The sequence below is a fragment of the Spermophilus citellus genome (assembly GCF_964194105.1).
Source record: "Spermophilus citellus genome assembly, chromosome: 4".
NCBI lineage: Eukaryota > Metazoa > Chordata > Mammalia > Rodentia > Sciuridae > Spermophilus > Spermophilus citellus.
The window spans coordinates 43,299,770-43,443,948 of NC_138185.1; the positions used below are offsets into that span (position 1 = coordinate 43,299,770).

At 39.9% G+C, this 144,179-nt stretch overlaps 2 protein-coding genes and 1 pseudogene across 6 annotated transcripts; all 3 read left to right on the forward strand.

The window, feature by feature from the left end:
- The first annotated feature begins 50,572 nt into the window (after positions 1–50,572).
- Positions 50,573–54,788, forward strand: PET117 (PET117 cytochrome c oxidase chaperone). Its single transcript, XM_081293255.1, has 2 exons — positions 50,573–50,771; positions 54,619–54,788. Exons 1-2 carry the CDS (start codon positions 50,676–50,678, stop codon positions 54,766–54,768), a joined length of 246 nt encoding a protein of 81 aa, XP_081149381.1. The 5' UTR covers positions 50,573–50,675; the 3' UTR covers positions 54,769–54,788.
- A 288-nt stretch (positions 54,789–55,076) lies between these two features.
- KAT14 (lysine acetyltransferase 14) lies at positions 55,077–102,859 on the forward strand (the record flags this gene model as incomplete). Of its 4 annotated transcripts, none has more annotated exons than XM_081293251.1 (10): positions 55,077–55,335; positions 57,195–57,313; positions 70,685–70,806; positions 79,036–79,217; positions 81,971–82,390; positions 82,607–83,175; positions 95,190–95,326; positions 95,767–95,942; positions 97,253–97,443; positions 100,539–102,859. In XM_081293251.1, the coding sequence occupies 10 exons, from the start codon at positions 55,077–55,079 to the stop codon at positions 100,710–100,712; spliced, it is 2,349 nt and encodes a 782-aa protein (XP_081149377.1). In that variant the 3' UTR covers positions 100,713–102,859. The 4 variants fall into 4 exon arrangements, with proteins under 4 accessions (XP_081149377.1, XP_081149378.1, XP_081149380.1 ...); XM_081293252.1 differs by having other exon boundaries at positions 81,974–82,390; XM_081293254.1 differs by lacking the exon at positions 100,539–102,859 and adding an exon at positions 96,184–96,230 and having other exon boundaries at positions 97,253–97,390.
- A 36,128-nt stretch (positions 102,860–138,987) lies between these two features.
- LOC308648137 (tubulin alpha-1B chain-like) lies at positions 138,988–140,269 on the forward strand (annotated as a pseudogene). The gene has a single exon. The product of its transcript is annotated as a tubulin alpha-1B chain-like (transcript).
- Positions 140,270–144,179: the final 3,910 nt, after the last annotated feature.

Consider the following 144,179-nt stretch of genomic DNA (forward strand, 5'->3'; position numbering starts at 1 on the left):
CACTGGCAATATCTTACACCTCTTGTGTTTATCTCCTCTCTTAATTGCATCATTTTCTCTTGTGCCTGATTTAATCTCATTTTGTTTTGTTCATCTTGGCCCTAGGAGCAATAGGCTACTGTGTGTGTGTGTGTGTGTGTGTGTGTGTGTGTGTATGTGGGTGTGTTGTTTATATCACATAAAAAGTGCATAGTACGATAGGCCATCTAGACTTGTGCAGCTACCCTCTATGATGTATACACAATGGCAAATTCTTCCCATTAATAAAGTAACACATAAGTGGACTTGGGGTCAGAGCCTGGGGAAACTCACATTAAGATACATCCAGACCTAGTCTTTCAATAATAGCTCCTGAGGTTTCTTGAGCATCCCCTGCCCCCACCATCACCATCACCAACACCAACACCAACACCACTCACTCTCCCTCTAGAATTCTATAGTGGAGGTTGCCTTTCCTGCTGTCGCTTTGCCAGCCTGTCTGAAAAGAGCCCACAGAGAGGACTTCTAGGTGCTAGGTGAGAAACCAGGCCCTGTGGTAGCATCTGAACCCCTGGAAAAAAAAAAAACAGAAAAGAGGGGGCTGGGGTTGTGGCTCAGCTGTAGAGCGCTCATCTAGCACATGCGAGGCCCTGGGTTTGATCCTCAACACCACATATAAATAAATAAATTAAATAAAGATTTTTAAAAAATAGAAAAGAGGACATCAAAATGTGTTTCAAGCTAGAAATATTCCAGGAATTTTCAGTTAAAAGACCCATGAAATTCCCTATTTAGTTTAAACCCAATTTGAGTTTAACTGAGTTTTAATCCCATTAGGGAAGCCCAATCCCTAATGGGATTAAAAAGTGAGAAAGTGTTGGGCGGGGTGGCACACACCTGTAATCCCAGCGATTTGGGAGGCTGAAGCAGGAGGATCCTAAATTCAGATCAGCCGCAGCAATTTAGCTGGGACCTGAACAACTTAGCGAGGCCCTGTCTCAAAATAAGAAATAAAAAGAGGCTGGGGATGTTGCTCAGTGGTTAAGTGCCCCTGTGTTAAATCATCACCCCACTCATCCCACTCATCCCACTCATCCCGCTCGCCTCCCAAAAAAAAAAAGGGAAAGAGGAGGGGACTTTCCTCTCCAGGTGTGGGGAGAGAAAGAAAAAGCCTTCCTGCCTTGGCTTTGTGCCAATGCGGGTACATAAACAGACATGATGGGAATTGATCTCTACTTGCATAGGAGGAAAACCCCACGTGGGCTTCTCTGGCCTCAGGGGCCAAGCACTCTCATACCCAGGGGGAGAAGGGATGGCCAGTAAGTTTAGCTGGTCTCCTGGAATAAGAAGAGAACTGCCAGAAGTCCCCAGTGAACATTCTACAATATAAAGCCAGGTAGCATTAAAGGGCAATAGATCTCTGCTTTTCTTCTGGGAAAAATCTGAGCCCCCAAAAAAGATGAATCAGGATTTACATGAAAGCAGAGTCTGCTCCTGAAGGTGGCTTTGGGGAAACTGGAACACTTTCCCTACTCCACAAACACCAACATTCTAGGCCAATGTTGTGATATAATAATTCTCCTGTGCAATTCAGTACTGCTGCAAATCAAAATGCAAATACCTCTGCTTGAGGTGGCAATATTAGCTATTATCAGACATCACTACCTAAATGAGAGTTGCTTATTTATTGTTTGTTTGTTTGTTTGTTTGAGAAGGAAGAGGAAGAAGAGAGGGAGGAGGAGAAAGGAGAATTGCTTATTTTAGAGTGTCACAGAGAGCATATTTTGCAGGGGGCATAAGGCAAGGAACCTGGAGGGAGGGGCTCAGACATAAACTACAATGATTTCAGAGCTAGGATCTCTATTGTACCTGGAGTAAACTTTTTTTTTTTTTTTAAATAGGGATTGAACCTGGGGGCACTTAACCACTGAGCCATAACCTCAGCCTTTTTTAATTTTTTATTTTGCTATAGGTTCCCTTTGAGTTGTTTAGGGCCTTGCTGATTTGCTGGGGCTGGCTTTGAACTTGCCATCCTCTTGTCTCAGCATCCTTAGCCTCTGGGATTACAGTCATGCACCACTGTACTCGGCTCCTAGAGTAGATTTTAAGACTGTTAGAAGACAAATTATAATACTTCAGTTTAGAGATCCTAATTGATTTTACTGTCCATTCTAGAACTTGGCAACACATCATTCCTTCAAATACGTTGAGTGTCAATGAATGAAGCAGAGGAGGTTGGTTTTATAGACAGAAAAGTGCTTAAGAAAACAGAACTAAAAAGCTTCAAAGTTACTTTCCTTGTAAGGCAGGGACATTGAGACAGATTAGAAAAATAACTGATTCATTAGTATCAGGTTGCTTCAGGTTACCCTTTTGTGTGTGTGTGAATGGATTAAGACCGAAGGAATTTTATTGTCATGCCAATTGGAACTAGCCAGTTTGGGGAAGTAATCTGTTATCTCTCTAATCCTAATTTCTTGGAAATTTAGATTAACAGTTTAGTTTCAGTTTGGTGGTGTGGAGCTTTAGTGTGATCCCATTTTGATTCTTAGCCTAGTCTGTCAGCCCAGTGCAAGAGCTTAGTTCAAAACAATGACCTCTTATAATTTTTATTTAACAAAACTGGTAAGAGGGGACAGGGAGGTAAAGGAGAAATTCCCTTAAAGGTAAAATCTTTTTTCCTTACATTTACCTCATAGTCAGCACCTACCTGATTCCCTCAAGCCCATTTTAGGCCGAATCCAATCATGTCCATACATTTACCTGCATCTCTGGCTACTTTTGTAATACAACTGCAGTGCTAAGTAGTTGCCTTGGAAACTAGTTCACAAAGTCTAAAATATTTGCTATCTGGTCCTTTTCAGAAGAAGTTTGCTGACTCCTAAACCAGTGGTTCTCAAACTTGAGCATGTATTAGAACTCCCCAGAAGGCTTATTAACACACCAAATTGCTGAGCCCCATCCCCAGGTCTCTTGATTCATTTCGTCAAAGATGGGACCTACGAATGAGTTTGCTGCTATTATTTTGGGAACCGTGCTTTGAGAAGCACTATGCCAAGCTCACAATGCCAGTATTTAATGTAATGCCATTTCTTTCAGTGCTCCATCTCATAGCTTGGGCTGCTAAGGCTCCAGACTACATGGCGATTTTGCCTGATTTAGCCCATGAGGCAATTCTAGATCTGCAACCATGAGTCCCAAGTCGCTGATGCTTGGGGGTTTCTGATAGAAGCTGCTTTATGAAATTTCTGGGGAAAAGTATAGGCTTTGCCATTGTTACAGAGAGACACCCCCCCGCCAAATACAGCAGCTTAAATAAGAAAGAGATTTCTCATTTCAGTGTTCCAGTTGGTTCAGGATGACAGGTTATTCTGAATCACATGATTGTTCAGGGACCCCATTTCTTTACCTTATTTTTATTTTTATTTATTTATTTATTTTTGTGTGTGTATAGGGGATTGAACCTATTAACTTTTTTTTTTTTACCACTGATCTAAATATCCAGCTCTTTTTATTTTATTTTGAGACAGAATCTTGCTAAGTTGCTGAAGTTGGCCTTGAATTTGCAATCCTCCTGCCTCAGCTTCCTGAGAAGCTGAGATTACAGGCATGTATCACCAAACCTTGCCCTGTTTCTTTACATTTTGTGGCTCTACCATCCCCATCAGATGTAATTCTTATTTGCATAGTTACAGGCAGATCCTTGCCATCTCCACATTCAGGTACCCAAGAAAAGGTAAAAGCAGAAGTCCATGGCCAAAGTCATAGAATCAGCCTAGGCGCCCAGCAACCATGAATGGATAACGAAAGTATGGTATGTATACATAATGGAGTATTATTCGTTTGTACAGAAGGATGAAATCATATAATTTACAGGGAAATGGATGGAACTGGAGATCATCTTTTTAAGTGAAATAAGCTAGACTCTGAAAGAAAGACAATGTTTTCTCTCATATGGGGAATCTAAGGGAAAAAAAGATGACATGAAATTAGAAGATAAACTATTAGAGAAGAAGATTGGGTGATTGGGTAAAGAGAGGAAAACTGGAAGCATGAGGGGTTGGAAATGATCAAAATATATGCATACGCCACAATGAAACCATTATTCTGTATAATTAATATGCACTAAAAAATAGAAGGTCCATGGCAAGTGGTTCATTGTAAGTTGGAGATTGTCAGGAAGTTGCTCCTGTCTTTCACTTCTGCCTACTTCTCATTGACTCAGTATTAGAGGCTGGGGAATGTAGCTTCTGGTCAGGCAGCCATTTATCCAGGAAGAGGACAGCTAGGCCCAGAGTATGGCATTATTTTCTAGGGGCTTAAGAAAGTGAAGGCTTAGTTCTTTCTCTCCCATGTTGACATGTCCAACCAGGTAAGCTAGAGGTATGCTCCAGGTTACTGTGGGGCTTATTTTAGGATCCAGGTGATAGATGGAAGTGCTGCATTTTTAAAAAATTTGCTTTTAAGATAATTTGTATTAAAATGCAACATGTATACATAAAAGTGCACAAATTGGAAGTATATCACACAGGGACTTTTCACAAAGTGTTCACACCCAGGTTAACAAAGCAGAGACACTACGTAGAACAAGAACATTGCACCAGAAGTCCCCTTCTCCTCCATCTAGTCACTAGTCCCTTGTCCAGGGCAGTCACCCTCAAACCTAAAGCACAGGTGAGTTTAACCTATTTTTGAATTTTTCTATGCCAAAGGAAATGGGCATGTGGGGGCAGTCAGGGCTTTTACACACTGTCTCAGATGGTATGATCTTTTCTTTGAATCTTTCACTTGACATTTTGTTTTGTGTTATCTGTTGTTTCATAAAACACACATATATTTCCATTGTGAAGGGTTTTTTTTTTGCATTGCTTAATATTTCATTTATGATTTATTCATCAATTTGTTACAGCTTTTTTGAAAGCATGTACATAGAGTTTTATTGATTAATCACAGAAGTTAATTTTTAAAAAAAATTTGTGATAGCTTTTCATCACTATAATAAATACCTGAGAGAATAAACTTATAAAGAAAAACAAACAGTTTATTTGAGCTCACAGTTTTGGAGATTTCAATTCACAATTAGTTGACCTTCTTGCTGTTTGACTGTGGCTAGGCAATATGTCATGATGGAGACGTGGCAGAGAAAAACCACTCATCTCTTGGCCAGGATGCAAAACAGAGAAAGGGAAGGGACCAGGGCCTCATAATTTCCCTAAAGGGCATGACCTCTGAAAACCTGAGTAACTCCTACAAGGCCCTGCTCTTTAAGATTCCACAACCTCCCATTAGTATTTCCCTAGAGACCAAGACTTTAACATGTGGGCTTTTGCGGGGGTTATTTCAGATCCAACTTATAGCACCATTCTACTTTTGATGGCCAGTATTTGTTCCCAGGATTTGACTACTACTGATAGTGTTTCTATGAAAAAGAAATATATGTGTGTGTGTGTGTGTGTGTGTATAATATATCAAGGATTGAAATCAGGAGCGCTTAACCACTGAGCTAAATTCCTAGTCATTTTGTTTTTTTTTTATTTTGAGACATGGTCTCATTCAGTTGCTTAGGTCCTAGCCAAGTTGTACAGGTTGGCTTTGGACTTGCAATTCTCCTGCCTCAGCCTCACAAGCCACTGACTGGGATTGCAACTCCTGGCTCCATGAACATTCTAATGCCTGTCTTTCGGTAAACATACATTTGCTTTTCTCTTGGAGTAGTATTGTTGGCTAATCTTATTAGTTATTTACAAACAGTTCTCCAAAAGGATTAGAGCAGTTCACACATCCATCAGCAGAGGATGACATTACTACACATGCGCACCAACACTTAACAACTTCAAGTACTGATTCTGATCCGGTTGAACTTTGCTGTAAAGTGTTAGACTTTCCTTTTTAATAACCACACACAGTGCCTGGAGATAGACAAGTAAAATGTGAAATGGGCATGACAGCTCGTCCAGTGCTCTCCATCAATCACTAAACCAGGAAGCTCAAATGGACGGCCTAGTGGCCTAGCTATAAAACATGGAGGTTTTATTTTAAAATCTGGATATTTGGGGGTTTTTTTGGGGGGGAAAAGAAATCCATCAATAGAAATCCTATGTTTCCTATAATTGTCTGGAGTTGAAAGCTGGTGGTTCCCATTCCATTCATTTTCATGGTTCTCTTTGCCTCCCATGACTGACCAACTTTATTCATTTACCTTGGCTCCCTGATCATAGTAGACAATTGAGTTTCATGCATTGTATACCCTGGACTCCCTCCAACCTTGGTCAAGGCATCCAATATAACCATTCAAGCATGGCAGTATGCCAGAAATACTTCTCTGTTCAATATCTGTAACTATTATAATTTTTTACTTAATGCAGAGAATTACTTTCTTCCTGCAGACATCTTAAATAGAATAAAAATGACTGGGCATGGTGAAATAGCAAATTGTTTTTCACGGTGAATAAGATAATTCATATGTCTTTTCATATATCTGTTGCTGTGTAATAAACCATTAATATCTTAATGCAAAATTTTATTTGAGGGCTGGGGCTGGGTTTCAGTGGCAGAGCACTTGCCTAGCATGTGTGAGGTACTGGATTCAATGCTCAGTGCCACACTAAAAATAAATAAATAAAATAAAAGTTTAAAAGAATTGTGGGTCAGTAACTTGGTCAGAGTATGGTCTAAATAGCTCATCTATGTTCTACCACATCTGGGGCTTCAGCTAAAATAGTTAAAATAGCTGAGGTCTGGCTAAAAGAATTCAACTGGGGCCATATGTCTAGACCTCAGACCTTGCTATTTGCTTGGCTCCTCAGTTCCCTCCTCATGGCCTCTCCACAAAGTTATCTTGACTTCCTCACAGCATGCTGATCTCAATGAAGTTGGACTTCTTACAAAAGCTACCAGGACTTCTTCAAGTGTTGGTTTGGAACTGGAATATCGTCACCTATGCTGCATTCTGTTGACCCATGCAAGGCACAAAATCAGTAGACTCAAAGGAGTGAAAATAGCCTTCAATTTCTTCATGGGGAAAACAGCAACAACTTAGTGGCCATCTTTAATTTATCCACTTTTCATCTGTCTCAGTCCATTTTTCTGTTGCTATAACAAAATATTGGAGGCTGGATCCTTTATAAGGAAATGAAGTTTATTTAGCTCCATGTTCTGGAGATTCAAGAGTATGGCACTCACATTCACTTGGATCTGACAGGGACCTTCTGGATATATTACAACATGGCAGGTGGCATCATGGTGAGAACACACATGGGGGAGAGAGATTACATGACAAGACAGAAAGCCAGAAACATTCAGAAGATATACACACTCTTTTTATAATAACGTGCATTTTTGGGAGCTAGGTGGGAGCCCATGAAAATTACATTAGACCCATCACCTCCCACTAAGCCCCTCTTCTCATACCACTCACTGGGAAAAGAGCTTAGAGCTTGTGAACTTTCGGGGGGTCACATGCAAACCATATCAAAACCATAGTTCTACCTTTTTCTCTCTTTCTCCCTGATCCCTCTCTGCCCTGCTGTTTTTCACAAGCATGTAGTATGTTCCAGTCTCTAAGTTAGAAGCACAAAGATAAAACATAGTTCTTGAGCTCAGGAAGCTTCCAATCTAGTGGATAATACAAACAAACTGACAGTTATAATATAGAGTGGGAAATGCAATAATACATATTCACAGGTTTTTAAAAGAGGACAATGTAGGGGCTGGGGTTGTGGCTCAGTGGTAGAGCGCTCCCCTAGCACAAGCAAGGTGCTAGGTTCGATCCTCAGCACCACATAAAAATAAATTAATAAAGGTACAATGTCCATCTACAACTAAGGGGAAAAAAAAGAGGACAATGTATTGTTTATATTCAGAGCCTGGATCAGACCCCTTTATAAATGTTAATTAAACCAAAGAATGAGTGAATGCTATTAATCATTAATACCCAAGAATGAATGAGCTTATTTAAGCTTTTTCTTTTTCTTTTTTTTTTTTTTTTTTTTACAGTGTTGGGGATTGAACCCAGGGCTTCAGGTATGCTAGGCAAGGACTCTACTACTGAGCCATCCCCCACTCCCAACCTGAGTTCTTCCTATGTGGAGAAACATCTAGAGGACAAAGTTTGATGAGATTAACTGCCCAGCTATTAACTTACCTAGAGATAACAATCTCAGAATTTAAACATTTCTATTGTTTGGCATAAAATGTTGTATGTGTTAATATCTGTGTGTGTGTGTGTGTGTGTGTGTGTGTGTTTTGAAGCACCCCCAGAATCATGAGCATTCTCTCAGGGTACCTATGGATAGTAACTAGAGTGGGCATTCAAACATCCCTGGGCCCCGTGGGGGGGACATAAGAAGGGACCATCATGGAAGGCAGGTTCCTGAAGGGCAAGGAGGAAGAAGGTCAAGAGGGATTTCATTTATCTCCTGGCTCTGCTGGGAAACTTGCAACTACACTGGTGCTTGTCACCTTGTCAAAATTGCCTGAGGAAAACCAATCACCTATTTGTTTAAGTTACAGCTTAAGGGTAGAAAGGGAACAGGTTTTCTATTAACTGCAGTCAGTGTTTTTCTAACTGGACAGCCCATAGACAACAGAGGCTTCAGGAAAGGGGGACAAAGAAATGGATGCTGCAGAGGTACCTTGGGTCAGGTTTCCTGGCAGCTAGGCTGAACTTGGGGAGTCGTGTGCCAGTGCTTTCTTACAGGGATGGGGTGCTCACAGGAAAGACTTGTGAGGGACAGAGGGGGCAGGATGAGCCAGCAGGAAAAGCCAAACAGGATGTGGCTTATGAAGTCCTGGCACAGCCAAGTCCTGGCTCAGCCCGGTTCCCTTGGGAGCTCTGAAGTATAAATTGCAACATGGAATCTTTCTGCCTTGGGGCATGGGACTGGGCTTTTGTACCCCACACCAGTCAACCTTTGGTTTCAACTGCCTTAGTGTGTGTGTGTGTGTGTGTGTGTGTGTGTGTGTGTGAGAGAGAGAGAGAGAGAGAGAGAGAGAGAGAGAAAGAGAGAGAGAGAAGAGCGGTTTGGAAACTGGCTACTCCAGTTGCCAAGGACACCTGCAGGATAAAGTTACAGGTGTGAGGAAGCCCTTAGCAGAAGCACCTGCTGCTGCTGTGGAATAGTAAAAGGGATCCCAGGGAATCTGGGCAGGTCACCAAAAGCATCTGCTGCAGGTGACTAATTCTTTTCATGATTTATGACAAGCTTTAAAATCTAGTTATGTATGCACCTTCAAGAGTGGCTAAAGTGCTACATACACACAGACCAGGATGCTGCTTAGATGTGAGAGAAGACAAAGCAGTTAGAATTTTCTTACACTGCTGGCTCAACCACTTGGGGAAACTCTCTGGCTGTACTGCCTGCTGACATTAAACATACAAATGCCCTATGATAAAGCAATTCCACCCCCACGAATACACCCAATAGAAAAGAGTGCTTATGTTCATCAAAAGACATGCAATAATGTTAGCAATAAAAAAAGGAATGTACTACTGATAAATAGCAAAGGAATTATCTGAGTGAAAACTCAGTCTCCAATGGTTACATGATACAGGTATCATTCTCAAAAGGACAAAACTGTGATGATGGAGAATAGATCTCTGATTGTAAGGGATTAGGGTTGAGGTGAGGAGTGACTACAGAGGTGGCTCAAGGACATTTTTTTAAAAAATTATACATGACAGTCAAGTTTATTTTGACATAATATGCATGCATGGAGTATAACTTCCCATTCTTGTGGTTGTACTTAATGTGGAGTCACATTGGTCGTGCATTCATATATGAACATAAGAAATTTATGTCCAATTCATTCTACTGTTTTTCCCATTCTGATCTCCACTCCCTTCCCTCCATTTCCCCTTGTCCAATTCGGTGAACGTCCACCCTCCCATACCTCTACCCCTACCTATTGTGGGTGCATACCAGAGAGAATATTCGGCCTTTGGTTTTGGGGAATTGGCTTATTTCACTTAGCATGATAGTCTTCAGTTCCATCCATTTATCAGCAAATGCCGTAATTTTATTATTTTTTATTGCTTAGTAATATTCTATTGTGTATATATACCACATTTTCTTTACCCATTCATCTGTTGAAGGGCACCTAGGTTGGTTCCATAGCTTAGCTATTGTGAATTGAGCTGCTATGAGCATTGATGTGGCCTCATCACTATAGTATGCTAATTTTAAATCCTTTGGGTGTATGCTGAGGAGTGAGATAACTGGATCAAATGGTGGTTCTATTTCAAGTTTTCTGAAGAATCTCCATATTGCTTTCCAGAGTGGTTGCCAATTTGTAGTCCTACCAGCAATATATGAATGTATCTTTTTTTCCTCCACCTCCTCACCAACATTTATTATTACTTGTATTCTTTTTTGTGGAGGGCGGGTACCGGGGATTGAACTCAGGGGTACTTAACCACTGAGCTACATCCCCAGCTCTATTTTGTATTTTATTTAGAGACAGGGTCTCACTAAGTTTCTTAGCACCTCACTTTTGCTGAGACTGGCTTTGAACTTGCAATCTTCCTGCCTCAGCTTCCCAAGCTGCTGGGATTACAGGCATGTGCCACCCTGCCCAGCTATTACTTGTATTCATGATAATTGCCATTCTGACTGGATTGAGATGAAATCTCAGTGTAGTTTAAATTTCCATTTCTCTAATTGTTAGTGATGTTGAACATTTTTTCATGTCTTTGTTGACCATTTGTATTTCTTCTTCTGTGAAATGTCTGTTCAGTTCCTTTGCCCATTTATTGATTAGATTTTTTTTTTTTTTTTTTTTGGTGTTAAGTTTGTTGAGTTCTTTATATATCCTGGAGATTAATGCTGTGTCTTAGGTGCAGGTGGCAAAGATTTTTCTCCCATTCTGTGGGCTCTCTCTTCATGTTCTTGATTGTTTCCTTTGCTGTGAAGAAGCTTTTTAGTTTGATAAAATCTCATTTATTGATTCTTGATTTTACTTCTTGCAGTTTAGGAGTCTTGTTGAGGAATTTGGTTCCTAAACTGACATGATGGAGATTTCATCTTACTTTTTCTTCTAGTATGCATGCAGGGTCTCTGGTCTAATGCCTAGGTCAAGGACATGTTTGATATGGAACTATATCCTGATCGTTGTAGAGATTGTATAAATCTATATGTGCTGAAATTCACACTATCATACAACAAAAAAAGGTGCTCCTGTGCAAAAAAAAAAAAAAAAAAAAAAGAGCTGGAGATGTAGTTCTATGGTTGAGTGCTTGCTTAGATTGCATGACTGCCCTGGGTTTGATCTCCAGTACTGGAAAACAAACAAACAAACAAACAAACAAAATGGCTATTCAAAGCAGCTTTATTTATGCCAGCCTAAACTGGGAACCTTCCAAATGTCAATTACTAGGAGAATGGCATGTAAATTGTGATATGTTTATATTATAAATGCTACTCAGCACTGAAAACGAACATGGATGATGTGGTAGTGCACACTTGGAATTCCAGCTACTCAAGAGGCTGAGGTAGGAGAATAGCAAGTTTGAGGCCAGCATGGGCAACTTTGTGAGACCCAGTCTCAAAATAAAACAAAAAGATCTGGGGATATAGCTCAGTAATAGAGTGCTTGCCTGGCATATATGAGGTCCTTGGTTCAATCCCTAGTATCTTAAAAAAAAAAAAAAAAAAAAGCAAGGATGAATTTCATAGACATACTATTAAGTATGTGAGACCCAAAGAGAACACAGTGTATTGTTCCATTTATCCATTTATGTAATGTTCAAAACGAAGCAGAACTTTAAAAAATATTTTTTAGTTGTTGATGGACTTTTATTTTCACTCATTTGGAAGTGGTACTGAGAATCGAACCCAGTGTCTCACGCATGCCAGGCAAGCGCGATACCGCTGAGCCACAACCCCAACCCCAGAATTAATTTATGATAGTACAAGTCAAGACTGACTGGAAGGGGAAATAAAGAACTTTCCAGGGTGCTAGATATATACTATATTGTGACCTAGGTGATGGCTCCATAAAAATATTCATTTGTTAAGTTTCATTAGGCTATACACTTAAGATTTGTACTGAGGGGCTGGGGATGTGGCTCAAGTGGTAGCAGCGCTCGCCTGGCATGCGTGCGGCCCGGGTTCGATCCTCAGCACCACGTACAAACAAAGATGTTGTGTCCGCCGAGAACTAAAAAATAAATATTAAAAAAAAAATAACCTCTCTCTCTCCCTCTCTCTCTCTCTCTCTCTCTCTCTCTCCCCTCTCTCACTCTCTCTTTAAAAAAAAAAAAAGATTTGTACTTATACTAGCATAAATAATACCCCAGTGTTTAGTTTTTTAATATATTTTTAAAATTTTTATTAGTTATTTATGGACCTTTATTTATTTATTCATTTGTTTATATATGGTGCTGAGAATTGAACCCAGTGCCACACACGTGCTAGGCAAGTGTTTTACCACTGAGCCACAACCCCAGCCCCTTATTTTTTTTTTTTTAGTTGTAGATGAACACAATACCTTTATGTATTTGTTTTATGTGGTACTGGGAATGGAACCCAGTGCCTCACACATGCTAGGCAAAGTGTTCTACCATTGAGTCACAATCCCAGTCCCTACCCCAGTGTTTTAAAAAGCTTTTAAAATGTAGATTGTAGTGGACCACGCACACCTGTAATCCCAGTGACTCAGGAGGCTGACGCATGAGGATCTCAAGTTTGATTATCTCAAGATAAAAAGAAAATTTAAAAGGACTGATGATATGGCTCAGAGGTAGAATGCCTCTGGGTTCAATCGTTAATAACACACACATACACAGAGTGAATTTTCTCCTCTGATTTGTACATATCTAGGAGATGTTGTACAAAGTGCTAAAATTCACTCTGGATCATTAGTTTCTTGACAGCAGACTCCTTATTTCTACTCAACAAACAGGGCACAATTCTAGGCCCTGAGGACCCATGAGAACAAAGACATGTCCTGCCTTTGATCAATATTTGCTCTTGATAACAAAAGGGATGATGATATTTGGAATTCAGGATTATGTTTTGTCCTGAGAACAAACGATCATTTTCCTCAAAAGGAAATTTTTTTTAAAAAATACTTATAATACCACAGTGGGATTGGCTACAGATTAAACCTTACTTAACTATGGACCACTTCTAAGGGAAGATTTTGCTTTTGAACCATAAAAAAGCATGGATCAGAATTCATACTAGAATGATCAGAGGAGCAGGGATTTTTTTTGGTGAGTCATTTAATTTCTGATAGAGCTTTCTGGAAATATATATATATTTTTTCTTTTTGTTCTTGGTTAATCTGATTTCTTCTTGGGTTTGTCTTATACCTTCATGTTCCTCACAGAGTTTTCAGATAAAAATGGAAGTCTATTCCTTATAAAACAAAACAATCTTGATTCAATTATTTCAGGAAGTTTTTAATAGATGTTAAGTTTGAATAAAGTACTGATATGAGTTTTTATACTTATCTTTTTACAGACTCCCAAAATACTATTGACCTATCCTTTAAATGCTAAAAGTATTCCAACTATAAAGAAACTGAGACAACCATATAGTTTTTAAAAATATAATTTAAAAAACACAATGGTTATGAAACTGGGTTACTATTGGAAAAGGGTAGGTGTAACATACATTTTCCCAGTAGTAACTCATTTATTCCACAGAGATCTGTTGATCATCTTTTTCAGTTTCTCTCACTTTTACTGACCATGTGAGAGGTGCTGTAATAGATGAAGTGCTATGAAAGATAAAAGATTTTCCCTAACAATAATAGAAGAGTTAAAGAAACCACACATGACTATGTAAGAATTTTTAAAACTTCTACAAGGACATCAAACATAGGAGCAGTGGCATTAGTAGACACGAGCTGATTAAAAGCTATTGCAGGCCAGGTGTGGTGGTAAATGCCTATAATCCCAGTGGCTGGGGAGACTGAGGCAGGACAATCTCAAGTTCAAAGCCAGGCTCAGCAAAAGCGAGGCACTAAGCAACACAGTAAGACACTGTCTCTAAATAAAATACAAAATAGGGTTGCGGATGTGGCTCAGTGGTCGAGTGCCCCTGAGTTCAATCCCTGGTACCAGAAAAAAAAAAAAAAAAAAAGCTATTGCAGTTGATATGCTACACTGTGTTTTTGGCAAAGACGAAGAAAATATTTTTATTTGCTTAACTGTAGAGAAATTTTGGAGAAATCCAGAAAAAACTAAGAACAGGGGCTACTCATGGGGCATGGGGAGAAACTGGGCAAATGAGAGGCAGAGCTTTCACTGTTTTGTACTCAGAAACCTTATGAGATGTATAATATCTGTTTACCGTGAACTCAGGACTGTGATAATCAAGTATGGCAAAGATATACAGACATAGAAATGACTGTCATAAAGGAAGAAATTTACAATATTTACTAATGCTGAGAAACAGACAATGCAGCCCTTCATGCTGGGACGGGGGAAAGCTTTGGGGTCAGTTAGGAGACAGTGAGAGAGTGTAGGCAAGTGTCTTAACTGTGGTTTCCATGGGATGGAACAGGTAAGGCAAGGTAAGCAGGTTTAAGAATGGCTAGCTTGGATATTCACAGTGGACTCTGGAACATAGGGCCTCTCCCGAGTTTTGTGGTACCTGACTCTGGGGTGAACAGGGCAGGAGAGTATGGGACATTATGAAAGCCTGGTAGAAAAGATGGTTCAAGTGTGGACTTCAGATTGACTTATTTGCATGTGAAAGGCATACTTGCAGGGGAGTCCTTTAGGATTTGGCCCGCCTTGAGAGAGGCAGTCTTGAGAGAGGCAGTCTTTTCAGATCTCATCTCTCCAAGATGTCAAAACATCAGAAAGTAAAAACATGGTTAATAAAAATGTTGCATGTGAAATTATTAAATTTTAACATAAGAGTGTATGAGTCCCCTTTGGGGATGGCTGCCTGACCTATACTTCCACTTTCTCCAATATTCAAGATGACACCCAGTAGCCACATCTTCAATATTGTATGTTGATTTTGTTCCAGGATAGGTCCAAGATGGACCAATGTGGTTCTCTCTTGTGGAAATTTGAACATAAAAGACAGCAAAAAAAAAAAAAAAAAAAATGGAGTTGAATTCCTTCAAGGCAATAATTATTTTCTATATCTGACTATCCAATATGATAGCCACAAACTACGTGGCCAGTGAGCACTTGAAATGTGGCTAATCTGAATTGAAATGTGTTGTGTGTATAAATTGTACAGTATCTTTAAGAGAACCAAAAAAAGATGTAAAAAATGTCCTTAATGCATCTTTATATTGTTTATATGTTGAATGGATATTTTGGGTATTTATTTGGTCAAATAAAGGCTACAAAAATTAATTTGACCTCTTCCTCTGTTCCTCGTTTTCCTCCTTCTCTCCCTCCCTTCCTCAATTCCTTTCTTCTTTTTTTCTTCTTCCTTTCTTTTTCTTTTTCTTTCTTTGTGGCTTCTAGAAAATGTAAAATTTGAATTAAACACATACTCGTGTCTTGGCTATTACAAATAAAAATCCAATTAAAAAATGTTGTGGTTATAACAAATATCTGTGGCTTATATTTGTCTTTTGGTGAATACTGCTCTAGACAAGAGGGCTATAAATGTTTAGTGAGGATTTCCTAGCTTCTTGGTCATTCAACGGTTCCTTCAGTTATTGAAAGCCATAAGATGCTTTATATATATATATATATATATATATATATATATATATATATATATGTATGTATGTGTGTGTGTGTGTATAAGCTAGCTGTACATCATTTTTGTTTCTTGTCACAAAGTTAGAGGAGAGAAATGGTGAATTAAATGTGGATTGAAAACATACATTTTGATGTTTTATATTCTTGAATATACAAAAATAAACCATGGGATTAAAAAAATAAGCATAATAGTAGCCAGTGTGTGGTGGCACACACCCGTAATCCCAGTGGCTCTGGAAGCTGAGGCAGGAGGATCTTAAGTTCAAAGCCTGTCTCAGCAACTTAGTGAGCCCCTAAGCAACTTAGGGAGACTGTCTGAAAATTTAAAAAGGGCTGGGGATGTGGCTCAGTGGTTAAGTTAAATCCCTGGTACCCAAAACTACAACAACAAAAAAAAGGGCGGGGGAGTGGGATTAGATTTAGTTGATAAGAGTAAGGTAAATCAAATGCTGCCACAGGGGGCATGGAGGATAGAAAGGAAGGAAGCTGATTTTTGCAACAAAACACTGTAACAAAGTAAAGGTCAAGAGACTCCTGAAAACTAGGATATTTTAGACTGGGTAAAGTAGTGCATGCCTGTAATTCCAGTGACTTGAGAGGCTGAGGCAGGAGGATTACAAGTTCAAAGCCAGCCTCTGCAATTTAGCAAGACCCTGTCTCAGAAAATTAAAAGGGCTGGAGATGTCACTTTAGTGTTTCTGGATTTAACCCCTTGTACCCCTCTCCCGCCAAATAGACTAGGGTGTATTATTTATCTATTACCGAGTAACAAATGAATTTCCCCCAAAATGTAGTGGTTATTCCATTTGAATTAAACACATGTTCATGTCTTGGCTATTACAAATAAAAATCCAAATTTAAAAAAATGTTGTAGTTATAACAAATACAATCATTTATTATTTGTCATGATTCCTGTGGGATAAGAATTCATATAGGGCACTGTGAAAATGGTTAATCTCTGCCTCACAGTGTCTGGAACTCAGTGGAGAGACTCAAGTTTGGGGCTGGAATCAAGTGAAGGTTCATCCACTCACATATCTGGTGGTTAATGCTGGCTGTTGGCTAGAACATTAGCTGGGGTGGTGACACACATGCGTATGACCTCTCTATGTGCTCTGGGTTTCTTCATATTGAATTCTATGGTTCAACTAGGAAATCCAATGGTTTCGTCTCTGAATATACCTGCATTAACACAGGAGCATAGATGAAGCTGTGCTTCCTGAATTAATACACCAGGCATAGGTGAAACCTTACTGTGGGGAAGTGGGGAATTGAGCTAGTTAGTCTACTGCGTGGGGATATTCCCAGTGTTTTTCCTGGTTCTAAGGATGTTGACTGCCAGATCTATGACCTTGCATGCAGGAAGTTAGAGAATTTCTTTTTGTAGAAACTATCCGCAAAAGAAAAAAGACCTACAGATATAAACATTTGGGGTTTGATGTTTGGTCTTCTTTCTTATCTAGTATATGTATTTAATGCTACAAATTTCCCTCTAAGTACAGCTTTCACTGCATCCCACAAAAATGTGTGTGTGTGTGTATATAGTTCATGTGTGTATATCTGGGTATATATATGTATATGTGAGAGTGTGTGTGTTTTATTAATATTACTGTGGATTGAACCCAGGAGTGCTGCTTAACCACTGAGACACATGAGCAACAAACAAGCTCTCTCTCTTTCATTCTTTTGCAGCTCAAACACAGAGCCTTGTACATACTAAGCAAGTGCTCTACCACTAAGCTACATCCCCAACTATGAATTTGTCATTATCTGAAAGAGGAATGTTGAAGTGTAATAAAGGATTCATTTTTTAGTTCTTGCCCCATGTAGTTTTACACTCTGTTGGTAGACACATACATATTAAAGATTATTATGTCTTTTGAAAAATCTATTCCTTTTTTTATTATGTAAAGCCCCCCCCATCCCTGATAATTTCCTTTCCTTTTTTTTTTTTTTTTGAGAGTTTTTAATATTTATTTCTTAGTTCTCGGCGGACACAACATCTTTGTTGGTATGTGGTGCTGAGGATCGAACTGGGCCGCACGCATGCCAGGCGAGCACGGCTACCGCTTGAGCCACATCCCCAGCCCCAATTTCCTTTTCTTTGAAGACTGCTCAGTCTGAATTTAATGTAGATACTCATTTCTTTTAATTAGTTTTAGCATGGTGTGTCTTTCTCCATCCAGTTACTTCTAATTTATAAGCATCTTTATATTTGAACTGGGTTTCTTGTAGAGAATATATCATTGAGTCTTATTCTTTGATACACTCTGATAAACTATCTTTTAATTGATACATTTAAACCATTGCTATGGTTTAGATATGAGGTGTCTCCCTAAAGCTCAGGTATAAAACAAGCAAGAATATTCAGAGGTGAAGTTATTAGATTATCAGAGGTGTGACCTAATCAGTTGATTAACCCACGGACTTGGATTAACTGGGTGATAACTAGAAGCAGGTAGGGTGTGGCTGGAGGAGGTCCTTGGGGGTGTGCCTTTGGAATTCATATTTAGTTCCTGGTGAGCAAGCTCTGCTTCCTCCTGCCTTGTCCTGAGCTGCTTTCCTTCTCCACACTCTTCTGCCATGATGTTCTGCCTCATGTAGGGTTCAGAGCAATGGAGTTGAGTGTCTATTGGATTGAAATCTCTGGAACTGTGAGCAACAAAGTTTTCCTCCTCTTTAATTGTTCTTGTTGGTCTTTTGGTTACAACAGAGAAAAAGGTTGACTGAAACAACTATTGATATTCAAACTAGTTACTTTGATATAGTTGGATTAATATTTACAGTACTTCTTATTCTTTTCTATAAGTTGCTCTTGTTCTTGGTTTCTGTTGTCTTCTACTTTTCTTCATTTCATGATCTTTTTTTAAAATATTTATTTATTTATTTATTTTTAGTTTTTTGGCAGACACAACATCTTTGTTTGTATGTGGTGCTGAGGATCGAACCCGGGCCGCACGCATGCCAGGAGAGCGCTCTACCGCTTGAGCCACATTCCCAGCCCCTTCATTTCATGATCTTAATTGAGCATTTTATATGATTCCACTTTCTTTACTTTCTTGTATATCATCTATACATTTAAAATTTTTTTAAAAAGTGGTTGCCCTGGAATTTGCAATATATAATTACAGCTAATTGAAGTTTTAAATAGCACCGTACTACCTCCCCATTATTACCTTATAATAACAAAATAGTTCTAATTCCTCCTATTAAGTATACATAATCTAACACATTGTTGCTATTATGATTTTGAACAAACTGTTCAATTAAGAATAAGAAAAATAAGCTGGGTGCCCGCCCGCGGCTCTGGAGGCTAAGGCAGGAAGATTGCAAGTTCAAAGCCAGCCTCAGCAAAAGTAAGGCACTAAGCAACTCAAAATACAAAATAGGGCTGGAGATGTGGCTCAGTGGTTGAGTGCCCCTGAGTTCAATCCTCGATATCCCCCTCCAAAAAAAAAGAAAAAGAAAAAAGATTATTTTTTCTTTTCTTATTCTTTCTTCAATGCACTTTATTTTCTTCATGTAGATCTAGTACTAGTCACCCTTATCTATGGGGTATGTATTTCAAGATCCCCAGTGGATAACTGAAACCATGGATAGTACCAAATACTATACATTTTATGTTTTTCCTATACATACATATACAACTTTAATACCTTTTCCATCATAACTAAGCATTTATTACAGACTGCGGCTGTAACTTTTATAGTTTGAGGTGCAATAACAAAATAGCATGAATTTCTTTTTCCTTCCTCACAATTTCACAGATAAATTTGTTCTTACCGTTGATCTTAGCAACACTGGCATACAATGTTTTTCTTTCCTTATTAAGGCAAGAACTTTTCACTTAAAGGAAGTAGTTTGTGGCTTCTCTTTGGCATATCTGAAGTGCCAGCATCAGTACTCTTGTGCTTTGGGCACATCATTAAGTACTGCAAGTACTACAATGCTGTGACAGTTTCTGATAAGTAATCCATCTACTAAGTAACTTATGAGTAGGTAGCAAATAGAAAGAGGATACAGTGGGTAAAGAAATGATCCCCATCCTACATAGGTCAAAGTAGGATGGTACAAGATTATTTCACATGAGTCAGAGTGGCACATAATTTAAAAACTTATGGCTTGTTTATTTCTGGCAATTTCCATTTAATATTGTCAGACTGCTATAAGTCCATAAGTAAACCTTCAAAAAATGAAAGTATGGATAAGGCATGATGAATGTATATTATTTTATTTTTGTCCATAGGACTTGTTTTATCATTTCTTTTTAAAAAAAAAAAAACATTTATTTTTTAGTTGCAGTTGGACACAATACCTTTACTTTGTTTATTTATTTTTATGTGGTGCTAAGGATTGAACCCAGGGCCTCACACATATTAGGCAAGTGCTCTACTGCTGTACCACAACTCTAGCCCCTGTTTTATCATTTCTTGCAGGGCAGGTCTACTGACAAGAAATTACCTGAATTTTTCCTTGTCTAAGAAGTCTTTATTTCCATTTCACTTTTGAAGGATAATTTTGCAGGGTGCAGAATTATCAATGGTGACTTTCTTCTTTCTCTCACCACTTCTTTTTTTTTTTTTATTGTTGGTTGTTCAAAACATTACATAGTTCTTGACATATCATATTTCACATTTTGATTCAAGTGGGTTATGAACTCCCATTTTTACCCCGTATACAGATTGCAGAATCATATCAGTTACACTTCCATTGATTTACATATTGCCATACTAGTGTCTGTTGTATTCTGCTGCCTTTCCTATCCTCTACTATCCCCCCTCCCCTCCCCTCCCCTCCCCTCTTCTCTCTCTACCCCCTCTACTGTAATTCATTTCTCCCCCTTGTATTATTTTTCCCTTTCCCCTCACTTCCTCTTGTATGTAATTTTGTATAACCATGAGGGTCTCCTTCCATTTCCATGCAATTTCCCTTCCCTCTCGCTTTCCCTCCCACCTCTCATCCCTGTTTAATGTTAATCTTCTTCTCATGCTCTTCGTCCCTACTCTGTTCTTAGTTACTCTCCTTATATCAAAGAAGACATTTGGCATTTGTTTTTTAGGGATTGGCTGGCTTCACTTAGCATAATCTGCTCTAATGCCATCCATTTCCCTCCAAATTCTATGATTTTGTCATTTTTTAATGCAGAGTAATACTCCATTGTGTATAGATGCCACATTTTTTTATCCATTCATCTATTGAAGGGCATTTAGGTTGGTTCCACAGTCTTGCTATTGTGAATTGTGCTGCTATGAACATCGATGTAGCAGTGTCCCTGTAGCATGCTCTTTTTAGGTCTTTAGGGAATAGACCGAGAAGGGGAATAGCTGGGTCAAATGGTGGTTCCATTCCCAGCTTTCCAAGAAATCTCCATACTGCTTTCCAAATTGGCTGCACCAATTTGCAGTCCCACCAACAATGAGCAAGTGTACCCTTTTCCCCACATCCTCTCCAGCACTTGTTGTTGTTTGACTTCCTAATAGCTGCCAATCTTACTGGAGTGAGATGGTATCTTAGGGTGGTTTTGATTTGCATTTCTCTGACTGCTAGCGATGTTGAGCATTTTTTCATGCGCTTGTTGATTGATAGTATGTCCTCCTCTGAGAAGTGTCTGTTCAGGTCCTTGGCCCATTTGTTGATTGGGTTATTTGTTATCTTATTGTCTAATTTTTTGAGTTCTTTGTATACTCTGGATATTAGGGCTCTATCTGAAGTGTGAGGAGTAAAGATTTGTTCCCAGGACGTAGGCTCCCTATTTACCTCTCTTATTGTTTCTTTTGCTGAGAAAAAACTTTTTAGTTTAAGTAAGTCCCATTTGTTGATTCTCTTGTGCTATGGGTGTCCTATTGAGGAATTTGGGGCCTGACCCCACAGTGTGTAGATCGTAGCCAACTTTTTCTTCTATCAGACGCTGTGTCTCTGATTTGATATCAAGCTCCTTGATCCATTTTGAGTTAACTTTTGTGCATGGCAAGAGAAAGGGATTCAGTTTCATTTTGATGCGTATGGATTTCCAGTTTTCCCAGCACCATTTGTTGAAGATGCTATCCTTCCTCCATTGCATGCTTTTAGCCCCTTTATCAAATATAAGATAGTTGTAGTTTTGTGGATTGGTTTCTGTGTCCTCTATTCTGTACCATTGGTCCACCCGCCTGTTTTGGTACCAGTACCATGCTGTTTTTGTTACTATTGCTCTGTAGTATAGTTTGAAGTCTGGTATCGCTATACCGCCTGATTCATACTTCCTGCTTAGCATTGTTTTTGCTATTCTGGGTCTTTTGTTTTTCCATATGAATTTCATGATTGCTTTCTCTATTTCTACAAGAAATGCCGTTGGGATTTTGATTGGCATTGCATTAAACCTATAGAGAACTTTTGTAATATCGCCATTTTGATGATGTTAGTTCTGCCTATCTATGAACAGGGTATATTTTTCCATCTTCTAAGATCTTCTTCTATTTCTCTCTTTAGGGTTCTGTAGTTTTCATTGTATAAGTCTTTCACCTCTTTTGTTAGGTTGATTCCCAAGTTTTTTTTTGTTTTTTTTTTTTGAGGATACTGTGAATGGAGTGTTTTTCCTCATTTCCATTTCAGAGGATTTGTCGCTGATATACAGGAATGCCTTTGATTTATGCGTCTCTCACCACTTCTAAGTATTCACTTTCTTCTTACTTTTATGGTTTCTGTGGAGAAGCCAAATGTAATTCTTACCTTTGCTCTTCTATAGAGAGGTGTTTTTTTCCTATTATTCTTTCAGGAAATTTTCTTTATCTCTAATTTTTGGCACTTTGAAAATGATATATGTAGGAGTCTGGGGTTTTTGTTGTTGTTGTTGTTATTGTTGTTGTTGTTTAGGCTACTGTCTCACTTGTTGTTCTTGGAGCTTTCTGGATCTGTGGTTTGGGGTCAGACATTACTGAGGGGGAAAATCTCAGTTATATTATTGTTTCAAATATTTTCCTCAGCAACTTTCTGTTTTTCCTCCATCTAGTATTCCCATTATGTATGTTTGTTGTCGTTGTCTGTCTGTTGGTTTTAGTTGTTTTTCAGTTCTTGGATATTCTGTCACAGGTTCCTCCTTCTCTCCTACCCCATTCCTGTCTTTGTTCTCTTTGCTTTTTAGTTTTGGAGGTTTCTGTTGATATATCCTCACAGAGATTTCTTCTTCCACCACGTGCTGTCTACTAGTAAGCCTATCAATGGCATTCCTCATTTGTTACAGTATTTTTTGTTTGTTTTTGTTTTGGTGTTGGGTATTGACTGTTACAGTGTTTTTTATATTTTATTTCCTTTTGTAAAGATGGGGTCTCTCTGTGTTGCCCAGGCCGGCCTTCTTCTTCTACTTCTCTCAAGCAATCTTCCTACCTCAGCCTCCTGAGTAGCTGGAACTACATGTGTGTGCCACCCCACCAGTCTTTTAGCATTTTTTTTTAGTGGTTATTTATTAGAATTTTCATTTCTCTGCTTACTTTATTCTAATATTTTTTGGTACCAGTGATTGAACCCATGGGCACTTAACCACTGAACCACATCTCCATCCCTTTTTATTTTTTATCTTGAGACAGGGTCTGACTTAGTTGCTTAGGGACTTGCTAAACTGTGGCTGGCTTTGAACTTGGGATCCTCCTGCTTCCGCCTCCCAAGCCATTGGGATTACAGGAGTACACTGTGCCCGGCTGTCCTAATATTCTTGCATGCTGTCTACGTTATACATTGAGTCCTTAGCATATTAATTATAGTTCCTTTAAATTCCATGTCTGATAATTCAAACATCATTTCCAAGATTGGTTCTGATGCTTGCTTTGTTTTCAAACTACTTTTTTTTTTTTCAGTATGCCTTATAATTGTTTCTTAATAGCAGGATATGATGCACTTGGGGAAAGGAACTGGTATAAATAGGCCTTAAGTAATATGGTGGTCTGATGTACAGGGAAAAGAAGCATTTTATAAGCTGGGCACAGTGGCACACACCTGTAATCCTAGCAATTTGGGAGACTGAGGCAGGAGGACTCCAAGTTTGAAGCCAGCCTCATCAATTTAGGCCCTAAACAACTTAGCAAGACCTTGTCTCAAATTAAAAAATTGAAGGGCTGGGAATATAGTTCAGTGGTAAAGCATCCCTGAGTTAAATCCCCAGCACCCCTTCCCCAAACAAAGGAAACATTTCATACACCTATGATTAGGTCTCAGCCTTTTAGTGAGTCGATAGCTCTGTGAACTTCACATGTGCTTTTCAGTTTTTTTCTGCCCTGTGAGGTAACAGGACATCTAGAGTAGGTTGGAACTAGGTATTTCCCTTTCTTTAGATCAGTTAGTCTATGATAATACCCTAGCAAGATCGCCTCTACTTAACTAGTGTCTCCATTTCCCTACTGTTCTGAGTTTGTGCCATGAAAGTGAAAAAGCTAGAGAAAAATATTTTAAATGCATGTCAAGAACTTTGCTTGGGTACACTCACACACTGCTGGTGGGACTGCAAATTGGTGTAGCCAATATGGAAAGCAGTATGGAGATTTCTTGGAAATCTGGGAATGGAATCACCATTTGACCCAGCTAGCCCTCTCCTGGGTCTATACCCAAAGGACTTAAAACTAACATACTACAGGGACACAGCCACATCAATGTATATAGCAGCACAATTCACAATAGCTAAACTGTGGAACCAACCTAGATGCCCTTCAATAGATGAATGGATAAAAAAATGTGGCATATATGCACAATGGAATATTACTCAGCAATAAAAGAGAATAAAATTATGGCATATGCAGGTAAATGGATGGAGTTAGAGGAGATAATGCTAAGTGAAGTTAGCCAGTCCCAAAAAACCAAATGCTGATTGTTTTCTCTGATATAAGGAGGCTGTTTCATAGTGGGGTAGGGAGGGAGAGCATGGGAGGAATAGATGAACTCTAGTTAGGGCAGAGGGGTGGGAAGGGAAGGGAGGGGGCATGGGATTTGAAATAATGGTGGATTGTGATGGACATTATTTTCTAAAATACATGTATGAAGACACGAGTTGGTGTGAATATACCATGTATACAACCAAAGACATGAAAAATTATGTTCTATATGTGTAATAAGAATTGTAATGCATTCTGCTGTCATATATAAATTTAAAAAAATAATTTAAAAAAAAAAAGAACTTCATTTGGATCCCTGTTGCTGCCCAGGATTCATAATTATTCTTCTCTCGTCCATTCACTCCTCCATTTTCTTTCTTTTTTTTTTTAGAGAGAGTGAGAGAGGAGAGAGAGAGAGAGAGAGAGAATTTTTAATATTTATTTTTTTTAGTTCTCGGCAGACACAACATCTTTGTTGGTATGTGGTGCTGAGGATCGAACCTGGGCCGCACGCATGCCAAGCGAGCGCGCTACCGCTTGAGCCACATCCCCAGCCCCACTCCTCCATTTTCCTAGATGACTATTTCACACCTTCTTTCTCATCAAACAGCCAATATCTCCTTCTCCATCTTCACTCAACAGATGACCTCACTTCCTACTCCAGGAATCTCTGAATCTTAGGGTGTAGCGTCTCTACTCTGCTGCTGCCACATCTGCCCACCTTCACCATCTGCACTACATTCTGTTACACAGATGCTATAGGCACTATTTGTCCTCTTACCTAAAGACAATCCTCCTTCTTCCTTCTACATTAGATCCCATCCTTTTTTGTTATCTAAATGAAATAACTCCAGATATTCTACTCTTTCTTTCCCATGCCATTAACATTTCCCTCTCTACTAGGTCATACTTAACTGGACATAAGTATTCTGTTACTGCTCACAGCTTTAAAAAAACAAATGAAAATTTCTCTTATTTTTATTTTCCCCATCATTTGTTACCTTATCTTTATTTTTCAGCCAAACTCCTCTGAAAGGTTGTCAATATTATTATCTTCAATATATTTCCCCATTCTTTCTGAAATGTGCTCTTATATGGCTTTCACATCTATAAGAAAAACCCTTAAAACAGTTGTTTTCATGATTACCAATACCTGCATGTGGAGAAAACCAGTTTTAGCCATCCTCTTTCCTGAAGTATTAACATTTGACACAGTTGATTACTTTCCCTTCACTGGTTCTTGGGACACTGAGTCTGTTGGTTTCCTACTTCACTGGCTTTGACTGGCTGTTCTCTGTCAGTCTTCTTTAATAGTTTCTCCTCTTACCTTCAACAGTTTCATTCTGCAGTGTCCTGGGACCTGTCTTTGATCTTTGATCTTTGATCTCTCTCTCTCTCTCTCTCTCTCTCTCTCTCTCTCTCTCTCTCTCTCTCGGCTCAAGATTTTAAAAAAAAAATTAGTTGTAGATGGATACAATACTTTTGTTTTATTTATTTATTTTTATGTGGTGCTAAGTATCAAACCCAGTGTTTCATATGTGCTAGGCAAGCGCTCCACCACTGAGCTACAACCCTGGCCCCTGATCTCTTTATTTGTATTCATTTCCTTGGTAATGTCATCTAATCATATGGCTTGAAATCCACATATCTAGCAACTCCCAGAATTATACATCTACAATGAATGAATTCAATCTTAAATTCCAGGGTTGTATATCTAAATGTTTAGTCAAAATCTTCACTTACCTATATTGTACATACGTCATGCCTAAAATATATAAAGGAACCATTGATCTTTGCCCCCAGGTCCTATATCCACAGTCTTTCTTATCTCAGTAGATAGTGACATCATCCTTTCAATTGCTCAAGCCAAAAGCCTTGGAGTTGTTCTTGGTGGCCTCCTTATCTCATCTCCCACATCCAAACTATCTTCAGAATGTATCTAGAAACTATTTGCTTACCATCATCTCCACTGCTGCAAAGCTGTGGCAATCCACTGGTATCTCTTCACTGTATTATTCAAACAGCATTCTAACTGGTCTTTTGCATTTACCCTTAACCCATACTGTCTGTGATCTAAACTGTTGCCAGAGTGATAATTTTAAATGGTAAGTCAGACTGTGTCAGCTGTCTTCTGAAACCCTGCAATAGCCCATATTCCATTTAGAGGAATAGTCAACATCTTTTCTATATTCTATAAATCATGAAATAATTTAATCTTACCATTACCCTTCTAATCCTCTTTTCTACCATTCTCTTCCCTGTTTACTCCATTCTAGCCACACTGCCCTCCTTGTTATTTTTCAAACATATCAGGCAGTCCCTCTCCTGGGATCCTGTGCACCAGCTCCTCCTTCTATTTGAAAGACTTTTCTTCCAGACATCTACATAGCTCCTCCCCCCACTCCTTTACATCTTTACTCCAAGATTGCTTTATCAATGAGGTTTACCTTGACCATCATATTCATAACTGAAGTCTGATTACTTTTCCCCACTCCACTCTGGCACTCCCAATTCTTACACCATGTTCTAGTTTCTTCTACTTTCTTACAATATAATGCATCATATAATTATGATGTCTATTTGTATTCTCTGTTTTCTTCCACTAGAATTCCTGAAGGCTAGATCTTTGTGTGTCCCCCTCCCCGCCAGTTGTACCCCAGTTATCAAAAGCATCACCTGGCATGTGGTAGGAGTCAAATACTTTTTTGAATTGATGAATGTATGGAAGTGGGAGTGAGTGAGAATTCAGCAAAGAAGTCCCATTTGTGTATTAGTCTAGTAGTAGTGAGGAGGATGAAGGGAGAAGGGGAGGCTAATTGTAAGCAGTTTCAATATTGTTTGGCGAAGTTAAAACTAAAATAATTCACTAGCTATGAACTTCAAATCATGAGCAGAATTACAGATGTCTTAGATTATGTCCTGACTCTTCTCCCATATAATCCTCTTCTACCAGAGAGAACTCACTTCATTCAAAGATGGGTAACAATATATATTTTTTTAATAGCAAAGATCTGTAGAAATGCCTACAAGAAAAAAGGAGAAAAAGAATAGAAACAAACAAGCAAAAAACAGGCAAAGAGCATTCACCAGAAAAACTTGCCCAGAGTAGAATCCGAGACAGTGGAATAGAGGAGGTCTCTTCCTGGCTACTCCATGACGTGAAACCAAGAAAGCAGACAGGCAGCTTCTCCACAAGGTGGGTGAACAAAAAAGCAGGGGGTACTTTACTGGAACCTAAAACTGGACATTCAAAGCAGATTGGGGATACAGGAGGTTGGATATGATAAAATAAGGAAAAAGTCCCCATTGGCACAACTGCTGCCACAGCAAAGTTGGAAACTCCAGCCAGAGAGGTCTGTCTGTGAGCATAGTAGAGGGATAAGGAAATTAAAGGAACCTGTATTTTTCGGAGGCCTGAGGCATATCTGGGTATGGAGCTTTTAGAAACCAAAGACATTGGCCAACAGAACTGAAGGACACTCTTGCTTCACAACATCTGTGTGTAGGGAAAGATGCCACCATCTCTCCAGGCAGCACGTGGAGGACAAAGGAAGGAACCATTTTTCAATTGCACACAGGGGCCGGCAATGGATGAAGCCAATTCAGGGAAATACAGGCCCAGAAAAGACAAGCTGCATGACATAGAGTGTGCTTAAGTGACCAGAAGAAATTCAAATGTGGAGAGAGATTTACACAGGAAACAACTGGTTGCAGAAACCCTCCCGGCTCTACCCCTCAACCTCCAATCTGAGTGCTTGTAGGACCAGCTGGGAGAGAGGCATTTGGTTGAGAATTCAAAAGGGGTGAGGGACAGTCCAAAGAAATTGGAGACTGAACCCGAGACCAGGAAACATGGGGTCTTCAGGTGACGTAGGAGACTAAGAGTTGGCTCCCCACCACAAGAGTGGAACCCAGGGAACCCTGGGGTAAAGTCCCCCAGTGTGGACCAGCAAGTACTGGGCACTGGAGGTGTGCTGATTTAAAATCTCCAGATCAATTAGCACCCAGTGAAGAGCCTAGAGCCCTCCTAAACCTAAATGCTGCCTCCAGGAAGTCTACCTATGGGATTACCTCTCTTATGCCAGCAATCCAGAGGGTGGAGCATCACATTTCAGAGCATCACATCCCACCTAAAACTGCTGAGAAGCTGAGAATATTTTGAACTCTAATGGAAAAAAATTTTTAAATTTTCATCAAGATTTTTTTTATTATTCTTTTTCACAGTTTAATTGTGACCTTAATGGTACATGGACATTTATACAGTTTCCTTTTTTTTTTTTTTAATTCTCATCTCTAACATTTTTGAAGCCAGTTATTTTACATGGATTAAAAGACATAGACTGGTGGATTGGATTAAAAAACAAGACCCAAAAATATGCAGTCTCCAAGAGACTCACCTCATAGGCAGAGACATCTACAGACTGAAGGTGAAAGGATGGGAGAAAACATATTACTCACATGGATTGTGTAAACATGCAGGGGTTTCTGTTCTCTAAAATAGACCAAATGATGAAGCTATATAATTGTAATTATACAATTGTACTATTACCTTAATACATGTGTAGCATCTGTAGGGTTGTTTTGATATCTCTCTTTCCATTGATATTAATTTTTTCTTGTTTTTTGCTTGATTAGACTTGTTAGATTTTTGTCAACTTCTGGCTGTATTGTTTCTTTTCTCTACCACGCGGCCTGCGCAATGGTTTCATTAATGAGGTTCTAGGCATAAAGTTAGTTAGAAGAGATCGAAATAAAACACACAGACAGTTACCTTATTTATATTGCTAGGTCCGAGACGGCTCACCTCTCTGGTTCCCACCTCCAGCCGCCCAGCAGGGCAGCGAGGATTACTCAGGGCTAGCAGGAGAGAGAGAGAGTGAACACGCCTGGAGTAGCCTTTTATTGGGGAACAAGAGATTCAGGGGAGAATTCCATCCAATGAAGGCTGAGGGGGGGCTGCACTCCAAGGTCAGGGTCAGTGATTGGGTCCCCGGGGTCAGTGGTCAGGCACACCCCCACACGGATGGGCTCTCTCATCAGGAAAGGGTCAGGAAAGCTTCCACACAGCCAAAGCGCCTCAGGCCCTTAACGGGAGTCACCCAATCACGTGTCAGAATGGCTTCCCACACTTTTCTATTTCACACATTTCTGCTTACTTTTATTTGTTCTTCCTACTACCTAATTTGAAAATAATTTGATTGTTAATCTAGCTACTTTCTGAGACAAATACTTTAAGTTATAAGTGTTCATCTCAGAACTATTTTGCCCCAGAGATGCTGATATTTTAAGCTTTTTTATTATCACTTAGTTCAAAGCACTTTTTATTTACTTTTCTTGTGCTTTCTTTTTTGATCTGTGAGATAGTTATCAATGTGTCATTTAATTTTGAAGTAGTAGAGACATGGGGGTGGGGTTTTATATATCTTAAGGTGATTGATTTCTAATGTAATAAATCATGCAGTAAACACAGTCTGCATGATTTCACATCTTTAAAATTTCTCAAAGCTTATTTTATGACAGAATGTAGTCTCTCCTTATTAATTTTCTACTTGTTATTTTTGTGTATAGTTCTCTATAAATAACAAATAGATAAAGGTGGCTGATAATCTTGTTAAGCCTTCTAAATTATTACTCCTTTCAGCAATGTGAGGAGCTTAAAATTGTCATGTATAATTATGGATTTGTCTTTTTAGTTTTATTAATTCTTACTTCATGTATTTTGAAAGAATACATATACATTTAGAATTATTATACTTTATTGAAGAAGTTAACCTATTACAGTTATGAAATGTTCCTCTTTGTCTCTGAAAATACTTTTTTCTTGAAATTTATTATATATTAATAATGTTACTTCAGATTTCTCATGCTTATTTACCTCTTATTTTGCTTTTAATCTATTCATGTATTGATACTTAGTGTGACATATGTATAGAACATGCAGTTATTGTTTGCTTTTTACACATCAAACATATATACCCCTTAATTACAACATCTAGTTTATTTATATTTAAATTAATTATCGGTATTGTTGGAAAAAAAAAGAACACCTGACATGTCAGTGGAAACTTGGGTAGATAATAAGTTTGATGATGCGATATTTTGGAAAGTGGGTTGAATAGTCCTGCTGTTAGGCTCAGAGAAAAGATTGTTGGAATACTTTGGTTGCAACTGTTCATTCTCTCATTTATCATATGGTACACAGCAACAGATTTATTTTATTGTTTGTTAACACTTTTTATTTTGTAAATTTAAAAATAATATATGCATATATACATACATGTGTATATACATATAGATAAATATATATGTATATATGTGCATATATATGTGTGAAAAAAACAAATAAACAGGAAACACATATATGCATATATATGCACATACACACACACACACACACATACACACACACAAACACACACACACATATGTATAACCATAGGCAGTCTTTTAGGTATCCCATTATGGTTTTAATGTGACATTCTCTAACAACAAATAATGCTGGGTATTTTTTAATATGCTTATTTGCTATTTGATTATCCTCTTCAGTGAAATACCTGTTTATATGTTTTGTTAATTTTTAATTGCATTATTTGCTGATTGTTGAGTTTTCCACTCTTTGTGTATTTTGCAAACAAGTATTGAAAAAAAAAAAAACTTGCCCAACATACAAGAAAATTTGACCAAACATTGCCATGACTTATAAAACTCAAAGAATCAATGCCTGTAAAACAATAACACAAATCAGAGCTACAGCAGATTAAGAAATGAAACAACCAAAGAGATGAAAGGAGTAACTTCAGCAAAACGATGAACTATGAAGCTCAAAGCTCTTGTTCACTTACAGAAGGATCAAGAAAACAACCAGAAACCATATGCCCCAACTTTATGAGAGATTTTGAAAATAGCCAAAGTTCTACAGTGGCCAAGCCAAAACTCAAGAAAAAAACAGCTGCAAAATAGTAGAAAAGTTTTATAACATTTTACTTGCTCTTGCCCCACAGTCCAATGGCACAGTGGTGGTTTTGGTCTTGAGCTGTAGCAGCCCAATACAAAACTGTCATCCATGAACCAGAAAGAACAGAGCAGAGCTTATTTGTGAATTATTATGTAAGTCAATTCTCACCTGGCAGAGAAATACCTGAAGGACTTGTTCGCTATCTTGCAGAGTCAAAATATAGACAGGAAAAGCAAAAAGCAGTGCTCATGAAAGCTACAAAGGGACCTCAGACCAACAGATGCCTGAGGCAAGCAAATATGGAGAAATGGGTACACTAGGTAATCCATAGTCCAGAGGAGAAGCAAGGGTGAGGTTATTTGGGAAATTATGGCATTCAAAGGCAACTATGTGTATGTGGAAATTTTTTGCATTCTTAGCCTAAGATTTCACATTAGGCTTGCCTCTAGGCTCAGAGCAAGCCTAACTAACTGGTGAAGGACTGTCCTCACACAGAAGTGTGCAAGGAATAGGGAGTGAGAGATGATTATTCTTCCTCTTCCTTCTCTTTATCTTTCTCTCTTTCTCCTTTCTGCTTCTTTGAGTCTTCTTTTTTGGTCTGTTTTAGCTCCTGGCATTCAAGGATATCTCTAACAATATTGTCTCAACATTAGGAGAAAAGCAGCGAAGACTTCAGTAAACACACAAGACAAAGGATACCTTTGCAATAACAGTTTGGAAAAATCTCAAATCAAATGGATGACTACAGCCTTCAATCATTGAAAAAAGCAGACCTTGATAAAGGTGTAGAATGTGATTTCCACATAATCATGTGCTCAACTTCTAACAAAAAGTCATGAAACATACAAAAATCAGGAAAACTTGGCTCACTGAAAAGAATAATATAGGGGTTGGGGTTATGGCTCAGTGGTAGCGCACTCATCTGGCATGTATGAGGCACTGGGTTTGATCCTCAGCACCACATAAAAATAAATTAATTAATTAAATAAAAGTACTTAATTTATTAATTAAATAAAAGTCCATCTACAACTAAAAAAATTTAAAAAGAGATATAATGGTATAAAATATTTTTAAAATAATAACAATAAAATAAATTGAAAGTAACATGAAGAAGACTATATATTGAACTTACCAGGCAAAGTATTTAAAACAACTGTCTTAAATATGCTCAAAGAGCTAAGGAAACATAGAAAAGGTGAAGGAAATGAAATTAATTATGGAGATTGAAATGGTAGCATGTGCCTATAATCCCAGCTACTTGGGGGGCTGAGGCAAGAGAATCACAAGTTTGAGACCAGCCTTTGTAACTTAGTGAGATTCTGCCTCAAAATATAATAAAAATTGTGGTATATGTAGCTCAGTGGTAGAATGCATGCTTAGTGCATGGGAGGACTGGGTTCAATCCATAGTACTACAAATAAAAAGAGGAAGAAAAGAAGAACAAAATAATGTCAAAAAGATCTAGAAACTATGAAAAGGAACTAAACATATTCTGGAGGTGGAAAGTAAAATAGCTCAATTCTAGTGAAGTTAAACAGTAGATTTGAACAACCAGAAGAAGGAATCGGTGAACTTATAGTTAGAACAGTTTACATTATTGGGTCTGAAGAGTAAAAAGAAAAATAATGAAGAATGGTGAGTTGATACTAAAGAACCTCTGGAACACCTTCACTCTGACCAAAATACATATTATAGTGATATTATTTGAAGAAATAATTGTTAAGTACTCCCTAACTTGATGAAATACGTTTATCTACAATCTAAGAAGTTCAGCAAACTCCAAATAGGATAAATTAAAAAAAAACCCACATCAAGAAACTTTATAATCAAATTGTTGAGAGACAAACATGAGATAAATCTTGAAAGCAGACAGAGAAGTGAATTTTCATATATAAATGATTCTCAAAGAGCTGATTCATGTAAGAAACCTTGGAAACCATAAGGCAATTAGATGATATATTTGAAGTGCTGAAAGAAAAAAAAATACTGTCAATGAGTTAGATATCTGGCAAAAGTGTCCTTCAAAAATGAGGGAGAAATTGCAGGGCATGATAGTGCATGCATGTAATCCCAGCAATTCAGGAGGCTTAGGCAGGAGGATGGCAAGTTCGGGACCAGTCTTAGCAATGTAGTGAGATCCTGTCTCAAAATAAATAAATAAATAAGCAAACAAATAAAAAGAATTGAGAGTGTAACTCAGTGGTAGGGCAGCCCTGAGTTCAATCTCCAGTGCTGGAGAAAAAATGAGGGAAATATTAAGAGATTCCCAGATAAGTGAAAGCTAAGGAAATGAATTATTACCAGGCCTATCCTACAGAATGTTAAAGAAAGTTCTTCAGGTTGAAAGGAAATCATGCTCATAGTAACTTGGAGTCATATTAAGACATAAATGTCACCAGTCTAGGCAAGTACATGGGAAAATAAAAACCAGTATTGTTATCTTGGTTTATAGATCCACTTTTGTTTTCTATAGGATCTGGAATAGAAATAGATAAGAATAATTATAAATCTGTGTTAATGAGAAAGATATATAAAAATGAATTTGTCATATCAATTAACATAAAGTGGAATTTTTAGAGGAGTAGTATTTTTGTGATTGAATTGTGTATTAATTAAAATGTTATAATTTGAAGACGTTATATGTAATTTCCACAATAAAACCAAAGGAAATATCCATTGAATGTATGAAAAGGAAATGTGAAGGGAATAAAAATGTGTTGCTACAAAAAATCAATTTAACACAAAAGAAGGCACTGCTAGAAGTAGTGACAAAGAAATATGAGACCTATGGAAAACAAAGAGCAAAAGGGTAGAAGTCCTTCTATGTCAGTCGGTAGTTCTCATTAAATGTAAATTAATTAAACCCTGTAAACAAAGAGCAGAGATTGGCAAAATGAACAAAAAATGACCCAATTATATGCTATTTATGAGAGTGCAGTTTATATTTACAGATAAAATTAGGTTAAAAACAAAATCATGTAAAAGATATTCCATGCAAATAGTAACTAAAAGAGAAATGGAATGGTTATACTAATAAAAGACCAAGAAGAATTTAAGTAAAAAACTGTTACAAGAGCATAAAAAGGTCATTATGTCCTAATAAGAGATCAATTTACTAAAAAATTAAATAATTAAAAATGTGCACCAAATATTAGAGCTGTAAAATATATTGAGGAAGCATTTGTTGGGGGCCTTGGCCAAGTCGGGATGGCGCTTGGCATTTTGCCAGAAGGAGTGGTTGAGAAGTAACGCCAGCGAGCCATTAAGATGATGATAATTAAGCTGTGTATAATTATTAAGATAATGACTGATTGCTGTAACTGGATGATGTTAAATTGAAACAAGCTGTGTATTCAGTTATGTATATAAACCTCTGCTGTCCGGCAATAGGGCGGCTCCTGCTACCTCGGGTGCCCGCTACTTTTGAGTTCTTGCGGAGTTCCTGTTGAGTTCCCCTTGGCTCTCGCAGAGTTTCCGTGGAGTTCTGGAGAGTTCCCGTTGGGTTCGGGTAATAAAGTAGTTCCTGTTTGAACCTACAAGTGGCTCGTGACATCCGGTTATTTTGTGCCCAGACAGACTGCAGCAAGCATTGGGAGCATTGAAGGGAGAAATGCATAGTTTTAAGATGCAGCTAGAGGCTCAACACCACTTTCTTTCTTTCTTTCTTTTTTTAAGAGAGAGTGTGTGAGAAAGAGAGAGAGAGAATTTTTTAATATTTATTTATTTTTTTTTTTTAGTTTTTGGCAGACACAACATCTTGGTTTGTATGTGGTGCTGAGGATCGAACCCGGGCCGCATGCATGCCAGGCAAGCGCACTACGGCTTGAGCCACATCCCCAGCCAACGCCACTTTCAATAATGGATAGAATAGCCAAGCAAAGTATCAATAAGGAAATAGAGGTTTGAACAATATTATAAACAAAAATATCCTAACAGTCCACCCAACAACAGCCAAATATACATTTTTTCCCCTCAAGTACATTTGGAAATTCTCCAGGACAATTGTTAGACCACAACACAATTACTAACAAATAAAAAAAGATGGAAGTCATAAAAATATATTTTTGAGTCACAATAGAGAGAAACTAGGAATCAATAACAACTAACTGGCAAATCCACAAATGTGGGAAGATTAAATTACATCTTTTGAACCAATCAAAAGTCAAAGAAAAGATCACAAAGAAATTAGAAAAATGACCTAAAACAAGTGAAAATGAAAGTATAACAGAAAAACTTATGGGATGAAATGAAAGCATTAAGGGAAAATTTTTATAGCTGTGACCACATACATTTAGAAAGAACAAGGTTTTTTTTTGTTTTGTTTGGTTTGGTTTGGTTTGGTTTGGTGCTGGGGACCTTGTGCATGCAAGGCAAGCACTCTACCAACTGATCTATATCCCTAGCCCTAGAAAGAAGAAAGATTTTAAATCAGTGAATTAACTTTGTACCTTAAGGAAAAACAAACAAAACCCTAATCCAGCAAAAAAGAAGAAAATTGTAAATATTAGAGCAGCAATAAATAAAATTGAGACTAGAAAATTAAAAGAGAAAAATCAGCTAAGCCAAAAATGTTTTCTTTGAAAAATTTCAACAAAATTGAAAACTGCTTAGCTACCTGACAGCGATAAAGAGAGAACTCATTACTAACATCAGAAACTAGAGGTGTTACTATTGATTTTTTAAAAGTAAAAAGATTATAAGGGAGTACTATGAACATCTGTATATTGAGAAATTGGATAACACAGGTAAAATGAACAAATTCCTACAAACATACAACCTACCAAGACTGAATCATGAAAAAAAAATGGAAAATTTTAGTAAGCTAGTATGGAGAATGAATCAGTAATCAAAACTCTTCTAACAAAGAAATGTCCTGGTCCAGATGGCTTCTGTTTAAAAGAGAAGGAAGCCACGTACAGCTTTGCACTCCTGTGATCCCAGAGACTTAGGAGGCTGAGGCAGGAGGATCTCAAGTTAGAGACCAGCCTTTCAGGAACTTAGTGAGACCTTCAGCAACTTAGTACCCTGTCTCAAAATAAATACAAAGGAAAAAAATAACTGGGAATATAGCTCATGGTAAAGTGCCCCTGAGTTCAATTCCAGTACCAAATAAATAAATAGATAATTTTTAAAATAAAAAAGAAGTAACACGGGGGATAGTAGAGGATAGGAAAGGTAGCAGAATACAACAGTTACTAATAGGGCATTATGTAAAAATGTGGATGTGTAACCGATGTGATTCTGTAATCTGTATATGGGGTAAAAATGGGAGTTCATAACCCACTTGAATCTAATGTATGAAATATGATATGTCAAGAGCTTTGTAATGTTTTGAACAACCAATAAAAAAAAAAAGAAGTAACACCAGTCTTTCTAAAAGTTTTCCAAAAAATTGATGTGGGAACACTTCCTAACTAATATTATACGGTCACCATTGCCCCGATACCAACACCAAAAAGAAACCAAGAGAACAGACCAATATTTCCTATGAATAATGATGCTAAAGTCCTTAACAAAATATTAACAAATAGAATTCAATATTATTTCATGCAAAGTTATATACCTTGACCAAGTTAAATTTATTCCTGGAATACAAGAATGCTTCAATATATGAAAATCTACAAGATAGCATCTTAGAAGCAGAAGGCAGCTTTTAATAGACACCAATTCCAGCTTCTTAATCTTGGACTTAGCCTCCATAATTATAAGGAATATTTTTTTCCTGTTTTTATAAATTATCTAGTCTCAAGTATTTTATTAAGGTAGTACAAATGGACTAATAGAGCCAAATATGAAAAACCCACACAGTTAATATCATACTCATTGTTGAAGGATTGAAAACTTTCCCTTTAAGATCAGTAATAAGACAAGGGATACCCACTTAAATTTTTTTTTAATTTTTTAGTTGTAGATGGACACAATACCTTTATTTTATTTATTTTTTTAATATGGTGCTGAGAATCGAACCCAATACCTCACATGTGCCAGACAAGTACTCTACCACTGAGCCATAACCCCAGACCCAAGGATACCTACTTAAAAAAAAAATTGTTGTTGTTGTAGATGGCAAAATGCCTTTATTTGTTTATTTTTATGTGGTGCTGAGGATGAAACCCAGTGCCTCATGCGTGCTAGGCAAGTGCTCTACCACTGAGCCATAACCCCAGACCCAAAGATACCCACTTTTGCCACTTCTATTCAACATAGTATTGGAGGTTCCAAGTAGAATCATTAGGTAAGCAAAAATGCATTCAGTTGGATACGAGGAAGTAAAATTATTTCCGTTTGTATGATTTTTTTTTTGTGTGTGTGTGTGTGGTGCAGGGATTGAACCCAGGGCCTTTGTGCATGCAAGGCATGCACTCTACTAACTGAGCTGTATCCCCAGTCCCCTGTTTGCATGATAATATATGCAGAAAATCCTAAAGATTTGTTTCACAAGAAAACTTTTGCAGCTAAACAACCAATGAAACAAAAGATTCAGAATATAAAAGCAACACACAAAACTGAATTGCATTATGAATCAGACATTGCTTTCCTACGTTCATATATGAATACATGACCAGTGTAATTCTACATCATGTACAAACAAAAGAATGGGAAGTTATAATTCATGTATGTATAATATGTCAAAATACATTCTACTGTCATGTGTAACTAAAAAAGAACAAATAAATAAAAAAAATGAATTGCCTTCATACACACTAACAATGAATAATCCAAGAAGGAAAATAAGAAAACAATTCCATTTAAGACAGTATTAAAATAGGATATTAATGAAGGAGGCAAAAGATTTTTATGTGGAAAACTACAAAACATTCTAAAAAATTTTTAAAAGACAATAGATGGTACAAATATGTAACAACAAATACCACCATTATGTACAACTATAATGCACCAATAAAAAATATGCCAAAAAAAGACATTAAATAGAAAGTCACCACTTGTTCACAGATTAGAAGACTTAATATCAGTGAGATGACAATGTTATTCAAAGCAATCTACAGATTTTATATAATGTCTGCCAAAGTTCAAACACTGCTTTTTTTTTTTACAGAAATAGAAAACTAACCTAAGATTCATATAAAATATCAAGTGACCCCAAGCAACTGAAACAATCTTCAAAAGAATGAAGTTGGAGGACTCATGTTTTTTTGATTCTAATACTTATTATAAAATTATAGTAATCAAAACAGTATAGTACTGACAGGCACAGGACGATACTCAAAGTCATCTAACTGATTAGAGAGTCCAGAAATAAACCCATATGCAGTCAGTTGATTTTCAATGATGGTGCCATGATCATTCAATGGAGAAAAAATAGTCCTTTAAAAAATGTTTTGGGGAATATTGGACACCAATATGCAAAATGATGAAGTTGGACCTTACCTTACAAAATATACATAGATAAACTCAAAATAAGTGAAAGATCTAAATTTAAGAGCTAAAGCCATAAAACTTAGAAGAAAACCTAGAGGGAAAGCTTTGTGACACTGGATTTGTCGATGGTTTCTTGGATATGACACCCAAAGCAAAGGCACCAAAAGAAAAAATTTGATAAATTGAACTTTAGCAATTAAACCCTTTTGTGCACATAGGGACACCATTAAAAGTGAAAATGGAAGAAAATATTGTGAATCATGTATCTGATAATGTATAAAGAAGTCCTGTGGGCTGGGGATATAGCTGTCGGTAGAGTGTTTGCCTCACATGCACAGGGCCCTGGGTTCAATCCTCAGCACCACAAAAATAGGGGTGCGGGGGAGAAGAAGAAGAAGTCTTGGAACTCAACAACAAAAATGAGTGAAGGACTCAGACATTCTCCAAACAAAATTATGTAAGCAGCAAATAAGCACATAAAAAGATGTTAACATCACAAGTGATTAGGGAAGTGCAGATGAAAATCCCAATGAGATACCAATTCTAGCTATTATATTATTGGAGGAGGGTAGAGACAGATGGGGGCACTGAGAGAGAAACAGAGAAGGGAGGGAAAGAAAAAGGGAGGGAAGGGCTGGGGATGTGGCTCAAGCGGTAGCGCGCCTGCCTGGCATGTGTGCGGCCCGGGTTCAAACCTCAGCACCACATACCAACAAAGATGTTGTGTCCGCCGAGAACTAAAAAATAAATATTAAAATTCTCTCTCTCTCTCTCTCCCTCTCTCTTTAAAAAAAAAAAAAAGAAAAAGGGAGGGAGAAAAGAAAAAAAGAAAATAAATGTTGGTGAGGATTTAAAGAATTGGAACCTTCGTGCATTGCTGGTGGGAATGCAAAATGGCACAGCCACTGTAGAAAATAGTCTATCATTTCCTCGAAAACTTTTTTTTGGGGGGGTACTGGGGATTGAACCCAGGGGCACTCAAACACTGAGCCACATCTTCAGCCCTTTTTTAGAGACAAGGTCTGGATAAATTACTTAGAGCCTCAGCCTCCCAAGCCGCTGGGACTACAGGCTGTGTGGGCCAGCACCTAGCTCCTCAAAAACGTAAGTGTGTGTGTGTGGTTTGTATTGGTACCAGCATGGAACTCAGGAGCACTTTACCACTGAGCTACATCCCCAGTCCTTTTTATTTTATTTTATTTTATTTGGTACTAGGGATTGAACCCAGTGGTACTTAACCACTGAGCCACATCCCCAGCCCTTTTTTATTTTTTATTTTGAGATAGGATCTCACTGAGTTGCTTAGGGCTTTGCTAAATTGCTGAGGCTGGCTTTGAACTCGAAATCCTCCTGCCTCAGCCTCCCAAGCTGCTGGGATTACAGGCATGTACCACCATGCCTGGCTCCTTTTATTTTTTATTTTGAGACAGGGTATCAGTAAATTGCTAAGGCCCTAAGTTGCTAACTCTGGCCTTGAATTTGTGATCCTCTTGCCTCAGCCTCCTGAGTTACAGGATTACAGTTGTGCACCACTGTGTCTGGTTTTGCAATTTTTTTTTTTAAAGATGAGATATGAGTTAAAAGCATTGGAAAAAATAATAGGAATTTTAAAAATACATTCTAAAAATCATTGCCAAATGTATTTTGTCAAGCTAGAATTGAAACTGCTAAAGTGAGAAACATACTGAATTGAATTGAGAAACATAGGTAAATGCAATCAAAGTGACCAGAGTTAATAAAAAGATGAGAAAGAAAAAATGATAAGTGTGGAAGGCAAGCAGAGGAGACCCAATATACACAAAATTCATGTTCCTGCTGAAGAAAATGGAAGAGATAGAACAAAAACTATATTTACAGATGAAATTTAAAAATTTTTCAGAGATAAAATTATGAATCTAAAAATTGAATGGGGACCTCCTACCCATGGAAAATTGGCTCCAAAACAGTCTAGTTTTTGAAGTTATTGGTCTTCAGAGATAAAGTATACTTTAAGTAACTAAGCAAAGTAATGTAAGTAATGGAAAAGGAGATTAGACTGGCCTCAAAGTCTTTATAGCTATATTAATATTGGAAGATAGATGAGTGAACTTTATATAGTCCTCATGAAGAGTGTCATGAAATTTATACTCAACCTCATGAAGAGTGTCAAGAAATTTATACTCAACCAAACTGTACCCCAGGTACAAAGGTAACACAAAAATATTTTTGTGTGTGCTACAATTCAGGAAATATAGTTCCTACAATGCTTTCTTAGCAATTCTTTTTTTGATGGATGGGTACGGTACTGGGGATCCAACTCAGAGGCACTCAACTACTGAGCCACATTTCCAGCCATGTTTTGTATTTTATTTAGAGACATGGTCTCACTGAGTTGCTTAGCACCTTATCCTTGCTGAGGCTGGTTTTGAACTTGCAATCCTCTAATCTAAGCCTTCTGAGCCACTGGGATTTTAGGTGTGGGCCACTGCACCTGGCACCTGAGCAATTCTAATAGAGGGAAAATGGAGAAAATATCCTGGAGATCTTTAAATGGAAAAGACTCATATAAGGGGCTGGAGATATAGCTCAGTTGGTGGAGTGCTTGCCTTACATGCACAAGGCCCTGGGTTCTAATCCCCAGGACCACACACACACAAAGAAGATTCATTTAAATATGGAACTAGGTAAGATTAAAGCAAATGTGGTTACAGAAGAGAATGTAAATATTATAAACTCTCATGGTGAAGGAATGATATAACCAACAAAACTTGGCTGAGAAAGAGCTGATGGCCAGGGAAAATGCCATTTAAAATTGATAAATATTAAAGGATAAAGGTTAAGACTAAACACAATATAACCTCCACCGATGAGTGGTATGGAGGGTGGATATATCATGTCTATAGAAAGGAGTAAAAAATAATAATCTTAGGAAGATCCCAGGAAATAGTGTCAACTGTGACAGGAGAATCTGTTTTTGCAAATGTATAAAACAACTTCACTGAAGGGGTGAGAAAACGGTTCCGAATTAGTAACTTTAGAATGAATGGCGTCACAAAATAAAACAAATAGGAAGTGCACATAAGCACAGTGCCCTTGTTCTTTCCTGCAGGGCTACAGATAACAATCCTGAGACTGCTGTACATGTATACTGAAGCAAGCAATTTTATAAATGATGGCAATGGTGGGAGCCAATTGTTGGAGTAGGAGTTTACAGATAAACAAGTGGAGACAAGAATAATCCACATGATAATGAACTAGAGTTGGAGTCCTCACTAACAACTGATGTTTTACTGCATATAGATTCAGATGATTACACATAGAAAAATTTGTAGGAAAAAAGAGAAATATATACAGATATGTGCACATATACAGGTTGGTATACATGTATATATTTATTTGATCCATCAATTGAGAGGATTTAAATGAAAGGACAATCCATTAGCAACAAGCACACCTTCTTGCATAAAAAGAACCAGGGAAGCCAGGCACAGTGGTGCATGCCTATGATCCCAGAGGCCCAGGAGGCTGAGGATCACGAGTTCAAAGCCAGCCTCAGCAATTTAGTGAGGTCCTAAGAAACTCAGTGAGACCCTGTCTCTAAATAAAATACAAAAAAGGGCTGGAAATGTGGTCCAGTGGTTAAGCACCCCTGGGTTGAATCCCTAGTACCATTAAAAATAATAATAATAAAAGCCAGGGATCCTTGGAGGAATGGCTAATTCTAGGACTAGGGCACAACATTTATAAGGGGGGACATACCATAGCACCAGAAAAGAAGGAAGTGTTAATAAAGGAAAGCTCACATTGATGGGATTTGTCAAAGGAGCCCTGGAGCCAAATGAAAGAGCTCCCAATGGCCAAAGCAGGAGCCATCTGAGTATAAAATATAGTAATGTTATATTATAACCCAAAGTATAAAACAGCCATGAATACATGTTGATACACATAAGTGATTGAATAAATTTTAATGGGGGGGGGGGAAGAAATCTCCTGCACAGAATTCCAAATTAGTTTTGGAGATACATTATTGAGTTCACAGCAATTAATCCTGGTGCTGGAGGAAAAACTGGCAGTTTTGGATTTACTAAGAATGTCTATAGTCTTCAGCCTGTCACCTTCTGTGTTAGTTTTCAGTCACTGTAACAAATACCTAAGAAACTTATAATGAGAAAAGTTTCACTTTAGCTAATGGCTTTAAGAGTTTTCAGTCCATGGCGGCTTGACCCTGTTGTTTTGGGCCTGTGGTGAGGCATCACCTCATGGTGGGGAGTGTGAGGTGAAACAAGGCTGCTTACCTCGTGGGTAGGAACTGAAAAAGACAGAGGTCACTCTATCCTCTTCAGGGCGTGACTTCAAGATCTACCAGTAGGCCTCCCCTCTTAGAGGTTCCACCACCTCCCCATAGTGCTGACTTGGGGAACTAGCCTCTAACACACAGGCCTTTAAAGGATATTCCAGATCCAAGTGATAGCACCTCCTATGGGATTTTCAAGGGTAGTTTTAACTATATATGTTTTATTTTTTTTTTTTATTTTTTTTAAGAGAGAGTGAGAGAGGAGAGAGAGAGAGAGAGAGAGAGAGAGAGAGAGAGAGAGAGAGAGAGAGAGAATTTTTTTTAATATTTATTTTTTAGTTCTCGGCGGACACAACATCTTTGTTGGTATGTGGTGCTGAGGATCGAACCCGGGCCGCACGCATGCCAGGCGAGCGCGCTACCACTTGAGCCACATCCCCAGCCCCAACTATATATGTTTTAAAATTTTGGCTTCAATATGCTGACGGCACCCTTTATAACCTCAGCCTGAGGAAGCTGGGATTCAAAGACACTGGCCACAGGTGGAGCCTACTACAGGGCCATCCACAAGGAAAGGCTTTTTTGCTTTTATTTATTATTCATTATTTATGTACTTATTTGTGGTACTGGGCACTGAATACAGGGACATTCTCCCTCTGAACTATATTCCCAGCCCTTCTTATTTTGAGACAGGGTCTTGCTAAATTGCCCAGGCTGGCTTTGAATTTGTGATACTCCTGCCTCAGGTTCCTGAGTAGCTGGGATTGCAGGTGTGCACTCCAGACTCTTTTTTAAATTTTTTTTTAAGTTTTAGGTGGACACATATCTTTATTTTTTATTTTTATGTGGTGCTGAGGATTGAACCCAGTGCCTCATACATGCTAGGTGAGCACTTTACTGCTGAGCGACAACCCCAGCCCCACACCAGATTCTTGTTTGCCTTTTAAATGATCATAATGGTGCCTTAGCGGGTGCCATGTGGCATGATATTTCTGCAATCATCTGATACTGAGTTGGAAACATTTACAGGAAAATCAGTCACTGATGCCAATGCCGCCAATACCCTCCACCTTCTTCCCAAACAAACCCCCCCTCCCGCCTCCTCTTTCATTCTCAGTCCTGCCCCATATAATCATTGCTTTCTAATCATTACTTCATGCCTCTCCCCTCACCTGTTAAGTTCATGCCCACTGTGGATTCCACCTTAAACCTCTGCCTCCTTCTGAAAACCATCTAGTAAGGTACTAATGATTACTATTCTTTAAGACAGAAGTGACTTGAAACCCATCTCTTCCATAATCACTACAAGGACCTGGCCCTGGTTCAAGCCCAAATAACGTAAGCCAAATTACACATTTCAGTGGTGAGAGCATTTTTCAAGTCCCCACCCTGTGTGAGTGAAGGTGGAACAAGCATTCTGTGACCACATTGTTCAAACATGGGGTGATGACTGTGTTCCCTCCTCTTACTTTTTTCTTTTCTTACCACTGAGCTACACCTCCAGTCCTTTTTATTTTGAGATAAGAGTCTCACCAAGTTGCGGAGGCTGGCCTTGAACTCATGATCCTTCAGGCTCAGCCTCTTGAATTGCTGGAAAATTACAGGCAAGTGCCACAGCGCCTTAGTTTTCAATTCTTGATTCTTCTCAAGCCCTGTACTGTTTGATGTTGCCTCTTACTTAGAGGAGGCTGAAAGGAGAGGAAGAGGGTAGGATGCTGTTGTAAAGCATTTGGAGCAGCCATTTTTCCCTGAAGGAGAGCAGTGGTTACTCTGGACACACCCAGGTCAATCCAAAATTGAGAGGGGCATGTGATTGAGAGCTGATGTGATCTTGGATGCCAAGACACTAGAATAAGCCTTGGTAACATCTGTAATCCCAGCTACTCAGGAGGTTGAGGCTGGAGAGTTGCAGGTTCAAGGCCAGCCTGGGCAATTGTTTTTTGGGGAAAAGAAAACTAGAATAAAGGCAGATATACAAGGTTCAAAAATTCTAACCTAAAATCATATTAAATTAGCCATGCTTCCTAATCTTTGTCCCACCCAGTAAACATAAAAAAGGATAATATTTGTATAGCTTGCTGAGATCAAACTTGAAGGAGTTTATATAATTCTAAATGAAGCTTCAAGGATGATAATTACATTTCCTTCACTTATGAAAAGGAAAAATAAAAAACACATCATATAATTACAAGACAAAAAGGAAGAAGTATTGAGGTAGATTTAAATATCAAATTTGTGTAAAATTTCCTGATAACATTTATAATAATATTTCTAAATGAAAAACTAGAACTTGCTTTTTAAAGTCTAATTTATATATATAATTTTTTTTAAACAGTACCAGGGATTGAATCCAGGGGCATTCTATCATTGAGCTACATCCTCACCCTTTTTATTTTGAGACAGGGTTTCACCAAGTTGCTGAGGCTGGCCTTGAACTGCAATTACAGGTGTGTGCCACAGCACATGGCTTCCTGAATTTGTATTTAAAGGATCTAACATTTTTCTTCTATAATCAATGTTTTTTTTTTTCCTAGTAATTGTGAGTGAATTTTGAATCCAAGAGAACTTAGTCATACCAAATATAGACCATCCTAGACTTAGGTTTTACAATTTTTGGACTTTACGATAGTGCAAAAGCAATATATATTCAGTAGAAACTGTACTTAAAATTTAATTTTTTTGGCAGGGTGGAGGGAGGATTGGGGATTGAAGCCAGGCCCTTACAAATGCTAAGCATGCAGTCTACCACTGAGTTATCCACCCAGCCCCAATTTTGAAATTTAATCCTTTCCCATGCTAACAAAGTGCAATGTGATCCTCTTCATGATGCAGGAAGGGCAGCATCGCACAACTCCAAGTGAGCCACAGTATCATAAGGGAGACAGCTGACACTCGATGGTGTGCTACGTGGCTTAGTTGGGATATTTCTTCGATAGGTGAGGTGTATTCAGTGCATTTTCAATTTACAATGAACTTGTTGGTACCTAATCCCATTGTAAATTGAGGAACATCTATATTTTGAAACAGTGAAACTGTAATTCACAGCTTGGGCAAGCACTGTCAGAGGGATCATACTGTCGCCATCTGGGAATCTCACCAAAAGCCTATTCAGCTACAAACTGATATATTTTTTTTTTTTAAAGAGAGAGTGAGAGAGGAGAGAGAGAGAGAGAGAGAGGAGAGAGAGAGAGAGGAGAGAGAGAGAGAATTTTTTAACATTTATTTTTTAGTTCTCGGCGGACACAACATCTTTGTTGGTATGTGGTGCTGAGGATCGAACCCGGGCCGCATGCATGCCAGGAGAGCGCGCTACCGCTTGAGCCACATCCCCAGCCCACAAACTGATATTTTCAAAACATGTGAAGACAAGGATTCAGAGCCACTGTCCACAGCGGAAGAGAGGGGAGCCCTCCCTCTGCCTTCCCCCATCTCCTTCCTGCAGGATTGAGGGGATCCAGGTCTTCTGAAAAACCTGGGGGCCCCTGGGGGCTCATTGGCTGTAGTGCTCTCACATGCCTTTTGCCACATGCCTGACTTTGGTGCAGTCATACTAGTAATTAACCATCTCAACTAGCACACCAAAAAGAAAAAAGACATTATTCTCCCCATAGTACAGAGGAGAAAACTAGGCTCAGAGAAGTAAGAGATTGTCCCCAAAATGTTCAGCATGGGATCAGCTGCATTAAGCTAAATGTTCTACTTCCCACCGGTTTCTTGCCGTAGAACTTTGCTTGCTAGGAAGGCCAACTTCTGATAATGACATCCAAGCTGCAGGGCTGCAGCAGCTCTCCTGCTTGAAGGGAAGCATGCAAGACCCAAATATGGAATCTTGAAAGGCACGTTTCTCTCAAGTCCATTTTCAGGTGAGCAAATAGCATTCCCAGAGGGCAAATGCCATTACTTGTGTATCTATCAAGTGACTGTCATTTTGTTGTTATTGTTGTTTTCTTCTATGTATCCATTCCCCCTCTCTCACCTGTGTGTCTATTCATATCTCTTTCCCTCCCTCTCTTCCTAGTTTGTAATGGCCATCTTCTTGCTGTGTCCTTACATGGTAGAGAGAATAAGTTCTAGTTTCTTTCTCTTCTTAAATAGGAATCTCATCAAGGGGCTCTAGCTTCATGACCTCACCTAACCTTAATTACTTCCCAAAGTCTCCACCTAATACCATCCCTTTGGTGATTAGGTTTTCAACATACGAATTTTGGGGATGGGAGAGGTACACAGCATAACAATTCGCTACTTATCAATATCATTTTTGTCTGTTTTACTGTGATTATTTGACACACCAATCTGTCTTCCTTCCATGAATTTAGTTGCTTGAGGGATGGAGGGTGACCTTGAATCCACTCCTCCTGGGACATTCCCAGTTTGTTTGAAGAAGGAAAATAATCAACACAGAAAAGAGCTCATCAGCAAGTCTGGACTTTTCTCTTTGAAACATATTCATTTATTCATTCATCTTCAACTTAAAGAAACTCTTTAAGTTTTCCTAGAAAACTATTTTTATTCTAAAACATTACATATGCTTAAAAATGTATTTAAACTAGATGGAAATTATTTTAATGAGAAAAAATTACTTTTCAATGTTTGATGGTATGCAGTCACTCTCTCAACTCAGTAATTTAAGTGACAGTAATCATACAAAAATCTTGCTTAAGTTTATAAATATTTAAACAGATAATCCACTTTTTAAATTTCAGTTCACACTCAAAGGATTTTTTTTTTTTTTTAAGTAGAGTTCTTTTCAAGAAGACAAGCAGAAAAATCACAACAGAATGAAAGGTCATCTAATGACCTGATAAGGACATGCATCTCTGTTGAACCCTCACTGATCTATAGGGGGAAAATATCTGGGATCTTCCACAAGTAAAGAGCAGTCAAATATAATTCTATTTCTTTAGATTAAATGTGTAAATACACCATAAATTAAATTGGTTCTCATTCCAGAGTTCATTAGGAATGGAACTTCATTTTCCAATTTTTTAAAAATATTTTTTAGTTGCTGATGGACCTTTATTTTATTTATTTGTATGTGGTGCTTAGACTCGAACCCAGTGCCTCATGCATGCTAGGCAAGCATGCTACCACTGAGCCACAACCCCAGCCCTCATTTTCCAATTTAATAGTACATTCTGGGCTGGGGATGTGGCTCAAGCGGTAGCGTGCTCGCCTGGCATGCGTGCCGCCCTGGTTCGATCCTCAGCACCACATACAAACAAAGATGTTGTGTTCGCTGAAAACTAAAAAATAAATATTAAAAAAATAAAAGATAATAGTACATTCTCCTCAGGCTGCAAAAAACAAAAATAAAATTAAATTAAATTAAAAGTGCTGTGGCTGGATTGACATTTGAAAAAGGTATCTTTTTAAATTTTTAAAATTATATTTCAATATTTTTTAAAAATATATTTTAGTTGTCAATGGAGCTCTATTTATTTATTTATATGTGCTGCAGAGAATAGAACACAATGCCTCACACGTGCTAGGCAAGTACTCTACCACTGAGCCACCACCTCAGCCCCTACATTTCAATATTTGAGCGATATTTGCCTCATACTATTTATGCTCATATTACAGAGCCTGGAATAGCAACACACTATGAACACAGATTAATGGTGGAGAAGCACTTATCTCTAAGCAAGACCTACCCCTAATCAATATGGTATGTAACTATTTCCACAGAAAGAAGCTTTTTCAATATGTATTTTAGTGGGAAAGACTGATTCAACGCTAAACATGTCTTTAAGTACTGCACTATCAGACACTTAAAAGTTTTCTGCCATACGTGGTGGCCCATGCCCATAATCCCAGCTTCTTGGGAGGCTGAGGCAGAAGGATACAAAGTTCAATTTAGGGAGACCCCGTCTCAAAATAAAACAAAATAAATAGGACTGGGGATATAACTCAGTGGTGAAGTGTTCCAGGTTCAATCCCAACCACCACCCCCTGCCCCCGCAAAAAAAAAAAAAAAAAAGTTTCTGGGAGGCCATACCTCTTTATTCTAGAGAAGTGAAAATGATGCCTTGCCTAGTTCTTAAGCTACATTCTATCATTTGTATTCCTAACAATATGATTATTAGCATTACTGATCAAGAACTGAGGCTTCAAGGGTGTAAAAGTGATCTCTTAAAATTTTAAAATTATGCCATGCTCGCCTGTAAATCCAGCGGCTCTGAAGACTGAGGAAGGAGGATCAAGAGTTCAAAGCCAGCCTCAGCAAAAGCGAGCGCTAAGCAACACAGTGAGACCCTGTCTCTAAATAAAATACAAAACAGGGCTGGTGATGTGGCTCAGTGGTCGAGTGCCCCTGAGTTCAATCCCTGGTACCACTGAAGCCAGATTTAAAATTAGGCAGTCAGTGTAGTTAGGTAAATAGAGTGAAATCTAAAATGGAGGCCATGCTGAGAATGAATTCCAGGAAATGCAGGACAACTCATGGAATGTTAATGAAGTCCAGAGAAAAGCCCTAGGCCCAAAGTCCATCCCAAAGAAGTGTTAATGAACAGCAAACTTAAAGATGCTGACTCGGAAGTGCCCAGATTACTTCTTTGGCCCACCTGTGTCCCACCCCTCGGGCCTTCCCACCTACATTCCATCACCGAAAACTATAAAAAAGGGAAACAACCGCACTTTCACGGATTCCATCTCTTAGGTCCCCTTCTTTCTCCGGGAGAAGGGAGAAGTCTTTTCTGCTGTCCTTTAATAAACTTCTAATTTTCCACTCTGACCTTGCCTAGGGGTGCTTCTCTGGTGTTATTCTTCAACATTGGGGAAGCAGGGACTCCTCACCAGTCAACAGCCAGTAACACCACCCCCATCCAAAAAAAAAAAAAAAAAAAATTATGCGGGCAGCTTGGTCAGGACAAATTTCCTATCAGGAGGTGTGGCTGCCCACTTAGCTGTTTAGACACTTTTCGGTTTTGAGAAAACTCAGAGCTTGATGGTCGCCCCACCGCCTCAACGTGAAGTCAACTGTATCTGTCACGTTTAATTATGGGTCCTCAAGCCAAAACTCCACGACTCCCACCCGTGTCCCTGGAGCCACCAAACTACCGGTGGTGGCATCTACTCCACAAAAGGACAACAAGGGGCTGTGTTTAGGTGAGGTACCCAGCAAAGCACCTGGGTCAGCCAGATGGTCAGACGTATAGGTGTGGAAGAAGGGTCAGCATGCTACTCCTGTGTGAATAGCGGACCCTCTAGGACACTCAGGGCCGCTGGGGTGAGGTGGGGACAAGACCGAGCTCAGGCACGGAATCCCGAATCTGGCAAGCTGCTAAGGTCACCTTTGGGTCGGAGCTTTTTGTAATTGAATCTGGCTTGTCTTTCTGTCCGCGGGGTAGGAAAAAGGTCCCTCTTGTCCCAGGGGCCCTTGTCAAGCCACTCAGTGAGGGGAGCAAGGGCGCATCTCGGTGCTCGGCTCTCGATTGCTTGAGCCTGGAGGCGGGCAATACACAAAAAATCTGCGCTCGAGGTGTCAAGCCTGGCCCGTACCGGCAGCGACGCGCTCTCGGCTGTGGCCCCGGCGCTTGGGGCTGGCGGGAGGCGGCCGGGGCGGCTTGCGCGGGGATGTCGAGGAGCTCGAAGGTGGTGCTGGGCCTCTCGGTGCTGCTTACGGCGGCCACGGTGGCCGGCGTGCACCTGAAGCAGCAGCAGGACCTGCAGGTCGGTGTCACGTGACCGTCTCTTCCGGGGCCCGCGGGCTGCAGCCTGGGGCCTCTGGTGGGCTCTGCCCGCGTGGTCCCCGGCTGCTCCCCACGCCTTTGCCCCCTCCTTCTCGCCTCTGGGCTCGGCGGTGGCGCGCCCCGCATCCCCACGCATTCGCGGCCGTGAACCTGGGGTCACCCCGGCCTACAGCTCCCGGCGGCCGAGCAACCCGGTGTCCTGGCTGACCCGCTGCTGGCCAGCGCCCAGGAGCCAGCTCCAAGGGGCCTTTCCCGCGAACGCACGCTCCTGGGTGCTCAGCAGTTCTGTTTTCAGCTCACACCCAGCCCGCTGCCAAGCGGACCTGTCAGCGTCCCGCTTGGGCCGCTGGAAAGTACCAGGCAGGGAAGGGCTTTTTTTGCGGGGGTGGGGTGGGGCTCATTCTGCAAGTTATCCACCTCTCACCACCCCTCGGACCCCAGGTGGGCGCTAAACCCTAAGGCCGTTGAGTGCTAAAGATTTTATCCGGTGGTAAAGCTGGCTCCTCCTCACCTACCCACTTTCCGTGCCTTTTGGCCAAGGTAATTTGATGAGATGTTTGTAATTTTTGCTTAGGTGAATATTGACTGTGGAAAATGTAGACTCTGGGAATGATAAAGATACAGTCCTCCAAATTATCTTTTTGGTACTTCTATTTCTGGAGATCTCTGTGACTTAACTTACCGTCAGTCTCTCTCTCTCTCTCTCTCTCTCAGTTCGTATTTTCTTTCTCAAATTGGCATATCTTTAGTGATTAATCACTCTCTGCCAGGCATAGCGCTAGGTACTTTGGGAATACAAAGACAAAGAAACAACCGCTCCAGAGTCTGTAAATAATTTGCAACAGTGCTAAATATTGCAAGCAGTTCATTGTTGACTTTCAAGTAACACCTTCTCAGGTAGTTGAGTAGAACCTAGTTTGCCAAGGGTAGATGTAATGATCTGAATGATCAAGAGTCAACAGTCTTCTTAATTTACTTGTCCAGGATTTGGACTATGCTATGTGGTTGGTATATGGAGATGAAGCAGATGAGGTCTTTGTCATTGGTGTTCATAACCTGTGGAGACAGGAGGAGAGAAATCTTGTAATGGCACAAGAATTTTGTGATGGGGTTGGGATAACCACTGATGAAAAGGCACAGAAAGGATTAGAGATTTGGGATTAAAGTATGTCTATAAGAAGGTAGCTTTTGGAATAGAGGCAGGGTTCTTCCTCTGTTGAAGGAAAAGATGATGGTCCTGAGAAAAATTGAGATGAAGGGGGTGTCTTTCTGCCTGCTGGGTAGGAAAGAGATGAAGAAAAGATTGCCCTGTTTTTACATCCAGACCTTCACTAGGTACTCTATAACAATGGGAAAGAATAGAACTAGAAGGACATGGTAGGTGTGTCTGAAAGTTGAAAGAAGCAAGAAGTTAAATAGTGACTACTGTTTCCTGACTGGAGTCTACCACATACCAGACACTCATGTTCAGTACTCATGGGTTACTATTCCTTCCAGAAACCAAGGTGGTCCCTAACTTACAACTCTTCTACTTAAAATATTTTGACTTTACAATGGTGAGAAAGCAATATGATTTGCACTCAGTAGAAACTGTACTTCAGATTTCAGTATTTTTCCAGGATAATGATTAGGGACTGTAATCCTCTCTTGAGATGTTGGGCAGGTGGAGTAAACCACAGTTCCCAATCAGCTACACAGACATGATTTCAGGTAAGTGGTGCTAAGCTGTAATGTTTGGTAGGTTGGGTACATGTTACACATTTTCTTTTTCTTTCTTTCTTTTTTTTTCTTTTTCTTTTTTTTTTTTTTGTGGTGCTGGGTATTGAACCCAGAGCCTTGTGCATGCAAAGCAAGCACTCTACCAACTGAGCTATATCCCCAGCCCAACACATTTTCAATTTCTGATATTTTCAACTTTAAATGGGCTTATCAGGATATACCCTATCTTAAGTCAAGGAGCATTTGTAGTGCTACATGAGCCAGAGTTCAAGGTATCAGAGTTGTGATAGTGAGGAGGTCTTAGGTGGTAAGAGAGGTTCAATTCACAGGGAGGATGTATGAAGTAGTCACCTGGAGAAAGATAACAAATGATGGAGTAAGATCAGAGCACATGCTGACATCTCTGAAAAAGTAGATGAGGACCTGGGAGGCAGATGTAGAAAGAATGATCTCAACCAATGGTATAGGCTTTGGGAGCAGGATGTGTAAATGTAAGGAGGTTGGTGACAGGTAGACCTGCAGTGGGGAAAATGGAGTAAGCACCTGTTGTTGTCTCAGTAGGGATCTTGCCAAGGACACAGGATTTAAGAAAATCTAGTACCAGTTGAATTATCAGTCCTGGGACTCTTAATTTCCCAACTCCCTCATAATAGCCAATGAAACTCCAGGCCTGGAAGATGTCCAGCAAATAGGTACTAGGTGAGTTTTTAAAATGGTTGTAATTTTTTTTTTTTTAACAAACCAAACATACTCAGCCCTAAATTAATTCTATTTTTAAAAATTTATTGGGGGATGTGGCTCAGTGGTAGAGCACTTTCCTGGGTTCAATCTCTAGCACCAAAAAAAAAAAAAAAAAAAAACAATAGAAACAACAAGAAAAATGCCTTATCACCTTACTGAAGTATTTTTGAGCTATGAACTATAAAATATTAGTTATTAGTAATGACTGAATTGATATTTTAAAAAGTCTCAAGCTGGGCATGGTGGTAAATGCTTGTAATCCCAACTACTTGGGAGGCCAAGGCAGGAGGATGACAAGTTCAAGGCCAGCCTAAGAAACTTAGCAAGACCATGCCTCAAAAATAAATAAATAAATAAATAAATGGTGGAGGGTGTAGCTCAATGGTAACCCCTAGTTTCAGTCCTCAGCATCCCATCCTCTCTCACACACACACACACACACACACACACACACACAAACACATACAAAAGTCTCATCTTAGGTACCAAGTCTGCATTCTGAAATTTCTCCTTTTTAGTGCTTATTAAGGTAACTAACTACTATTGATGGGTTTTATTTTTCCCTCTAGAATTAGTAGTCTTTTAAAAAAACTTTTCTTTTTACATAATTGATAGTATTTTGTATAATTTCTACCTTTTCACTTTATATACTAGAAGTCCAGTTCTTTATGTTTTTGTTTGGTTTTTGTGGTGCTGGGATTGAACCCAGTGCTTTGTACATGCTAGGCAAGTGTTCTACCCACTGGGCTCATTAATCCCCAGCCCATTAACCCAATCCCCCCCCCCCTTTTGGTGGTGCTGGGGATTGAACCCAGGGCCTTATGCATGCTAGGCAAGCACTCTACCAGCTGAGCTATATCCTCAGCCCCTCTTTGTTTTCTTGTACCTAAATTGTTAAGATAATTTGTTCAGTTTTTAGTAACCTTTCTTTTTCTCTTGATGTTTATTATTCACCTAAGATAACTGTCAATAGAATAGTAGTTCAGACTATTACTGTAGTAACAGCTAATTTTTAAAGAGTCTTATATCAGCTAGATTTTTAAAATTCAACATAGTGCCATTTTTAAATTTTTTAAATTTTTTATTTTTTGTTATTTCCCAGTAAGTTTTCTGGACAAAATGTTTAGGAATATCTTAAAATGAGAAAGAAATAATTTTAGTAATGATATTATAGTGCACTACCTAATTTATTTGATGGTTTCTTTGTTACATTTTACATTTGTACAGAAAGTTAAAATAGTAATTGGGTATTTGGAATCTGAACATTTTAAGTGTATTTTAGTAACACTGTTATTTGGATTTGAATGGCACAAGGGTGGGAACCACCTGTTCAGGGTGTTACTGAAATCTGTTTCTTTCGTTTTTAGAGGCTTCGTGACGGAGTGATCAGAGATATTGAGAGGCAAAATCGGAAAAAAGAAAACATTCGTCTTTTGGGAGAACAGATTATTTTGACTGAACAACTTGAAGCAGAAAGAGAGAAGATGTTATTGGAAAAAGGATCTCAAAAAACATGACTTCAAAGGAATGTGAAATATTAATGGGACAAAGCACTGAAACTGTGTGTGTTATGTATGTGTGTTGATAGAGAATAGCTTAGTGAGATCTTCACCCTTCTTGTGACAGTCCTTTTAAATTTGGTAAAGGACAGTAGATCCTATACTCTAAATGACTTTAAGAATCCCCTGTGTTTGAGCAAAGAAGTTGTGGGCAGACACTCTGAAGAGTTTCTACCTGTGTGATTCTGATAGAAGCCTCTTTAAGTTCAGCATCCAGAGTTAGAACTGTTACTGAAGAGCACTTCTGAAATTGTGAGAAAGGAGGGATGGATAGTAACATCCACCTCAGTAGTTTGATAAGTCGACATGATGATGAAGCCACAAGAACATCTACCTCAGAAGGGCTGGAAGAGGGTGAAGTGGAGGGAGAGACTCTCTTGATTGTTGAATCTGAGGATCAGGCATCTGTGGACTTATCTCATGACCAGAGTGGGGATTCCCTCAACAGTGATGAAGGAGATGTGTCGTGGATGGAGGAGCAGCTGTCCTACTTCTGTGACAAGTGCCAAAAATGGATACCGGCCAGTAAGGAGCTTCTCAATTCCTTTATTTGTCAATTCCTGTGTGAAGATTTATTTTTCCAACCTGTGAAAGAAACATGAATGTAAAGTAGATCTAAATAAAAGGATAATTATTACATTCATTAACTTAGATGATCAAATACAAATTTATATAACACATAGACACATTTGTACTAATAAAAATTGTTGCCAACCACTATTCCATTGTTAAATTAATATTCTTGATGGTGACCCAATAAAAATTAGAAAATTAGAAATCCTGTGTTACTGAAGGAATTAAACCACAATTTTCTAACAAGACTATGTTATGGACTGGGGCCCAGATTCTAGCCTGAGTGTAGAATTAAAAGTTCAAGTTCAAAACCATTACTGTGGTATATTTAACTTATGTGGAAAACTATCATCTGTCACTTTAACTTACAGTTAAAGTGAGGTTAGAATTAGCAGTTTGAAGGTATTTAATGGCCTTTCCTAGGACCTGTCTTGTTTCCCACTTGCAGTTCTCTTTGTCTGCTGACAAGAGTTATGCACACACATCTTGTTTTTAGCTGCCAGCTTCCTAACTCCTGAGCTTGCTTTGCTAGCCATCATATAATTTGCACTAAAACAGGATTTTTCCATCAGGCAAGAAACTAGAAAAGACGTGTGCTAAAGAAATGCTTTGTGTAATGGAATTCATAACTAAGTTAAATTTATATATTATACATACATTTATATACATATTACATATTATATATATGTGTTATATATATTTATGTACAGTGAAGTGATTAATTTTCTGGTATGTGGCTGTGTTTCTGAATGAGTTCAACTTTTCAAATTAATAATTACTATTAATAAGTTTTTTAGCTGGCTTTTGCTTTCTTGTTTATTAGTGCAGGGTTTTGTCCTGAATATCTTGGTGGCTATTTGTCCTTAGAGGATAAATTTTAAACACCCTTGTGGCCAGACCCCTGCTAATTTCTTCAGCCTCTTCTATCCCTCACATTAACAGAACTTTGTTGGTAGGATGAACTTTTCATTTTCCACAAACAATTCTTTCTTATTTCTGGGACTTTGCACATTTTTATTTCCTTTCTGGAATATGTATCTCAAGGGTACATATGCGCCCCCAACCCCACCACCAATTTCTAGTCTTCTCTCAGGTCCCTGTAGACCTCTCTTTCCAACTTTCTTGTCTCCCTTTTATGTGCTCTCAACTGCCCTATGGTGCACATCATGTTTCACTCCTGTGATTTTCAAGTCCCACAAAGCATTAGCATCATCACCTAGGGAACCTTAATGCAGAGGCCTAGGCTCTACCTCAGAGACTGATTCTTTTCATCTGGAGAGACCTAGACATAGTTAGAAAAACAGCAGCTCCTTGAGTGGTTCTGATGCACCATAAGAAGGAAAAAGTTCCATGCAGCTGGTACCTATTGCCTATTTTCTCCTTTGCTGCCCTCCCCGACTTCTAGACCAGTGAGAGCAGGCACTATGCCTTTGTCTTGGTTATTGTATACCCAATGGTTCCTAGCTCAGTGCCTGGCAGATTGTGGGAGATCAAATGTTTTTTGAAAGAATGCTAAAGGGACCCACCTAGAAGAGTCCAGGTATGTAACGATTGGAAAATCCAGTTAGAGCAATCATACCTGCTTTTCCAGTACCTTTCTCCTAAAAGTTAAGGATCCACAGATCCTTGTAGGGGTGTATATCTGATGTTAGAAGAATAAAACTCCTCTCCCTTTCCCAGGCCCATCCTGCTATTGTGGGTTGGCTGATAAACTCAGCATACTTAGAAATCTGGTTGACAAACTGATTAAACCTTTGGGTTGCCTGTGCTCTAGATAAACCTGTGATGTGACTTTTTTTTTTTCCCCCTAGGTCAGCTGAGGGAACAGCTCAGTTATCTTAAGGGTGATAATTTTTTTAGGTTTACTTGTTCTGATTGCTCGGCAGATGGCAAGGAGCAGTATGAGAGGCTGAAGCTGACATGGCAACAAGTGAGTAAAAAGCTCTTCTCTAGAATGTCATGCTGGGTCCTCCAGGAAATTTGTTGGAATGAATATTCAGAGCAAGGAACCTACCAATGAGCTTTTGTTGTGTTTTAAGAGATACCATTCATTTCACGATGAAAATTGGATATGGAGTGTGTGGACAGAGGAGTTCTTGGTAAAAATAATACTTGATGTTAACTTAGTAAATTGGGTTTTAAGATTCTTGAAAATGTCATGTAATTTTATGTATATCTAACACCAAGCTCTGATTTTAATTGAAAGTATGGTTTACATTTTTTCTGTTAGCAATTTTTAGAACAGCAAAACCCATAGGATGGTTACATTGGAAATAGATTTGGAAGAAGTAATATAACTAGATTGTAAATACCAATGTAACCCAGCCTTTCTACATTTGAGCTCAGATGTTTATTTTTTTGTTGATGAAATTTAATATCTACTTTTAACCATCTCCAATACCAGCACTCTAATCCAAGCCACCTATGACCTGAGCAGTAGATTTTTTTTTCAATTTTTTGTAGTTGTAGATGGACAGAATGTCTTTTTTTTTTTAATTTATTTTTATATGGTGCTGAAGATCAAACCCAGTGCTCACACATGCTAGGCAAGCACTCTGACACTGAGCTATAGCCCCAGCCTTGAGCAATAGCTTATTTATTTATTTATTTATTTATTTATTTATTTATTTTAGTTGTAAGTGAACACAACACCTTTATTTCATTTTTATATGGTGCTGAGGATCGAACCCAGGGCCTCATGCATGCTAGGGGAGTGCTCTACCTCTGAACCACAACCCCAGCCCAAGCAATAGCTTTTTACTGATCTCTGACTTGTATTAATTTTTTTAGTTTTGTTTTTGAATTAATATTTATATATAATAAGCCACCAAGGTATAAATAGTCTTTAAGTTCAAAAAAACAAATGAATTGCTCAGTTTTTGTGTACATCCATTTGTGTGTGTGCGCGTGTGTGTATATTATTTTGTTTTTTGTGGTGCTGGGGATCAAACCTGGGCCTTGCCTATGCTAGGTAAGTGCTCTATTGCTGAGCTACATACCCAGCCCTCAGTTTTGATGTGTATTTAACAAATACTCACTCCTCAATCCCTGTAGTGAACCAAATACTTTTCTGTCGCGACCCCCTTGCCCGCAAGGAAGACGCAACACCGGGAATCTTCTTACAGCTGTTTATTCAAGCTCTCGAGAGTTCTTCTAATCTCCGAGTTCTTCTAATCTCCCAGAAGTCCCTCCCAGCCTTAATAAAGTATCCAAACACCCAATGCGAAGCTGCCACGTGGAGCTTTCTCGTAGGGTGTCAAAGAACCATGTGCCAACTCTCCCAAAGAAGGAGTTGTTTATCACAGACCACCACAAGGCCAGCGCCATCTTGTAATGGCGACCACAGTCCGCAGAAGCGGCTCGCCACAGTTCCCCCTTTCGTTTACTAAAAACAAAACAGGCAAGAGTAGAGGTGAATCGCCATTACTCATACGAAGCCTTCAACCAGGAACCTCATCAGACCCAAGCAGGTCAGGACGTTCCCACATGACCGTTATTGGCTGAATATGAAAACAGACACCACAAAGCTGTTAAGGCCCTGTGAGCTGGCCTCCTTGACGTGCATACAAATCAGGGCTGGATCCAAGCCCTGGGGGCCGGGGGGAATCCACTGCCAGCAGTTTTTTCCTTCTGTTTATAGCACGTCAAAGGGAATCAAGTAGCCCCTGTCTTAGGTCGTTCACTGCCCTTACATTGCTTACCCGTCTTTGGGGAGGCCCCATTCCCCTGTCTTAGGTTGCAGTGCAAGCGTGAAAGTTGCCCGTCTCTGGGTACTACAAGATCAGCTCGTTGTTGCCAAGGCGTTTAATGGTATCTACTCAGCCAGTCATGATTAGGTCTCTGAGGCTGAACTGTGGCTGTATAGAAATACAACGACAAACAAGTTGGCAACACCCTAAAAGAAAGGCACGGGTCATAGAGCGATAGAAAAGTACTAGCGTGGAAACCCATCTGTGTGCAATGGCAGTAAAGCCGGCAGAGTGCAAGGGCTTTCCAACACTAGGAGAATAACAAGGAAGGACATGTCGTTCCCAGTGCAATGTCCGTAAAACTTGGGGTGCAACGACCATGTCAAAGGTTTACTGTTTAATTTGTGCAAGCCAAACTTGAGGTGAGTTGCCAGTTTCCAAAGCTGCAAGTGCTTGTATAATCATAGCTTTATCGCGAGCATTGCGGGCCTTAAGGCGGCAGAGAAACCACAAGCAGAGAACCATACCGAAGCAACACATTGCGCCAAAAATGCCTACCCCCACCCACTCTTTAAAAAAGGAAAAGGCAGAAGATATCCAATCAGTGAATTGACCCAACGTTATGGGATCAACGTGGGTACTATTCAAGACAGCTATCTGGGTTAGTTGAGACTGGATCATGTCTTCCGCTGCCATGGACCAATTTCCGGCCAAGTATTCTCCGATGATACGGGAGGCATTCCTGGAATCATTAAATCTGACAGAGGTTATGTATAAATGTGCACGTTGATCAACACAGCCCAAAAGCACCAAATCAGCCAATTCTTCTACCTGAGCTTGGAGTAAATCTATTCTTTGGTTGGCAGCTAAGATCCCTGACAAAATATGTTGATTAATTGTATTTTGGGACTCAAGTATCATAGAAGTTTGTTGAACAACTTGATTAACGGAGGCAGCAGTCTGCACTTGATTGGCCATGGCCACTCCGGCCGCGACCGCTGCAGCAGCAGATACCGCCACGGCTGTCACTATAGCAGCTGTGATTCCAAAATCCCTGCGGACTCTAAGTAGCTCAACAATGGGGAATTTATCAGGGTCCGCAATAACTGGGATTGGAACAAAGGTTGGAATTTTCATAACCACTGCTACAGCCGAAGAACCATCCCAACATTCAGATAAGAAACAATTAACATTAAAACAATCCAGCATTTCTGACGAGGTGTCATTAGCCAAAAGGAGTAAGAACGGAGATTGAACACAAACCGCTGCAGGGGGCAATGTGGCATTATCCAACAGAGAGTTGAACGAAACAGATGTGAGTCTACTACCTCGCTCACTCTCGTAAACAGTGCCAGAAACATTAGCCAACCAACTTTTGGCTCCCAGCAATTGAGTCAGTGCAGAAATATCAGCTGAAGCCCCCTTTGTGTTGGAAATCAGCCATTGAAACCAGGACCAACCCACTCCTGTAGAGGAGTTGGCACTGTTGCTAAAGTCATAAACATACCTCTTAAGAGAGGGGGAAAGGGAGAAACCTTTAGCAACTTGACGTTTCTCCCAAGAATAATCCTGACAAGGCGTGAATGTTGGGGGGAAACCAAGATTAGGGGTACAGTAAGGAGAAGCCTTAAAATGAGTGGCATAAGGAAGTCCACTAGAATATGGGGGCATTGGAATTAGTACCTCGGAGATACTAGCCAAGGTAGTTGTGGTTAAAGCAGAGCTATTTACGGAGGTTCCTGAGCCTGATTGTTCCCCTGAGACTACTTGGCCCAATACAGTACTGAGAATGCTCCCTGAGACTTGACTGGACTGCAATGGATTGTCCCAGTTAGTCAAATTCTTGGTCTTAAGACGGATACAATGAGCGTTCCCAAGGCTAAAACAAAACACTCCTGTGAGATTAACTTGAGATTGATTGTAAATGCGTTCCACGTCCCCTCTAGGAGAGGCACAGGGCGCAGACATCTCACACGAGGTAGAGAAAAGAGTGGGAAGGACACTGGAATTACCGTGAACCGGCATCGGCATTGGCCAAGCCCGTGCCACCGCCCACCATTGCATTGGTGTCGTCTGTGTCATCGGCATCAGCACCAGAGCCAGAGCACTCAGCAGAATGAAGATCCTCATCACGGGATTGCTGTGGTAATTCTTGTTGCTGAGTAGCTGGCGTCAGGACTCTTCTTGTCAGGCGTTCAGGGACCCACAATGGTTCCGTGCGATCCTGGGGAAAAACACATACGGATCCTCGTGCCCATGTCAGCACGGGGTCGGGGCCGTTCCATTGGCCCGTAAGAACATCTTTCCACTTAACATAGCCAATCACAGAGGGCTGAGGGAACACATGTCTATCGGCCGCAGAGCGACCATGAATATCCAAATTCAAAAAATTAATAGTAAAGAGAGCTAAGGACAAGCATTCTTTAGGAGTATGTCCAGCTCCTATTCCCCCTTTTTGTTTTTGTAAAGTTTCCTTTAAGGTGCGATGAGCACGCTCAACAATGCCTTGTCCTTGAGGATTGTAAGGCAGACCATGAGTAAGTTGCACTCCCATAGTAGAACAAAAGGACGTGAATTGTCTGCCAGTATAAGCAGGTCCATTGTCAGTCTTAAGGGACGTGGGCGCACCCCACGCCGCCCAGGCTTCCAGGCAATGAGTGATGACATTACGTGCCTTTTCTCCTGATAACGCAGAAGCATGAATAACTCCAGAGTACGTATCAACAGAAACATGGACATACTTGAGGTTACCAAAGTCAGGTATATGTGTCACATCCATTTGCCAGACAACCAGTGGCTTCAACCCCCGTGGGTTCACTCCATAAGTAGGGGGATGAAGAAATGTGACACAATGGGGACAGTGCAATACTATCTGCCGAGCATCTGCTCTAGAAATGGAAAAACGCCTGCGCAGTGTTAAAGCATTAACATGGAAATTTTGGTGAAACAATTTAGCCTCCTCTAAGGAGGAAGCCAAACAGATCAACTGACCTCGAGTGGCTGAGTCCGCACAGGCATTACCCTGTGATAATGGACCAGGGAGAGAGGTGTGAGCCCGGATGTGCACTGGATAAAAAGGAGCAGTGTGGCCACGGATAAGCTGTTGAAGCTGATTAAAGTAAGCAGATACATTACGGGCATCACTAATAGCTCCCACAGCCTCTAGGATTTTTAGTGCTTGCACCACATAGATGGAGTCCGAAATGAGATTAAAAGGAAAAGAACACTGTTTAAACACCTCAATAACAATTTGCAGTTCTACCCATTGTGGATTTCCAGGAGCAAATTGATGCTGGACAGGGGGAGAATCATTAATGACATAAGCTCCCATTCCAGACTTGGAACCATCAGTAAAAATATTAACAGCCCCCGGAATTGGACTGGATGAAGTTACTTTAGGGAAAATAATAGGATGTTCCTTAACAAAATGGAGTAACGGATGAGAAGGGTAATGATTATCAATATCCCCTTGAAACGAACAACATAGAATAGCCCAGTTATCTAGAGTAGCACACAAAACATTAAGTTGAGCTTTAGTATAGGGTATAATAAGAGAAGAAGGTGATTGTCCGAAAAATTGAATGCTTTGTTGAATCCCTTTAAGTGCTAATGCTGCAACAGCATCAGGATAATATTCTAAGGATTTTCCTGGGGATACATGTGGGTGTATCCATAGCAAAGGTCCATCTTGCCATAGTACTCCAGTAGGCTGCCGCATAGTGGCAAGCACACATAATTGAAAAGGTTTATCACTCTGGAGCCTGTATAAAGTGGCATGTTGTATAGCTTCTTCTACTGTCATAAGGGCCGCTCTAGCCTCTTTGGTGAGGCTACGAGGGGAAGTAAGATCTGGATCACCTTTAAGAGTAGCATACAAAGGCTGTAGTACAACATTAGAAATATGTAAATATCCTCGTATCCAATTAATATCTCTCAGCAGTTTCTGAAAATCATTTAGAGTTTGAAGATCCTGAGTTCGTATGGTGATTTTTTGTGGTTGTAATTTGTCATACCCAATTGTTGCTCCCAAATACTTAATAGAATCTCCTGTTTGAACCTTTTCAGGTGCTATATGCAGCCCACATTGTGCTAACAACTTCACGAGGTCGTCATAGGCCTCATGAACTGTTTGTTCTGATTTAGCAGCCAATAATACATCATCCATATAATGAATGATCTTGATGGAGGAGTACTTTTGTCTGAGGGGCACAAGTGTCTTCCCTACATCTGACACATTGTGGGACTATTAGTCATTTTCTGCGGCAACACTATCCACTCAAACCTTTGATCTGGTTCCTCGTGGTTACACGAGGGAAGGGTAAAGGCAAAACGCTGCGAGTCTTTAGGATGTAAAGGAATAGAAAAGAAACAGTCTTTAATGTCAATAACAATAATGTGCCAGCCTTGAGGAACAGAAGAGAGCAGAGGCAGCCCTCTCTGAATGGGCCCCATAGGTTGCATTTGAGCATTAACCGCTCGTAGATCATGCAGTAGGCGCCACTTCCCTGATTTTTTCCTAATGACAAATATGGGAGTATTCCATGGAGAAGTAGAGGGTTGGATGTGACCCAAGTCAAGTTGTTCTTTAACTAGAGCATGGGCTGTTGCCAGTTTAACCGAGGGAAGAGGCCACTGAGGCACCCAAACAGGCTCCTCGGTGAGCCATGCTATGGGTATTTGAGCCTCAGCGGCCCCTAGGAAAAACCCAGACCAAATCTGTCAAGCTTTTGATGACCTTGTACAGGATGCTTACGTCCCTGTAAATGTTTTCCTAGTCCTAAACGTGGCCTATACCCCATATTGTGCATAATTTGTTGGGACACTGGGGAATAGTCATTACTAAGAGTGAACCCCATGTCTTTCATCAGGTCACGGCCCCATAAAGAGATAGGTAAATTAAGTACATAAGGCTGAAAAGTACCATGATGTCCTTCCGGGTCCTTCCAGGAAAGATGTCTACAGCTAACCTGAGGAGCCTGGGCATATCCAAGTCCTCTCAGAGATTGATCAGAAGTCTGCACTGGCCATCCCTTAGACCAGTCCTTAAGTGCAATGATGCTACGATCTGCACCTGTATCAAGTAAGCCCACAATTGATTTACCTTCTATGCTTAATTCCAAAGTAGGGCGATTACTCATATCTAGTGACAAATAAGCACAATTCCCTCCGGTGGTACCAACCTCATTCCCTGTCCGTGACTTTGAGTCTGCAGGGAAATGATCATGTAAACTAGGCAAAACCAGTAATTGAGCAATCCGATCTCCTGGGGAGATGGACACAATGCCTTTTGGAGCTTCCACCATAACCTTTACTATCCCTACAGTATCAGGACTTATGACTCCAGGGAAAACATGAAGACCTTGCAAAATGGAAGATGCACGTCCAATTAGCAAACCTACAGTGCCAGGTGGTAGAGGCCCTTTGAACTCAGTTTCCACCAATTGGACTCCCATCTTAGGTGTTAACACGAGTCTGGAGGTGGAACAGAGGTCCAATCCCGCGGCACCTGTAGTGGCTCTCCGCGTTTCATGGGATGGCGTAGAGATGGCCATGTCTCGGGTTCGGGTGTGACATTCTCCACTGCCCCATATATTTGCGGGCCCTGGGGTCGGGGGCCCCGTCGGCCGTTTTTTGGCCCAGCTGAAATAAGCTGTCCATGGATGTCCCTCACTGATGTACACTCTTTTGCCCAATGCTTCCCCCTTTTGCACCTTGGACACAATCCCGGTGATCGAAGGCCAGTGGAAGGGCCACCGTGAGGAGGTCCAGTAAAATTGACATTTTTGGGACACTCACGTCTGATATGACCGGGTTGACCACAATGGAAGCATGTTCTGGCGGCAGGATTGCCCCCTTTTGCAATCCGAAGGACAGCAGCTGCAAGACCTGCATTAGTTAAAGGCCCTCCAATCTCTCTACACACTTTCATCCATACTTCTATGCCTTTGTTCTTATAAGGAGCGATTGCTGCTTTACATTCCTTGGTGCATTGTTCAAAGACCAATTGCTTAACAAGGGGCATGGCTCTATCAGGATCCCCAAAAATCTTTCCAGCAGCATCCACCATCCTTGCTACGAAATCTGAAAAGGGTTCTGTAGGGCCTTGTAAAATCTTGGTCAAATTACCAGACACTTCTCCTCTATTTGGAAGTGACTTCCATGCCCGAATGCAAATGTTATTAATTTGATCATATACCTCAGGAGGGAATCCTGTCTGTTGATTAGCAAATCTACCTTGCCCCAAAAGCATGTCCTTATCCCAATGAGGATGTCCTGCTGCATGGTTTTGGGCGGCCTGCTCTATTGCGCCCTCTAGCATAAATGCTCTCCAGTCCAAATACTTGCCCGGAGAAACACAAGCCCGAACAAGGCTAGCCCAATCAGAGGGAGTCATACAGAATCTAGACAGACTCTCCACCTGAGTTAATGTGAAGGCGGCATCCACCCCATAAGTGCGTACAGACTCTGCCAGGGTCTTCACAATTTTGAAATCTAAAGGCTCCGAAAATCTTCCCCTATTCTCATCCTGAAAAACTGGATAAGCAAGACCCATCTCAGCGTTAACAGCCTTCCATGTTTGAGCATGGAAAGCCCTCCCCGAAACACCCCCACCATACGGCGGTGGGTCCGGAGGATCACATTTCTTGAGCCCCGGTCTATCTTCATTCCCTTCTCCAGCAGCTAAACTCCCTAGCTGGCGAGACAGCCTCCCAAGCTCCTCCTCCTCATCCTCCTCTTCTTCTGACCCGCTTCCACATGGGGGTGTGCGCAGCGCACTGAGATCTGGATACAAGCGTTTCCTCCCCTGCTTCTCGCTCCGCACGCTCCCATCCTCCCGAGATACCTCACCTTTTGTCAGAGATAATCGTCTCCTCCCCTGTTTCACGCTCCGCACACTCCCATCCTCCTGAGATATCGCACTGCCTGCTGTCTCCGATTTCTCCTCATGTAACTTTTCTAAAACCTCCTGTCCTTTAGCAAGTGCGTCATGACATCTGCCATCTGTGAGGCAACTACGGACTATCTTCCAAAGGGGAATCACCCCACCCTCCAATATGCCCTGCTCACAAGCAAAGTCAAGATCCTTGCCCAATTTATCCCAACAAGGCATAGTAAGGCTGCCCGAATATGCAAACCACGGTGCAGCAACATCTACTTTCTGCAAAAATCTCTGTAAGATACTATGTTTCACTTTCAGGCCTTTGGAACGTAACAGGCCGTCTAGTGCCAGAAGAAGCGGGCTTGAAGATGTGACACCCATGACACAGCAACAGAACAGATACAGAGGACAAAACGAAAGTACACAGAAACAAAAGAAAAATACACAGTGCAGCTGCAATAAAATATGAGGCTCTCTCTGTCTTTGTAGAGGAGCTGACTCCGCTTTGATTGCGGGTCCCACTAACCGGGACTATCAGGTCCCGCCCACCGGGACTGTCGTGTCCCACCCACGGGGACTGTCGGGTCCCACCCACGGGGACTGTGGGGTCCCACTTACCGGGACTGTTCAGTGCACCACCTCTGACGACTTGCAAGTTTTGATTTTCCCGGGTCTCGGCACCACTTGTCGCGACCCCCTTGCCCGCAAGGAAGACGCAACACCGGGAATCTTCTTACAGCTGTTTATTCAAGCTCTCGAGAGTTCTTCTAATCTCCGAGTTCTTCTAATCTCCCAGAAGTCCCTCCCAGCCTTAATAAAGTATCCAAACACCCAATGCGAAGCTGCCACGTGGAGCTTTCTCGTAGGGTGTCAAAGAACCATGTGCCAACTCTCCCAAAGAAGGAGTTGTTTATCACAGACCACCACAAGGCCAGCGCCATCTTGTAATGGCGACCACAGTCCGCAGAAGCGGCTCGCCACACTTTTCTATTCTAGATCTTCGGTTACTGTGGTAAATGAGACCACAAAGGCCATTGTCCTCAGGCAACTGACATTCAACATTTACTTTAGATAATAAACAGATAAACATGATAATTACCCATAGCACTTACCACTTTGAAGAAAATAAACAGAATGATGAGAAGGATTTTAGATTATACCATTTTGGCCTTTATGGTGTTCCTTGTAAATTGTTGCCATAGCAGCCTGAGACTATTATCTTAATTACTAGTACTTTATTAGACTATCTCATGAAATCTGTCACTGGTGAATTTAGAAAACCTTTTTTGACTTGCCAAAAAAAAATTTATATATGTGTGTGTGTGTGTGTGTGTGTGTGTGTGTGTGTATGGAAATAAGGGAAGTTTGAATTGAGGATATAATCACATGAATATTATTGGGATAGTTTTCTCAACGTATACATGGGATATTATATGTAGGCAAATCATGTTAATATTAATTGAGCAGATTTATATTTAGCTAACAAGTGGATTCTCATAAAAGCAGTAAATGGAAGAGCAGCAAAATATGTAATTTGTCATTTTTAAGAATGGGTTTTTGTGGAGGTTGTTTTTAAAAGAAAAGCTAGCTTTTTTATTATATTGCTCAGAATATACAATATTGGCTCAATTTGCATATTTAATCAGCATCACTTGAAAAATATTTTTTCACTTCCAGAAGACTATCAACCGTGAAAAATACCCTGGTAGGATGAAGTGACAACTTAGGTCACACACATGGTTCTCGGCAAACTACTGACCAGTATTTCTAGTTACATCATCAAAAATCTGAAAGAATCAGTTGGTCTTAAATAATTCCATTGATGTCTCCAAATACTTAGGATATTGGAATGTGGACTTTCTCTTTTTTAAGTCTTAAACTCTGACTTATCAAAGTAATAAGTAGGCTAGGTATGGTGGTACATGCCTGTAATTCCAGCTTCTTGGCAAATTGAGGCAGGAAGATCAGAAGTAGAGATCAGCCTGGGCAATTAGCAAGACCTGTCTCAAAATGAAAAAATAAAAGATTGAGGATGTAGCCCAGTGGTAGAGCACCCCTGAGTTCAATCTGCAGTACTGCGGGGGAAGAAAAGTAATAAGTAGAAATGCTTTTGACAAATAGCATTTCATTTGTATTACAAAATACCAATAGTGAAGAGTCTGGTTTCTGAACCAAAAGGCCCCTTCCTTCTAAACCTCTTCCTCCTTGGTGACTCTTGAGAACAAATGTGATATATAGAAGAAAATTTATCAAACATTTAAGAGGGAGGGGACATTTTTGCATTCATGTACTAGAGACTCATGGCACAGGTGAAGATATCATGATCTCTGCTTATTTTTTTTTCCTGATTGTTTTTCAACAGATAGTTCCTGTGGCATTGCCAATCCTGAGCTAGGCTTTGGGGATACATTGATCCACGAGGCTGGCTTCATTACTGATGAGCTTAGTCTGGTACTGTGAGATTAGAAAACTCAACTGGAATTCATTCTTTCAGATCACAAATGCCAGAAGAGGTGGAAAAACAGGTCCTTTATGTATTAGAATATAGTTTGTCCAGTAAATAATATGTGATGATACTGAAAAATTATTTTCAAGTAGGTATGTGAACTTTAACTTGTAAGTCATTAAATAACTCAGGCATACAGGAAAGTACTGGAAATATAATAACAGATACATACCTATGTTTGAGATTGAGTGAATGCATGTTTCTGAATACTCTTGTATCTGAGAGTGGGCAAAACTCATTCTGTAATCAAAGTATTTATTGAACAGCATCCATCTCCAGAACTTTTATCTTCTCAAATTGAAACTTCACATTCATTAAACAAGTGCGGCCCGGGTTCGATCCTCAGCACCACATACCAACAAAGATGTTGTGTCCGCCGAGAACTAAAAAATAAATATTGAAATTCTCTCTCTTTCTCTAAAAAAAAAAAAAAAGAAAAAAGAAACTTCACATTCATTAAACAAGTCTCTGTGGGCATTAACTGTTAAAGAAGTAATTTGTAGGGGCTGATGTGGATCAAATGCAAAATTAAGAGGAAGACTTTTTTTTTTTTTCCTTAGAGGAAGACTTATAAAATCTGGTAATGGGGTGAGTTGTATAGTACACTCTCTGCAAGTGTTGTATGTTTAAGGATGGCAGAAATTGAAACTCAGTGAGGTATCAGAATTTCTGAGCCTATCTGATGTAGACATAGCTCTTCTCATAGAATTATTAGGGATTTAACGCTGTGAATAAGATGCTGGGGCCACTAATTGCAGTTTACCAGACTTCTAAAAGCTGAAGACTTCTCCTTATAGAAAAAAGGGTTATTTAAAAATCTTTTCTAGATTCTGTGTCCTCTTTTCTGTTTCTTTGGCCCAAAATAAGTTATGATTTTTATTAGGTGTAAAACATGGTTTTGAATAGCTTCCACAGTTTTGTCCACTTACATAAAATTACATATATAAAGCATCTACATAAATGTGAGTGCAAAGAAATGTGTTTGGGCAGCCAGTGATTGATTGAACCCCAAGCCTTCCCCATACCAGGCATGTGCTTTACCACTAAACTACACCCTATCCCTAAAAGTGGTTCTTTCTTTTTTGGGGGGTTGGGGGGATACCAGGGTTTGAACCTAGGCACACTCAGCCACTGAGCTGAATGTGTGTGTGTGTGTTTTGGTTTTTGTGTTTAATTTTTTCTATTTTATTTAGAGACAGAGTCTCACTAAGTTGCTTAGTGCCTCTCAGTTGCTGAGGCTTGGCTTTGAACTCGCGATCTCCTGTCTCAACCTCCCAAGCCGCTGGGATTACAGGCATGTACCACTGCATGCGGCAAAAGTGGTTATTTCTTTTCTTTCTTTCTTTCTTTTTTTTTTTTTTTTTTTTTTGTGGTGCTGGGGATTGGACCCAGGGCCTTTTGCATGCGAGGCAAGCACTCTACCAACTGAGTTATACCCCAGCCCAGTAATTTCTTGATGGTGGATTTCAGTGATTTTTACTTTTTTCTTTCCTCTTTTCTGTATTATTAAAATATTTTTCAGTGAGCATGTGTTATTGATATTCCTGGAATAAACTCCCTGTCCAGGGCCATGAATCCTTGTCTAAAAATAACTAGATTAGGAGTTTGCACACTAAGCTTTGGGGTGACTTGGAGCCCTCTGTGTATGGGTTGAGCAGCCAGGCCTTTTTAGTTCTCTGTCTCTTGTATGGTGGCGATTCCATTTGAAGAAAGGTTTCCATAGCTTACAAATGGCTAAATCACTGAGTATATAACCTCTAAGATTATTTTCAGCTCTGAAATTCTGATCGTCTTGTTTTTGCCCTATAAAGAGCTTTGAAAAATAGATATGCAGGGGTGATTTTCAAAATATTTTATAAAGGGTAGCACCATTTAGTCAAAAAATGCTGACTTGTGTAGGCATACAGTTGTCCAGTAGTTAACCCTTTATTTAGGGCTGCATTTCATAGAGGGTAGGGTGCTTGCGATAGTGCCTGTTCATCAATCCTCTGAGGTAACTTAGCTTAGCCACGCATCTGCCCTACCTGTGTTACGCTGCACGTGATATCTTACAAAAGCAAAAAAGAAAGCAAATAATTTACCCAGAATATGTCAAAGTATCATCCTTCCCTTATTCCACCATTCCTTACCATTCCTACTCAGAATTTAAACAATGCTTTAACCCCCTTCAAGATTAACATCCCTAATCATGCCTATCTCCGGACTCCTGTTTCATTTGTGTTTCAGGTTGTCATGTTGGCAATGTACAACTTGTCTCTGGAAGGAAGTGGACGTCAAGGTTATTTCAGGTGGAAAGAAGATATCTGCTCTTTTATTGAGAAACATTGGACTTTTTTACTAGGGAATAGGTAATGTGGTTTTTAAAATCTTATGCTTGAAGGATGTAAAAAACAAATATATATGATTTGACTCAGCCTAACATAGCCCTGTTATTAAGAGATTCTCAGGATTTGTTCGTGGAAATCATAAAGAATTTTTGAATTCCAGATATTTTTTTGTTGTTGTTTACTTTTTTAAAAAACCCTTTTTTAAATTTAAAAAAAAAAATTTTAGTTGTAGTGGGACACAGTGCTTTTATTCAGTTATTTTTATGTGGTGCTGAGGATTGAATCCAGCACCTCAAATATACTAGGTGAGCACTCTACCGCTGAGCCACAACCCCAGCCCCTGTTGTTTACTTTTTTAAGTTAGAAAGACTTGTTTATGAAAAATCAGAGTAGAATTATATGCTATAAAATTGTAGGTTTCCATAGTTCTCTCATTCTACTGCAGAGGAAAGTGTTGGTTTCTACCAACTATGATTTTTTTTTAAGTAATTCTTTGTTAAAAAAAAATTGAGAGTTTTACTAAATGGGGGATGTTCAAGTGATGGAGAAATGAGTATTTAATTTGGAAAAATAGGATTATTATGTCCTTTTAAAATCAATGACTTACAGGTCAGAAGATAAAAAAGGTAATGGCAGTTATTTATATTGCTCTTAATTAATTAAGGTATTATTAGAATTTGTTTTTATTAACTTGGAAAGGTAAATACTCTTGTATACTACTTGATATTTGTAGTGCTTAGCAAAGTCTGAGTGCATTAACATGTAAATGGTTTATTCATTAATTACTCTTTTTATAATTTTGCTTTAATTTTTGCTGGAGAGTGTTCCTTCTTTGGGTCATTACACATAAGGATCAGTATCTGTCTTAGGATGCACAGGCACCAAGACTATTTGTTAAAGATCTGTGCCAATTTAACAAGAATTTTATTGCTATTAGGTGAATTTTGTTGAAGATTCTGATTGTGTCTGAAGTCCTGTATAAGATTCATAAATCTTGCATAATTAGCTGGGTTTGGTGGCACATACCTATAATCCTAGCAACTCAGAAAGCTGAGGCAGGAGGATTGCAAGTCCAAAGCTAGCCTCAAAAGCAATTTAGTGAGGCCTTAAGCAACTTAGCAAGACCTTATCTCAAAAAATAAAAAGGCCTGGGAATGTGTGGTAATGTGTGGTAAAGCACCCCTGGGTTCAATGCCCAGAATCCCTGCCCCCCCCCCCCAAAAAAAAAAAAAAAAACCCAAAACTTACATACTTACATAGTTAGGTCAGTGTAGACACAATAGAGCTTCTGATAACTTCAGGTCAAATTGGGAATTGTACCTGTCCTCACTGGACTCACCACAGCCTCTGTTAACCTTCAATTCTGAGAAATCAGTTTGGCTCAGGTTACAGAGAAGAAGGGAAAGCAGTGGAAAGGAGGGGCATCCTCTAAAGATTTGCTGTGAAGAAAAAAACAAAATAGACTCAGAACATTTTATAAAATGGGATTATTTTAGTTATTGAGTTATTTAGTGCTGAGAGAAGAACTGACACTATGACTAGCTCTTTCTCATAAGGAAAGAACTTCTGTTGTCCTGGTTTAATGCTTTAGCGCTATTTATGGAACTTAATATACCCCATTTATAAGGGACAGAAAAGAGAAAAAACTGGTAAAATTAGATCTTGGATTTTTTTCATGATCTCTGAGTGCTGTTTTATTTAGTGGATTATTTTCTGGAAGAAATTGGATTTAAATAGCCTGCTCTTAAGAATATTGTTGTATTTTAATAGAAGTTGCTCAGTTTCATTTGTTCATTTCTAGAATATATTCTGAGAGGAATCAGCTAAAGCTTTTTTCTTTTTGACCTTCTAGTGAAAGGCATTCATTGCTTTCGAGCTTCTATGTAGCTTAACTATTAAACTAGAGGTATTTTGCTATATTGGCATATCACTTGAATTATTATTTACTTAATATTTCTATTTAATTCCAGTCACTGATCTGGGCATGGTAGTAAACGTCCCTAATTCTGGCATCTCCAGAGACTGAGGCAGAAGGATCGCAAGTTCAAAGCCAGCCTCAACAATTTGGCAAGGCCATAAGCAATTTAGCAAGATCCTTTCTCTAAATAAAAAATGAAAAGGGCTGGGAGCATGACTCAGTGTAAGTGCCTCTGGGTTCAATCCCTGGTACCAACAAACAAACAAACACACCCCCCCCAAAAAAAAAAAAAAACATACAAGAGCTTAATTAATTAAGGTTAATTGCCATTGTGCGTATGCTTATTTAATCTACTTTTACAATCCTGCTTTGAATTCTTGTAGAAGGTATAGTTTTTGATTACTGAAGAATATTTTGAATACTTTCTTCTATTATCATATTTCATTGACTTTTAGATGCATAATTTTCACATTTTGACATTTCTGATAGTTGGATACATCTTACAGTTGATGATATGTCATAATTTAAATTAGTAGCCAACTCTTTCATATTTGTACTTAAAATGGTATATCTTAAAGTCAATGAATGTTAGATTTGATGGAATGTGATAGAGTGCATTCATATGCATTACAATTCAAAAAACTGAGGAGGGTCCAGGGAAAACAGTATAGGAAGCACTAGAAATTTGTCTCCCCACCTAGACAACAGTAACATTGATAGAAATCTGTTTCTGAGAACTATTTTGGAACTCTGGAGTCTAATGAAGTCTTACAACTTCTAGGAGAAGGCTTGGACAATAAATTGTGATTTATTATGATCAGTTTAATTATTGACAATAACAACTACTCATCCACCACCTCCAGCCCTCATATAGGGAGCCATGCGCTTGTGTGTTTTTTGTTTGCGTTTGTTTTTGTTTTTGTACTGGGAATTGAAACCTAGGGAACTTTACCACTCAGGTATAGCCCCAGCCCTTTTTATTTTTTATTTTGAGCAGGATCTCCCTAAGTTACTCAGGCTGCCCTTGAACTTGAGATCCTTCTGCCTCAGCATCCCCAGTCACTGGGATTATAGTATATATTCAAAGAAATTGAAAGCAGGGCCTGAAAGCTGAGTTCACACCCATGTTCATAGCAGCATTATTCACAGTAGCTAAAATTCGGAAGCAATGCAAGTGTCTATCAAAAAATGAATGAATAGGCAAAATGGAGTATATACATACAATGAAATATTATTCACTTATTTATTTATGTATTTATGTGGTGCTGGGATTGAAGCAAGGACCTTGTGCATGTGAGGCAAGCACTCTATCAACTGAATTATATCCCCAGCCCTATTTATTTATTTTTTTAGTTTGAGACACAGTCTTGCCAAATTGCATAGAGCTTCACTAAATTGATGAGACTGGCTTGTAACTTATGATCCTCCTGCCTCAGCCTCTGGAGTAGCTGGGATTATAAGCCTAATACCACTGCATCCAGCATTATTCAGTCTTAAAAAAGAAGGGAATTCTGGCACATACTGCAACATAGATAAGCTCTGAGGATATAATGCTAAATAAAATAAGCCAGTCACAAGAATACTGTATGTTGGGCTGGGGATGTGGCTCAAGCGGTAGCGCGCTCGCCTGGCAAGTGTGTGGCCCGGGTTTGATCCTCAGCACCACATACAAACAAAGATGTTGTGTCCGCCAAGAACTAAAAAATAAATATTAAAAAAAAAATTCTCTCTCTCTCTCTCTTAAAAATAAATTATAAAAAAAAATACTGTATGTCTTCCATGAGGTATGTAGAATAATGAAAGTCATAAATAAAGAAAATAGAACAATGGTTGTCGGTCTAGGGAGGAGGGCAGAGGGCATAATTGGGAGTTATGTGTTTAAGGGATATAGGATTTGTTTTGCATTATAAAAAGAATTTTGAAGCTGGATGGGGGTGATGATTATAGAGGATGAATCTTCTATAATCAAGGTATTGGTAAGCTTGGTTCCTTTTTTTTTTTTTTGGTATCAGGGATTGAATTTAGGGGAGTTTAACCACTGAGCCACACACCCCAGCTTATTTGATATTTTATTTACAGATAGAGTCTCACTGAGTTACTTAGGCCCTGGCTTTGAACTCAGGATCCTCCTGCCTCAGCCTTCTGAGCCATGGGTTAGTTCCTTTTGAGGGCTGTGAGAAACGGTCTATTCCAGGCCTCTTTCTCAGCTTTGTTAGTCTCAGATAATCCTTGGCTTGCAGATGGCTTTCTCCATGTGTCTTCACATTGTCTCTCCTCTGTACACATTTGTCTCTATGTCCAAATTTTATTGGATAGTATCCAACTTAATGACCTCATTTTAACTTGATCTTCCTACAAAGATACTGTTTTCTCATTCACATGTCCTAGGGGTTAGGACTTCAGCATCTTTTTGTGGTGGGGAGGTAATAATTCAATCTGTGACAGTGATCATTAACTTTATGAACGCTTAAGTTATTCCAGCTTTCCCCCATTTAAATCAAACTTATAAAGAATTTTCTTATGTATTCATGCTCTGTAGTTTTGAGATTAGAAAATTTCTGAGGTCAGAGGATATACATATTTTGGATACAAATTATGAAAGTAACCTCTAGAAAGTATACACCAATTATATTCCCACTAAATTCATGATTGCTTACTTCCCAAACTCCCATCAACAACACATTAGTTTTTAAAATATTTTGAATTTTGTCAGCTTTTTGTTTATTTATTATGATTTTAAAAAAACAAACAAACTAAATTTACATCTCTTAGCTTTTATTTATTTATTTATTTTTTGGTACTGGGGATTGAACCCAGGGGTTTTAATCTTATACCCATCATTAAATATTTACCACTGAGCCACATTTCCAGTTCTTTTTATTTTTTATTTTAAGACAGAATCTCCCTGAGTTGCTTAAGATCTTGCTAAGTTGCTGAGGCTGGCCTCAAACTCGTGATCTTCCTGTCTCAGCCTCCTGAGTCACTGTGATTACAGGTGGACACACCACACCCAGTCCATCTTAGCCATTTTTAAGTGTTGCAGTTATGTGATACTAAGAATATTCACATTGTTATGCAACAGATCTACAGAATTCTTTCTTCTTGCAAATCTGAAACACTGTACCAATTAAACAACTGTCCTTTCTCCCCTCTTCTTAGCCTCTGATAATCATCATTCTACTTTCTGTGAATCTGACTCTTCTAGATAGTGGACTCCTATAGTATTTGTCTTTTTGTGACTAGCTTTATTTCACTTAGTATAATGTCCTCAAAGTTTGTCCATGTTACAGTCTGTAGTAGGATTTCCTTCCTTTTTAGGACACTGTGTGTGTGTGTGTGTGTGTGTGTGTACATGCAACTTTTTTTTTTATTATTATTTTTTTATTGGGAATTAGACCCTGGGATAGTTGGTTCACCCTTTACCACTGAGTTACATCCCCAGCCATTTTTATTTTTTATTTTGACATGGTCTTGTTAAGTTACTCAAAGTTCCTCAACCTCCAGGGTTGCTGGGAATACAGGTGTGTGCCACCACACCCAGCTACATACAACATTTTGTTTATTCATCCATCCCTACTTGAATATTTGGGTTGCCTCTATCTTTGTTAATCTTTTTTGAGAAGCTGAAAAAGAATCATTTCTCTTTGTAATCTTACTTTGTAATTCCAACATTCCCAACCTTCTATTATCTGTTGGGCAAAGTGAGGTTTGGGAACCCATGAGGCTTATACCATCCACTCTTATTTGTTATTCAATAAAAAGGTACATATAGGGCTGGGGATGTAGCTCAACCGGTAGCGCGCTCGCCTGGCATGCATGTGGCCTGGGTTGGATCCTCAGCACCACATACCAACAAAGATGTTGTGTCCGCCGAGAACTAAAAAATAAATATTAAAAAAAAAAAAAAAAGTACATGTAGTAGAATGGATTTTAAGCTTTTTGGTCTCAGGATCCTTTTATACCCAAACATTATTGAGGATCTCAAATAGTTTTTGTTTATGTTGATTATTGCTATTGATATTTTCTGTTTTAGAAATTGAAGCAGAAAATTTTAAAATATTTATTAGCCTGACACAGTGGTTCAGGCCTGTAATCCCAGCATTTTGGGAGGCTGAGGCAGGAGGATCACAAGTTCCAAGCTAGGCTCAGCAACTTGTTGAAACACACCTTGAAATAAAAAGGGCTGGAGATGTAGTCCAATGGTAAAATGGCTCTGGATTCAATCCTCATTACCACCCAAAATTTTAAAATTAATTTATTTATAAAGAATAATAACTAACAAATTTCTTGTTAACATAATATTTTTGTAAAAAATATTTTCCAAAACAAAAATAATAGCAAGAAAAGTCACATTGTTTCCTTTATTTACTGATCTCTTCAATGTACGGCTTGTAGAAGATGTATTCAGTGTATTGAATATCAAGCTATAAAATTGCTGGAAAACTACTACACACTTAGTGTGAAAAAGGCAAACAGCATCTTATTTTTGTTATGAAAATAATTTTTATCTCATGTATTCCTGACAGGCTTCAGCCCTGGGGTCTCAGGACCTCATCTTGAGAATTGCTGGTACAGCCAAGCTAAGCTGGTGTCAGCCATTTTGGAAGGCATGATATTTCACTTCTTTTTCTTGAAACCATGATGGCCAAATTAGAAACACCTTCCTTTGAAAGAGTGAATTTTTTTTTTTTTTTTTGTACCAGGGATTAAACCCAGAGGTGCTTAACCACCAAGTCACATCCCTAATCCTTTTTATATTTTATTTTAAGACAGGGCCTCACTAAGTTGCTTCAGGCCCTACTAAGATGCTGAGGCTGGCTTTAAACTTGCAATCCTCCTACCTCAGTCTCCTGAGATGCTGGGATTACAAGTATATACTACTATGCCTGGCAAAAGAATGATTTTCAAGTGATGGGTGAGGTAAGAAAACAAATAGAGTGGTTTCTACCTTAGTTTTATTCCTTGGGTGAGACAGAGGGTTTTGGAAAATTTAGAAAAAAGTAGGTAGTAGGAGAGGTTCCCTGGGACCAAGGGCTAATGTTAGAAACCAAGTTGTTATTCTCCCCATTTTAGCTTTCCATTACTGTAAGGGAATATCTGACATAAGATATTTATGAAATAAAGAGGTTTATTTTAGCTCAAGGTTCTTATAGGTTCAAGCCAAGATTGTATGTATGGCCCCTTTGGTTTAGGCCAGTGGTTAAAGCAGGTGGTCACATCTCAAGCCAGGAACAGAGAGAGAAAGGGAAGAGAGAGACTAGGGTCTTATAGTTCTCTTTGAGGGCACACCACCAGTGACCTAAGACCCACCTCTTAAATGTCCACAGTACCTCCCAATACCACTGTGTCAGGGATCGAGCTTTTACATATGGACCTTTGGGGGACACTCAGCCAAACTGAAAAACACTGAAGAAGTGTTTTGTTATGTTTTGTTTTGTTTTTTAGAATTTTTTGTTCACTTACATTTTCAAGATGGAAATAAAATAGTTGCCTTTAAAAGAATTTTCAACAGGAACTTTAATAGTTGATTTTTTTTTTCTAAGTCATATAGGCTCGGGGCTGGGGATGTGGCTCAAGCATTAGCGCGCTTGCCTGGCATGCGTGCGGCCCGGGTTCGATCCTCAGCACCACATACAAACAAAGATGTTGTGTCCGCCGATAACTAAAAAATAAATATTAAAATTTTCTCTCTCTCCCTCTCTCTCTCTCACTCTCTCTTAAAAAAACGGGGGGGGGGGATTAAAAAAAATAAGTCATATAGGCTCTCTGTATTTGTGGAACATACCATGTAATTTTATTACCATTTTAGTATATCAGAGCAAACTGCAGCAGGCTGAGAGATGCATCTATCTCCCTGGTAAAGTGAGCCATTTACCAGGACTTATTGTAAACTACCCAGTCTTGGATTTATGCTTCTTATGTGCTTTATTTCTTGAGAGCTGTGCTCAATTCACATGTAAAAGCAACTTAATTAAAGCTTACAGAACTCTATAGCTTAATGAGTATGATGAGAACTGTTTTATGTGCTTTGTTTGAGTTCTTTCATTTAATCCTCTTAGCAATTGGTGGAGTAAATTCTATATTCTGATTTCACAGATTAGGAAACTGAGACAGTGGAAAGAAGGTAGAGCCAGGATTTGAAGCTAGTTAGATTCCAGAGCTTCTCTCTTGACTCTTATGTTCTGTTCCTTCAACAATAGGGGGGATCCATAGCATGTCATAGTCTAGAAGTCAAAGAGAATATATGTAGAGTGTATTTGCTATATGATGATCAACTTAAAGTGCTAATGGTTTGTAAATTCTTGGGAATTTACAAATTTTTTCCTCTTTAGGAAAAAGACTTCAACGTGGTGGAGCACAGTAGCAGGTTGCCTCAGTGTGGGAAGTCCTATGTACTTTCGTTCAGGTGCTCAGGAATTTGGAGAGCCTGGATGGTGGAAACTTGTTCATAACAAGCCCCCAACAATGAAACCTGAAGGAGAGAAGTTGTCTGCATCCACTTTGAAAGTAAAAGGTACCACTGTAAAAGGTGCAATTCAGGCAGAGCAGAGCAAATGTTAGCAAAGGAGACAATCCTGCTTTTATCAGCCATAGCTCATCAGTCTCTCTGGAGCTATTCCACTTGACAATTTTATGATAACACTATTCTTTTATATTGTAAATAAATACTATGTAAAAACAACATTTTATCATTTCTTAATCAAGTTACCAGTTTTATAAATTTCCTCTGATGTCTGAAAGGTTCAATGTTTTTAATCTGATTTCTTTTTAACTTTTTATTATAGAAATTTAAAAGCATACAGAGGTAAAGAAAATACTATAATAAATTCCCATGTGTCTTTCACCTTACTCCAACAATAGTAACTCCATGCCAGGTGCTGGGCTGGAGGATACAAGTTCAAGGACAACCTGGGCATTAACAAGATCTTGACTTAAAATAAAATTAAACAACAGCAATAACAACAACAACAAAAAAACCCCACCAAACCCAAAAAAACAAATGTTGAATGTTTCCTCTGATAAAAGGCTACTGATTCATAATGAGGATGAGGGGAGCATGGGAGGAATAGACGAACTTTAGATAGGGCAGAGGGAAGGGAGGGGGCATGGGGGTAGTAAAGACAGTGGAATATAATGGACATCATTACCCTAAATAAATATATGAAGACACTAATGGTGTGACTCTACTTTGTATATAACCAGAGACATAAAAAAATGTGCTCTATATGGGTAATATGAATTGAATCACATTCTGCTGTCATATATAAAAATTAGAATTTAAAAAAACATATATATATATATATATATATATCTCACTAAGAAATAAGGATTCTTTCCTTTTCATAGCCTAACCATAGTGCTGTTTTACATTTTTTAAAAAAAATTAGTAACTCCTTAGTAGTACCCATTGATCTGATTTTTTTTCCTTTGGGCAATACTGGAAATTGAACCCAGAGCCTCATGCATGCTGAGCACATACTCTACCACTAAGTTATATCCCCAGCCCTGCCCCCCTTTTTAAATTAATTTTTATTTTGAGACAGTGTCTCACTAAATTATATAGACTGTCCTCAAACTTGAGATCCTCTGGCCTCAGCCTCCCAAGTAACTGGAATTACAAACGTGTCAATGTATCAGGCTAGCTTCTGTTTTGTTTTGTTTTTTTTAATCCAAAAATTTTTAAATGAGCTTTAACAATTTTCAACATATAATGGTAAAATATCAAATGGTATTGAAGGGTATAAAGTCTGAAAATCTCCGCTCTCCCACTACAGTTTTACTCCCCAGAGTAACCAGGGTTATCTCTCATGAATGCTTTTAGAGATTACCTCTGCATTTTAAGCATTTTTTTTAAAGCCTAAATACACTCTAATACTTATTCCCCATTTCCCCCCAGGACACCTTGGACATCCTTCCATTACAATACATATAGGTTTACCCTATTTTCCTTTATTTCATTGATTCGATTATATGGTTTTATGATTATGTATTAAACCATTCCCCTGTTGATGGACATTTTTTTTTAAGAGAGAGTGAGAGAGGAGAGAGAGAGAGAGATTTTTTAATATTTATTTATTTTTTTTAGTTCTCGGCGGACACAACATCTTTGTTGGTATGTGGTGCTGAGGATCGAACCCGGGTCGCACGCATTCCAGGCGAGCGCGCTACCGCTTGAGCCACATCCCCAGCCCCATTGATGGACATTTTGATTATTCTGCCCATTGTTACTTTAATCAGTGCTTCAATTTTACAAATTTGTATACATGTACAAACTGCAAACAGTTGCTGTATCAAAGGGCATATTCATTAAAAAATATGAACCTCCAGAAACCATCTTTTTTTTTTTTAAAGAGAGAGTGAGAGAGAGAGAGACAGAGAGAGAGAGAGACAGAGAGAATTTTTTAATCTTTATTTTTTAGTTTTCAGCGGGCACAACATCTTTGTTTGTATGTGGTGATGAGAATCGAACCCGGGCCGCACGCATGCCAGGCGAGCGCGCTACCACTTGAGCCACATCCCCAGCCCCCAGAAACCATCTTAAAACTTATACCCTATTAAAAAGTCATGAAAATGCCTATTTGCTGAGCATTATCAAACTTTTAATGTTTACCCATTTTAATAAGTGAAAGGTAATGTTTGTTTAGATTTACATTATAACTTCTTTTTTATTAAGAGGTATCTAATTCTTCTAACTTAAGGCATTCATCAAACATTTCTATATTGAACATGGTTCTAAGTTCACAGTAATACATTACAAAAAGAAATTAACATTGAGTAGTTATTTTAAAAGTTGGAGCTGGTATTCCATACCTGTAATCCCAGTAGCTCTAGAGGCTGAGGCAGGAGGAGTGCAACCAGCCTTAGCAACTTAACGAGGCCCTGAGCAACTTAATGAGACCCTATCTCAAAATAAAAAATAAAGCTGGGCATGGTGGCGTATGCTTGTAATCCCAGCAGCCCTGGAGGCTGAGACAGGAGGATTGCGAGTTCAAAGCCAGCCTCAGCAATGGCAAAGCACTAAGCAACTCAGTGAGACCCTGTCTCTAAATAAAATACAAAATAGGGCTAGAGATGTGGTTCAGTGTTGAGTACCCCTGAGTTCAATCCCCAGTAACCGAGAAAAAAGAAAAAGAAAAAAAACCTAAATAAATAAGTAAAAAATTAAAAAAGAACTAGGGATGTAGCTTAGAGGTTAAGTATCTCTGGTTTCTATTCCTGGTACCAAAAAAATAAAACAAAAATAAAAGTTGGATAATTACTTTCTAGCAGCCTCAAAACCAGCATTGGATCCCATCATTACTGTCGAGGGACTTAGAAAACGGGTGAGCCGGAATCCTGTGGAATCTGCCATGGAACTAAAAGAGAAAAGGTCTCGAACTCAGGAAGCCAAAGACATTAGAAGAGCCCAGAAGGAAGCAGCGGGCTTTCTGGACAGAAGCACATCTTCTACTCCTGTGAAATTCATAAGCCGAGGCCGTAGGCCAGACGTGATTCTTGAGAAAGGAGAAGTAATTGATTTCTCATCCTTGAGCTCTTCTGACCGCACCCCTCTAACAAGCCCATCTCCTTCTCCCTCTCTGGATTTCTCTGCCCCCGGGACGCCTGCCTCTCATTCTGCCACTCCTAGCTTGCTTTCAGAAGCTGATCTGATTCCAGATGTGATGCCACCGCAAGCCCTGTTTCATGGTAAGACTTAACCTTCCTCAAATTTTTTTATCTTGGGTGTGGGCCAAGTCTTTTATCTTGGGTGTGAGTTTTCACCTCTTGCCTTCTTCTTTCCTATGTCTTTTCTTTTTTTAAACTTTCCTGGTGCTGGGCATTGAACCCAGGGCCTTGTGCTGAGCTATACTCTCAGCCCCGTCTTCCCTATGTCTTGATACTACTGTTTTATACTCTGTGTAGATGATGATGAACTGGAAGGCGATGGCGTCATAGACCCAGGGATGGAGTATGTTCCACCCCCATCTGGGTCAGCAGCTTCTGGGCCCGTGATTGGAGGCAGAAAGAAGGTCAGAGCACCTGAACAGATAAAGCAGGAGGTAGAGAGTGAGGAGGAAAAGCCTGACAGGATGGATGTTGATAGTGAAGACACGGATTCAAACACATCTTTGCAAACAAGGGCTCGAGAAAAGAGAAAGCCTCCACTGGAGAAAGACACAAAACCTAAAGGGCCCAAGTACACTCCTGTGAGCATCTATGAGGAAAAACTTCTGCTTAAGAGGCTGGAAGCCTGTCCCAGTGCAGTTGCTATGACACCAGAAGCTCGGAGACTGAAGCGGAAATTGATTGTCAGACAAGCAAAAAGGGATAGGGGATTACCACTTTTTGACTTGGATCAAGTTGTTAATGCTGCTCTTCTGTTAGTTGATGGGATTTATGGAGCCAAAGAAGGAGGAGTTTCCAGGCTTCCAGCTGGACAAGCCACATATCGGACTACCTGCCAGGACTTCAGGATTCTTGACCGATACCAGGTGATGTGAGCATGCACTCTAAAACTGTTAGGGGTTGGGTGGAAGTCCGGCAGGCAGCATCTGACAGTGGACATGTTACGCTTGCCTTTTTTTTTTTTTTTGGTAGTGGGTATTGAGCCCAAGGGTGCTTTGAGGCACATCCCAGCCCTTTTAATTTTTATTTTGAGACAGGGTCTCACTAAGTTGCTTGGGGCTGAGTTGCTGAGGGCTGGCCTTGAACTTATGATCCCCTGCCTTGGCCTCCCAAGTTGCTGGGATTACAGGCGTGTCATCATGTTGCTATGCTATGACTTTTAAAATCATGAGTAATTTTAGGAGAAAAAAGAAAAGAATAAGGGAGGAAAATGCAAAAATTGCTTGGCTTTATGTTTCAAAATTATTCAATACATCTTCAATTTCTTTTCCACTGAGCATTTAAGACATAACCTAGAGGATTTTTTTCCTGTCTCTCTGTCTCTGGTGGTAGTTGTACATGCTTCAAGTCATTTTGATTGGCAGATTTGTTGAGGATGTGCAGTGTCCCAGACACTGTGCAGAGCAGAACCTGCAGGTGTGTAAATATCTGTATAGTTAGGGCAAAACATAAAACAACATGAAATGGTAACTGAGGTATCAGTGTTTGGTCCCCTCTGCTCAGAGACTGTTCAGTGGAACCCACGTTCTGTGAGTGCTCCTGGAAACAATTAATTCCAATCAGAACTTCTGGGGCTTCCCACTAGTAGGTAGGAAATGTCTTATTTCCCTCTCTCTTTGCTAGCACTAGATACTACCCAGCCTTTTCTATTTCATTTCTTTGGTTACAGGTGAGGTTAAACATGTTCCCTAGTTGTTTCTTACCCTGTGAATTTTCATTTTTCTGTTTTCTTATTTTTCTCTGGAAGGTAATGACATGTCTCTTTATTGCTCATGGTCAGATATTACTCAGTGATGTACCAAGGATGGGGCTTCTTTCTTTTGTTGTGCTGGGCATTTGGCTTGTAAGCCCTTTCGATTTGTCATGCCTTCTTCCTGAGTTCTAGAAAGTCTTGATTTCCTGTGTTCTGTTTTCTTTGTTCTGTTTTAGGAACTTTCCTATTGTTGCACATTGGACCCTATAGACCAGGGATTGGCAAACTTTCTTTAAAGGCAGTAAATATTGTGGGTCACACAGTCTAGGTCGTATTTATTCAACTCTGCTGCTGTAATGGGAAGCAGCCATAGTGAATGACTATGTCCCAGAGAAACTTATTTACTAAAGTGGGCAATGGCTGGATTTGTCCTGTGGGCTATAGTTTGGCAAGACCCCTACTCATCTTAATTGTCACTTCTTTTCCCACCTACTTCCCATCTTTTCTTCCCTTTGAAGTATTAACCTGCCTACCTACAATCCAGGAGCCAGGTGGGGAGTAACCAGGAGCCTACCTACCTTTAAAGCAACCTCCCATGACTCTCCCTGTCTTCCAGACAGGCCTTACTCCTAGCTTGGTTCCCTGTGTCCAGAATTTCTCGAGACTCTGTGGAGGGTCCAGTCTTCTTCCTATGAGGGAATGATAATTTCCTATGGATGAGCAAACAAAGAACCTCTCATTCCGTAGTCCCACTGCCTGCCCTCAGCTTTAACAGAGCCTGATCCCTCTAATATCTGTGCTTTCCTGAGGCTGTTGTGTAAATCACTCTGCTCTCTGCCTGTCTTTATTACACCCTAGGTTTCAGCTTTCTTTAGTCTATTCAGTATTTTCTGCATATTCTCGTGCTTTTGCTTATAGTTATCTGTTCACCTGTTCTTCATTCTTGTGTGTCTTTGTTTTTAATCCATATACTTTATTTTTTTTCTTGATTTGTTCTATACTTTACTTTTTTAACTATGAAATGTGTCATAGAGGTTATTTGGGAGACTAAGGCAGGAGGTCAGTTTGAAGTCCAGCCCCAGCAATTTGGCAAAACCCTATTTCAAAGTAAGAAAAAAAAAAAATAAATAAAGGGCTAGCTCAGTGGTGAAATGCCCTGGATTCAATCCCCAGCACAAAAGCAAAAACAAACACCGAACAACATGCACAAATCTAACTTCAAGGAAATTGTCACTTTTAGAGAAATGCTGTGAAAGAAGATAATGCAAAACAGTGTTTCTGAATCATAGTTTTGGATTAGTTGTGTCTTTCAAAAGGATCTATTGACACCCCCACCTCTGTTACCTGTGAATGAATTGACCTTATTTGGAAATAGGGCTTTTATAGATATAGTCCTATTAAAATGAGGTTATTCTAGAGTAGAGTGGACCCTTAATCCAATTCAACTGATGACTTTATAAGAGAAGAGACACAGAGATCAGTCACTGGGAGAAGACCACGTGACAGGCAGATATTAGCGGTGCATCTATGACCCAGGGATTGCCAGCAGCACCAGAATCTTAGAGAAAGTTACAGGACAGATTATCTGGTAATGCACTCAGAGAGAGCATGGCCCTACCCATACCTTGATTTCTGACTTTTGAGCTCTGAAGCTGAGACAGTTAATTTCCTTTGTTCTAAGGCACCCAGTTTATGATACAGTCAGTTTTTTGTATCCATGGAGAGGGAACCCACAGATTCAACCAATTGTAAATGGAAAAAATTGGGGGAAAAATTAAATCTGTACTGAATATATATAGATTATTTTCTTATCATTATTACCTAAACAATTTGTATGACATCTTTTTACATAACATTATTTTATGTATAATAAATAATTTAGAGGTGATTTTAAGTATATGGAAGGATGTGCTTAGATTATATGCAAATACCGTGCCATTTTATATAAAAGACTTGAGCATCTGTAGATTTGGGTATTCTCAGGGGATCCTGGAAACAACTTCCTACAGATACTGAGAGACAACTATACTTTGTTCTGGCAGCCCTGTACAGTTATGTTCTGGCTTCAGTTTCCATGAGCCCCACCTGGGCAAGTCAGTGATCAGGGTTATTAGGGGTCCTGGGAAACAGAATGCTCACCACAGTTTGAATGTCAGTTAGGGTTGTTGTATATATATCAGGAACCATGGCAGAAATCTGCGCAAAGCCAGGCATGGTGGTATACAACTGTAATCCTAGCAACTCGGGAGGCTGAGGTAGGAGGATCGTGAGTTCAAGGCCAGCCTCAGCAACTTAGTGAGGCCCTGTCTCAAAATAAAATATAAAAAGGATTGGGGATGTGGCTCAGTGGTTAATAGCCTCTGGGTTCAATCCCCAGTACAAAAGAAAAAGAAAAAGAAATCTGGACAGAGGGAGTGAGATTCTCTGTAGTTCCTGCTAAGGCTGACATGGCTTCTATCTTGTAAGTAAGTCAGTGCAACCTGTGTAGTGGGTATCCTTCTCTGATCCAGAGAAGGGTACAGGAGGTTCAGAGTGCATGGTTTAGAAAAGCTGAGCACAGCTGAGATTATTTGGGCCACCACTTACTCCTTAGGTTTAAAAGATGGTTGGTGGTAACAGGGACTTAGTGACGACAGCCTTTTGTGTCTGCCCCTGGAGTCACACTTGTCCACTTTGGGCTGGCCACTTTTGTGTGTGAGACTCAGCAGGGGTCCTAATTTCTCTCTTCTCCTGCAGTTCCTTTGCCCATCCTGTGTGTTTGATTTGTTTCCTGTGGCCCTTCTTTACCTGTTGGTTTCCTAAGCAAAGCTGCATAGGAGCTGGGTACAATGGCACACACCCAGGATCCCAGTGACTTGAGAGGCTGAGGCAGAAAGATTGCAAGTTCAAGGCCAGACTGGGCAACTTAGTGAGACCCCATCTCAAAATAAAAACAAAAAGGGCTGAGGATATAGTTCAGTGATAAAGTGTCCCTGGGTTCAACCCCCCAAAAAACAACCAAACAACAACAACAAAAACAGATGCATGGGAGGTAAACTTTGAGATCTGCATGTTTGAGAAAGCCTTAAGTTAAACCAGAATTTCAAGCCAGTGGCAGATGAAGTTGAAAGCCAACCTAACAGAAAACTGGAACCAAGTAGACAATGGGCAATGCTTTCAAATTCTGAGGAAAATGCAATTAAACCTGTGATTCTGTGCACACTCAGAGTCTAGGTGAGTCCTCTGTGGCAGGCCCTAACAACTCTGCTTTTAAGTCTCTCCTCATGAACTGGTCAGAGTTCCCAGGGAAGAGTTTCCAGATTCAGAAACCTGGTTGCCAAGTGAGAGAAGAGGGACCTTCCCACTCACCTTATTGCTATCAGAACCCCTGTTACACCTTCTGTAGAGATGGTACTTTCCAACTGCTGCTGGGAGAGGGCAGCCACCCACAACAGCGAATTGAGGGATAGGGGATGAGGAATCTTGCTAACCACCTAGGTTTTAGTTCTGTGGGTTCTACAGCATTGACTGGGCTAGTTCTCACTGTATCCAAAGTCATCTTAGGATTTTGGTTAAATCAGTTATTATTCGTCCATTTGCCCCCTAGTTTCTATTGTTCCTTTTCTCCATTTTTCTGTTCTTGTGTATTTACCACCCCACCCCCCACCATTCTATTTCTGTAGTTTTAATAGGGGGTGCTTGTAGTTAATCCTCCTTCTTAACCTGGACTTTTTCTTTTGGTACTAGGGTTTGAACATAGGGGTGCTCTACCACTGAGCTTCATCCCCAGACATTTTTATTTTTTATTTTGAGAGAGGGTCTTGCTAAATTGCTCAGGTTGGACTCAAACTTAACCATTCTCCTACTTCAGCCTCCCTAGTCTCTAGGATTACAGGCATGTACCACCATGCCAAGCAACCCGGACTTTTAGTATGAGTTTAATGCAGTTACACAGGTTGGCAGTTGCACATTTACTTATTCTATTCATAGTCTTCCTTACTTTCTGATAAATGTGTATTCATAGTTATAAATATCCCTGTAAGTACTGTTACCTATAATTTATGGCTTTTAAAATGATGTGACTTTATTACCAATCAGTACTTAACATTCTGTAATTTTCTTCATTATTTCCTCTTTGCCCAAGAATTAGTGCCATTTTTAGTTTTCAGATAAAATAATTTTAGTAATCAGTTTTCAGGTAAAATATTTTTTGGTAACTAGATTTATTTCTAATCAGATTATATCATGGTCAAAGAAAATAGTCTGTGATTAATTTTTTTAAGTTATACATTTTATTTTTATTATTTTTATAGGTCCTAACTTAAGACATTTATTTATTTATTTATTTATTTATTTATTTATTTATTTATTTATTTTTAAGACATTTATTTTTCTATACTAATTTTTTAATGTTGTCATCTGGTTTTCTTCCCAAACTAAAGTATTTTTGCAAGCTCTCATTTGTATTTTTTCTTTGCCTTACTTATTTTAAGTGGTAAGTAAATTTTGCTACATTGTTTATTCTCTCTGGTTTCTCTCTCTCTCTCTTTTTTTTTTTTTTTTTTGGCACTAGCGATTGAACCCAGGGGCACTTGACCACTGAGCCACATCTTTAGCCCTATTTTGTATTTTATTTAGAGACAGGGTCTCACTGAGTTGCTTAGCTCCTCGCTTTTGCTGAGGCTGGCTTTGAACTCACGATCCTCCTGCCTCAGCCTCCCAAGTCACTGGGATTACAGGTGTGTACCACCATGCCTGGCTCATTATTTCTTTTTTTCTTTTCTTTTTAAATGTTTATTTTTTAGTTATAGGTGGACACAATATCTTTATTGTATTTTTATGTGGTGCTGAGGATCAAACCCAGTGCCTCACGCATGGTAGGCAAGCGCTCTACCTCTGAGCCACAACCCTAGCCCTCATATTTCCTCTCAAATTAATTTCTTACTGGACTTCTTCCCTCCTAGGGTTCTTTAAAATGCAATCTTTTTCAGGTTAATTTTGAAAATCTGTATGTCTAAGATATCTTTATTTCATTCTTGCATTTAAATGATAGCATATCTAAATATAAAATTGTGATTTTTTTTCCTCTGACATTTTGAAATTATAACTCCGTTATCATCTTACATATATTTTACTTCTGAGAGCCCCAGTATCAATCTTATTTTTATTTCATTGTGGCCTCCTTTTAAAATTCTCCCTTCTCCTGGAAGCTTTCGAGATTTTCTCTCCATTTTTTATCTTAATGCATTTTTAAGTGTTTTTGCTGTCATTTAACTTGCTTGACAACTCTTGACTTTAAGTCAGAGGTGTTGCTTGGCATTTATCTGGCTTGGTGTTCTCCAGGTTTCCTGGATCTGTGGTTTGCTGTCCGACATTAATTAGGGGTTGTTGTTGCTGCAATTCTTTTTTTCTTTTTCTTTCCCTTCACTGGTGTTCCCATTATGCGTATGTTACACTCTTGTATTTGTCCCACATATTTTGGATATTCTATTCCATTCTTTCTTTTGCAGACATTTTTCTCTTTGCATTTCAACTTTAGAAGGTTTTAGTGACATGTCCTCAAGCTTAGAGAGTCTTTTCTTAGCTGTGTGTCCAGGCTACTAATGAGCTCATTATCAAAGGCATTCTTCTTTTCAGTTATTTGCTTTTGGTCTCAGAATTTCTTGTTGATTCATTTTTAGAATTTCCATCTCTCTGTTTAAAGTACCCATCTATTCTTGCATGTTGTCTACTTTGTCCATTAGAGCCCTCAACTTTTTTTTTTTTTCCTTTCTTTCTTTTGGTACTGGGGTACTGGGGTTGAACCCAGGGGTGCTCTACCACTGAGCTATACTCCCAACTCCTTGTATTTCATTTTTGAGGCAGGATCTCACTAAGTTGCTGAAGCTGGCCTTGAACTTTCAATCCTCCTGTTTCAGCCTCCCAGATGGCTGGGATTACAGGTGTAGACCACCATGCCCAGCTAGGGCCCTTAATATATTATATTAATCATAGTCATTTAAAATTTCTGGTCTAATAACTCTCACATAACCCTACTATATCTGAGTCTGGTTGTAATGCTTTTTCTATCTCTTCCTACTGTGTTTTTTGCCTTTAGTATGCCTTGTATTTTTTTGTTGAAAGCCAAACATGATGTTTTGGATAAGATGAACTATAGTAACAAGTTCTTAGTGGTGCCAGGAAGTGTTAGTTGTTCTGTAGTCCTGTGATTTAGGTCTCAGTCTTTTAGAGAGCCTGTGCCTCTGGGCTATGAACTTCTCTAGTGCTTCTCAGTTTTTCTCCCCAATCAGTGGGAGACTCTCAGTCAATGGGATGACTAGAAAGTGTTGGAGTTCTAGAGTTGTGTATTATCTCTTCACTAAGGCTAGTTATCCACTGAGGAAACCCCTGTGGGTGAGGCTTTAGTAAAATAATTTTTCCTGAGGGAAGGCATCGTTAAGAACAAAGTTCTCTATCCTATTTCAAAGTGGTTCCTTTTCCCCCTCCCCTGCTGATGTGGGGCTTAGGAGGTTCTTTGATCTTCACTTTGAGAACCTGGTCCAACTCTTGGAGATAAAACGCAGAAGAGTGTAGGGTTCCCCCTCAGTCTGGGCCCTCTAGAATTGTCTCTGCCTTGACCACACTGAGATTCCAGAAATTCAACTATAGTTTAGGTTTTCCTGCCCCAGTACTGATTCCTGTTTCTGCTCCAGTCTCTCTCTCTCTCTTTTTTTTTTCTTAAAGAGAGAGGGGAGAGGGGGAGAGAGAGAATTTTTTAATATTTATTTTTTAGTTCTCGGCGGACACAACATCTTTGTTGGTATGTGGTGCTGAGGATCGAACCCGGGCCCCACACACGCCAGGCGAGCGCGCTACCGCTTGAGCCACATCCCCAGCCCCTCCAGTCTCTCTTTAACTTGGGGGGCAGCAGTGTGCCTTGTCACCTCACTTCTGGTGCAGATCTAAGAAGAGCTGTTGACTTTTCAGTTTGTTCAGCTTTTTGTTAGGATGATATGAAGCCAGGGATGTTTTACCACTGAGCCGCATTGCAGCAAAACCTCCTCCTCCACCCCTCCCGCCCCCCACTTTGAGACAGGGTCTTACTAGGTTCCTAAGGGCCTCATTAAGTTGCTGAGGCTGGTTTCAAACTCACCATCCTCCTGCTTCAGCCTCCCAAGTTTCTGGGATTGTAGGTGTGCACCACTGTGCCCAGCAACACCAGTACATCTTTTTTCTCTTCCTTTGGCTTTTTAAATAATTCCTTGACCTTCCCTACCATCATTCACTGAGTGCTTTATTTCAGCAACTGTGTTTTTAATATCAGTTATTAAATAAGAAACACTTTATAACTAATCCTTCCTATTTCCAGACACCTCCATTACCTTGGAGTCTTATTCATTACACTTTTGCTTTTGTAGCAGCTTCATTGAGATACAATTCATGTACCAAACAATTCACCCATTTAAACTGAACATTTTAGAAGTTTCTAATATATTCACAGAGTCTAAGCATGATCAATTTTAGAACATTTCATCACCCCCAAAAGACACCCTGAGCCCTTTTGCTTATACTGCCCAAATCCCTACTTCTGCCCATTAATCTACTCTTCACCTCATAGGCTTCCCTATCTTGGATATATATAAATGGAGTCACATGATTTGTGACCACCTTCTTTCACTTATATAATGTTTTCAAGTTTCATGCATGTTATAGCATGTATTAATAGTTTATTCTCGTTATGGCTTAGTATTCCATCAGTTGATAGACATTGGGATTGTTTCTGCCTTTTGGCTATCATGAATAATGCTGCTGTGAACATTTGTGTCCAAGCTTTTGTGGATATATGTTTTGATTGGGTGTATATTTAAGAGTGGAATTGCTGGGTCAGATGGTTTACTCTGTGTTTAACATTTTGAAGAACTGCTAGACTGTCTTCCAGAGTGGGGGCATCATTGTTCACCAGCCATGTGTAAACGTTCTGATTTCTCTGTATCTCCTCACCATGTTGTTATTATGTCTTTTTTGTTGTAGCCATCTGTGGGTATGAAGTGGTAGCTCACTGTAGTTTGGATTTGTATTTTCCTAATGACAATTATTGTGCTTTTAAAAAATTCTTATTTGGTAAATTGTTTTTCCAATAGTTTGTTATACTCCTTTAGTTTTATTGTACTCACTTACGAGTCTTGGTTTTTCCTCTTTGAACTCTTATTTCCTCAGTCTTTTCAGCTATCTCTGTTGGTAGCATATACCTGGCAGAAATGCAAAAGGCATGTTCCTAGCTTGTGACCCTTTTGGCAAGTTTGGTAAAATGGCGTGCTCTGGGCTAACCCACTTTCCATCCTCACCTTTTTCCAATCAGGCAGCCTCACCTCTCAAGGGTCGTCACAGCACCACTGGACCTAGGACTGCCTTTTTCTCCCTTTGTTGTCACTGCTGGATTATATAGTGCTCAGGGCTGTCCACAGTGGAGTCTCCCCTCCACCTCAGGAAGACTCCAGTATTGCTCTGACATAATCCTCCATCAGAATGTGGCTGACAAAGTTGATTTTCAGTAATATATTCACAGCAGCACTGGGAGAGAGGTTGTGTAACCAGGCAGCTCCCAGCCTCATTTGGTGGAGAGCTGTGTTCTGCTTTCACTGCCTCACTAGGTCCCAGCACCATTGATCTCCCCAAGTCTTTTCTCAGCCTTGTGTTCCATCTTCCCTGTCCTCTCCCAGGTCGGGTTTTGGAATGGATCCAGCAGCCAATCTAGCTCTCCATTGTGTTTAGAATTAGAATTTTGAAGAATATAATATTGTTCATACTTATTTGACTTTGGGTTGTATTTTCCCCCTTTGTCATTTCCCACTTTGTCATTCAGATGTAACTTGAGTACTTAAGATGTGCCAGGCACCAGTCTACCTGGGAATACTGCAGAGTTAAATTGCCTTTATGGAGCTGACCTCCTCAAGCAGAGAGATGATGGTGACTAGTTTAATCAACACAGAGATCTCCTGATCCAAAGCAAGTACTGTGTTAGAGGAGAGGAGCAGAGGGCAGTGGCACCACTCTGTTCTAGGGGTTAAAGGTAGCCTCTTAGTAGAGGTAACACTTGAACTAAGTCCTGATTGTCAAAGAGAAGCCAGAATAAAGAAAGCTCAGGGTTGAAGGTCAGGGAAGTCCAAAGGCAGGAGTAAGGCTGGTGTGTATGCCTCGAACATGGTGATGGCGGGGGAATTAATGGATGGATGGAAGAGGAGGCTTTAGGAGTAATGCAACCAGATTCTGCATGATCCTGCAAGTCACAATTGAGGAGTTTGAATTGTATCATGAACATATAGTGGGAAACTACCATGGGAATTTTGATCAAAGGATGTGGATTTTTTTTTTTTTTTTTTTTTTTTTTAGGATGTGAATTTATGTTTTTTTTTTTTTTTAAATTTTGTTTTTTGGTACTGGAGATTGAACCCAAGGGGCACTGAGCCACATCTCTGGGCCCTCTCCCCCTTTTTAAAAAACTTGTATTTAGAGACAAGGTCTCACTAAGTCACTTAGGGTCTTGCTAAGTTGCCCAGGGTGGCTTTGAATTGTGATCCTCCTGCTGCAGCCTCCTGAATCGCTGGGATTATAGCCACCATGCCCAGAAGATTCTGGCTTCTCAGTGGATAATGTGGGGCGATGTAGTAGTAGCAAAGAGACCAATAGGAAACAGTGATGGTGGTCCAGGCAGAGTGGAAGTTGGTTCAGCATAGGATGAAAGCAATGGAGATGGAAGAAAGTTGGGAAGCAGTATAACATCCAGGGGGTGCCACAGGACCCACCTTGAGACTAACCAGATATTTTGAGTATTTTGTGGGCTACCTGTTTAGTGCCTAGTGTGTTAGTTTACTGTTGCTACATTATAAACCATTCCAATTTAGTGTCCTATTATAATAACTATTTAATATTTCCTCTGATTCTATGAATTTACTGGGCTCAGCTGGGTTGTTAACTTCGAGAGCTGAAGACTGAGGTCACTTATATGGCTATACTTGCTAGGGAAGTGGGTTGCGACTGTAATGCCCAGAATACTTCTCTTCTTCCAGAGCCTGTCTCCATATGGCCACTAGTCATTCACTGGTTTAGCACATGCAGGCCAATTCAAAGAGGGAGATATGGGAAGCTGCCAGTGTCTTTAGACCTAGATTCCAAAGTTCATGTTACTTCTCTCATTTTCTGATTGGTCGAAATTATTCATAAGACCCACCCAGATTGAAAGGGAGGAGCAATTGACTGTGCCTTTGGATATGAGGAGCCACTTATACCTACAGGGATGATTACTTTGAAACTTACTTTAAGCCTTGAAAGAATTTCAAAGTTGGCTTTTGAAAATTTTGGTGTCCAGGTTGGGAAAGTATGAGAGCAAATTACAAAGGAAGAAATCTTGCTCTTCTTTCAACAAAGTTATTTTCTAGGCTAAGAGAAAACTGATTCTACAAAAACAACTCAGGTTTCTAAACTTCATCCAACCCTTGGCAATCCACTTTATAAATGTGCCTTTTAATTTTACTTCTGAGTTCTTTGCTATAAAACCCTAATTGCACATGTTCTGTTACTACACTAATGAGGGCCCTAGAGCAGCAGTCATTGCAGAACAGCATGCCTTCAGTGCTGCTCTTGGGCTTCACAGGGAATCTGTGAAGTTCCCCAGTTCTGCTAGGACACCCTCCCTGAGAGGGCCTCCCTGCTAATTGAGATTTGTTTTAGGGATGATAAATTAACATCACTCCCATTTTTGTCAGTTTTGCTCATGAAAAATTGACATATTTCAGAAAACCCATACACAAGGACAGCAGTAATTGGCCCCTGTGGCACATTGCATAATAGTGTAGTCATACAGTATGTCCCATGTGTATGTTACCTACTTGATGCTAGTGCTGGTTAGTATTTAGAGACTGGCTGAATATATAACATAGACAAAAAGAAGCTGTATATCCAGTGTTTAGTCCTGCATTTCACTCAAGTGACTTAAGATTTTTAAATTTTTAAAAATCATTTTGACTTTATTATAACTGGGGTTAGTTTTTTGTTATCTAGTTGTCAAAAGTTGTCTACAAAGTTTTAACTGAAATTTGAGCTTTCCAAATAAGTAATGCAGAAAGACCTACTTTCTGACACATAGAAATACCATAAGTACTAATTACATATGGAAATTAACCAATCCTTTGAGTAATTTTATGTTTATATAACCACGTTTCTTTCACATAGACTGCCTTGCCATCCAGGAAAGGATTTCGGCATCAGACCACCAAGTTTTTGTATCGTTTGGTGGGATCAGAAGATATGGCCGTGGACCAAAGTATTGTCAGCCCTTATACTTCTCGAATTTTGAAACCCTATATCAGGTATATGGGGAAGAGATGTGGTATTGAGTGTGTCACAGGGAGTAATGTTTGTGGTTTCTGCACTCCATTTTTCTGTGACCAAAAACTTCTGCTTTGGGTGCTCTTCCATCCTTTCTTAGTTTCAGCTGTCCTTTTATAGACAAGATGGTCCTTTTATAAAACAAAGATAAATCAACTAGTAGATTTTTTGTGATTATCTTAATCATTTTAATTTTAAATCTGAAAGTTTAATAGTCTGTGAAATGAGAAAAAATGCAGAGAAGTCTCAATTGAGCCAGTATCCAGACTGGCTTAGGATAATTTCTAATAATGAGTCTATCATATAGAGTAGTATAAATTAGTTTAAACTTTAAAGCAGATCAAAGTATGTGTGAGTTAGCTAGGAATAATATAAGCTATTTTTCTTGACTTGAATTTGTTTATTTTCTGTGTTGCTGGAGGCGTGATTATGAGACAAAGCCACCCAAACTACAGCTTCTGTCACAGATTCGTTCCCACCTGCACAAGAGTGACCCTCATTGGACACCTGAACCCGACGCGCCTCTCGATTACTGCTATGTTCGACCAAATCACATCCCAACGATCAACTCTATGTGTCAGGAGTTTTTCTGGCCTGGTATGTTCCCCCTTCCAAACCAGACAGATCAATTTTCTATATAGTTCACCTTTTTAAATTAGTGTATGCCACATGACCCTAAGACTTTTAGTCTTATGATTTCATGTAGTTTGTTTCTACTAACATAGAAATATTAAAATATAAATGCCTCTCACTTTCCTAAGATCAAGAAGAAGCCAGCAATTAAAGTAATAAACAGTGTTTTTGTTTGTTTCTCTTCCCTGTTTGTCTCTGCTTCCAGAATAAAAGATTCATCCTGTTTTGCTTCTACCTATGTTTAGATACCAGGTAATGTCTATCAAAGATACACAGACTGGTAGCTTGGGTGCGTTTGGACACTTTTGTTTTTGGCTTAATAGTTCTTTATGCTTTGTTGGTTTAGCTGTTCCTTAGTGAGTGTTAGTACTGCCAAAAGATGTTTTTAAAAGTCCAAATACCTCAGTCATGGACTTTGAGAATAAAAGTAAACCCAGTAGGGTTTGTTATCTTATCAGCCTTAACAAAATTGTCTCTGAGGACCAGAGCCATCAATTAGAGGAACACATTTTAATTGCTAAATATACACATGTTGTTTTGGATCTGCTTTGAAACCTAAAGGATTATTTAATCCATGTCTTCCAGATGTTAGGATTTCACCAAGATTTAGAGCCATGTCATCTTTACTGCCTAATAATCATGTAATAGTGCATGTGGTGGCAGAGCTGTGCTCATTCTTCTGGGAGTGGTACTGGGGCCAAAAGTAGCATTCTGGGAGCATCTGCTGCTTCTGCCATTATGCTAGGTACCTTCATACGTCATGCACAGAATCATTTTTTTAATTTTACTTCTTTATTATAAAAGGTAGCATTTATATAAAAAACTTATAAGTTGTATATGGAGGGGGTAATAAGAAATGGACACTCTCTGGGATCTTTAACTAGCTCTGTCAGGTCTGGGTATGCTCCTTGCTTACATGTTGCAGGAACTGAGGCCCTGAGACATTTTGAAATGTGCCAAGTCACACACATGGTAGAGGAGGCTGAGTCAAAGCCAGGTGTGTCCGGTTCTGAACCTGAGCGCTCTCTCCTATCCAACCTGTCCTGCCTCTCATCTTTTTAACATATGTATTTAGAAAAGACTATGTTAATTTTGATATTTTCTAAAATTCATTTTTGTGATTTGAATGTGTGGTATCTATGGTAATATCTTTGCTTCCAATTTTGGGATTTTTTTAGCATGCAGGTATAGCTATAAGTACAAATTGAACAGCTTGGTGTTCCTTAATTCCAAAAGGCACACAGTTTGAGTCTCTGGTTGTTTTTTTTCTTTAGGCATTGACCTGTCTGAGTGCCTGCAGTATCCAGACTTCAGTGTAGTCGTCCTTTATAAAAAAGTCATTATTGCCTTTGGCTTTATGGTTCCTGATGTGAAATATAATGAAGCATATATTTCATTTCTGTTTGTCCATCCTGAATGGAGAAGAGCGGGGATTGCAACTTTCATGATCTATCATCTGATTCAGGCAAGTGGTCTGTGCTCCTGATTTACCTTTCAGGGCTCCACTAAATGACCTGGAGTCATGAAGCTGAGCTGGTCCTGTCCAGCACAGCCCAGTGGTGGGGCCTCAGAGACCGAGTGAAAGGAAGCCAATCATTACCACTCGGGGCTATAAGAGCCCCCTCTAAAATAAAATTACTGTTCAAACCCTGGTTTCAGAGAAACCATTTTGTGAATATATGTCATAAATTAAACAACAAAACACCTAAATGTAAGACTGTAATGTATGTGTGCTATCCATACTGGTAACTGCTGCTGCTCTTGGACTCAAACTGTCAAAATTCTGAGAAGTTTTTGTTTTATTTTAAGTAGTTGTAATATTTTAGCACAACTGTTACAATAAATAGCATATAGTCTATTTATTTTAATTTAGCTATCACTGTATAAACTGTTGTGACCCTTCTACAACTTGATTCTAATATTCAATTCTTCCTTTGATATATCTCTTTTATCTTTGAAGAAAATATATCACATATTTATATGCTAATGTCAAATAAAAATGCAATAATTTCCCCTCTTCAAGGAATTATTTTTCTCCCTGGTAATGTTTCTGGTAACTATTGTTTAGGAAGTATTTGGTATAGAGTACTGAGTGTAAACTTGATGTGGCCAAGGTTTCTTCTAAAGAGAGGCTGGAGATGATAAAATGTTTTTTCCAATTTTTAATGGCACTTATTTTCCAATTTCTAATGAAACTTTCTTAATAATTCCCAAATGTTGGTAGGATCCTTAAAAACCATCTTGCTAGAAATTGCTTTATTCTCAAGAAATCACTCCTAGCAATTAACCTGTGCTACCTTATGTTTCAACTGAGACCCATTCAGTTATTTCTACCACATCCCACCCACAGAATCTATCTTCTCTGCATTTATTGTTCTATCCTAGCACGGTGCCTATAGGGTTCTCTGCCTTTTGTGTTACCAGAAAGGGCCTGTAGGGAGGGCAGGGGTGACATCTCAGTGTGTGTTCTCAGTGCTGAATATAAGACCTGTCATGGAGGTGATCTTTGCTAAATGGGTGGAGGAGTGGTTCATCTTTGTATGTATGTACTTTGCACCCCATTCAGATCATCAATCCCAGGGCCTAAATTCAGGGGGCTCAATTGGTAGTACTTGGTGATTGTCAAGGTTAGGTGATGTTTATTTGTCATCTAGAGAACACTAATATCACCCCACAAAATTTACTTTATAAGCTCAATATGCCCTTGTCCTGGTTATAGTGGCAGGGCTCTTTTGTCCCCCAAAATGGCTTTGGGTATACATTGTGGGTTAAGCAGAGAAAAGATGGTAGCTGCCAAGTGGCCTTCAGAGTGCTTACAGAGAGGCCTTAGGTATCATGGATTACAAATCTCAGGACTCAGTCAACTTCAGTCCCCGTGCCTTCCTCATTAAAAAACAACTTCTTGCTGGGTGTAATGGTGCATGCCTTTAATCCCAGCAGCTTGGGAGGCTGAGGCAGGAAGATCACAAGTGTATGGCCAGCCTCAGCAACTTGGCAAAGCCCTGTCTCAAAATAAAAAGGACTGGGGAAGTTACTCCATGATTAAGCACCCCTGGGTTCAATCCCTGGTACAAAAAAACAAAAAGGAAAAAAAAAGAAAAAGAAAAAAACGAGTTCCTAATTTCTCTGGCTTTTGGAACACCTTATTCTGTGTAGCTGGTTAAAGAACCTAAGGGCTTGTCTTGTGTTCACAGAACAATTATTACCCTTTTCCTCAAAGATTAGGCCAATGCAAAATTCAGAAATATCATTTCTGTGAAGCAAATACTGTAAGTTTTGGAATGGAAGGTGGATTTGGGATTCAGAGGGTCTGGACAAAGTCCTCAGGTTTTATGATTAAATTCTTAATATTTAGTAACAAGATCATGGCATTTGCAGGGAAATGGATGGCATTAGAGCAGATTATGCTAAGTGAAGTTAGCCAGTCCCTAAAAAACAAATGCCAAATGTCTTTTCTGATATAAGGGGTGGGTGACTCAAAATGGGATAGGGAGGAAGAGCATGAGAAGAAGATTACCACTAAATAGGGAAGAAAGGTGGGAGGGAAAAGGAGGAAGAAGGGGAGTTGCACGGAAGATGGAAGGAGACCCTCATCGTTATACAGAATACATATATGATGTTGTAAGGAGAAAAAGAAAAAAAAAAGTGTGTCACATTAGATTGGATAGAGAGAAGTGATGGGAGGGGAGGAGAGGGGAAGGGGGGATAGGAAGGGCAGCAGAATAAAATAGACATTATTATTGTTGTATGTATATAGGTAACTGTATGAGCAATGTGATTCTGCAACCTGTACAATCATAAAAATGAGAAATTATACCCCATTTGATTCAAATGTATGATATGTCAAGATCATTGTACTGTCATGTGTAGCTAATAAAAAAATTCTTAATATTTAGTATCTATGTGTGTAGTTTAGCACCTTTTCTAGCACGTCTGGGGGGAATTTGTATGCTGGGGGGCAGGGTATGAGATGACATTTAGTTTATTTTTTTTATTTTTATTTTTTTTAAAGAGAGAGTGAGAGGGGGAGAGAGAGAGAGAGAGAGAATTTTTAATATTTATTTTTTAGTTCTCGGCGGACACACATCTTTGTTGGTATGTGGTGCTGAGGATCGAACCCGGGTCGCACGCACGCCAGGCGAGTGCGCTACCGCTTGAGCCACATCCCCAGCCCCGACATTTAGTTTATAAAAGTAGAACTATCTCAATCTTTAATTCTTGAAGGTTGTCATAGAGTTGATGCTGATATGTTTGACATTTAAATGTAATTCAATTATAAGTAAAGTTGACAATAAAATATCTCCCTTGACCCTTTGATTCAGAGGAAAACAAAAACAATGCCCAGATTTTCATTATCTCCTTAGTCTTAGGAATGTTTAGATCAGCAGCAAAATGTCCTTCGGTTTCTAGCCGTTGCTAAGTACTGCGGTGCCTCGGCCTCAGTCCCTTATTTCCCCAGTTTCCATAACTAACTGCCTACGCTTGAAAGAGTTTCTTCACCTACTCATTTTCCCTCAGGCCTTTTTGTTTTCATCTTGTATTTTTCCACTCTTTTGGCAGACCTGCATGGGCAAGGATGTAACCCTTCACGTCTCAGCAAGCAACCCCGCTATGCTGCTCTACCAGAAGTTTGGCTTCAAGACTGAAGAGTATGTTTTAGATTTTTATGATAAATATTACCCGTTGGAGAGTACAGAGTGTAAACATGCGTTCTTTCTGAGGCTCCGGCGTTGATGTGAACCAGCTCTTCCCAGAGAAATGTGTGGGCTATCAGAGAACAGGTATTCACAGAGTCCTGCAGGCAGTTATTGGTTTCATAGTGGGCTCAGATCTCCTCTGCCATTAGACGGATGGTCCTCCACACCTCAACTGGGGAGAACCAAGCAACAGGCAATGAAGTGAGTGCTGAGCAGCCCTTCAGCATAGTCACCCTCCATCTTTCATGGAGCTACCTTCAACTGACATCTTGGATTCCACCATTCACTAAAACTGAATGCTGCTGCTGTCCCTCCCTCCACCTGACAGCTTGTGAGAATAAAAGAACTTCTAGATTGATATTCTTGGTGAGAGAGAATCTGTGTGTCCTTATTGAGAGGACAGGAAACCCAAGAAAGCATTGTGTCCTAGGATGAGAAATTATGGGATGATTATAAAAAGGGGATCCCACCCTATTCCCAGCCAGTGATGTGCTGACATTAGATCCAGGAGGACTTCTAGGGCATTGAAGTTCTTGTCTTTTGCTGACTTTTGTCACTGCCAGGAAAAATAAACTAAATGTCTGTGTCTACATGTTGCTTTATCTATTGCACCTGTTGGCATCTGCTTGCAGAGATGGGCCTGGGAATGAGGGATCTCTTTCTCCCCGTGGTCTGAGAAGTCAGTAGGGGATCCGAGTGGTCGAGCAGACTGCCATTTAGATTGCCTCCCCTGGCCTTTCATGCCCAGGACATTTGCAATATAGAAGTGGAGGTGTAGGTGTTTACAAGCAGAACCTGCCATGGATATGACCTGCCCCATCAGCAGGACAAGGCTGCTTGGTGTGTTTGTGGATTTTGGAGATGGACTGTCAATCTGGTGTTTTGGGACCCAGTGAGAACATTTCTAAAACTATCAGATATTCTCAAATAAAAATTGTATTAACAACCCATGGGAAGGGCTTCAGTCCAACAGGTGGCTTTTTAACTCTCTTTAAGAGCAGAGGTTCTTGGACTGGAGCTATAACTCAGTGGTAGAGTGTTGGCCTTGCCAATGTGAGGCACTGGGTTTGATCCTCAGCACCACATAAAAATAAATAAAGATATTGTGTCCATCTACACTAAAAAATAATTTTCTTTTTTTTTTTAAAGAGAGAGTGAGAGAGCAGAGAGAGAGAGAGAGAGAATTTTTTAATATTTATTTTTTAGTTCTCGGCGGACACAACATCTTTGTTTGTATGTGGTGCTGAGGATCGAACCCGGGCCGCACGCATGCCAGGCGAGCGCGCTACCGCTTGAGCCACATCTCCAGCCCATAAAAAATAATTTTCAAAAAGAGCTCAGATTCTTAACTTCTGTGGAATATGAATTACTTTAAAAATCTAGAGGAAGCCAAGTACTCTGTAGAAAACTCTAGTGCATTTTTAAGATTTTGCGTCAGGGCTCCATGGACACTAGATTCTATTCCATGGGCTATATTTGCAGCCAGATTGAATCCCTTTGTTCAAGAGAAGCATGTTCAGCTCCCATGGTAAGATGGTCAGCCAGTTGTTCTGTACCTGAGGAAGTCCCTTAGGCTCCATTTCAATTGTATGGGAACTCCTAGCAGCATTCCTCATGTCTGTTTTCTTCCTCCTGCTCTCTTACTTCCAGGAGTTTTCTACCTTTCAAAGATTTTTTTGTTGACAAAATGAATTGTAAGCCCCACAAGTAAGATTGAGGAAACAACCTTTTCAAACATAGAAACCAGCTTGTAACTGTTGTGTGTGAATGATAAGACTTGTTGTTGCAGAGAGTGTCTCAGGTGATTGTCTCCATAAGTTCATGGAGCTGAAGAAGGCCATGGTTGCTTTAATTGACTTTTTTTTTTTTTTTTAACTCAGGGTCACTTAATCATTGAGCCACATCCCTAGCTCTTTTTAAATTTTTTTATTTTGAGATGGTCTTGCTAAGTTGCTTAGAGCCTTGCTGAATTACTGAGGCTGACTGAACTCGAAGTCCTCCTGCCTCAGCCTTCCCAGTCACTGGGATTATAGGTATGTGCCATAGCACCCAGCTTTAATTGACTCTTTGTTTTACATCTTTTAATTATGAAAATTTCTAGTCATGCACAAAGTCAGAGAATGACACAGCAGAACACCACTACCCATACTCAACACTTAGCAAGAGCCCCTGATGCTGAAAAAATATTTTAAAGTAAATCCCAAGTATCATACATTCTATCACTACTCATTTAAATAGATATTTTTAACAAATATGGATATTTTCTTTTTTTATTTTCATTTCTATTACCTTTTAAAATATTTCTTTAATCATATTAATTGTAAAAATTAATGGATTTTGCTGTAACATTTCCATACATGCATATATCATATTTGAATTATGTAACTATGGATATTTTCTTAAATCAATGCTTATTTTCATTCTTCTAACCAAACACACATTTTTGGAATTGTCTCATTGTCAACCTGTAGTCAGGCCATCTGGATTGTTTCACAGTTGGTTGGTTTATAGCAGCAGCCAGGCATGATCCATGTTATAACCAGTTAGTTTCCTGCCTCATTATTCCCCCTGCCACTGATTTGTCACAGAAACCAGATCAGTCACCCTGTGGAATGTCCCACGCTGTGGTTTAACTTTTTGTCCTTGAGGTGTCCTTTGTGGGGCAAGACTAACTGGGCAAGGTGAGGAGTGGACCTGACCTTGTTTCTCTTCAGGAGTCCTGGGGGAAGCCTAATTTCCTTACCGGAATCCAGTCCCTGCTTGGGCACTGGGGTGGGGCTGCTGTTGATTTTGATCTACCTTCTCCTCCAGACTTTCCCCTGGACTAGCACCATAATAAATGCTTAACTAGTCTTATGGAAGATGTTTTGATAGATTTGCAGTCCTAATTTACTTTGAAATTTGAAACAAGGAGAAGGGTTTTTTTTTTTTTTTTCATGACACAAAAATGGTCATGAGTTTTAAAAAGCTGAGGAACCCTATCTAGAGTTGTTATTCCTGAGGAGTTTGGATTGTCCCCTGGAAGTGGACTTTTGTAGTCAGCTGGGCCCCTCAGTACCTTGTAGGGGTAGGAGTGTGACCAGAATTAATGATGTCCCTATTTCCCCAGACTTTCTAGGAAGGTTGAGTCCTGTTTATAAGCAGGATATTTGAGAGCTGGAACCTTAATTTTGAATTTTCTAAATATAGTTAACATTCTTCTGTGTAAAGTGTGCATCATCTAAAAGCCACAGTGCCTTGTGCCTTGGGAGTCTCCTGGAACTGTCTCCTGTGCCATCCCCAGCCCTAGGGAGAAGCTCCCAGGTCAACTTCACAACCCTAGGTTGCATTACACACTGTGATTAAGAATATTCTTCAGGTATGTAATTGCAGGAAATTGGGATAAAGAATAATGTATCTCAATACTGGGAATGGCCATAGGGTCATAATACTTCATTAGAACACACTCACTTTACAGACTTGGTACATTAGTACATACTTGACCCTAAGAAACATCACTATCATCTATTAAAAACAGGTTAACTGTGCATATTATACTTCAGCTGCCTCATCTGTAAAATGGGTTCATAATACCTACCTTTTAGATTTCTAGTGACAAGCTCACCAAGGTTGGGAAAATCACAAATAGAGGACTCTTAATTCAAAGCTGGGCAGTGTGGCAGAGGCTACAGCCTTCCCTGCTCTGACTAAACCCTGAAGGAGGAGGAGTGGGAGGTGGGAGGGAACCCTGTGTGTGCTTGACTCACATCTACTTCCAGTGCTAGCACAGGTTGCAGCTCCACACATGTGGAATGAATGATGGAGGAAATAAACTGTGTGCATCAGGGGCTCAGTGGAGTGAGAGACCTCAGTGATACCTCTTGGTTTCTTTCACTCTTCAAATTTGACATGCGTATTTTGTTTATCACAAATTAAGTGTTTCTCACTGCACCTAGCTCCTTCTTTCTCTCTTCTTAGAACCTTACAACATTGTACAGGTTCCCTTATGTCTGGGGAACCCTACAAAAGTAACCAAAGTCTATAAGTTTGGATTGTATGAGCTGAGGATAAAACTGATGGTGGCTTAGGTAAGAAGCTGGAAGGTGGCCTGTGGCTCTGCCATCAGAGATGCTGCTATAGCTTGAATATGGTCTGAGTATATCCCAGGGTTTTAGGTTTTGGAAACTTTGTACCCAGGTGCATTGGTGGGAGGTGATGTGAAACCTTTAAGAGGCAGAGCCTAGTGGGAGGTCCTTAGGCCAGTGGGGGGTGTGTCCTTGGAAGGCACTGTGGAACCCATCTCTCCTATGTATGCTATGTATGGAAGGGAAAGCTAGCTTCCTATCTGTAGATGTGATTTCTTCTTCCCACAAATGCTCTTGCACTTGCAAGTGCTCACCAGAGCTAAACTGATGCTAGTGATATGATATGCCCTTGAACCTCCAGAACTAAATAACCTCTTTGCTTTGTAAAGCTCCCTAGCCTCAGATATCTTATAGTAATGAAAAATGACTAATGTCAATGGAATGGCTTCAGGAAAGCCCATGTGGAGGGTATTGACCATTGACAGGGTGGGGAAGGGAGAGGGAGAGGAGCAGCAAATCAAGTCCTGATGTGTAGCATTTTCTGATTTGTAAGGTATAAATACTCTCACTGTGGCTGATTCCTAGCCACCAATGTGATATTACTGTACCAGAGTAGGACAAGCATAGTGGTACTTCCATCCTACAGACAAGAACAATGGATAGAAACAATACATGGGCATGGGAACACAGATAATAGTAATGTGTAGTAAAGTAACTATTGTGTTGTAAATTTTGAATATCATCTTTTTTTTTCTGTTTTCCTTTTTCATCTTCTTCCCCACCCCACCCCCCTTTCTCTCTTTCTTCCTGATTAAATCCAGGGCCTCACACATGGTACACACACACACACACACACACATACACACACATACACACATATTCTACCACTGAGCTACCTTCCCCAGCCCCATCTTTATTTTTTATATGATTAATTCAATTGTAAATGTATATAATTTTAGCTTTTACTAATGGTTTGCAAAAATCCTGTAACTGCTTACTATCAGCTCCTGTGTGCAGTCATCATGGACCTTTGCAGAGTGGGATCCACTAGCTGGCCTAGTGGTCCCACAGGCAGAGGTCATATGACCAGCTTCTAGCACTTGCTGTGTGTTGCCCACAGTGTCTGGGCTAGGGCAAGGATAGGGCTACATGCTAAAGGTTCCTGTGCTGCCAGGAGTAGCTGGTGGGGGTAGGCAAGGAAAGAAGAGGGAGGCTTCTGAAGCCCCGGGGAGGTGGTGGTCACAGCCTCACATTTATCCATTTGTAGCTGTAGTGACCTCCAGGTCGGTTGCAGGAGACCCTCCTACAGCTTAGAGCTTCTGTATCACTTAAAACCACAATAAAGCTGTTAGTCTAAAAGCAGGGGGTAAAGCACTTGCCCAGCATGCACCAGGCTTTGGGTTCTTGGGTTTGATCCCCAGCTATGTGAAGAGGTACCAAGTCTCCTTCCCCAGCCATGTCCTTTAGCACCACTCACTACCAATGCATCATCCACACTAAAAACTTCAGCCACCGCTTGCCCTGTCCATATTCCTCCTGGCCAGTTGGGACCAAGTTCTGAATATTTGTGTCCCCTGCAAAAATCAAATGTTGAAACTTAATCCCTAAAACAATGATATCAAGAGGTAGAGCTTTGGGGAAGAGAGCACTTGGGGAGTAGGATTAGTGCTCTTGTGAAAGAGGCCCAAAGGGGTCATCTACCTTTCTGCATGGAGGTTCATGGCTCTCTGAACAAGAGAGTGAACCCTCACCAGGTGCCTTAATCTTGGACTTTGAGCCTCAAGAACTTTGAGCAGGGGCTGGGGATGTGGCTCAAGCGGTAGCGCGCTCGCCTCGCATGCGTGCGGCCCGGGTTCGATCCTCAGCACCACATACCAACAAAGATGTTGTGTCCGCCGAGAACTAAAAAATATTAAAAAAAAAAAGAACTTTGAGCAATAAATATCTATTGTCTAAGTCATACAGTCCATGATATTTTGTTGCAGGCTGCAACAAAGTTGCCCTGGCTGGCCTCCAACTTGCAATCCTCCTGGCTCAGCCTCTCAGATCACTAGGATTTACAGACATGTGCCAATACGCTGAGCTGTCAGCTTATTTTTTATTATTGATTTTTTTTAGTTATACATAATGTTAAGATTCATTTTTACATTATTATAAAAACATGGAATATAATTTGTTCTAATTCAGTCCCTAGTATTTCTTTTACCTCCTCCCTCCCTTTGTTCCCTTCCCTCTATCCTACTGACCTTTCTGCTATTTAATTTTTAGTTTCAGCTTATTTTTTGTATATTTTTAGTTGTAGAGGGACACAATACCTTTATTTTGTTTATTTAATCTTTTTTAATATTTATTTTTTAAGTTTTTTAGGTGGACACAATATCTATTTTACATTGATGTGGTGCTGAGGATCGAACCCAGTGAGTGCCTCATGCATGCCAGGTGAGCACTCTACCGCTAAGCCACAATCCCAGCCCCAATCTTTTTTTTTTAATGTGCCTCATGTGTGCTAGGCAAGCGCTCTACCACTGAGCTGAAACCCCAGCCCAAGTTTCAGCTTATTTTTAAGTCTAGTGTAATCACAGTACATGAAGTTTTCATGTCCTGCGTTTTATCATTGTTATAGCATTACCATTTTCCAAGTTATTAAATAGTATTCATAACCATTTTTAATGACTCTATTTTCTTATTCTTTTATTTTTCCTTATTAAGATATATGCACTTATAAATAACATTGCAGTGAATACACTTGTGCATGGGGGATTTTTGTTTGTTTTGTGTCTGTGTGTTTCATATTTTACACCATGGATTGAATTTTTCTTTTTACTTCTGGATAGATGTCCAGAAGTGGATTTCGTACATCAAAGTATGTGATCATTTTCATTGTTACTTTCTCATTGTTACATTCACCACTGAAGTATTAAGGTACAAATCTCACTTCAAAACTGCCAGAATTGGGTATTGCTATTTAAAGTTTGGGTTTTTTGACTAATTTTTAAATAAGCAATAATTTGCCTTGTGAAAAATTATTAGCATCTTGAACATTTTTTTTTGTTTCCTAATAGCATTTTTTTTTTTTTGTACATTATTCTGTCCTTTGTTGATCTCAAGGGAATAGGGAGATCTCATTTGTTAATGAGTTCTTTGTACAACGTAGGTATTGATCCTCATCATGGTTCCATCTGGAGAATTTACTTCATGAGGTATTAAAGGAACAGGGATGTTGAGGGAGGGAGGCAAAAGAAGGGAGGGACCAAGACCAGGGTAAGCAGCCCAATGGCAGGACTTGCAGCATCTTTTCTAGGCCCTCGGCCAGCCCCAGTGCTAGTCTCTGAGCCCTGGGAGGAGGCAAAACTGGTCACCTGATCTCTGGAGAGGCCCTTTGCTCCAGCTGCTCTACTGGGTCATAAAGGGAGCCTGGCTTCCTTCCCTGGGGTTCCTCTTGTCTGCAATAGCAGACTGCTATTTCCCACCCAGCCCCAACCCCCTTTTTTAATCCCACAGAAATAGTTTTATCTCTTAATTCTGAGGTCATTTGCATCAGAGATGGGTGTAAGCTGGCTGTAAAAAGCCTGACCTATTTTTTTTTTTTAAGCCTGGCCTTTTTTGTTTTCTTGGGCCTGAATTCTGCACCTAGTCATCTCACTTTCTAAGTGCATTCCTCCCCTAAGCTCCAAGGTCTGCCTGAGCTTTTGTAGCTCACCTGCTGGAATGAAGGACCTGCTTCTTTACCTTTTCTAGGAAGAAGTTAACTGAGTGTTAAATTCCATTTTGTTCTCATGACTTTAAATATATATCATCTTGGTGATTTTCCTCCCTTCCTGCATTTTCTGTAGATAGAAAAACAGACTCAGGACTAACTTTAGGGCTCTAAAACTTTAAACCCTTGGGGCATTCTGAGGAGCACAGGTGCAAATTAATGTTTGGGGAAAGCAAATCAGGTTCCCTGGGGCTAGAGAAGATGAGGAGGGGAGGCTTGAAGTAGGGAGAAGGCTGTGCAGGTGAATTTGACAACAACTGAAACCCCTACTCAAACTGGTTTAAACAAGTACCACCACCAATTATTGTCTGCCTAGCAGTTTGTACCATGGTTACACAGTTTACTAGATTATTAACCCTTTAGCTTTGGGCAAGTAATTTAACCTGAGTTTTCTTACATGAAAAAGAATTGTTGGTATCAAATGACTTATTATAAGCAACTACCACCATAAATTGTTATCTCAGCTAGAATAAGTCTACAGGCAGTGTGTCTCATGGTCACACAATTTATCAATCATTAGCTATGTGACCTTAGGTAAGTAACTTAAGCTGAGTTTCCTCATTTATGGAAAAGGATTGTTGGTATTAAATGAGTTAATATAAATAAAAATCTTAAAGAAATCACTAGCAGGCTGGGGATGTGGCTCAAGCGGTAGCGTGCTCACCTGGCATGTGTGCGGCCCGGGTTCAATCCTCAGCACCACATACAAACAAAGATGTTGTGTCCGCCGAAAACTAAAAAATAAATATTAAAATTCTCTCTCTTTCTCCCTCTCTTCTCTCACTCTCTCTTTAAAAAAAAAAAAGAAAGAAAGAAATCACTAGCATACAGTGTTTTATAAGTATTCATAAGCAACTATATTGGTCAGTCATTGCTGCATAACAAATTCACAAATCTCTGTGGTTTACAACAGTAAGTATTACTTTCTGATGTGTCTGCAGGTTGGTAGGGCTTGGCTGGGCCATTCTAATTCATTCTGTGTGCACAGTTGATTTTAGTTCCTGTGTTGGATGAGCTGAGTTCTCTCTCTTGGTGTTCCTTCTGGGACCCAGAGTGGCCCTGCAGCAGGAACCAGAGGAAGGGTGGAATCCCAAGATTGTAGAAAACAAGGCTGTGGTCAGGAACTGGCATACCATCATCCTGCCACCTTTGTTTTGGCCAAAGCCTCACATGTCCCAATATCAGCAGGGAGGGAAAATAACCTCCTCCCACTCCAGTGGGTGGCAGTGTAAAATCACACGGTCATGGACATGGAGAATTATAAATGGCGTACAGACGAAAGTGATCAATAGGTAAAATCTTAACAGCAAGTAAATCTCCTTATTTAACATTGTTTTTTTTTTAAAAAAAAAGAGAGTGAGAGAGAGAGAGAGAGAATTTTTAATATTTATTTTTTAGTTCTCGGCGGACACAACATCTTTGTTGGTATGTGGTGCTGAGGATCGAACCCGGGCCGCACGCATGCGAGGCGAGCGCGCTACCGCTTGAGCCACATCCCCAGCCCTATTTAACATTGTTAAACTTGAAATATTTTCTAATTCCTTCTGTGACTTCCTCTTTGATCCATGGGTTATTTAGAAGTGAATTATTTAATTTCTATATCTTTGGGGAATTTCCTATATCTTTCTGTTATTGATTTCTACTTTAATTCTCTTGTAATCAGAGAACATATTTAGTGTCAATTAAATTTACTAAAGTTGCTGGCTGTGCTGTGATTATGTAATAGAATGTCTCTGTGCTTCAAGGAAACACTCTGAAGCGTTTAGGAGTAAATTGTCAGTGTATCTGACCTACTCTCATTTGAGTCAGAAAAAACTCTGTGTGTGTGTGTGAGAGAGAGAGAGAGTGTGTGTGTTGTGTGTGTATAGTAAGAGAAGAAAGAAAAAAGGAGAGGAAAGAGGAAGAGAGGTAAAATCTTAACAGCAAGTAAATCTGAGTGGTAGAGAAGATGGGAGGGGAGTGGAGGGGGGATAGTAGGGGATAGGAAAGGTAGCAGAATACAACAATTACTAATAGGGCATTATGTAAAATTGTGGATGTGTAACCGACGTGATTCTGCAATCTGCATTTGGGGTAAAATTGGGGGTTCATAACCCACTTCAATCTAATGTATGAAATATGATATGTCAAGAGCTTTGTAATGTTGTGAACAACCAAAAAAAAAAAAAGATGGAAAAGTAAAAAAAAAAAAAAAAAAAAAATGGTAAAGTACCCCTGAGTTCAATCCCCGGTATCAAAAAAGAAAAAGAAAGAAAAAGAGGGTATACAGGTGTTATTTGTTATTTGTACTTTTATTCTTGCAACTTTCTGTCCATTTGCTTTTTTCTTTGTATGGGGATTGAACTCAGGGCACTTAACCATCAAGCCGCATCCCTAGCCTTTTATTATATTTTATTTAGAGTCAGGGTCTCATTAAGTTGCTTAGGGTCTCACTTAATTGCTGAGGCTGCCTATGAACTCCTGATCTTCCTGCCTCAGCCTCCTGAGCCACTGGATTACAGACTTCTGGCTGAGATTATTTCCATATATTAAAAAATAAATACAAAGTAAAAGCTAATAATCTCTCCTACTTTGTCCAGTCTCGTAGGTACGTATCCTTCCAAACCTCCATACCTATACAAATCCGTACTAATATTTATACACTTAGATGGTGTTTTAGTGAGCTTTTTCACTGCTGTGAACAAAAGACCTGTCAAGAACAGTTTGAGAGAAGGAAAAGTTTATTTGGAGCTCTTGGTTTCAGAAGTCTCAGTCCATTTATGACCAGCTCCATTGCCCTGGGCCTGAGGTGAGGCAGAAATAAATCATGGTGTGAAAGAGTGTGGTGAGGAAGAAAGCAGTTCAGGATGTGGCCACCAGAAAGCAAAGAAAGCAGGCTTCCCTCACCACTGACAAAATATAAAACCAAAGGTATGCCCTGGGCGACCCACCTCCTCCGGCCACAGTGTCTACAGTTCCCCCCCCCCAGTTGATTGCTCTCAGGGATTAATGCATTGATTATGTTAAGGCAATCATTACCCAATCATTTCACCTCTAAACGTTCTTGCATTGTCTCACACATGAGCTTTTGGGGGACACCTAAACCATAACCGATGAGATTTTTTTTGTTTATAAAAATAGGATCATTCTCTGTGGGATAATTATTCTTCAGTTTGATTCTTTTTTTTTTTTTTTTTTTAGAGAGAGAGAGGATTTTAATATTTATTTTTTAGTTTTCGGCAGACACAACATCTTTGTTTGTATGTGGTACTGAGGATCGAACCGAGGCACACGCATGCCAGGCGAGCGCACTACCACTTGAGCCACATCCCCAGCCCTGATTTTTCTCTCCTAACAATACATCTGTAGGTCAAAAGATAATTTTAGGGCTGGAGTTGTAGCACCAACCCTCCAAGTGGTAGAACATTTGCCTACCACATGTGAGGCACTGGGTTTGATCCTCAGCACCACATAAAAATAAATTTTAAAAATGAAGGTATTGTGTCCATCTAAAACTAAAAATATTTTTTAAATATAATTTTAATTTACTTTGAAAGTAAATCAGATGTACAAGTAGCACATTTCTTCAATCACCTCCTTATTGGTGAACATTCTGGCAGCTTCCAGTTTTGTTTTTTTGTCACCACAAACAAGACAACAAAAAATACTATCACATATACCATTGTGTTGGTGTAAAATCTGTGACTCTCTTCTGAAACTACGATTTTATCAAGATCAAGGCCTTCCACATCCATTAAACTCCAAGCTGTGGGTATAGGGTGGTCTCCAGATGTTGTCTGCTCACACCTCGTGTTCAGTCGCCCATCATTTTCTGGAGAAGGGCAGAAAATCCTCAAGAAAGTTGGACATACCAGGTTTCTTTTTGAATATGAAGAGACTGTCTGTGGTGTTGTGGCTGGTCCCCCCTATTTGGCAGGTGAGTCCAACATTACTATATGTCTACCAAACCTCACACATCTCTTCTTAGCATTTTCATGGGTGCCCGCTAATTATGTACCCTTAAAATTGTTTTGCTGGAAATGTTATGCAGGCCCTAGGTTTCTGTAGATGAGGTCACATATGGTCCACAAGCAGTTGGTTGGAACTCAGATGGAGTCCATTTCTAGCGCAAATAATTTAGCTGAGATCATAATTTATCTAGTACCACAATAATTCTGCATAAAATCACCAAAAATCTTAGTGGCTTAAAAAAAACACCTATTATTTACTTGTGTTTCTGTGAGTAATTTAGGCAGCGTTCAGCTGGGTAGTCTAGTTTTGACTGGCTTCCCTCATGCATCTGTGGTCAGCTACAGGTGGGTTGGGCACCTCAGCTTCTGGGAGTTGCTGCATTTGGCTGGAGTGATGGAAGTTTTAATCCTTGTGGTCTCTCATCCTCCAACAATTTAGCCTGGACTTATTTATATGTAAGGAGGTAACACAGGGGTTGAGAGTGGGAGACAGATGGAGAAGAGAAAGACAACGAACACAAAGATTGTGGAAGGCTGCCACAAATTTGGTATATCACGTGCTCACTTCAGCAGCACCTAATGGTAAAATTAGAACAATACAGAGATTAGCACCGGCCCCTGTGAGAGGATAAAATGCAAAATCATGAAGTGTTGCATATTTAAAGAAACAAAAATTGGCACTTCACTTTACCACATTCTCCTGGCCAAAGCAAGTCACTGAGCCAGCCCAAATTCATTGCATTGGAAAATAGACCTCACCTTTTTGGTGGGGGAGTTGAAAAGTCACATGGCAAAGGGGATGGATACAAGGAAGAGGAAATGTGGCCATGTTTGTAATTTTTCTCACCTGTTTTTGCAAGTCACAGGAGTGAGGAATTGAGAAGTTATGCAAATTGCCTAAATTCACAAAGCCAGCAAATGGCACGTTCAAACCTGGACGATCAGACCAGTGCTAAGCATTCGGCCCCCTTTCCCATCTTCTTGACTATTACAAGCCTCAGGAATCTTACCTTCTTCAAAAATTCTCAGCATAGAGTTGACCTCCAGAAGAAAATCATCTCCAAAGATCTTCTTCCTTGAAGAAGAGGTTTTAACAGAAACTGGAGCTGGTGTTCTGGTGGGTTTGTGGATAGATTTTGGTAGACTGATGAGTGGTTGAGTAGACAAGTGGGGGGCTGGGGATGTGGCTCAAGCGGTAGCGCGCTCGCCTGGCATGCGTGCGGCCCGGGTTCGATCCTCAGCACCACATACCAACAAAGATGTTGTGTCCACCGAGAACTAAAAAATAAATATTAAAAATTCTCTCTCTCTCTCTCTCTCTCTCCCTCCCTCCCTCCCTCCCTCCTCTCTCACTCTCTCTTTAAAAAAAAAAAAAAAGAGTAGACAAGTGGGTAATAGGGTGGATGGAAGGGTACCTGAGTAGGTATTTGAATGGGTGAGTGGATGGATGGATGGATGGATACATAGGTAGGCTTATGGGTAAGTAAATGGATGGTTGGGTGCATGGGTAGGTCGATGTTGGCAAGTACAGGGGCTAAGGATAGCTTCTGTCTTCTCTCTCTATTTGGGTTTTACCAAAGTCGAGGGCAGGGAATAAAGAAATCTGAGGTGGGTACAGTGGCACATGCCTGCAATCCCAGCAACTTGGGAGGCTGAGGCAGGGTGATCAAAAGTGCAAGGACAGCCTCAACAATTTAATATGATTTTTAGCAACTTAGTGAAATCCTTTCTCAAAATAAAAATAAAAGGGGCTGGGGGTGTAGCTCAGTGGTAAAGCACCCCTGAATTCAATCCCCAGTATGAAGGAAGGAAGGAAGGAAGGAAGGAAGGAAGGAAGGAAGGAAGGAGAGAAAAAGAAAAGAAAAAAATCTGAGCCTCCAAGGCAAGAGATGTAGCTCAGTAGTAGAACACTAACCTAGCATGTGCAAGACCCTGGGTTCAATTCCCAGGACTGCAAAAAACAAAACATAAAAATAATGGTAAGGATGTGGGGCGGCGGGGAAGGACATACTCATACATTGCTGGTGGAACTGCAAATTGGTACAACCATTATGGAAAGCAGTATGGGGATTCCTCAGAAAACTTGGAATGGAACCACCATTTGACCCAGCTATCCCACTCCTTGGTTTATACCCAAAGGACTTAAAATCAGCATTTGCAGTAATGCAGCCACATCAATGTTTATAGCAGCTTAATTCACAATAGCTAAACTATGGAACCAGCCTAGGTGTCCTTCAATAAATGGATAAGGAAAATGTAGTATATATAGTCAATGGAATATTACTCAGCTTTAAAGAAAAATGAAACTATGACTTTTGCCAGTAAATGGAAGGAGTTGGAGAATATTGTGCTAAGTGAAATAAACCAATCCCCCTAAACCAAAGACTGAATATTTTCTCCAATATGCAGATGCTAATTCATAATAAGGTGGGGTGGGGTGGGGCACTAGGGAAGAATAGCATTACCTTAGATTAGGTAGAGGGAAGTGAATGGAGGGGAGGGGAGTGGGGATAGGAAAGATAGAAGAATGAAACAGACATTATTACTTTATGTACATATGTGACTCTACAATATGACCAATATGATTCTACAACATGTACACTCAGAAAAATGAGAAATTATATTCCATCTATGTATGATATCAGAATGCATAAATGCATTCTACTGTCATGTATAACTAATTAAAACAGATTTAAAATTCTAAATAAATGTTTTTTTAATTTTATTTTTTGGTATTAGGGATTGAACCCCAGGCATTCAACCCCTGAACTTTTTATTTTTTATTTTGAGACAGGGTCTCGCTAAGTTGCTTAAGGCCTTGCTAAATTACTGAGGCTGGCTTTGAACTTGAGATCCTTTTGCCTCAGGCTCCCAAGTCCCTAGGATTATAGGCATGTGCCTGGCAAGAAAGAATAGTTGTGAAAAAGAAAGAAAGAAGGAAATCTGAGCCTTAAGGTGGTATATGTTGGAGCCTTTAGGTCTGAAGGCCACAATGAGGCAGGACGGCCTTTCCAATCAGGGAGCTGTGAGCCGTGTGGAGCTCTGAACTGAGAGTTGTGAGTGTAAGGCTTTCCTTCCTCCAGAGGAGTGAGTGCCCAGGGTCCATTTTAAAAGCTATCATTTAAAATTTAGTCCTGGGCTGGGGATGTGGCTCAAGCGGTAGTGCGCTTGCCTGGCATGCGTGCGGCCCAGGTTCGATCCTCAGCACCACATACAAACAAAGATGTTGTGTCCGCCGAGAACTAAAAAATAAATATTAAAAAAAAATAACCTCTCTCTCTCTCAAAAATAAATAAATAAATAAATAAATAAATAAATAAAATTTAGTCCTTAAGCACAAGCTGATCACCCTCCACATCTCTAGTCTGCTACAGGGTGTGGGGATTCCAAGAAGACCCTGACAGAAGGAGTTTATGGTCAGGGCCCCCCTCACAGGGAATGTTGTGTAGACTCAAGTCCTGGCTGGTGGCCACAGAGGCCTTCTTTCTCCCTCTTTGTGGGTCAGCTGGATAATTATCGAGGACCCATATCTGTGACCCATTTGTGTCAAGGACCCCAGCCTAATCTAAAGAGATTTGTGGGCATTCCTGGAAATTGGGCTGCCCCACAAGTGGGTGCTCAGGCACAAGTTCCCTGATCCATAGCTAGCATGCTGTTGTCTATGACTCCATTTCCTCCCATAGAACTCTGAGGAGAGGGATTGGGGCCCCACCTGGGGCAGGTATAACACCTCCCAGATGAGGCCTCAGGGTGCTGCAGGCTGAGCAGCTGCTTCCCAAACTGGTTCCACACCCACCAGTATCCTCCCAGTACCAAATGCTTGCTCCTCTTCTAAATTCTTTTGAGTCTTCTTGGTGGCTTTTCACCTAGACATACCAGATGTCTAGATAAAGGCAACAACCCTTTTCAGTCCCACAAGTTTCCCTGTGCCTCTCTAGTTGGTACTCTCCAAGGTTGTCTTTCTGACCTTTATCTCCATAGATCAGTGGTGCTAATTCTTGACCTTCCTAAAAATGGAATCATTTTATAAATATCTCCCGTTTTCCCAAGGTTACACCCACTGTTAATTCGAACTAGCCTTTCCCTGCGGGGCTAGAGCTCTAAGGCCGGTTTGGGTCTTAATCATCTCTGGGAGTCCACAGACCCACCCACCCACCGATTTACAGCTCCACCAGCCCTCAGGGTAAACAGTGGACGTTCGTTCAGTCCAGAGATCATAGCACCCACCATGGCTAAGAGCCCCAGTTACCCACTTTCAAATATGGATGCTCTAACTTAGAATACTGTGTAAACTTGGGTTTGTTTCTTAACCTCCCTCTCCATTTTTTCTTTATTCAGATCAAGGAAAATGATACTACTTGACTTCTAGGGTCATTGTGATGACAAGACACATCAATATTGTTATTAATTTAGTTATTGGTGCATTATGATTATACATAATAGATTCATTGTGACATATTCATACATGAAATGAATATGCACAAAATATAATTTGATCACTTTCATTCCCCTTCCCCCACTGACTGTATTGGTTTCCCTTCTTTTTTTTTTCTTTTTCTTTTTCTTCTTCTTCTTTTTTTTTTTTTTTTTTTTGTAGTGCTGGTGATTGAACTCAGGGCCTCATGCATGCTAGGCAAGGGAGCTATCATTAAGCTACATCCCCAGTCCTCTCCCTTCTATTTTCATAATGTCCCTTTTAAAATATTTTTCTCTATCTTCTACATATAAGAGAGAACATTTGACCCTTGACTTTCTGAGTCTGGCTTATTTTATTCAAACACAATGCTCTCCAGTTCAATCCATTTTCCTCCACATAATATTTCATTCTTTTTTTTTTTTTAAAGATAATTTTTTAATATTTATTTTTTAGTTCTCGGCGGACACAACATCTTTGTTTATATGTGGTGCTGGGGATCGAACCCGGGCCGCACGCATGCCAGGCGAGTGCGCTACTGCTTGAGCCACATCCCCAGCCCTATTTCATTCTTCTTTATGGCTAGATAAAATTCCATTGTATTCATGAACCACATTTTCTTTATCCATTCATCTGGTGACAGATACCTAGACTGATTCTATGACCTGGCTTTTGTGAATTGTACTGCTATAAATGTGGGTAATTTTAAAGCTCTTCCAAACTGGAATATAGTAGATCTATGTAAATATTTGTTAAATGAAGAAATTTCTGAAAACGAATTTTTTTCTACCTCAGCAGCCCTATTTTTAACCTTCATCTCCTAAGCCAGGGATCCACAAATTATTTTTATTTACTTATTTATTTGTTTTTGCAGTGCTAGGGATCAAAACCAGGGCCTCATGCATACTAGGCAAGCACTCTACCACTGAGCTATATCCTCAGTCCTGCAAATCTATTTTCTTTCTTTTTTTTTTTTTTTTTTTTTGGTACTAGGGGCACTTACCCACTGAGCCACATCTCCAATCCTTTTTTATATTTTATTGGCTTTGAACTTATGATCCTTCTGCCTCAGTCTTCTGAGCTACTGGGATTGCAAGTATATGTCACTGTGCCCAGCTGCAAATCTATTTTCACAAGAAGTTTTTATTGGAACACAATCACATTGATTGGTATATATTTTGTCTGATTCCTCTCACACTACAGTGGCAGAGTTGAGTAGTTACAACGGAGCTATTTAGCCCATAAAGCCTAAAATAGTTGCTGCGTGACCCTTTCTAGAATAAATTTGCCAACCCTTGTCCTGAGTTCTCCAAACCCTCCATTTAAAAAAACAAAACAAAACAAAAACTACCCTATAGCTTTAGTACAAACTGCTCTGACCTGGTAAAAATATAGCTTCTGTGGAAGTTTTATGTTCAAATGCCTATCTTTTGTGTGAAAATCCTCTTGAGTCCCACAGTTCCCTTGACCTTCAAGGTGGCTCTGTGGGCCCAGCCTTTGGTGGCTCTTTGTTGGGGGAAACAGGGTAGGTTTGAACTTGCAATCTCTAAGAGTAGAGACAGGTGAGAAGAGAGCAGACAGGCCCTCTGGGAATTCAAGGCCACACAGAGAGAGGCTGGCTGCTCCCTCCCTACCAGGCAGGGCACTCTCATAAAATAGCCCTGTTTGAAGTTCACTGTTAAGTGTTGGCCTCAGGGGCCTAGCTCTGCAAGCCTGCCACCTATCTAGCGCTTTCCACTAAACTGGCTATGGGAGAGATTACTCTGGAGGGCCCCAGACACATGATAATGAGATCCAATTATTATGTAAATCTAGGGCTGGTTTTAGCAGGCCATGGGTTTCCTGGGGCATTGCTTAGGGCCTTACTGTTGTTCTTGAGAATGGACCATAAGAAATAGAAGTTAAGAAAAATAAATAAATAAATAAATTCAATCTTAGTGTAGTTCTTTGGAACCATCTACCAGATATATTGAGCCAAAAGTACAATAATGGTAGCTGGTGCTGTGGCACATGACTTCAATCCTAGCTTCTCAGGAGGTAAATGTAGGAGGATCTCAAGTTCTAGTCTGGCTTCAGCAACTTAGCGGGGAGACCCTGTCTCAAAATAAGGAGATGTAGCTCATTGGTAGAATGCCCCTGGAACCACAGGAAAAAAAAAATCAGAAGAGTGCATGAGTTTAGTATTTTTTATGTTGAAAGGGGGGAAATTGCATATATATTTATTATTATGTATATGTAGAATAATGCCTCCCGCCAAGATATTCACATACTAATCCCCAGAACCTGTGAATATGCATTGTACATGAATGGCAAGAGGTAGTTTGGGTCTCTAGTCAGCTGACCTTGAGATGGGGGGATTATCATGTGTCATCAGAAGGCCCATTATAAACTTTGGCCTTCTCATGAATGACAGAAGGAGCCTCAGAGTCCAGTGATCTGAATGATAGAGCATGAGAAAGATTCCGCCACCTTCCCAGGCTATGAAGATGGAGATCAGGAGACCTGACAGGGAATGCAGGCAGAGCTAGAAGCTAGGTAGCCATGTCTGGTCACACCTGGATTTTAGCTTAGTGAGCCCCAATTCAGACTTGTGGGCTTCAGAACCATAGGATAATGAACTTGTTAGGTCATTAAATTTGTGGTAATTTATCACAGCAGCAACAGGAAGCTTGTATAATTATATTAGAAATAGGTGCCGGGGCTGTAGCTCAGTGGTAGAGTGTTTGCCTAGCATGTGTGAAGCACTGGGTTCAATTTCCCAGCAGCACATATAAATAAAATAAAGGTCCATCAAAAACTAAATATATACACATATTTAAAAATCATAAAACATATGAAACAAATGTTTCTCCTCAAGCAACTAATCAATCCCTAGGGAATCAGCATTTATTATTATTATTAATATTATTGTTATTATTATTATTAGTAGTAGTAGTAGTAGTAGTATAGTAGTAGTAGTACTACTACTACTATTATTATTGGATCAAAATAATTGATCAGTCAAGTACTAGAAAAAATTCTCTTGGTCCAACAGCATTAGGAGGCTATTCCTCACCAAGGGCCATATTGGGTTTTCTTTTTCCATTTTTCTTTTCTTTTTCCTTTTCTTTCTTTTTTTGTGATTGAACCCAGGGCCTTCTACTAATAAGTGACATCCCAAGCCCTCTTCAACCTTTTTAAATTTTATTTTGAGACAGGGTCTCCCTAAATTTCACAGACCGACCTTGAACTTGGGATCCTCCTGCCTCGGCTTCCTAATGAGCTGGGATCACAAGTGTGCACCACCCTGCCCAGCTGGATTTTCTTTTAAAAGCTCAAAATTTATTCAGAATGTCTATAAATCCTTACTACTCAAAGCGTGGTCGCGGACCAACAGCACTGGCCTCCCCTGACAGCACATTAGACATGCCGAATGTTGGCCTCCCTCTGCATTTTAACAAGATGCCAAGTGACTCATATGCCCATTAAAGCACAGGAAACACTGATCCAGCTCATCTTTCCTGGGCCAGGTGCCTTAAAAGAACACATCATACTCTTTAATCAGCATGAGAAGTAAGGCAAGTTTATTTCCCCATGTTTTTCTTTTCCTACCTCCAAACTATCCTCCATTCCCACAGAAGAGTCCCTTCCCCTCTGCTTGGACAAAGTCCCAAGTGATCACCTTCATAACTTGCCTTCCCCATGAGATCTGTAGATCACTTCTGTTTGGCACTTGGCCACCCTGAGGACTCATTGTCTATTCTGCATATATTCCCTGGGAGCCTGCCTGGCATCACGCACCGGTTACCACCAGGTCCCCTGTGACTTGTGCCCATTCTCCTTCCAAGAGAGCAGGGCTGCAGGACTGCACTACCTCCTCCCCCTCTATCCTTCACAGGTGTTTCCTCCCTGATGTCGGAGGGCTGGGCTACCCACCACACCAGAGTGGAGCTTCTTGGTCTTCAACAAAGGGTTTCTGTCATTCGTCATTGGTTGCAGTCAAGATAGCTGCCCCACTTGTCCAGGGGGCTGCTGAGTAGATGACGTCAGGGTAAACTGACCCTTCTCCCTCTTCTCCCCACCGCTCTCAAGCAGAGCCTCTTCACACTGATTTCCTCAGTGACTCAGTTTTTCTGTAAGGACACGTTACTATTTTACCTCAAGTTCTCCCTGAACACCTGAGAGTATGTTGTGCTCCTTAATTGACTTCACTCAACTGTGACCTGGCATGAAGTGGGAACGCAGTTTCTCAACAGAACTCCTGTGCCTCAGAACTAGAGATGCAACCTCTGAAGTTGTGCATCTGAGAGGCTTTGCCATTGAATTTTCCAGAACAGGCTTTGTGTAGTGGTCACATGTAGTTTTTGTGTAGTTTTTCATGATTCTCTCTCCCCCTACCCCACCTCAGTACTGGGGTGTTGAACCCAGGAGCACTCTACTACTGAGTCACATCCTCAGCCCTTTCTATTTATTTTTTATTTTGAGACAGGGTCTCATTAAATTGCTTAAGGCCTCAATAAATTGTCCAGAATGGTCTTGAACTTAGGATCCTCCTGCCTTAGACTCCTGAGTTGCTGGTATTACAGGTGTGGGCCAATGTGCCTAGCTGATTCTCATTTTTTTTTAAATTTATTTTTTATTTATTCTAATTAGGTGTACATGACAGCAAAATGCTTTTCTTTTTTTTTTCTTTTTCTTTTTTTTAAAGAGAGAGTGAGAGAGGAGAGAGAGAGAGAGAGAGAGAATTTTTTAATATTTATTTTTTTTAGTTCTCGGCGGACACAACATCTTTGTTGGTATGTGGTGCTGAGGATCGAACCCGGGCCGCACGCATGCGAGGCGAGCGCGCTACCGCTTGAGCCACATCCCCAGCCCAGCAAAATGCTTTTCAATTCATGGTACACAAATGGAGCACAACATTTCAATTCTCTGGTTGTACACAGTGTAGAGACACACCATTTGTGCAATCATACATGTAGGGAAACGATGTCCATCTCATCCCACCATCTTTTCTAGCCTCATAACCTCTCCCCACCCTCCCCTTTGCCCAATCCTCCCATGAGTCAAAAGAACCATATTCAGAATAGTAGCTGGTGCTGAGGCACATGACTTCAATCCTAGCTACTCAGGAGGCAAATGTAGGAGGATCTCAAGTTCCAATCTGGAGTTTCAATATCCACTATTCAGAAAAAAACATTTGGCCTTTAGTTTTGGGGGTTTGGCTTACTTCGCTTAGCATTATATTCTCCAACTCCATCCATTTACCTGCAAATGCCATAATTATTATACTATACACTCAGAATATTTAATGCTGAGTAATATTCCATTGTGTATATATACCACAGTTTCTTTATCCATCCATCTATTGAAGGGCATCTGGGTTGGTTCCACAGTTTAGTTATTGTAATTTATTGTATTTTAGCTATTGAATTCAGCTGCTATGTCATCATAATACTCTTTTTTTTTTTAAAGAGAGAGTGAGAGGGGAGAGAGAGAGAGAGAGAGAGAGAGAGAATTTTTTTTAATATTTATTTTTTAGTTGGTGGACACAACATCTTTGTTGGTATGTGGTGCTGAGGATCGAACCCGGGCCGCACACATGCCAGGCGAGCGCGCTACCACTTGAGCCACATCCCCAGCCCCATCATAATATTCTGATTTAAGTCTGCTGGGTGTAGACCGGGTAGTGGGATAGCTGGTTCAAATGGTGGTTCCATTCCAAGTTTTCTGAAGAATCTCTACACTGCTTTCCAAAGTGGTTGCACCAATTTGCAGTCCCACCAGCAATGTATGAGTGTGCCTTTTTCCCCACATTCTCTCTGTTATTATTGCTTGTATTCTTTTTTTTTTTAAGAGAGAGGAGAGAGAGAGAGAGAATTTTTAATATTTATTTTTTAGTTTTCGGCGGACACAGCATCTTTGTTGGTATGTGGTGCTGAGGATCGAACCCGGGCCGCACGCATGCCAGGCGAGCGCGCTACCGCTTGAGCCACATCCCCAGCCCCTGTTGCTTGTATTCTTGATAACTGCCATTCTGACTGGGATGAGATGAAATCTTAGAGTAGTTTTGATTTGCATTTCTCTAATTACTAAAAATGTTTAACACTTTTTCATATGTTTGTTGATTGCTTGTATATCTTCTTCTGAGAAGTATCTGTTCAGTTCCTTAGCCTATTTATTGATTGGGTTGTTTGGGTTTTTTTGAGTTTTTTATATATCCTGTGTAGTGGTCACATCTGATGTATGTGTGTGGTAAAAATTTGCTCCCATACTGTAGGCTCTCTCTTCACCTCAATGGTTGTTTCTTTTACTGAGAAGTTTTTAGTTTGTGATTCTCATATTTTAAAGATTTTTCAGTGAACGTAGAGAATTGGGCATGGTGGTGAACATCTGTAATCCTAGTGACTCAGGAAGCTGAGACAGGGGGATGAAAAGTTGGAGTCCAGCTTTTTCAACATAGTGAGACCCTGTCTCCAAATAAAAAGTAAAAAGTGCTGGGGTGTAGCTCAGTGGTAGAGTACCACAGGGTACTGAGGATTCAATACTCAGTACACAAAAAGAAACAAAGAAGGAAAGAAAGTGAAAGAGAAAGAAAGAAAGAAAGAAAGAAAGAAAGAAAGAAAGAAAGAAAGAAAGCAAGAAAGAAAGAAGGAAGGAAGGAAGGAAAGAAAAGGAAGGAGAACCCAAACTGTCTACACAGAACTACATATCATGGTAGACTAAGGTATGCCTGCCCCTAGTACACCTGGAATTACCTAATAAGTCTCCACAAGTTAGCCTCTAAGGTGATATGCAAACTTGAGGTTTGTATTTTCCTCACCTGGCTATGGGGGCAGAGCCCTAGGACTAATGTTTAAACTTGCCAGTGAAGTAAAAAGGAACAGCTATTGTCCAAAAGCAAACAATGCTTCTCTGTTTCCTTCTTCAAGAGGAAACCTCAAGTGTGTTGTCTTAGTAAGAATCCAGGAGACAGGAGCATTATGACCTGTGATCTCCCTGGAAGACTTTGATTTCGACGACTTGCCCAGGAGGAGATGATCAGTTACCAGGAACTTTCCAACCATGGTTCCAAAAGCAAGTTTCGAAGAGAACAATTAAAATTCTAAGGCTGGGAGAGAAGGTCATCACGAGGCAAGATGGTACCAAGACTGGGACAGGAAGTAACATGACATGGGACCTCCCTGCCCTGTCTTCCAGGTGGGGAAACCAAGGCATCAGGAGATCATGTGGTGAATTCAGATGTGCCAGACCCTGCCCAGTGGTGTTAGCATCCAGGGACAACTGTGTATGTTTTCTTTCAGCATTAACTTCATGGGTGTATTTCCATGAGGCCTCTCTTCTCTTAGTATCCATCTTAACCGTTCAGATCACAATGAAAACATCTCTTAAGATTCCAGGAGTGGTGGATTTGGAGGTCCCACAACATTGTAAATTCCTGAATTAACAAAATACTATATACAAGCTCGAAGCTGAGGTAAAGCAACAGTTATTTTGTTCTACTTGGATTTGGAAATTAGCTGCCCTTTATTAAACCTCTTACTAAGATTGAAATGGACCAAAATGACTCTAAAGTCATGTACTTGACTCATGGCATGCTTCTGCCTGTTATTTTTGCTATTAAACCCAACAACTTATAGCAATTAGTATGTCTTTTTTTTTTGCTCCCCACTCCCAACAATCATTCAGAGATACATCTTACATGCCATTAGGTTACCCATTTTTAAGTGCACAATTCAATGGTTTCAAGTACATTTACCAAAATTGTGCAACCACCACCATCATCCAATTTCAGGACAGTTTCATCATGCCCCAAAGGAATCTTGAGACATGAATAGGTCAACAGTCATTACCCAAGCCCACCTGACCTCCTCAGATAATAAGAGCTTTTGACTAGCCCTTTACTCCATGCCCAAAGAGTTTATTATTAACAGGCAGCAGAATTTTCACAACAGTGAGACGGAGGTGAAAGGGCAGGCTGAACTCCACAGAGACCTGTTCTGCTCACACTGACTTCCTCTAGCAACTGTTCAAGCACAGAGACTCTTTGTTGCCTGTTGGGCTGACTTCCTCCAGCAAGAGTTTGTTTTCTGACTGTTGGATTATAGAACGTGGTCATTTCCACTGCCATTTCTATTTTTGGGTGGAAGAACAGTCTATCCAAGTTCTTCCTGTAGGTAAAGAAGCAACCACCACTTTTTTTTTTTTTTTTTTTTTTGTACGTGGTATTGAACCCGGGGAGCTTTCTTTTTTATTTTTTTATTTTGAGACTGGGTCTCACTAAGGTGCTGAGGCTGGCCTCCAAGTTGCAATCCTCCTGTCTCAGCCTCCTGAGTTGTTTCAATTATAGGCATTTGCCACTGCTCCTGACACCAAGCACCATTATCTTTTTCACAAATGACAAGTGATCATTTGTCTAGGAACTTACTTATCAGGCCACCAGGACACAGAAGTGGAATCAGTTTGACCATAATAATGACTGAGTTTCATGTAACCATTTTTAGTTTCCATGTTTGACAGAGAATGTGATATTTTTTTCTGTGTGTGGTTTATTTCACTTGTCAAAATGTCCTTCAATTCCATCCATTTTGCTGCAAATGACAGAACATCATAATTTTCTATGGCTGAATAATGTTCCTGTGTGTGTGTGTGTGTGTGTATCATATTTTCTGTATGCATTCATCTATCAATGGACTTTTTAGTTGATTCCATATCTTGTCTATTGTGGGGATTGCTGCAATATACATGAAAGTACCTACATCTCTTTGATATGCTGATTTCATATCCTTTGTATACATACCCAGAAATGGGATACCTGGATCACTGCTAGATTTATTTTTACTTTTTATTATGTATCTATACCCTTGTCTATAATGGCTCTATTAGTAGTTTCCCAAGAGCCTTCCTATGCAGTTTCCATTTGATATCATCAACTTCTCTGTGAGGGTCACATACATATTTTCATAAACACTCGAACCCTTGCTGAGAATATAGCCAGGAACCAAAAATGCTAATTGCCCTCTATTTTCCCTTGTCTTCTGTCCCATGCTTACACAACCACCAAATTGCATTAATTTTTGTTTAAAGTTTAATTCATTATATATATATATATATATATATATATATAGAGAGAGAGAGAGAGAGAGAGAGAGAGAGAGAGCGCAAGCGAGCAGTGCATTATAATTCATATTACACATATAGAACACAATTTTTCATAACTCTGGTTGTACACAAAGTAGAGTCTTTCACATATTCTGACTTTTTGTCCAATGAAACTAAACCTACAAGTATCAGTCAATTATGTTTGTTAGACAGGCTTTGGGGTAATGCTCCATCATATAAGTACATAGACCAAGGGAGACACAGCTACAAAGTTTGATTTAATTTATATAAGTCAAATGGACCAAAGATATATCAGGAAACATTTTGTCACTCTCCAGATCAGGTGCATCACAGACCTGCTATCTAACTGTGGGGAACTAATAAACATGACAAATAGGGTGCTAACAGGATGGGTGGTAATGCCCTTTGTTACTGAATTTTACCTGGCCTGCAAGCTAGGGTTTAGCTCCAAATTTTTATCTTATGCCAGGAGGTTTCTCCTTTATGTGGATTATATGGAAACATCTCTGTATAATAGTATTTTAAAAATGACTGTTCCAGGACTGGGGATATGGCTCAAGCGGTAGTGCGCTCGCCTGGCATGCTCGAGGTCCTGGGTTCGATCCTCAGCACCACATACAAATAAAATAAAGATTTGTGTCCACCAAAAACTAAAAAATAAATAAATATTTAAAAAAATAAAAAATAAAAAAAAATAAAAATGACTGTTCCAGACAACTCCTAAGTTAATAACCTCTGAAGATTTCACTTGCCTTGTTTGACACTTGAATATGATTCAATCTGATGTTGATATCATAAACACTGTCATATATCACAGAGAAAACATGCTATGGCAAAAATTAAAGAGAGTTCATAATTCTGCACTGACTTGAGCAATTACCAATACAATCTGAAATTCCTACTTCTAAGTTTATTTTTTAATTTTTATTTTTAAAGAGAGAGAGAGAGGAGAGAGAGAGAGAGAGAGAGAGAGAGAGAGAGAGAGAGAGAGAGAGAGAGAGGAGAATTTTTAATATTTATTTTTTAGTTCTTGGCGGACACAACATCCTTGTTGGTATGTGGTGCTGAGGATCGAACCCGGGCCGCACGCATGCCAGGCGAGCGCGCTACCGCTTGAGCCACGTCCCCAGCCCCTACTTCTAAGTTTAATCAAGTATTTTATTAAACCAAAAGAATGTAAGAAAAGAGAAACCAGATAAACAAATTAAAAACAAATATCAAAATGGTAGACTCAAATCCAATTATACTATGTACATTGAATATAAATACACTCAATACCTCAATTAAAAAGTCACGAGGCTGCAGTGGTAGAGTGCTTGCCTCCCATGTGTGAGGCCCTGGGTTTGATCCTCAGCACCATGTAAACATAAATAAATAAAATAAAGAAATTGTATGTATGTGTGTGTGTATATATATATATATATATATATATATATATATATGGAAGAGTTCATCAAACTAAATATAAAAGCAAGTCTCAACTATATCCTGTTTACTAGAGATGTAATTTAAGTTTAACTAACCCCATGGTTTGATAGTCCTACCTGGGAAAGGGTATCCTAGGGTGGCCAGGCCTTAGCACTAGAAAGACAAATTATCAGAGCACATTTCTCTACAAGTAGTTGAATTCAAGAAAAGGGGCATCTTAATTGAGAGGACAGTCCAAGAACTTGTGTCTGGAAAAAAAGAAAATAAAAAAAAGTACAAGAATTGCTATAGTTTGGATCCTAGATGACCTCCAAAGGCCATGTGTGGAAGGCTTGGTCCCCTGTTCATGGCATTATTCAGAAGGGGGGTGGGGCCTAGTGGAAGGAAGGAAATTAGGTCACTGAGGGCATGGCCCTTGAAGTGGACATAAGGACCTGGGCCCCTTCTTTCTCTTTCTCCCTCCCTCCCTGTCTCTCTTGCCCCCCCACCCCCCTTGCCTCTCTCTCTCTTCTCTTGTGGTGCTGGAGATTCAACACAGGGCCTTACACAGGCTAGGTAAGTGCTCTACCACTGAACTACATCCTCAGCCCCCTTTTAGTTTTTATTGTTAGATGTGGTCTTGCTAAGTTGCTGGGGTGGACTTTGAACTTGCGATCTTCCAGCCTCAGCCTCCCGAATTGTGATTTCAGGCAGGTACCATTGTGCCCAGCCCACAGGTGGTATCTTTGGATTAGCCTGACTTTGTGCCCTTTGAGCCCTAGGCTGACTAGGGGAGGGTTGTCTCACCTCGGATCTTCATGTTTCTTTCTTTGCTTTGTTTACTGATGCTGTACACTCCCTGGCTTTGCAGGTGACTCCCATAGGGAGTGTGTCTGGCCAAGCCCTGTCCCACGCTTCCACTGAGCTTGCAGTGCCTGGAGCAGAGCAGCGGGTTGAGGACCTGAGGACAGAGATGAGACTCACCTCTAAATTCTTCACCCCATCTGCAAAATAAATAAATAAATAACAAATAAGCCTCTGAGTCAAAGGGTGACAGGTTCTGGCTGTGTGATGATAACTGAATCATATAGGTGCTTCTTGGCTGGAGGCCCAGGCCAAGCTATCTATGGAAAACACTGGCAGAGGGAAAAAAAAAATCCCCTACATTTGTGTAATCTGTTGCCTTGTTCCTTCTCATCAAGGTGAGCTGGCAAGGTGGGGTGGCTGGGCCAGCAGGCTTGGTGGCCCTCTAGAGGTGGGGACACTTTGACTCTTGCTCTAATCTTCTCTGCATCCTGCTATCTTTTTCCTCATCTCTCCCATTCTGGGTTCTGCAATGAAGGTTCAGAACTGAGAGCTGTTCTGGGCGTAAAACCTGAGGTGATCAAGAGATGGCTCCAGCTCTTTCCTCTAAAAAAAGAAGAGAGAGAGAGAGAGAGAGAGAGAGAGAGAGAGAGAGAGAGAGATGCTAGCATGGTCCATGCATCCTTAGAGGGGTTATTTTCTTTGGGATGGTTTTTCCTTGCTGGACCTTACTATGTGCAGGGCTCAGGCAGTGTTGGCCACAAGTAGCCATTTATTCCACAGATATTTATTGGGTAGCTTGTATGCGCCACCCACTGCTCTAGGTGTTAATTAAATGAAAGAAAAAATAGAATAAAACCATAGTATCTAAGCTAATTACATAGTTTCTAAATGTTCATACAGAGATCTGGGATGTTCTTTTAGCTCTATCATGTAGATATCAATAATTATATTTTATTTTGTTATGATTAATTAGGCAGTGGTATTGCTTGTGCATCTATTCCAGTGCTGGGGCAGGGAAGTTGCAAGATGAGCCTGAAGCATATTGAAAAAAGGATGGAAATACATCAAAAGTTACCACAATCAACTAACAACCAAAGCTGGAAAAAAATCAGACATGCATAAATAAATAAATAAATAAATAAATAAATAAATAACAGCAATACTGGGTTATAACTCATAAGATAAAATAAACATGAGTCCATACTAATATGGTAAGCTTTTTAAAATAAGTAAATAAATAAGCAAGTAAATAAATAAATAAATGGGAAAGGACAGCTCCTCCTTATAGAAGAATTATAAATAATACTTGTAGGGGAAGAATGAGGAAAAAAAAGAAAATCACCTTGCAAAAGGAAAGTAGTAATTGTTGGGTTCACTGATAGATTGTTGAAAGGAGTCATCAAAAGTTTGAGGCAAAATAATATATTTTCAGTCTCAAGTATTTCCTTTGAGATGTTTATTAATTGCAAAGAGAAAAACAGTAACTTTACAATAGAAAAAATCCGGCAGAAACTACCTTAACCAAAGTGCTCAGAGATAACATTCCCCACTGGGAGACCCATTGGCAAGGTACCCCACGGTATGATGCACTGAGGATACGGGTGGGGTATGGTTGTTTGTTTGCCATTATAAGCAATATAAAAACCAGCTGGTGCTGGGTGTGGTGGTGCATGCCTGTAATCCCAGTGATTTGGGAGGCTGAGGCAGGAGGATGGCAGGTTCAAAGTCAGCCTCAGCAACTTAGCGAGACCTTGTCTCAAAGTAAAAAAAATAAGGGACTGGGGTTGTGGCTTAGTGGTAGAGCGCTTGCCTAGCATGTGTGAAGCATTTGGGTTCAAATCTCAGCACCACATATAAATAAATAAAATAAAGGTCCATTGACAACCAAAAAATATTAAAAAATAAAAATAAAAAGTAAAAAGGGCTGGTGATGTGGCGCAGTGGTTTAGCACCCCTGAGTTAAATTCTCAGTAGAAGAAAAAAAAAAGGCAACAACAACAAAGAAAAACAGTTGGTGCGAGTTTTCTTTCCCTGTCTTCTTGATCTTGTAACTTCTTCTGGACTGACATTGGCATATCCATGTTCTCAGACCAGGGCCAGAAAGATCACACCTCTTAATCCATGGCTTTTGTTACTGGGACCCAGCTGATAGGGAGGAAATAGAGATAAGATATTTCTCCATACTAATTAAGCTTTTAGGACCTTCTGATACAAAGGGTCAAATTTCAGCTACCAAGGGAGTTTTGTATATCATTGTGCTTATGCAAATCATAGAAACCAACAGTTAAGAAGAAATTTGTATGTTGCCTTTTGTACTGCATCTAGGGAACAGCTGAGAAGCTAAAGATTCCCTACTTCTATCTTTTGGGTGTTTTTCAAAGAAAACATTTATTTATTTAATTGTCTTTGCAGTGGGGGATCAAACCCAGAGCCTCACAGATGGTAGGCAAGCACTCTACCTCTGAGCCACATTCCTAGCCCAGAAAACTTTATTTTTAAGGAAACTGATTTTTATTTTTCGGTGCTGGGAATTGTACCCAGGGCTCCCCACATGCTAGGCAAGTGCTCTATCACTAAACTACATACTCAGCTCTTATTTTTTATTGTGAGTAAGGGTCTTGCTAACTGCCAAGCCTGAACTTTGGATTCTCCTTCCCAAGTAGCTGGGACTATAGGTGTGGATCACTGTACCTGGCTAAGGAAAGTTTTTTTTTTTTTTTTTTACCAGGAATTGAAACCAGGGGCAATTAACCACTGAGCCACTCCCATCCTTTTTTATATTTTATTTTGAGACAAGGTCACACTAAGTTACTTAGGGCCTTGCTAAATTGCTGAGGCTGACTTTGAACTCAGGATCCTCCTGCGTGAGTCACTGGAGTCACTGGAATTACAGGCGTGGGCCACCACTCCTGGCTAAGGAAACTTTTCCAATGCCATGTGCTATATGTTCTTTCTTGATCTATGAATAATAACACTGGTACATCAACAGCTGTGCATGTTGTCTACTGCCAAAAGGCTCTCAGGTGAGGGACAAGCAGAAGTTGAAGTCCATCTTCTTCCTGCTCCCCAAGGGGCATGCCTCTGGGGTTTATCCACCAGAGGAATGGATACTTCTAATTGCACAAGGTGCTGATTGGGCTACTTACTGTTGGCTCTTCCAGTAAGCGTAGCACACGTGTGATAGAAGCAGATCAAAGATATTTAGTTTGATATGGTCAAAGGCATTTTGATGGTCTGTGGCTATTAAAAAGTTTTTTTTTTATCATTTTACAGCAAATATCCCATTCTAAGTCAAGTGTTTTATTGAAAAATTAAGACTTAGGGGGCATGGTGGCACATACCTATGATCCTAGCAACCTGGAGGCTGAAGCAGGAAGATCCAAAGTTTGAGGGCAGCCTCAGCAATTTGGTAATACCCTTGGCAATTTAGCAAGACCCTTAGCAACTTAGTGAGATCCTGTCTCAAAACAAAAAATAAAAAGGACTGGGGAAGTAGCTCCGTGGTGAAGCATCTCTGGGTTCAACTCCAATTAAATAAATAAATAAATAAATAAATAAATAAATAAATAAATAAACAGAAGGAAAAGAAAAGACTTTAATGTCCCAAAAACCCATTATGCTACTCATGCATCATTGAGAAACTTCCTGGGCTGGGGACATAGCTCAGTTGGTAGAGTGTTTGCCTTGCATACACAAGGCCCTGGGTTCAATCCCCAGCACCCCCCGCACACACACACAATTCATGTACATATACAATATATATTAGTGCACATATATGCATATATACATATTAATCTATTTAAAGGCATCTTACTCTTCAATTCCCCATTTCTTTAAATAATATTCTTTTTATTATTATTATGATAAAATGTACATAAAATTTCCTGTCTTAACTTTTTTTTTTGTGTGTGTGTGTGTATGTGTGTGGTGCTGGGGATTGAATCCAGGCAGGGTCTTGTGCATACTGAGCTTTATCCCCAGCTCCCTATTTTAACAATTTTTAAGTGTATAATTCATCAGCATTGATTGTACAACTATCACCACTACCTATCTCCAGAACCTTATCATCCTAAATTGAAATTAATTCTGTATTCATTAAAACAATGGCTCTCCATTCCCTTCTCCTCCACCCCATCCTTTCACAATCACTATTTGATTGTCTGTATGAATTCGGCAACTCCAGGTCCCTCATTTAAGTGGAATCACACAGCATTTGCCCTTTGGTGTCTGTCTTATTTCATATAGCATAATCTCTTCAAGGTTTGTCCATGTTACAATACTTTGGGCTAAGTAATATTCCATTGTTATCTCTGCACCGCATGCATTTGTTTATCTATTCCTCTGTGGGAGGGCACTTCCTTTTTTTTGGTGCTGGGCATTGAACTTAGGAGCATTCTACCACTGGCCACATCCCCAGCCCTTTTTATTATTTAAAAAAAAATTTTTGAGACAGGGTTATGCTAAGTTGCTTAGGGTCTTGCTAAAGTGCTGAGGCTGGCCTCCAACTTGTGATCCTCCTGCCTCAGCTTCCTGAGTTGCTGGGAGCCCAGGCATGTGCCACCATGCCCAGCCCTTGCTTTCAGATTAGCTATTGTGAAGAATGCTGCCTTGAATATAGATGTTAAACACCCCTTTAACACACTACATTCTTTTGAGTCCGGATTCAGAAGTGGAATCACAACATCATGTAGTAATTATTTTTGTGTGTGTTTGGTACTGGGGATTGAACCCAGGGCGCTCTGCTACTGAGCTGCATCCCCAGCCCTTTTCATTTTGAGACAGGGTCTTGCTAAATTGCTGAGGCTGGCCTTGTGATCCTCCGGCCTCAGTCTCCCAATTTGCTGGGATTACAGGTGTGTGCCACCATGCCGGCTTGTGTTAATTTTATTTTTAATGTATTCATGAGCTATATTTGTGTTTTCTACAGCAGCTAACTCATTTTATATCCCCACCAGCAATGCACAAGGATTCCAATTTCCCCATATCCCCACCTATGCTTGTTTTTAGCTTTTTCTTGTTGTAATATCCACCATAGGGTGTGAAATGATATTTTATAGTGTTTTTTTAATGGATCTTTTTCTATTTTTTAAAATTTATTTATATGCGGTGCTGAGGATTGAACCCAGTACCTCACACATGCCAGACAAGTGCATTTAGTACCACTAAGCCACAACTCCAACCCCATCATGGTGGTTTTGATTTGCATTCCCCTAGTGATGAGTACTGTTGAGCATTGTTTCATGTGCTTATTGTGGCTATTTGTAATTTTTTTTCCTTGAAGTACGGTTTATTCAATTTTTGCCCATTAAATTGGGTTGTTCAGTTTTTGGTTTTGAAATTTAGGTTCTTTACATATTCTGGATCTTAATCCTTTACCAGTTATGTGACTTGCAAACACAATATCCCTCAAGCACAATAAAGCCAAGAGTAGGTATATCTGCACAGGTACATTTTCTATCATTCTGTAAGTTGCCTTTTAACTCTGTTGATAGCATACTTGGATGCACAAATGTTTTTAATTTCAGTGAAGTCCAGTTTGTCCATTTTTCCTGTTCATCTGTGCTTCTGATGTCACGTCCAAGAAATGTTCAACAAATTCAATATCAAGAAGCTTTCCCCCTGTGTTTTCTTCTAAGAGTTTTATAGTTTTCACACTTATATACAGGTCCTCCATCCTCAATGAAAAGATCCAACTTCATTCGTATGCATGTGGATATCCATTTTTCCTAGCATTTATTGAAAGGATTGTATTTTCTCCATTGAATTATCTTGGATCTCTTGTCAAAAATCACTTGACCTTGTGTGTGAGGGTTTATTTCTGGTCTCTCCATTCCATTGGTCTTTGTGCCTGTGTTTATGTCAATACTGTACAATTTGTATTATTGTTGCTCTGTAGTGAGTTTTGAAATAGTGAAGTATAACTCTTCCGATCTTTTTTGGGAGGGAATGAGGTGGGAGATTGGGACCCAGGTGTGCTTTACCACTGAGCTACCTCCCCAGTCCATTTATTTATTTATTGGTCCTGGGGATTGAACTCAGGGCACTTAGCCACTGAACCACATCTCTAGACCTTTTTTGTATTTTATTTAGAGTTACTTAGGTCCTTGCTAAATTGCTGGGGCTGGCTTTGTTTTTGGTACTGGGATTGAACCCAGGGGCATGTTACCATTGAGCCACATCCCCGGCCCTTTTTTATATTTTATTTTAGAGATAGGGTCTCGCTGAGTTGGTAAGTGCTTCACTAATCTGCAGAGACTGGCTTTGAACTCACCATCCTCCTGCCTCAGCCTCTGGAATAGCTGGGATTACAGATGTGCACCACCATGCCTGGCTTTTTAAAAATTTGAGACAGGCTATTGCTAATTGCTGAGGATGGCTTTGAACTTGGGATCCTCCTGACTTGGTCTACTGGGTCCCTGGGATTGTAGGCATAGTCCACCACGCCTAGTGAATCCTTCTTTTTCAAGATTTTTTTTACTATTTGATGTCTCTTGGGATTCCACATGAAGGTAAGGATGGATTTTTCTATCTCTAAAAAAAAAAAAAAAAATCATTGGGATTTTGAGACAAGGTGTATTAAATCTATAAATCTCTGTGAGAGTATCCACATCTTGTTACTGTAAGAAATTACCTGAGGGGGCTGGGGATGTGGCTCAACCGGTAGCGTGCTCGCCTGGCATGCGTGCGGCCCGAGTTCGATCCTCAGCACCACATACCAACAAAGATGTTGTGTCCGCCGAGAACTAAAAAATAAATATTAAAAATTCTCTCTCTCTCTCTCACTCTCTCTCCTCTCTCACTCTCTCTTTAAAAAAAAAAAAAGAAAGAAATTACCTGAGATAATCACCTTATAAATGGAAAAGGTTTGTTTGGGGTGTTTTTGGGTACTGGGGATTAAACTCAGGGGCACCCAACCACTGAGCCACATGCCCAGCCCTATTTTGTATTTTATTTAGAAACAGGGTCTTACTGGGTTGTTCAGCGCCTTGCTCTTTCTCAAGCTGACTTTGAACTTGCGATTCTCCTGTCTCAGCCTCCCGAGCAAGCCGCTGGGATTACAGGCACGCGCCACCGCGTCTCACATTTTGGGAGGTTTGGGTCCATGATTAATTGGACCCATTGCCTTGGACCTGTGGTGAGGCAGCACATTGTGACTGGAAGCACATAGTGGAACAAACCATTCATCTCATGGCCAGAACATGAATAAAAAAGAGAGGTAGAGACCAGGATCCCACTGTCCCCTTAGGAACATCTCCCCAGTGACCTAAGGCCTCCCACCAGACCCCACCTCTTAAAGGCTCTTCCCAGTAGCACCAGGGACTGGGTACCAAGCCTTTATCACATGGACTTTTGGGGGACATTCCAATCCAAGCCATAGTGACACCTTGTCAATACTAAGCCTTCCAGTCCATGACCCCAGGTTGTGTTCCCATTTATTTATGTCATCTTCAATTTCCTCAACAATGTGTTGTAGTTAATTCCAAAGCATTTATTCTCTTTGATGCTACTATAAATGGAATTTCTTTCTAAAATTCCTTTTCAGATAGTTCATTGTTAGTGTATAGAAACACCACTATTTTATTATTATTATTATTATTATTAGAGCCTTGTGGTTCCTCGTAGCAGTTGGGTTCATCCTGACAAGCTCAGACATCCATGGAAATAAATTTCGGTTTGGCTAATTTCACTGAGCATGATATTCTCCATTTCCATCCATTTACCATAAATGCCATAATTTCATTCTTTTTTATGGTTGAGTAGAATTCCATTGTGTATGTGTATGTTTGTGTGTGTGTGTGTGTCTTACAATTTCTTAATCTATTCATCTATTGACAGCTATCTGTGTTGATTCCATAATATTGTGAACTGTGCTGCTATAAACACTGAGATGGCTGTGTTCACTGTAGTATGCAGATTTTAGAACTTCGGGGAAAATAGCCAGAAGTGGGATAGCAGGGTCATAGGGTGGTTCCATCCCTAGTTTTTGAGGAATCTCCAAACTGCTTTCCAGAGTGGTTTGTTCTAGTCCCACCAACAATGCACAAGTGAATCTTTCTCCCTAAAACCTCAGCAGCATTTATTTGTATTCTCGATCATTGCTATTCTGACTGGTGTGAGATGGAATCTTAGTGTATTTTTATTTGCATTTCCCTGATTGCTGGAGATGTTGAACATTTTTTCATATATTTATTGGCCTTTTGGAAACAATTTGCATGTTGGTTTTGTATCCTGCCCTATCCCTTGTTTTTTAAAATGTATGAATTGAGATTTTTCCTTACGATCAATATAGATGAATATACATGCATTGAATTTGGCTTCAGATGTATCTGTAGGGTGAATCCCTAAGAGGGAATGAATTACAATTCTAAGAGGCAGATGCACTTTTATTTGAGACAGTTAAGGCCCTGGAAAGAAAGTACAGTCATTTATCTGTAATCAGTGGTTCTTCTTTCTCTCCATGTTTAAAATGTGAATTATTGATCTTTCAAATTTTTTATTGTCTCATTGTTAGAATTTTCATTTCTTTAATTAAAAGTTAGGTTGAATGTCTTTTCACCTACAAAACTTATTTCTTTTGCTCTTGGATGGATCATCATTGCTATTTATTAGCTCTTGTTTTTATTAACAATTCTTTATAGATTAAGGCAAATTGGACCTTTGTCATGTGAGAGGTGAATGTCCTAAGTTTTTCATTAAAAAAAAAAAAACTTTTAAAATAAGTATTTTTCTCACATTAACTATATATGTCCTAGAACATGGCAATCTTTTCTTTTCTGGCTTCTGGATCTTATGTCTTACATAGGAAGATCTTCCCTATTTGGAGACAATTTTTAAAACTCTCATGTTTTCTTCTGGTTCTTTTATGTGTTTAAAAGTATTTTACCATCTGGAATTGACTTTGGTGTAAGGATTAAGGGATGGTTCCAGCTGGTAGTCAGCTGTCCCAAAGCCACATTCTGAATAATCCATCTTTTTTTTCACTACTCTGAAATGCCACCTTTCCATATGTATATTTGGATATAATTTGTTCCATTGATCTAGCTATATATTCAAATGCTATTTCAAGATTTCTTAATTCTATATAGTTTTGAAAAGCCTTTATTATTTGGAAGAAATGGTCTCACTTTAACAGGTTTCTTGTAGAATTATCTTGGCTTCTTGGATTTTTTTTTTTTTTTTAATACTATGGATTGAACCTACTGAGCCACATCCCCAGCCTTTTTTATTTTTTTATTTTGAGACAGGGTCTCATTCAGTTGCTTAGGGCCTCACTAAGTTGCTGAGGCTGGCTTTGAACTTGTGATCCTCCTGCCTCAAACTTCTGAGCTGCTGGGATTATAGATGTTAGCCACCATACTTGGCGATCTTGACTATTTTTGCATGTTTTATTTTTCATATGAACTTTAGAATCAGCTTGTCTAATAAGAAGTTGGAATTTCATTGAGATTACATTAAATTTTTAGATAAATTCAAAGAGAAAAATATATTAGTTCTTTCTATTCAGAAAAGAGTGTATTTTGTTATTCATGTTTTAAAAAAATATTTATTTGCTAGCTATAACTCTAAAGTTTGGGTCCATATAAAATAATTTTAATTGAGTTTATTCTTAGGTATTTTGTGGGTGTTATAACTGAAAAGTTCCTTCTACTGTATTTTTTAACAGGTTCTTTGCACATCAAAAATCAATTGCTAGGGGCTGGGGATGTGGCTCAAGCGGCGAGCGTGCGGCCCGGGTTCGATCCTCAGCACCACATACAAACAAAGATGTTGTGTCTGCCGATAAAATAAATAAATATTAAAATTCTCTCTCTCTCCTCTCTCTCTCCCTCTCTCACTCTCTCTTAAAAACAAACAAACAAAAAAAAACTTTAAAAAAAAAATCAATTGCGGGGCTGGGGATGTGGCTCAAGTGGTAGCGCGCTCGTCTGGCATGCGTGCGGCCTGGGTTCGATCCTCAGCACCACATACAAAGATGTTGTGTCCGCTGTGAACTGAAAAATAAATATTAAAAAAATTCTCTCTCTCTCTCTCTCTCTCTCTCTCTCTCTCTCTCTCTCTCCCTCCCTCCCTCCCTCCCTCCCTCTCTCTTTTAAAAAAAAAAAATCAATTGCTATGCTCATACATTGCTGGTGGGACTGCAATCACTATGGAAAGCAGTATGGAGATTCCTTAGAAAACTTGACCCAGTTATCCTACTCCTTGGTTTATACCCAAAGGACTTAAATCAGCATACTACAGTGATACAGCCACATCAATGTTTATAGCAGCTCAATTCACAATTGCTAAACTATGGAACCAACCTAGATACCCTTCCACATACGAATAGATAAAGAAACCGTGGTATATATACAAAGTGGAATATTACTTCGCTTTAAAGAAAATGAAATTATGGCATCTGCAGGTAAATGGAAAGAGTTGGAGAATATCATGCTAAGTGAAATAAGCCAATCCCAAAGAACCAAAGACCAATGTTTTCTCTGATATGTGGATGCTGATCCATAATGGAGGGGGGACAAGGGAAGAATAGAGGAACTTTGGATTGGGCAGAGGAGAGTGAAGAGAGGGGTGAGGGGGTGGGGTGGGAAAGATGGTGGAATGAGATGGACATTATTACCCTATGTACATGTATGATTGCAAGAATGGTGTGACTCTGTATCATGTACAACCAGAGAAAAGTTGTGCTCCATTTGTGTACAATGAGTCAAAGTGCATTCTGATGTACATGATAACTAATTGGAACAAAAAAAATCAACTCTGAATAACCAGGACCCAGTGTCTGCTCCTTTGCCTTTGCTTCCTAACCCATAGCCACCATGCAGAAGTGCATCTCCATACACGTAGGCCAGGCTGGTGTTCAGATTGGAAACACCTGCTGGGAGCTCTGTTGCCTGGAACATGGCATCCAGCCTGATGGCCAGATGCCAAGTGATAAGACCACTGTGGGAGGAGATGACTCCTTCTACACCTTCTTCAGCGAGACAGGCTCTGGCAAGCCTGTGCCCAGGGCAGTGTTTGTAGACCTAGAACCCACAGTCATTGGTGAAGTTCTCACTGGGACCTACCATCAGCTCCTCCACCCTGAGCAGCTCATCATAGGCAAGGAAGCTGCTGCCAATAACCATCAGAGGCCACTACACCATTGGCAAGAAGATCACTGACCTCGTCTTGGGCCAAATTCATAAACTGGCCAACCAGTGCACAGGTCTTCAGGGCTTCTTGGTTTTCCTCAGCTTTGGTGGGGAAACTGCTTCTGGGTTCACCTCCCGGCTGATGGAATGTCTCTCTGTTGGTTACAGCAAGAAGTCCAAGCTGGAGTTCTCCATTTACCCAGCTGAAGTTGAGCCCTACAACTCCATCCTCACCACCCACACTACCCTGGAGCACTCAGAAACCTTGACGTTGAGCACCTGACCTTGAGCACCAGACCTACACTTGTCTTCCATCACTGCTTCCTTCAGATTCAATGGAACCCTGAATGTTGACCTGACAGAATGCCAGACCAACCTGGTTCCCTATCCCTGCATCCACTACCCTCTAGCCATATATTCCCCTGTCATCTCAGCTGGGAAAGCCTACCATGAACAGCTTTCTACAGCAGAGATCACCAGACAACCAGATGGCAAAATTTGCCCCCCACCATGATAAATACATGGCTTGTTGCCTGTTGTATCATGGTGACATGGTCCCCAAAGACATCAATGCTGCCATTGCCACCATCAAGACCAAATGCAGCCTCCAATTTGTGGATTGATGTCCCACTGGCTTCAAAGTTGGCGATAATTACCAGCTTTCCACTGTGGTGCTTGGTGGAGACCTGGCCAAGGTACGTTGTGCTGTGTGCATGTTGAGTAACCTCACAGCCACGGCTGAGGCTTTGTTCACTGGTACATGGGTGAGGGGATGGAGGAAGGAGAGTTTTCTGAGGCCTATAAGGACATGGCTGCCCTAGAGAAAGATTATGAGGAGGATGGTGTGGATTCTGTTGAAGGAGAGGGGGAGGAAGAAGGAGAGGAATACGAATTAGCTGCTCTTTTCAGCCCTGCAGCATGTCATACTCCCAGAACTCCAGCTTCAGCAGTAGCTAACAGGCATTGAAATTTACTGATTAGATTATCTTCACACAATCATGATCATGTCTGTCTTTTTCCATGTGTACCTGTAAGATTTTTCCATTATGTCTCAAAGTAAAGGCTTTAAAGAAAAAAAAAAATCAATTGATGTCAGGCGCAGTGATGCACACCTATAATCCCAGAGACTGGGGAGACTGAGGCAGGAGGATTGCAAGTTTAAGGCCAGCCTCAGCAGCTTAGCAAGGCCCTAAGCAACTTAGAAAGACCCTGTCTCAAAATAAAAAATAAAAACGAATGGGGATGTTGCTCAATGATTAAGCCCCCCTGGGTTCAATCCCCAGAAAAAAAATAATAATAATAAATTGCTTTTTGTATATTAAATTTTTACTGGTCTTATTGATGAATTTTCTATTGCCATTTAGTTTTTAGTTGTTCTGAGTTTCCTAAATATACACTCACATTACCCACAAGTGAAGATAATTTTACTTTGTCTTGAAAGTTAATTGCATGGTTCTTTACTACAAGATTTCATTGCAGGGTCATGAAACATTTTGTTCTTCTAGGAGTCTGTGTCTATAGCTAGGTTATGCTATCTCTGCATTTTGGATCCTAAGGGCTTATTTCCCATAAGCTTAAAACTTAACAGAAAAGTACTTGTATGGAGCCATAGGATGGGACGGGATGTAGAATTAAGACACCATCCCATTCAGGTGCATGGTGGTGCATGCCCACAATCCCAGATACTTCAGAGGATGAGGCAGGAGGATCACAAGTTCAAGTCCAGCCACGGCAACTTAGTGAGATCCTGCCTTAAAAAAATGAAAATAACTGAGGATGTTGCTCAGTGGCAGTGTGCTTGCCTGGTATGTGTGAGGCCCTGGTCCCATCCCCAGTATAGGTACGGTGGGTACAGGGGGGAGAGCATGGGATCATCCTGGTTGCTGAGTGGAGAACAGGCCACATAAGAGAAGGGTAGGGGGAAGGAACCTGGTTTTCAGATGGGCACATCCATCATGCCAACACACCAAGCTGTGGGGCACAGGGCAGTAACTGAATCTGAATGAGATAAGATGGTTGAGCCAACTAAGACATAATGAGTCTCTGTGTTTGGGATTCAGCACTTCAACCCAGCCAGCCTGAGATGATGTTCCACTGTTTGGAAGTCACCTGCCAGGGGGTGGAGCCAGTATTTTGCCTTGGAAGAGGAGGAGTCTTGGCGGTCTTCTGCCTTGGAGGACTGCCATTTAGTAGGACAGTTGGCAGGAGCAGGGGAAGAGGATGATGGGTCTAAAATTTGACAGGCTGGGCTGGGGATGTGGCTCAAGCGGTAGCGCACTCGCCTGGCATGCGTGCGGCCCGAGTTCGATCCTCAGCACCACATACAAACAAAGATGTTGTGTCCGCCGAGAACTAAGAAATAAATATTAAAAAAAATTCTCTCTCTCTCCTCTCTCACTCTCTCTAAAAAATAAAAAATAAATAAAATTTGACAGGCTGACGAATCCACAGCCCAAGGGCAGGAGTAGGCTGAAGGCAGAGATGTGGGACAAGGCTTCCTCCATTCCCAGCAAGTTGAGATCTAAGACCTGCCTCCAAGTCTTTGCCCTGCGGTAGGATCTCCACCTGGGAATGAGACATCCTAAAGGCTGACTCCTGTTTCTTGTGGAACCCCAATTCTGGCTAACTCAAGGAATGGCTGTCATCTTGCACCTCTCTAGTGTGAACTAAATTGCCCGGCTGCAGACTATCCTCCCCCTCAAGGAGCCCCTGACACTGGTCCATCAGTCAGACTCACCTTCCTCCCTCATTGCTGCCCTGACTTCTCTGCCACTTACCAGCAAGGAGACCTCTAAACTGTCTGAGTTTCAGACACCTCATCTAATGCTAAATTGGAATTGCTGGTAGTACCAACCTTGAAGGGTTGTTAGGATTCAATGAATTAATATTAATATGCACACAAATGCTCTGTTTGTGGAGTTAAGCAAATTAATGTGACTAGAGACTTTTGTTTTTGTATGGGATTGAACCCGAGGGTGACTTACCACTGTGCTACATCTCCAGTCTTTTTTTTTTTTTTTTTTTTTTGAGAGAGTGATAGAGGGAGAGAGAGAGAGAGAGAATTTTTAATATTTATTTTTTAGTTATCGGCGGACACAACATCTTTGTTTGTATGTGGTGCTGAGGATCGAACCCGGGCCGCACGCATGCCAGACGAGCGCGCTACCGCTTGAGCCACATCCCCAGCCCCCATCTCCAGTCTTTTTATTATTTTTTTATTTTGAGATAGGGTCTCGCTAAGTTGTTGAGGGTCTTGCTAAATTACTAAGGCTAACCTCAAACTTATGATCCTTCTGGCATGAGCCACCACCTCCAGCCAATGAAACTAAAGATTTTTGTATGAGTTGTATTATGTGTAGTAAGAATGATTTAGAGGTTGGTGCGGTCCAAGAAAGAAATGATTATTTTTTTTCTTGGTAGTGGGGACTGAACTCAGGAGTGCTTTACCACTGAGCCACATCACTAGTCCTTTTTATGTATTTATTTTGAGACAGGATCTTGCTTAGTTGCTTAGGGTCTCTCTAAATTGCTGAAGCTGGCCTTGAACTTGTGATCCTTCTGTCTCATCCTCCAAATTGGTGGGATTACAAAAGTGTACCGCAGTTCTCTGGGTAAAAACTGGCTTTGGGGGTCTCTACCTGCCCTCACCTCCTTAGCCCCAAAGCTTTCTTCCCCCTGATAGTCCAATGTGTATGGTGAGGTGGCTGTATGATAATTCTACTGTGTTTAGCTTCTTCTCCCACTATGTGTCAGTCTTTCATATTCATTACATTTTTCATGTTTTATATTTTTATTATTACAAAAACATTTTTAAAGCCACTATTAAAAAGTGTCTTAAGGAGGGCTGGGGATGTGGCTCAAGCGGTAGCGCGCTCATCTGGCATGTGTGTGGCCCGGGTTCAATCCTCAGCACCACATACAAACAAAGATGTTGTGTCCGCCAAATACTAAAAAATAAATATTAAAATTCTCTCTCTCTCTCCCTCTCTGAAAAAATAAAAGAAAAAATAAAGAAAGAGCTGGGCACAATGGCACACGCTGATAATCCTAGTGGCTCTGGAGGCAGGGACAGGAGGATCTCAAGTTCAAGGCCACTCTCAGCAACTTAATGAGACCATGTCTCAAAAAAAAAAAAAATGAATTGGGGAATGTGGCTTAGTGGTAGAGCACCCCTGGGTTTAATTCCCAGTACAAACACACATACACATGAAAAAAAATCAGAAAAATAGTGCAGATAGTACTATTATAAAATAGCAATGTGTTTTACAAAAATATAAACCCAAAATATTATTTAAGAAGATTTTGCTGCATGGGGGCAAAAGGTAAAGTTGTCAATAATTTGAGGTTGGCAAACTAGAAGTCATGGATGCGCTTATTTATCCACTGTGTGGAGACCATCAGGGATCTACACTAGGGCAGGGATGGATATATATATATATATATATATATATACACACACACACACACACACACACACACACACACACACATACAGGGAGACCTGTGCTGTGAGAGCTGTCTTCTCAGAGGCCTTTTCATCCCTGAATTTAATACAACCTCAAAGCCTTTGTCAGGATGACTAAAAATGTTAATATGTGGGAAAGTTTTAGAAGAGCGCTTGACCTGTCAGAAGAGCTTACTGTAGGTGTTGGATCAACTTAGTTATTGTTATGACAATCATAACACAGTTGGCAATTTACCCCGACCCCTTTAAGTATTTCTGGGGCAAGGACTACATTTACAAAATGAAGAGATTTCCTGCCTCCCAGAGCTGTAATACCTCTTTGCTAAAATTATAATCGATTCAAAGAGTACCTAATCCACTTAGCTGGGAACTTAAAATTTTAAAATGGCCAAAGAGACTTTTAACAGTTTAG

Excerpts from the sequence above, each read along its gene's own strand:
- PET117 (XM_081293255.1), top strand. The coding sequence starts at position 50,676 with ATGTCGAGGAGCTCGAAGGTGGTGCTGGGCCTCTCGGTGCTGCTTACG. Across the intron at positions 50,772-54,618 it reads AGCAGCAGCAGGACCTGCAG|AGGCTTCGTGACGGAGTGAT; the intron begins GTCGGTGTCACG and ends TTTCGTTTTTAG.